Source organism: Pinus tabuliformis, chromosome 7, assembly GCF_031772625.1.
Source record: "Pinus tabuliformis cultivar Carrire ecotype Pingquan chromosome 7, CPIR1, whole genome shotgun sequence".
Classification (NCBI taxonomy): domain Eukaryota; kingdom Viridiplantae; phylum Streptophyta; class Pinopsida; order Pinales; family Pinaceae; genus Pinus; species Pinus tabuliformis.
This window is the reverse complement of record NC_142293.1, coordinates 1,586,978,629-1,587,122,807: the sequence shown is the minus strand read 5'-3', so window position 1 is coordinate 1,587,122,807 and position 144,179 is coordinate 1,586,978,629.

The window sequence follows — 144,179 nt, the reverse complement described above, 5'->3', positions numbered from 1 at the left end:
TTATAGAGATAAACATGTTATACTTTTGGAATTTGAAAAGGAAACACATGCTCTTAACTTGGTTGTATTGAAAAAATTTAAGTGTAAGAAATAAACATGCCCTCTTAAGTTGGTTGTATTGAAAACATAAGTGTTCTTGTATACTAGGTGTGTGCAAACAAGAGAGAGTATATGGTAAGTGGATTAAATAGTTAAAAACAAATGTTAGTTAAGGAGAAATTTACAAAAATCTAACAAATAGGTTAGGGTTAGGATATTACTATTTTGGGACATCTAAAGTTGAAGATACATTTTATGGAGGTGTAGTCTAAGCCCTTGGGTGTAGGGCACATATTATGGGTATCTTGGACTTTTGGTGTGTGTTAGTGGTGTCAACTAGTGGTGGAGTGTCCAACCAATGAGTAGGAAATTTTTTTCATTTACAAGGTTGGCATCAATCAAGTATTCTCCCTCTCTACCCAACTCTAAGATGAGGAGTGTGCATAATGGACTTATTATTGTAACAAATTGCAAATATTTGATTATCTTTAAGTTCAAGGGCTTGAAGTGGCTGCCTCAACCTACAAATATTTAAAGGAACTATGTGTTTTTCAATTAAACCCTTGTGGTCAAGAAGCTGCAAAAGAGGAAGGCCTTATGGCTATTTTTAAGGAGTTTTAGTGACCCTCGTCTTGTGGTAAATATGTAGATATGATGTTAATGGTCCTGATCTTAGTACATTCACGTATATAATGTAAATATTTTCCTATCACCTTGCATTGTGTAAATATGATAAATATTTTGTGGTTACCCTGATGTACATGTTGAAGTTCCACTTGCATGATTATGGGAAACACTTCTTAGTTATCCTTGTGTACATGGGGAAGATCATAATTACTCTATGCGATAAAAACACCTAGTAATATTTTCACACTGAACACTATACAATAAACTTAACCCTAATATCTTAGTGAAGAACAAGTAACTAGCTAGACTCTGGAAGGGTTTTTGGATTGAATGTTAGTGAAACTCATTGTAGTTAGGTGTGCCAATGTGTGGTGAGTGTTAGTGAGTGCTAGGGAAACACAAGGGAGCACTAGGTCAAAATGCATGGAAATGAATGAATAAGAGTGTGTGACAGGGAGTGTCAATGAGTTCCAAGTGTGGTAAGAGGGGAGTGACATGGTATGCTAAGCAACGCTAAGTCATTCTAGCGTGCCAGAGCGACATTCCACCAATATGTGCTAGGTGTCAAGGTGTACCAAATAGTGCTAGGAAGTGTTAGGGAGCATTAGGGAAACACAAGGGAGCACTAGGTGAAAATAATGCATGCAAATGAACGATTAAGAGTTTGTGACAAGAAGTGTCAGTGATTTCAGGGTGTGCTAAGGAGGGAGTGACAAGGTATGCTAGGTAGTGCTAAGGCATTCTAGAGGCCATGCAAACATGACAAGATGTGCTAGGTGCTAAGGTGTGCCAATGCATGCCAAGGAGAGTTATGTCGTGTCAGGGAAAAACAAGGGAGCACTAGTTTCAAATGCATGGAAATTAATGAATAAGAGTGCGTGACAGGGATTGTCAACAAATTCGAGGTGTGCTAAGGAGGGAGTGAAAAAGGTATGCTAGGTATTTCCAAGGAATACTAGAGTGCCAGGGCAACATGCCAAGATGTGCCAAGTCTTAGGGTGTGCCAATGTGTGTCAGGGAGTGCTATGAGAACACAAGAGAGAACTAGTTCAAATTACATGGAAATGAATAGATAAGAGTGTGTGATAGGGAGTGTCAGCAAGTTCCAATTGTGTTAAGGAGGGAATAACAAGGGTATATGCTAGGTAATGCCAAGGCATGCTAGAGTGTCAAGGCATGTTAGGGAATGGTAGGATCTGTTAGGGAGTGGAAAATAATGCCAAGGAATGCAGGGGATGATAACGTGTGCCATGTAGTGCTAATGGATTGTTATACATGCCAGATGTTATGGCATGTGAAGATGTAAACTATGTTTCTTAGTTGTTTTATGGGCACTGTTGGATGTGAGCCTTGACTTGGTAACTTGTTAAGTGGGATGAGTTAATATTGGACATGAGAAGCCTAAGATGATTTATAGTCCATTAGGGGAATAAGGCATAGTCTAGTTGTAGTACATGTAACTTGGTAAAGTTGTTGTAGTTGAGCCAGGACTTGGTTGGGTTCCTAAGTCTAAAATAAAATAAGGGTAGTTATGAGGGAAGGATAATTAAGGAGTGCCATGGCATGCCAAGGACTGAAAAGGTGTGCTGACATATGCCAGATAGTGTCAATGCATGTCAAGGAGTGTTTGGGAGTGTTAGGGAATCATAAGGGAGAACTAGGTCAAAGTGCATCGAAATGAATGAATAAGAGATTATGCCAGGGAGTGTCAGTGAATTCTAGGTGTCACATGGATGAAGTGTGTTAGGAGAATTTCATATTAGGACTTGTAGGAAGAAATCCTATGATTGTGATAAAAGGATGGAAAAAGCAGTCTGAGACAAAGGGAGACTTTGGTCTAGGCATAACACTATTTTTTCAGTGACTTGGTTGGGTTCCCAAGTCACAAAAAAAGTAAGGTTATCTATGAGGGCATGAAAACTAGGGAGTGCCAAGGTGTGCAGGGAATTTCAGGAAGTGCTAACACATTTTATAAAGTTCCAAGTAATGTTAGGCATGTAAAGACATGCCAAGTGTTAAGGCATGCCAATGTGTGCTAGGTTCTAGGATGTGGCGCCAACACATGCTAGGGATTGCCAAGGAAACACAAGGGAGGACTCGTTTCAATTACATGTAAATGAATGATTGTGTGTGTGTGATAGGGAGTGTTAACAAGTTATAGGTGTGCTAAGGAGGGAGTGAAAATGTATGATAAGCAGTGCCAATAGATGATAGAGTGCTAGGAAATCCTACTAAGATGTGACAAGTTCCATGGTGTGCCAATGTGTGCCAAGGAGTGTTAGGGAGTATTAGGGAAACACAAGGGAGAACTTGGTCATAATGCATCGAAATGAAGGAATAAGAGTGTGTGGCATGGAGTGTTAGTGAGTTCCAAGTGTGTTAAGGAGGAGTTACAAGGCATGCTTGGCAATGCTAAGGAATGCTAGAGCTCTAGGGCGACATGCGACCAAGATGTGCCAACACATGTAAGGAAGTGTTAGCTGGGAGTGGAAGGGAAACACAAGGGAGAAATATGTCAAAATGAATGGAAATGAACAAATAAGAGTTTATGATTCGAATTTGTAGTGAGTTCTAGGTGTGCTAAGGACAAATTTACAAGGTATGCTAGGCAATGTTAAGGCATGCTAGAGGCTAGGGCTACATGCCAAGATTTCATAGGTGCTAGGGTGTAACAACACGTGTCAAGGAGTGATAAGGAGAACTAGGGAAACAAAAGGGATAACTAGGTAAAAATGCATGGAAATGAATAAATAAGATTTTGTGACCAAGAGTGTCAGCGATATCTAGGCGTTCTAAGGAGAGAGTGAAAAGGTATAGCCAAGGAATGCTAAATTGTTAAGCAATAGGCCAAGATGTGTCAGGTGCTAGGGTGAGCTAGGGAGTGTTAGGGGGTGTCAAGGAAACATAAGGAAGCACTAGTTCAAAATGCATTGAAATTAACGAATAAGAGTGTGTGAGAGGGAGTTTTAATGAGTTCTAGGTGTGTGTAGGGAGGGAGTGACAAGGTTATATACTAGGCAATGCCAAGGTATGCTAAACTACCAAGGCATGTCAGGAAGTGCCATGATGTGCTAGGGAGTGTCAAAGCATGCCAAGGAATGTAGGGGATGTTAACAAATGCCACATAGTGACAAGGCATTCTAAGACATGTCAGGTGCTATGGCATGTCAAGATGTAAACTGTGTTGCTTAATTTTTTTAGAACAAGGTTGGATGTGATGAGCCTTGCCTTGGTAACTTGTTAAGTGGGATGAGTGAGATTGTACATGAGTACCCTAAGATGATTTGCAAGTAGTTCTTAGGTGAATAAGACATATGTTGAATTTCCATGGCACATGAGAATTCGGGTTTGGCCTTAGAAGTTTTATGGGAACACACTCAAGTGCCACAACACATCTACTATGCAGAACAAAATCTGCCATGAAAGAAAAAGTAATCGACTCAATGCACATAGTTTAGGGTTTGCACATCCTCATATGTTAATGCTTATTATTGTGATATACAATAGACATTTATATGTGTGATGTAAGACTCCTCTGGAGATTTCTATCCAACAAAAACATCTCTATGGTGAAAGGTGTACTATCAGAGGTTGCTCCATCAAAAATAACAACCAAAAGGGAGCTTACTGTGCACACAGATGAAGAATTAAGAATATTGTTATTTGTGAGTGTTGATGTGGAGGTATGGGACAAAATTACAGAGGCAACGAACCTTTTTGTTCAACCAATCAAGATCTAAAAAGGAAAATGTGTGATTATATATACATGTGTGATAGTATTTGGAGAATGTCAACCTAACCCACAATTTTTTTGACATTTTGCTAGAGTTGACCTATAATTGTTCCTAAATTTAATAAAAATTTAAAATAGGACTGACTTTTCAATAAAAAATATAAATTGATAGGAACATGGCCAAATTGTGAAAGTGTAAAAATTGGTATGGTTTAAAGGGACCAATCCATTTGAAAAGTCTTAAATGTGGTAATGAAGGTTAAGCCTCAATCTAGAACCCCTTTGGGCATCCATCTTAAGAATTGGTGTAGGATGCAACACTTCAGAATAATTTATGTAGCAGTGATGTCAACACTTGTATAGTGACATGGGGTTGGAGTTGGCCTGTCAAAGCTCATTGGTCTACTTTGGAACTTCTCTAGGGTAATGCCTCAGATGATTTGGAGCACGAGGGCTTGATTTTATTTAGTTTGCATTGAAGAAGCTTTGGAGGCTAGATACTGCAGAAAAACGCCTTGTTCTGAACAGGGAAACACATGCCATTGAAGAAAGTAACAACAATTACACAGATTTGAAACTCAAATCACATCACTATTTATTACTCTTTGAAACAAGAAATAAATAAAAATTTCAAACACTACTATTCACTTTTCCTTTAGCACTACAAGAAAAAAGGACATTGGTGAGGGGCGAAAAATGTCACCATAAGCTCATTGGTGACGGTCAAAAGAGCCTTCGTCACCAAAAACTGAACGTCACCAAAGGTGGCGTCACCAAAAGTATAGGTGTTATAGTGACATTCAAAGTCCATCACCAATAATGATTTATAATGATGGATAGCAACCATCCCCATTTCATATGAAAAATGGTGACGAACCATAGCCTCCGTCACCAAAAACTGAACGTCACCAAAAGTGGCGTCGCCAAAAGTATAGGTGTTGTAGTGACATTCAAAGTCCATCACCAATAATGATTTATAATGATGAATAGTGACCGTCACCATTTCATATGAGCAATGGTGATGGACCATAGCCTCAGTCACCAAAAACTGAACGTCACCAAAGGTGGCATTGCTAAAAGTATAAGTGTTATGGTGACATTCAAGGTTCGTCATGAATATTGATTATAATCATGGATAGTGATCATCACCTTTTCATATGAACAACAATCATTTATTGTGATGGATCTTTCATGGTCATCATTATTGGTGTATATATATGGTGACGTTCGTTGACCGTTACCAAAAGCCGCATTGCCAAAAGTATAGGTGTTGTGGTGACATTCAATGTCCATCATGAATAATGACTATAATGACGGACAGTGACCACCACCATTTCATATCAACAACAACAATTTATGGTTACATACCTTTGAGGGTCATCACTATTGATGCGTATATATTGGTGTCATTCGTTGAATGTCACCATTTCATATTTTTGGTGAGGGTCGAAAAATGTCACCAAAGCTCATTGGTAATGGTCAAAAGAGCCTCCGTCACCAAAAATTGATCGTTGTCATTCCATATGGATGTCAGGGCACGATGCAATCGAACCACCAAACTCCTACTTGTAAAGCAGGTGCTCTTCCTGTTGGGATTATGATACAAGTGTTGTCCTTGATGGCAATTCACACAAATGACAGATCATAGTGCAGCAAGTCAGTAGCAAATAATTAATGATCAGACTACAAAGAATGAAGAAAGAAAATTATATATGCAGGTTCACTATATACCAAGTCGTGTACACACACAGGTTCACTATATACCAAGTAGTGTATACACGCAGGTTCACTTTATACAAAGGCGTGTATACACGCGGGATTGCTGATCAAAAGTCACGTATGTGTATGCACACACTTTCATGCACGGAAAATCACGTACATGTGGGAAAGCTTATTTTTGGGTCTGTGGTATTTAGACCTATGGTTTTGGACCTTGGTATTGCATCCGAAGTGTTGAACCTAATTATTGGGTCCCTAGTATTGGTTCTAAATGGTTTTGGACCATGGTATTGAGTAAGACCTAAGACTATAAAAGGAAAAGAATATCATTAGGCAAAGGTAATGAAGAAAGTCTTGAATATCTAATGAAGTATGAGATCTAGATCTAGTATGCAGGTTATGGGTTTATGATGCTTTGCTCGATCTGAGCTAAAGAGGAATCTTAGCGATTGATGGAGAACAAGATCTAAGGATATTTCGGGATCAAATGGTTTGGAATGAATCATCTCTATATGATTTGATTATGTTTATTCTAGATCTGTATACTGACGCATGTAATGTTCTGATCTGGGTATAACTTAAGTTTGAAATCACTGCAACTCATGAATGAATATTTACAGATGTATATGCTAGTTTACTTTGATAAAAGTGCGTACATACACAGGTTATATACATCTAAGTAGCATATACCATATACACTATCATATTTTAAGTTACAGGTGGTTCTGGTAGTTGATGCAAAGTCTGAGTTCTGGTGACTGTTTACTGGTGTCAGTATTCTGCATATTCAAATTGGTTGATTATGTTTAGCTTCAGTGTTGTTGGAAGAGATCTGTAATGGCTCAAGATCATAATGACTTATCTTTATGTGATCCGATGGACTAGATCTGGTTGCTAACATGCGTATTATCCTTGTATATGTAATGATCTGGTTATGTCTGAAGTCAGAAAGTGCAACAAAGACATAAGTAAGTAATTAATGACATATACGCTGGTTCGCTTTGGTGAAGTTGCGTATACACACTGGTTCGGCTCTTCCAAGTAGCGTATGCACTCTGATGCATGATTTTTGATGATACTATTAGATCTGAACATTGTTGCAAAGTTCTGTGTTCTGCTCTGTGTTTTGGTGATTGCAATTTGTTGACAGGGTTTCAGTGATTCAATATTGGGTGATTCAGAGATTGATGAGGCTAGTGTTGATTGATTGTGTGCTTCAATGATATTGATGGGTCCAATATGAAAATTGGATGAAACGTGGCCTTCATATTATGATGTTGTGTTCCATGAGTATCCAGTTTGAAAATTTATGAAACGTGGTACTTGGAGGAAGAAAGAGAAGGTTGTAGCCTTCTGTAGGTCAGCACCTACGTACTAGTACATCAGCTAGTACAAGAGCTAAGGGTGTGGTAGCTCCCTTCTAGTAGCAACTGGAATACGAGTGAAGGTTGGATCATTCAGTAGGTCGGCACCTATGTACTAGTAAAAGGATCGACTAGTACAAGAGCTAAGGGGGTTGTAGCTCCCTTCCAGGAGAAGTTGGAGAACGAGAGAAGGTTGTAGCCTTCTGCAGGTAGAAGCCTATGTACTGGTATAAGACTGCACCAGCACATAAATATTGTAAAAATAAGTTTCTTATTAAAAGAAGATAGAGACGACTTGCAGCAGGTGGTTTTCACCCACATTAGGTTTCCACCTTACATCATGGTGTTCATGTGTGCTTCTTGTGTGTGATGATCTATTCTATTTTACTGCACTTGTTTACTATTCATATGGTTAATAAAAGTTCCGATGCACTAACTAAAGATCAACATTTAATGGATTAACTGAATCATAAGTTTACTGGATATACGCTAGCTACATTAGACACAGTTGCGTGTACATGCAGGTTTCCTTCATTGAAATAGTGTATATGAATCTGAGTATGAAAATGAAAAAGTGTTTGATTTGATAATACTGATTCACCCCCCCCCCCCCCCCCCCCCACCTCTCAGTATTATTCCCAACAATTGGTATCAGAGCAGGTCCTTTGGAAGAAGCTTGATCGCTTGAAGGAGATCCATAGAACAATGGGAAAGAAGCTTAAGAAGAAAGCACCTAAGAAAAAGAAAACATCTCATAAGAACTATGACAGTGGGAGAATCGATTGGGGAATATGTGGAAGAAGCACTTCAGATTCATAATCACTTCAGAATAAAGAGGAAAAAGCAAAAGAGGTATCAGGTATGAATTTTTTATCCTCTGGTGATACATTTTTCATCCATTTGAAGATGATGAAAGTGATAGCAAAGCAACTGAATTTGTTCTTATGGGTGAGCAAGAAAGATATCAAATAGAGGTAGAATTTAAAAGGCTTAGAGACAAAGTTAGAGATCAACAAGATCTATTGAACAAAAGGGAATGTGCCTTCAAAGAAGAAGCTACCAAACTGAAAGCTCAACTAGAGGAAGGAAACAAGGTAAGGAAGTTATTCAAGAACAAGAAATATCAATGTCAAAAGTTGCAGGATGAAGTGACATCATTAAGAAATGAAGTCAATGAAAGGAGCACAACAATCAAGAAACTCAGAGAAAGATCTAGTTACTATGAAAGTCTTGAAGCTACGATCCTCTCGCTAAAAGAAGATCTTGAAGAATCAAATAAGCAGAATAAAGAGCTACTCCAAGCTCTTGAAAAACAAGAAAATGAAGTTCTTGAATTAAGACACCAGTTGGAAGAAGGAAGAAAGGATGAAGAAACCATGAAGAAGCAGTATCATGAAAAGGAAGAGCAACTTCAGGTTGAGGTAAATATTCTAAGAGATAACTTAGAAGTAAAGGATAAGCTCTTATGATTTCAAGATAGTAGTAAGATCTTGGATGATATTCTTAGTAGTCTGTTAGGCCCCTATACTACTAGTGTAACCCCTTATTGTTATTAGTATAACCCACTTATTATATTTATGTACCCATGTAGTGCCCATATTGTTACTATTTTGCCCCATAGAAGCCCACTATTGTTATTATTGTGCCCTTACATTATTATTGTTATGTCGGCTCTGATTATGTTATAACCCCTTAGACTCCTATATATAGAAAGGAGGTCTTTTCATTTGTATCATCCAAGAATTGTTCATTTATGTAATGTAAAGGAGGTTTCCCCCTCGAAGAGGCTGAATTCTAAGGCGTTGATCTATCTTTTCTATCTTTTCTTGAGCTGGTTTCATAACATTTGGTATCAGAGCTTTGGATTCTAGGGTTTCGCTGCTCCAAACAGGTCATCGTGGCATTTTCGCTATAACTTTTTTTCTCTGACGTTTTAGAAGTCGAAAAAAAAACCCATGTGAGAAGAAATCGTGCTGAACCTTGGGTCCAAATTTCAGAGCTTTTCGCGTGATATTTGCGGAGATATGATCTGAGGAAGTTGGTCTTTTTGCAGACTCCTGAATTACATTCAAAATAGGTGACCTGGGGAAAATCATCATAACTTTCTTTCTGAGCATCGGATTGAAATTTTGCAAGAAGGTACAGAAAGAGGACGGGCTGTAGTTTTCTTTTATATATTTTTCAGAGTCAAAGCTTGAAACAGTGACACGTGTTACTTCATACAAGTTCGCTCTACTGAACTAGTCTACAATCAGGTCACTGCGGGAGATTGTGCATAACTCTTTCTTGGAGAATCCAATTTGGATCAGACTAGTGGCATTGGAAAGAGCACACAGAAGGCTACTACAAGTTGCAATTTCAAAAGTACAGAGTTACAGTTGTTTCAAGGTCGAGCTCCTAAAATCAAGAAAAAGTAAGATGAGGAAGTTTGATGGCAAGGATTCGGTAAATTGGATACTTCAGATGGAGCAATATTTTGATCTACATGGTGTACAAATGTTACAAAAGGTATGTATTGCATCTTCATATTTAGAACCAGATCAATTTTTATGGTACAAAGGGCCTTGTTCTCGTAAACAACTTGTTACGTGGTTAATTTTCACGGAGGAAATGATAGCACATTATGAGGATATAAAGAGCAACACCTTCTTTAGAGCAACACCACAACAATTGGAAAGAGTAAAAGGGCTTTGTGACATAGTGGAAAGCAAAATTATGGAAACCAGGAAGCGTACCCCTCACAACTATAAATATGGAAGTGTTGTTTCTCCTAGCCTTCCACAACCTACAAGGGTTACACCACAACAATTGGAAGAAAAAAGAGAAAAAGGGCTTTGTTACAATTGTGATAGCAAATGCACTAAAGGTCATAAGTGTGCTGAGAAGAAATTATTTTACATAGAATATGAAGAGGAGGAAAAAAAGGATCAAGAAACATCAAAAGAAGAAGATATACGCTAGGACCCCACCCCAGAGAAAGAAGAAATGAATCAGAGCATATCTTGTAAAGCATTGGCAAGAATTACCACTCCTCAAACTCTCAAGATAGAAGGACATATCAAGAAGAAAAAGGTGCAAGAAGTGAAAGATCACATCGAGAAAGAAGAAATGAATCCAACCATATCTTGTAATTCAATGGACGAAATTACCACTCCTCAAACTATCAAGATAGAAGGACATATCAAGAAGAAAAAGGTTCAAGCAGAGAAAGATCACATCGATCATCAACAACAAGTTCTCCAACTTTTAAAGGATAATGCCACTTCGGTGCAAAATCAAACGAAACAATAGGTAGATCAACATCGTAGTGAAAATTTTTTTGATGTAGGTGATTGGGTATTTTTACTGCTACATCTCAAGCAAGCTATTTATGAGAAGGAAATGTTGGCAATACTACATGCACTTAAAAAATGGCGACCTTATCGAATGGGAAGACTCTTCAAGGATGAGGATGTGGAAGCATTGTTTTGTGCTATTTATATTATCCAACCAGATTGGATAAACGAAGCAAGGAATGAATGGAAGAAGGACGAAGAAGTATGGCCACTTATTCAAAAGTTGCAAAAGATCCCAATTTAAGCAATATTGCCAGAAATTGAAGAGGAAGGAAAAATCATATTGGAACCTGGAGCAGTCGCAGATACAAGAACCCGACAGCTACGAAATCGATCAATTTCAGAGTATCTCAACAAGTGGAAGAACTTACCCGCTGAGTATTCCACATGGGAGGACAAAATTTTTATACAGAAGCATCAAGAACTGCTCAAGCGTTGAGGACAACGCTTTTTGAAGGAGAGGGGCATGTTAGGCCCCTATACTACTAGTGTAACCCCTTATTGTTATTAGTATAACCCACTTATTATATTGATGTACCCATGTAGTGCCCATATTGTTACTATTGTGCCCATAGAATCCCACTATTGTTATTATTGTGCCCTTACATTATTATTGTTATGTCGGCTCTGATTATGTTATAACCCCTTAGACTCCTATATATAGAAAGGAGGTTTTTTCATTTGTATCATCCAAGAATTGTTCATTTATGTAATGTAAAGGAGGTTGCCCCCTCAAAGAGGCTGAATTCTAAGGCGTTGATATATCTTTTCTATCTTTTCTTGAGCTAGTTTCATAACATAGTCAAAGGTCTCCTGCTATCAAAACTGGTCTTGGTTTTCATGAATCTGTTGAAGGTGAATCTAGTTCACAAAATAAGACAAGGAACTCGAATGCACAATCTGAAATACTCAACAAGGAGATGAGAGGTCAATCCCATCAACAACCAAGGAAAGAAATTCTTCAAAGGAAATCTTTTACTCCTCCAATGAATAATGTTGAATGTTATGTATGTCATTATCTTGGACATGTTGCAGCCAGATGCAGAAGTAGAATGGTTCAAGAACATCACATAGAAAGATCACACGTTCCAGGTACTTTAACGGATATTGTTTTTCTTGCAATATGTTTGGTCACAAAGCTATTGATTGCTACAGAAGGAATATGAAACATGTAAGATGTTATGCATGTAAGAAGCTTGGACATATAGCAAAGGAATTTAGGAACAAAGTATGGGCACCATACCAAAAGGAGAAAACATCATCACACTTGAAGATATGGAAGAAGAAGGAAGTACTGTCAGAAAGATGTGGCACAGCACAATGTACAGACATAATAGACTCATAGGAAGCTGAAAGTGTAAAACTTCAGTGTTCTCAATCTCATATGCAAGTTTCATAAAGAGAAGTTGCATATATACGCAAGTTAAATAGTGCATAGTCGCGTATATGACAGTTTGAGAAAAGCAGTGGGATAGGCTCAGGAAAATGATCTGATATGATTTAGTCCATTATTTGCTCTGTTTGATAATGGTTACAATCTGCTGATGATCCGTGGAAATGTCTTGTTACTTGTAATATGTTTAGAAGTGTTTTGATCCTAACTTGATGATGATGATGCCTTGATACTTCTTGGTAATATATACGTGATCAGATCTAACAATGAATAGATGGCACAGGTTCAGGGGGAGCATATGCTTTTAATAATGCATTGTTGGCATTATGGTTAGTAGTCCTTGGTGATGATGCTTATATGGCTAAATGATACAACTTGCTATGATATGGTTATGAGTTTTCCATGATAAAATCTCATATGATTCTTGGGGTTACATAGTTGGTGTTCAGATCAGATTTGTCGTTGATTCTCTGATGATGCATATATGGTGCTTACATGGTGATCTTCATAAGGATAAGGAGAAGCACAAAGCTTGAATACACAATTTCATTACTTGATGATGAGTCACTCATATGCTGTTGTCGACATATAATACAGTTATGATGCAGGATTCCTATAGTTCTTGGTGTTCACATGAATGAGGATTGTTGTTGTTGATGATATCAAGAAGTTTTGACAAAATATCTTGAGCTCAAGATACATAGTGCTATATACAGTATGCTGGATACATGGATGATTACTAAAAGTGCATTGTTGGAGACATGATGATGATGAATTCTTACCTATATGATGATAGGTTGATACTTATATATGTTGATTGATGCAGACGTTCCCAAGTTATGATACTTGGATGATATATAAGATCATGTAGATCTTGATGTTGATCTTGATATACAGTTGTTGCAAGACTCAACATAGGGAATGAAATCTCTGGAGAATTAGGAACCAAGCTAGCTGAAAGTATTCTTAGACTCCTAAGAATATATTCGGATTTCTCAAATTTTCTAGATAAAGCATAAGATGTTGCTAGGTTCTGAAGGTGCACTGCCAAAGAAGGATGATCCCTTCCAAGGGCTTCCTCCTTTATGAGTAAGTTTTGCTCCCACAGTAGTTGGGATTCCTCTTCTCTGTAAATGAGTAGAAGATAATGAGCACATCATAAAGGAACAATAACATAAAATTGACTCATGCAATCTGAAATTCCTCGATAGCTTTCCTTTACCAACAACATCAAAGATCACCCCAAATATGATCAATTTGAAGGGTTGTGGAGAAAAATTGAGAGCAAGTTGTCAATGCCCTTCCTCCTATGGATGAAAAATACCAAGGTGTTGATAGCGCTGCCACTGAGTCTATTTGGTTTGAATAGATTTTGACCAAGTCTAGTTTTCAATGTTGTGAACATCGACATCAGGATAAAATCCGCAAGGGTCTAATTTTTCTTTTTTGGTAAAAATAGGGAAAATATTGGTAAAAATTGACAAACATCGGCAAAATTAAGATACCATAAAAATATCTTTAAAAATCGGCAAACATTTCCTAGGTCAAAAAATCGTGATTTCGAGATAAAATCGGGATGTTATTGAGATGTTTGCAACACTCTTTTTCAGCAAGAGAAACCTACTGTAATATGTGTTATCGGTAAATCTAGTGTCCACTCGGAGCTGCTAGTCCCACTAAGACTAGTAGATATCTTAGAAACATACAAACTAAAACTACTTTCGCTTTCCTTTATGAGAAGTAGATAAGAGGGGAATGAAGGACACCAACCTCAGTATTGCGCTTGGTTCCTTGCTTGGTTCCTCTCCCTTATGACAGATCCTTGCCGCTTTTCCTTCGTCTACCCAGCTTCAAAGAGCACTTGTGGGATCAATGTAGCATAATACTGTTGAAGAACAGAGATCTACAATCATAAACAATATAGGACCAAATATATATTGACCACACAAATGCATATGTCATCAAACATACAAGAATGTGGAGGAAAACTTGAATAGCTTTATTAATATCAAGAATAGCAAAGAGGATTACAACCAATTGTTCTGACCAAGTGTCATCCTCCCATCATGAAAGCCCTTCTTCACCTCATGAAAAGCTTAGATCACCCAACACTATGATATTCCACCAAGAAACCAACAACACTTCCTTACGAGATACAAAATTCCAGCCCCCGGATCTCTAGGATGAGGGATCCATATATAGATGATTGCAGGGGGGTGAGTTAGCTTCTGGGATTTTGATTAGTGTCCTCTCTCTGATAGTTTTTGATTCCACTTGGAGATTGATGATCTCTTACTCAACCCTGGGTGAATTCAGAGAGGCAAGTGTCACAGGAGAAGTTTCTGGAAGATTTCATGACGATCCACCTTGCAAACTGTCTCTGCCATTTTTCTACTCTCACCCATTGCACCCTATAGAAGGGCTTTCCAGTATGCATCGCACCCTTTTCACTGAGCAGGTGAAATGCATCAAATCCTCTACACTGGGCAGTCTGTATGGTCCAGCTTTGACCAGTTCTGAGCAGTTTTCTATGGAGAACTTATGGGAGATGATGTAATCAGCTGACCTTGTTCCTTTAGGGTGTGAAGCAACACTTTTACGGACTTAGGAGCCCTTGGTTTATGGTCATGTATGATTTGGGTTGCAGTGCCCAAAAATGTCTATAACAGTTGCCCCCTAAAGCATGAGGTCGTTAATCTTTTGATGTCGAGTGAAATGCTTTATCATGAGGATCCGAAGTTTTTTCAAGCTGGAAGGCGACCTGTAATAAGATACAATACAATACATTATCTTCATAATATTTTTCATGATCTAGCTCAAGCGGGAATTCCCATGCTAAGCTTTATAAATTCATTTTCATGTACATATGACAGACAACCGTCTGTGTGGTAGACTGGTGATTCTGATAGAGTCATCATCCTTTGATTCAGATGATCATCTATGCAACAATGATGTACATTTGATGTCTTTATTTTCCTGAATATATCGCAGCCTGGATGGATGAAACTAGATCTGGGGTCTTCAAACTCGTCCAATCTTCACTCGGAGTACAAGTCGATCCATGTGAAAGATGTTCTGGAGTCAAACATGGAAAGACATCGCCTGATTACCAGCCAATGATATAAGTTGTTAACAAGCGCGAGAGGAATCACTGATAATGATGATGACCCTCAAGGTACTACAGTACAGTTCGCGTGGTGTGAAAAGGGACTTGGCATCGAACACCACGCAAAATTTTTCGGTCAAAGGCCATTGATGTAAACCTGTTGCCGGAAGTGAGAAACTTGCCATTGAGGCATGCAAGCTTCAAAGTACTCAAAGGGTTGTTCCTAAGTCAACTTCTTGGATAATGAGTTGATGTCGACAAGAAGTGACCCATCGTAGGAGGGCCTTAATGAATCCCACATCTACGACACGGAACGGAGTAAATGATTTCGAAGATGAAAACTATCTGATGATATAGGGTTCACGGTGGCGGTCATGAAAGAATGGAGCGTGAATGTATTGCAGCGGATGAGACACAGGTGAATTCTCTAAGCGACTTCTCTTGAACATACCGGAAACACTGACGTGGATTGGTAGCGTTAACCCAAAATATGGATGGTGCGATGGACCAATGGTGATATGACTAGTGAACGGAATAACCCAACCCGACTCGGACGTGGAGTGAAAGTGTCATGTTCAAGAGCGACTTGCTACCAATGAAGTTTCTTCAAGTTTTCTTCCCAATTTTTCCCCAGTCATTGCTAACCAGTACCTCTTTATTTTTGTCAAGCTTGAGGAGGATAACATATGCTTGTTCTATAATTTGCCCTTCGGGCAAACCCGTCGCTATGTTTTAACGAGCCTAGCAACAGTGAAACTCGTTCTTGTCTATATGGACAAGTTTGTTGCTATTTGGTTTTAATGAGTTTAACGACAAAGATAACTCGATCCTTTTCAATTTTAGAGAGTCTGAAAGGGATGTAAAGGAAACTCCAATGATCCTTTTTCGTCATATAATCCCTTAAGTCCGAAAAAGTATAAAATAATACGAAAGGGATGAATTTTCGGTAATTTTAACGAGCCGAACAAAACAAGCGCTCGATCTTTTTGTGTAATAATCCCTCAGGTCCAAAAAGATTAAAATCTAGAGGAAGGATAACACTCCTGGTAGCTTTAACAAGCTAGAGAGGCCAATTTCTCGGCAATATTTTCATATTTGACGAGTCAGATGAAAAGAGCTTAAAGGAGACTCATTTTTTGAGGAAAGAGTGATAATTTCAGGTAGCAGCCGATTCCAGGTAAGGTTTGGAATTTTCCAATCACAACAGTGTCACAAGGATGGCTAACAGGATCACTCTTCGCAGCGGTTCCTCAAAAGGGGTAAAAAATCAAATGGAGGTGAATGATCGGCTAAAACAGAGTGGAGGTGATGGTAAGAACATGACCAGGGCTCAAAAGCTGATGATAATGCATTCAAAATGGTTATTTACCGGAAATTGGTTCATTTTTTAATGAGCTTAAACTCTGGGGGAAACGTTTGCTCATTGCTAAGGTTTAATTTTTAACGAGCTTGAACTTCGCATAAAAATTGCTCGTGTGGTCGTATAATAAGGATGTCTCATTGATAGATTCAATTTTTAAGGAGCTTGCACCATTCGAAACTTTGCTCTGGATCCTTTCATTATGCAAGCTAGGAACAATAAATCCTACAAGTTTAAAGGGTTGAGGAAATACAAACTAAGAAAATAAATGGTCGTTCTTTACTTTCAAGCAAAAAGGTTTTGCATGACCCCAGGTATAGTGAAATAAAGCTTCCAGGTTACCATTTAGAAGTTCTCGAGTTCGCAAGATAGTTTCCATCCGCACAGCAGACAGAAAAACTTCCTCGGATTAGTCCATCTAGACAAAGGCTCCAATCACCTAACCTTGACGGAATAATTTTATCCCGGTCCAACTCCCTCTTCCTATATGGATGGGTGTCGGACTAGTCTTAACTCCTTTGCAGAAACTTACTCTATACCCAAGGTTTTCCTCCCGAAACAGACCAGGGTGCATGCCCCCTGGGTTTCGATCATGTCCTCTCGAATCACTCGTGCTCTCCAGGTGGATGGACTGGAGATTGACGAGACATCCCTTGCGTGAAAAGACCATTTAGGGATGGCACTTGACTATCAGCTATGTGTGAGCTGAGGAACGAAAGCTGGTCTACGAGCTTGACCACTCGGCCTTCATGCGGAAAACACATTACTCTAAAGAGTGAGGAGACAATGGCTCCCATGCTATAAATATAGTCACGCCCCAGGAGTAGATTATAATCTAGAGGTCCTTGGACTACCATTACATTCATATAAATGGTTTTCCTTCTCAACGTTATGGGCACATTGGGAAGGATCCATAATGGTTGACTGGTTCCTTTTCTGAAGCCTGTCAGATTTCTCATCTTAGGCAGAAGCGATGGCGAACCAAGCACTTCCCAAGCAGTTGACGAAAGGATACTCACATAAGCCCCTTCATCTATGATGGTACCGACCATGATCATTTTGTAAGCTTGTACAATTATTTGGAATGGTACATTAGCCGGTAAATGGGGACTGCCTTGTAGATTCCAATCGAAGGAAACGACTAGGTTGCTTGGAGGTGGGACCGAATAGATGGCCGAATATGACTCTGATGAACTTCCTTCCTACGGTGAAGGAACAGGTAGATTGCCCCCATATTCATTGGAGTCTGTGTTTACGAAAAGAATTTGAATGGTGTTGTTCTCATTCTCTTAGGTGATTGTATCATCTGAAGATGGACCTTCCGAAGACAAGACTGGGTCGATTGCCGCCTCAACCTTTTGACTTTCGTCTAGTATGGATTCAGCGGGTTTATCTTCAATGATAGATGCTTCGACAGACCATAATGGGGTGTCATTCGGATTTTCAACTAGTGATGGACTTGGAAAGAGTTTCTTGTATCCAGGAGGAAGCCGTAGTGGTGAAGCAGGATGGTTATCCAAGACTCTTTTAGCTTCATCAAGGAAGGGACAACGGTGGATGACGTGATTGCCTTCACACAGTTTACAAGGAAATTTACATTTCCTTTTCTGTCCAAATTCTTCGCTTTCACTAGTTGATGGTGTACTTTCAACATGATCTTTAGAGGTTGATGACACTAGATTGTGCAAACGAGGAGACCAGTCCCTTAAGATCTGAGGGATGCAAGGAAAATCTCGATTATAGTGGTCTCCTTTGCAAATGACACATGGAGATTTAGGCTTGGGCGGTGCAGTGTGTGGATTTTCACTAGACGATGCCCGGTTACCCCTTTTCACCTTTGGCTCGTTCTTCTTCTTCTCTTTCTTCTCCTTCCCCTTCTTCTCCTTCTTAGTTACTTGATTTTTGGCTTCACCAGCTTTATCAAGCGAAGAGGAAGGAGGAGAGGGAGAATCATAAGAAGTAGAAGGTTGGGGGGTAACTTTAGTATCATCTAGTTGCTGACTCGATTATTCAGGAATCACGGTGTTCTGAATGACAGAGGTCTAGAAGAGCCATATTGGCAAGCCGATCGTCAATCCTGGAAGTGAAAATGTGGCCATATGAGGTGCACCAACATCTCCCCAAGAGGAGAAAGGACTAGGATTTCCTCCAAGGGGAAATCCTTGGTTGGTGGACTCCATTTTTCTCAACCTAAGACCAACACGGGAATGGTGATATTATTCCAATTAAAATAAATTTTAGATGCTTTGACACAACTTTTTTTTGAATTTTTAAGAGTTGAGAAAAAACAAAAGATGACTCTAGTCGCCTTCGATTTTTAATGAGCCTGAAGTGACAAGTGCTTAGATGGACCTTTTCCTTTAAGGTGTCTGAAAAGGAACAAAAGAGACTACTCTGGAAATCTAGATAGAGGGATTACCAAACCAATCACAAAGATGCAGAATACTTTTTATGTTACGACAGTCAATCTTCCCGAATGCTGTGTTCAGTGCATTGCAATCGATAGGGTGGCAGACACGGCTTCCTATGGATAAAGGATATAGACTATTGTGGTCTCCCAATATATACTCGACAGTACGTGGGAGCACAAGTTCGTACTGGCACTTTTCGTCTCAAAGAGGAGGAATCACCCAACCAACAATGAAAGTGACAATTACCAGGCTTTACGACGCCGGAATACATCTTTAGCCTAGACTTCTAGATGTTGTGCGTTAGGTTCCAAAGTGTTTTTAGGTTATTTGAATTTATTTTACAGTTGATCTTTCTTAAGAAATTTGCCTTTCAGGTTCACCGCGTGACGTAGATGTACAATTCCTAAAATGCAATCTAAGATGATAAAAAATCGTTTAATCTTCTTTTTGCAATGAAAATCCTAGCTACTAAAGAAAAAGAGATGATATTGTTTCAACATAGAGCAGAGAGCACACACTAGATGCACTGTCCTAAATCAAACCAACAAGCAGCCTAAATGCAAATTCACATGCATGTATTTGTTTTCAGCTTTCTTAATGTGTGGATGACAAGAAGAATGCTAAGTACAAATATGAATTATCTTTTCAAAGCGATAGTACTAACAAATTTCTCTTCAAAAACGAAAGGAAGATAATGACGACACTTTGCTTTTTTGAATTGAAAACTTCTTTCGACACTTGAAAAACTACTAATTAAAATCAAATACAAGAGTAACTATATAATCAACCATCAAGAACAATATAATCCTTTTCTTTGACTGAAAACAACACTTGCAACACTTTCAAATCAAAATACGACAGTTTGATTATGCTACTTTTTTGTAAAGAGAATTGTAAATGCCGCACAATACATAAAAACATTCAAAATTCTTTGTACTATGGAGGCAGAATCATGCAAAGGAAGGGAGTTTCCACAGTGGTATACTGATAACGGACAACAAAACTCCTGAATAAAGCTGAAGAGAGTGAACACAGAAACCAAAATCTGAGAGCAGAAGAGGTCTTGTCTGATTAGCGCACCTGCAACACAGGGAAAGTGTGATGCAACGCACCTACTACACACGGGAGGTGCGATGCATCCAGGTTCCCAAGAGGAGAAAGTGCGATGGTCTAGGGACGAGATTTCAACTTCGTTCCAAGTCACAGTTTGCAGCTTAGTTCAGGGATTTAGGCCGAGCTAATGATAGTCAGTAAATAGAAATCACAGGGGCTGATCTAATGAGGTTACTAGAGCCACCATTAGGGCAATTAGATGGTTTGCAAATTGATTGTTCAGTTTATAAATAAAACCCAGAGATAGACTGAAGAAGCATTGATCTACTTTGCACTTACATAGCAAATGCAGTTCGAAGGCTAGCTGGCTTGACTTCAGGCTCCATCTGTACGTTTATAAAACAAACAAATATAGATAAGCAAACAATCTATTCGCTCACCAGTGGAGTCGCCATTTTGTTATTGGGAAATCTAGTGTCCACTCGAAGCTGCTAGTCCCACTAAGACTGGTAGCTATCTTAGAAACAAACAAAATAAAACTACTTTCACTTTCCTTTATGAGAAGTAGATAAGAGGGGAATGAAGGACACCAACCTCAGTCTTGTGCTTGGTTCCTTGCTTGGTTCCTCTCCCTTCTGACAGATCCTTGCCACTTTTCCTTCGTCTACCCAGCTTCAAAGAGCACCTTTGGGATCAAAGCAGCATAATACTATCGAAGAACAGAGATCTACAATCATAAAATATAGGACCAGATATATATTGACCACACAAATGCATATATCATTAAACATACAAGAATGTGGAGGAAAACTTGAATAGCTTTATCAATATCAAGAATAGCAAAGAGGATTACAACCAATTGTTCTGACCCAGCGTCATCCTCCCAGCATGAAAGCCCTTCTTCACCTCATGAAAATCTTAGATCACCCAACACTATGATATTCCACCAAGAAACCAACAACACTTCCTTACAAGATACAAAATTCCAACCCCCGGATCTCTGGGATGAGGGATCCATATATAGATGATTGCAGGGGGGTGAGTTAGCTTCTGGGATTTTGATTAGTGTCCTCTCTCTGATAGTTCTTGACTCCACTTGGAGATTGATGATCTCTTACTCATCCCTGGGCGAATTCAGAGAGGCAAGTGTCACAGGAGAAGTTTCTAGAAGATTCCATGGCGATCCACCTTGCAAACTATCTCTGCCATTTGTCTACTCTCACCCATCGCACCCTACAAAAGGGCTTTCAAGTATGCATCGCACCCTTTTCACTGAGCAGGTGAGATGCACCGCACCCTCTGCATTAGGTAGTCTGTATGGTCCAAATTTGACCAGTTTTGAGCAGTTTTCTGTGGAGAACTTTTGGGAGATGATGTAATCAACTGACCTTGTTCCTTTAGGGTGTGAAGCAACACTTTTAGGGACTTAGGAGCCCTTGGTTTATGGACATGTATGATTGGGGTTGGTGCCCAAAAATGTCTATAACAATATGGGACAATAATCAGATTGCTATCCATGTTATCGGGCAACCAGTAGAGCATCAACTTCCCAAACCTGTAGAATTCCATATGCATTGCATTGAATAATTGATTAATGATAGGATTATTGATTTGCAGTATTGTCACACACTGAGATGTAGGTTGCTGACATCTTCACTAACCCTTGGCAAAGTCTGATTATGCTCAACTTCATACCTTTCTTGGGGTGAAGGAAATTGTCCCTAAGGCGGGGGTAATCTCATTCCCCCTTTGATATTTTTTTGTTCTCAACACTTTGTACATGGTACCTATCATGACCTTGTATCGAGGACCCATTTTGAGATTTAACATATTTTCCCTATGTCCCTAAGTTGCACTTATGATGGGGCATTGGTGTACATACATCATGTAGTTAAGTTTATTTAGTTTACAGTGTTTAATCCTATGCATATTTGACTTAACACTGATTGGTAGATGAACAAGCCAACCACTTATATTTAATGCCATGCCCCTCTCACTGTATTATAAATACAAATGATGTCTTGTAATTAAACACAAGACATATATTCTTTCTGTTAGTTCTGCATTTTTTGTTATTATTCTATTTTGTATGGATTGAAATATTACGTTTGCCATTGTATCGAAATAGTGGAGATGATTTAGATTCATTTTATCATGATGTAGAGAGGTATGCTCCAAGAAATTAATTAATTTTTTCAAGTATATTTCCATTTTCAATCCTTTTGAAACCTTGTGCTAAGACCAAAGACAACCAAAATATAATTGTTTGCAAATATTATAAAATTGGTAGTGCCAAGTTCTAACCTGTACCATTTAAGAGTTCGTTTACTACCATTTTGATTTCCCACCTAAAGCAGTCACTAAACATTGTAGTGAAAGTGAACTTGAGAAGTAGCTTTCTACTAGTATTCGCACATGATTGCTAAGGAATACTAGAAGAGAGCTTCTTCTCAATGATGTTTTCAAAGTACATGTTTTTACTTCTCAATGAGAAAATATTATAAGCCAAAATGGTGTTCAAAAAATAAATCTCTATGAAAATCCCATGCTTATTTAGGGGTGCACACAGATTTGTTGTCTTGTCACAGAGACACTTGGCAAACCAAATCCATTTACGTATTGTAAGGCCCAAATCAGCCTTAAAAACCTTTCCAAACCAACCATGGAATGTTAATTGTGAATCCATACCCTCAGATCTATCCATGTTAACTTTGATGTTCAGTGTCTAATCACTATGCATAATTGACTTATTACAGCTTGGCAGGTGAACTACCCAACCACCTATATTTAACGTTGGGCTCCTCACGGTCTATGTCATAGATACATGTGATCTCCTTGTAATTAAACTTATATAACTCCATGTAGACAAGGAAGAATGACAACATAAGTCTTTCTGTCAGTTCTGCTTCTTCTGTTGTTGTTTTGCCTTGCCTGTATGGAGCTCAAGCTAACAAATCATCCTGGTCAACACTCTTTGTTTTAAATGTGGAGGCCACAGAACTCGGAAAAAATAACGGAAACTCAAAACCAATTTAAGGAACAAGATTATCACTGTCTATAAAATTTGTCATGTTTGGAATACAAAGCAAGACCCTCCATTCATGGAAAACTGGGAAGAGTCCTGCAATTAAGAATTCGGTTGGCAGATATACCAACTAAGGATTTAATGTATTACCTAAGTGAACTTAAACCAAGTATGTACACTTTCACCCACTTAGAAAGTGGTAGAAACATTTCATCGCAGTTTTCTTCAAGAGCACAATCATTCACTGGAGAAGTCAACTCAAAAGAAGCAAAATCATATGAAGATCAATATTCCAAGGGGCATGCTCATAAAATTGAACAGTCCTAATGACTAACTGATGTGTATCTAGAACAAGAAATTTACAACCTTTAACATATTCTGGGTAGCCAACAAATATGCAAACTATACATTGTATGTACATTTCCTTGCATTTTTCTTTGGGGGTTTGGGCCCAACATTGCATGCAAAGACTTTGGGATAGCTAATAGAGGGTGTCCATCCTCTCAAGGCTTGTTCTGGGGACACCCCTTGGACAGCTTTTGTGAGGCATGCAATTTTGAATATATTTGGCACAATTGATGGCTTCAGCCCAAAACTACCAGCAAGGACCTCTGGAATGGACATGCAATTTGTCATCTCCATCAAGCTATGATTCTTCCTTTGTTGTGGATAGTTGGGCATGGTATGTTGTTGGGCCTTTTCCTACCTTCATTAATTACATGAAGTCCACTCTCCATAAATAGTTCAACATGAAAGACTTGAGGCTCCTTCACTACTTTATTAAGATACAGATCACTTGGTCTGCATCTAGGATAAGCATCTCGCAAACTCAAGTATACCTTTGATCTCTTGAGTAGATTCCACATATTGGATTGCAAATCTACACCAACCCTCTTTTCTGCAAGGGTCATGTTTTCAACCAAGTGTTTCCACTCCTTTGGTTGACGCTATGTGGTATCAACAACTCCTTTAGTTTGCATCTAGGATAGGCATATCACAGTTCAATTGTGCTTTTGATCGCTTTAGAAGATTTCAGATATTGGATTGCATATTTACACCCATACCATTTTTGTCAAGGGTCAAGCTATCAACCAAGTGTTTCCACTCCTTTGGTTGATGCTATGTTGTATCGGCAGCTCGTTTGTTATCGGGAAATCTAGTGTCTATGCAGAGCTGCTAGTCCCACTAAGGTTGGTAGCTACCTTTGAAACAAGCAAACTAAAACCAACTTTTTTTTCCTTTATGAGAAGTAGATAAGAGGGGAAAAAGGAGACCAACCTCTGTCTTGCTCTTGGTTCCTTGCTTGATTCCTCTCCCTTCTGATAGATCTTTGCCGCTTGCTTCCTTGTCTACCCAGCTTCAAAGAGCACCTGTAGAATCAAAGTAGCATAACACTATCCAAGAACAAAGATCTACTATCATAAACAATATAGGACCAGATATATATTGACCACACAAATGCATATATCATCAATCATGCAAGAATGTGGAGGAAAACTTGAATAGCTTTATTAATAATCAAGAATAACAAAGAGGATTACAACCAATTGTTTTGACCCAGCGTCATCCTCCCAGCAAGAAAGCCCTTCTTCACCTCACGAAAAGCTTAGATCACCCAACGCTATGATGTTACACCAAGAAACCAGCAGCACTTCCTTACAAGATACAAAATTCCAGCCTCTGGATCTCTGGGATGAGGGATCCATATATAGATGTTTGCAAGGGGGTTGAGTCAGCTTTTGAGATTTGATTAGTGTCCTCTCTCTGATAGTTCTTGATTCCACTTGGAGATGATGATCTCTTACTCATCCCTGGGCGAATGCAGAGAGGTAAGTGTCACAGGAGAAGTTTCTGGAAGATTCCATGATCCTCCACCTCACAGATTGACCCTTCCATTTGTCCACTCTCGCCCATCGCACCCCATAAAAGGGCTTTTCAGTATGCATCGCACCTCCCATGTGCATTTAGGTGGGATGCAGTACACTTTGACCATGGAGTAGGTGAGATGGTCCAGTTTTGACCAGTTCTGAGTAGTTTTTCATGGAGAACTTCTGGGAGATGATGTAATCAGTTGACCTTGTTCTTTTAGGGGTCGAAACAACAATTTTAGGGACTTAAGAGCCCTTGGTTTATGGACATTTATGATTGGGGTTGCAGTGCCCAAAAATGTCTATAATAGTTGCCCCCTAAAGCATGAGGTTGTTAATCTTTTGATATCGGGTGAAATGCTTTATCATGAGGATCCAAAGTTTTTTCGAGCTGGAAGGCGACCTGTAATAAGATACAATACAATACATTATCTTCATAATAATTTCATGATCTAGCTGAGGCGGGCATTCCCATGCTCAGCTTTATAAATTCATTTTCATGTACATAATACAAACAATCGTCTGTGTGCAAACTGATGATTCTGGTGGAGCCATAATCCCTTTGATTGGATGATTATCTATGCAGCAATGATGTACATTTGATGTCTTTATTTTCCTGAATATATATCGCAGCCCAGATGGATGAAACTAGATCCGGGGTCTTCAATCTCGTTCGATCTTCACTCAAAGTACAAGTCGATCCATGTGATAGATGTTCTGGAGTCGAACATGGAAAGACATCGGCTGATTACCAGCCAATGATGTAAGCTGTTAACAGGTGCGAGAGGAATCACCGATAATGATGATGACCCTCAAGGTACTATAGTACAATTCACGTGGTGTGAATAAGGGACTTGGCGTCGAACACCACGCAAAATCTTTTGGTCGAAGGCCATTGATGTAAACCTGTCGCCGGAAGTGAGAAACTTGCCATTGAGGCATGCAAGCTTCAAAGTACTCAAAGGGTTGTTCCTAGATCGACTTCCTGGATAATGAGCTGATGTCGACAAGGAGTGATCTATCATAGGAGGGCCTTAGTGAATCCCACATCAATGACACAGAACAGAGCAAATGATTTTAATGGAGGTGAAAACGATATGATGATATAAGGTTCAGGGTGGCGGTCATGAAAGAACGGAGCGTAAATGTATTGCAGTGGATGAGACACAGGTGAATTCTCTTAGTGACTTCTCTTGAACATATTGGCGACACTGACATGATGGATTGGTAGCGTTAACCCCAAATATGGATGGTGCGATGGACCAATGGTGATATGACCGGTGAACGGAACAACCCAACCCGACTCGGATGCGGAGTGAAAGTGTCATGTTCAAGAGCGACTTGCTACCAACAAAGTTTCTTCAAGTTTTCTTCCCAATTTTTCCCCAGTCATTGTTGACCAGTACCTCTTTATTTTTGTCAAGCTTGAGGAGGATAACATATGCTTGTTCTATAATTTTCCCTTCGGGCAAACCCATCGCTATGTTTTAACGAGCCTAGCGATAGTGAAACTTGTTCTTGTCTGTATGGACAAGTTTGTCGCTATTCGGTTTTAACGAGTTTAACGACAAAGATAACTTGGTCCTTTTCAATTTTAGAGAGTCTGAAAAGGGACATAAAGAAAACTCCAATAATCCTTTTTCGTCATATAATCCCTTGAGTCCAAAAAAGTGTAAAATAATACAAAAGGGATGAATTTTCGTAATTTTAACGAGCCGAACAAAACAAGCGCTCGATATATTTGTGTAATAATCCTTCAGGTCCAAAAAGATTAAAATCTAAAGGAGGGATAGCACTTCCGGTCACTTTAATGAGCTGGAGAGGCCAATCGCTCGGTAATCTTTTCATATTTTATGAGTCAGTTGAAAAGAGCTTAAAGGAGACTCATCTTTCGAGGAACGAGTGATAAATTCGGGTAGCAACTAATCCCAGGTAAGGTTTGGAATTTTCCAATCACAACAGTGTCACAAGGATGGCTAATAGGATCACTCTTCGTAGCTGTTCCTCAAAAAGGGTAAACAATCAAATGGAGGTGAATGATCGGCGAAAATAGAGTGGAGGTGATGATGAGAACACGACGAAGGCTTCAAAGGCTGATGATAATACATTCACGATGGTCATTTACCAGAAATTGGTTCATTTTTTAATGAGCTTAAACTCTGGGGGAACATTTGCTCATTTCTTATGTTTATTTTTTAACGAGCTTGAATTCTGCGTTAAAACTGCTCGATCCAGTCATATAATAAGGATGTCTCATTTAAAATGGCATTTTTCAAAGCTTTGCCCCACATCCTTTCTTTATGCAAGTTAGGAAACGACCAATCCTACGAGTTTAAAGGGTTATAGGACCTACAAATTTAAAAAATAAATGGTCGCTCTTCGCTTGCACGCCAAAAGATTTGCATGCCCTCGAATATAGTGAAAAATTTCCAAGTTACCAAAGATTGTTCTATCGGCATTGCGGACAAAACACTTCCTCGGCGATGTCTACCGAAATAAACAAAGGTGAGTGGCGCAACTGGCTCCACTCACATAACTTTGACGAAGGAATATTATTCCAGTCTAATCTCATAAACTAGTCATATATCCTTCGCGGAAACCTACCCCATACCCAAGGTTTTCCTGTCGAAACAGACCAGGGTGCATGCCCCCTGGGTTTCATTCATGTCCTACGAATCACTCGCGCTCATCAGGTGGATGGACTGGGGATTGATGAGATATTCCTTGCATGAAAAGACCATTCAGGGATGGTATTTGACTATTTGCTATGTGTGAACCGGGGAATGAAAGCTGGTCTACGAGCTTGACCACTCTTCCTTCATGCGGAAAACACATTACTCTAAAGAGTGAGGAGACAATGGCTGCCATGTAATAAATATAGTCGCGTCCAAGGAGTAGATTATAATACAAGGGTCCTTGGACTACCATTATTTTCATGTGAACAGTTTTCCTTCTCAATGTTATCGGCACATTGGGAAGGATCCCTAACGGTCGACTGGTTCCTTTGTCAAAGCCTGTTAGATTTCTCATTTCAGGCAAAAGTGATGGCGAACCAAGCGCTTTCCAAGCAGTTGAGGAAAGTATACTCACAGAAGCCCCTTCATCTATGATGGTACCAGCCATGACCATTCTATATATTTGAGCAATGATTCAAAATGGTACACTAGCCAGTAAACGGGGTCTGCCTAGTAGATTCCAATCGAAGGAAACAACTAGGTTGCTTGGAGGTGGGACCGAATAGACGGTCGAATATGACTCTGACGAACTTCCTTCCTGCGGTAGAGGAACGGGTAGACTGCCCCCATGTTCATAGGAGTCTGTGCTTACGAAGAGAATTTGAACGGTGTCGTTCTTGCTCTCTCCAGTGACTGTATCATCTGAAGATGGACCTTCTGAAGGCAAGACCGGGTCAACTGCCGCCTCGACCTTTTGACTTTCATCTGGTGTGGATTTAGATGGTTTATCTTCAATGATGGACGCTTTGGCCAACCACAATGGCATGTCAGCCGGATTTTCAACTAGTGACGGACTCGGCAAGAGCTTCTTATATCCAGGAGGAAGCTGTAACGGTGAAACCGGACGGTCGTCCAAAACTCTTTTAGCCTCATTTAAGAAGGGACAACGGTGGACGGTGTGATCGCCTTCACAGAGTTACAAGGAAATTTACATTTTCCTTTTTGTCCAGGGTCTTCACTTTCACTAGTTGACGGTGTATTTTCAACATGATCGTCAGAGGTTGATGCCACCGGATTGTGCAAACGAGGAGACTAGTCCCTTAAGATCTGAGGGATGCAAGGACAGTCTTGATGATAGTGGTCTCCTTTGTAAATGACACAAGGTGATTTAGGCCTGGACGGTGCAGTGTGTGGATTTTCGCTAGACGATGCCTGGTTGCCCCTTTTCACCTTTGGCTCCTTCTTCTTCTCTTTCTTCTTCTTCTCCTTCTTCTTCTCAGTTACTTGATTTTTGGCTTTACCAGCTTCATCAAGCGAAGAGGAAGGAGGAGAGGGAGAATTGGATGAAGTAGAAGGTCGGGGGGTAACCCCGGTATCATTTAGTTGCTGACTTGATTGTTCAGGAATCACGATGTTCTGAACGACAGAGGTCGAGAAGAGCCGTACGGGCAAGCCGATTGTCAATCCTGGAAGCGACAATGTGGCCATATGGGGTGCACCAACATCTCCCCAAGAGGAGAAAGGGCTAGGATTTCCTCCAAGGGGAAATCCTTGGTTGGTGGACTCCATTTTTCTCAACCTAAGACCAACGTAGGAAAGGTGATGTTTATTCCGATTAAAATAAATTTTAGACGCTTTGACGCAACTTGTTTTTTAAATTTTTAAGAGTCAAGAAAAAACAAAAGATGACTCTAGTCACCTTCGATTTTTAATGAGCTTGAAGTGACAAGTGCTCAGATGGACGTTTTCCTTTAAGGAGTCTGAAAAGGAACGAAAGAGACTACTCTGGAAATCTAGACAGAGGGATTACCAAACCAATCGCAAAACTGCAGAATACTTTTTATGGTACGACAGTCAATCTTCCCGAATGTTGTGTTCAGTGCATTGTGATCGATAGGGTGGCAGACACGACTTCCTATGGATAAAGGATAAAGCCTATTGTGGTCTCCCAATATATACTTGACAGTACATGGGAGCACAAGTCCGTACTGGCACTTATCATCTCAAAGTGGAGGAATAACCCAACCAGCGATGAAAACAACAGTTACCAGGCTTTACGACGCCGAAATACGTCTCTAGCCTAGACTTCTAAATGTTGTGCGTTAGGTTCCAAAGCTTTTTTATATTCATTAAATTTATTTTATAGTTGATCTTTCTTAAGAAATTTTCCTTTCAGGTTCACCACGTGATGTAGATATACAATTCCTAAAATGCAATCTAAGATGATAAATAATCGTTTAATCTTCTTTTTGCGATGAAAATCCTAGCTACTAAGGAAAGAGAGACGATATTCTTTCAACATAGAGCAGAGAGCACACACTATATGCATTGTCCTAAATCAAACCAACAAACAGTCTAAATGCAAATGCACATGCATGTATTTGTTTTCAGCCTTCTTAATGTGTGAATGATAAAAAGAAAGCTAAGCGAAAATCTGAATTATTTTTCAAAGCGACATTACTAACAAGCTTCTTTTCAAGACAAAATGAAGACAATGACAACACTTTGTGATTTGGAATTGAAAACTTGCTTTTAACACTTGAAAAACTATTAATTCAAATCAAATACAAGAGTAACAGTGTAATCGACTATCAAGAACAATCGGATTCTCTTCTATGACTGAAAACGACACTTGCGACACTTTCAAATCAAGAAACGACAGTTCAATTACGCTACTTCTTTGTAAAAGAGAACTGAAAATGGCTCACAATACATAAAAACATTTACAGTTCTTTGCACAATGGAGGTGGAATAATGGCAAGGAAGGGTGTTTCCAAAAGAGGTATACTGACTACAGACAACAAAACTCCTGAATAGAGCTGAGAAAAGTGAAGAAAAACCAAAGTCTGAATGCAAAATTAGCCCTTTCTAATCAGCACACCTGTTACACAGGGATTCCAGTATGCATCCCACCTACAACACATGGGAAGTGTGATGCATACTGATATCCTTGAAGAGAGGGTGCGATGGTACAGTGCGAGACTTTTGATCCAGTTTTTTATCACAGTTTGCAACACAGTTCAGGGATTTAGGCTGAGCAAGTGGTAATCAGTAAATAAATCACAGGGGTAGATCTAAGGAGGTTACTAGAGCCACCACAAGGGCAATTAGAGAGTTTGTAAATCGATTGTTCAGTTCATAAACAAAACCCGGAGATAGACTGAAGCAGCATTGATCTACTTTGCACTTGCATAGCAAATGCAGTTCGAAGGCTAGCTGGCTTGACTTCAGGCTCCATCTGTAAGTTTATAAAGCAAACAAATATAGACAAACAAACAATCTATTCACTCCCCAGTGGAGTCGCCATTTTGTTATCGGGAAATATAGTGTCTATGCAGAGCTGCTAGTCCCACTAAGGCTGGTAGCTACCTTAGAAACAAACAAACTAAAACCACCTTCATTTTCCTTTATGAGAAGTATATAAGAGGGGAAAATGGAGACCAACCTCTGTCTTGCACTTAGTTCCTTGCTTGATTCCTCTTCCTTCTGATAGATCTTTGCCGCTCGCTTCCTTGTCTACCCAGCTTCAAAGAGAACCTGTAGAATCAAACCAGCATAGAACTATCCAAGAATAGAGATCTACTATCATAAACAATATAGGACTAGATATATATTGACCACACAAATGCATATATCATCAATCATACAAGAATGTGGAGGAAAAATTGAATAGCTTTATTAATAATCAAGAATAACAAAGAGGATTACAACCAATTGTTCTGACCCAGCATCATCCTCTCAGAAAGAAAGCCCTTCTTCACCTCATGAAAAGCTTAGATCACCCAACACTATGATGCTACACCAAGAAACCAGCAGCACTTCCTTACAAGATACAAAATTCCAGCCTCTGGACCTCTGGGATGAGGGATCCATATATAGATGTTTGCAAGGGGGATGAGTCAGCTTTTGAGATTTGATTAGTGTCCTCTCTCTGATAGTTCTTGATTCCACTTGGAGATTGATGATCTCTTACTCATCCCTGGGCGAATGCAGAGAGGCAAGTGTCACAAGAGAAGTTTCTGGAAGATTCCATGATCCTCCACCTCACAGATTGACCCTGCCATTTGTCCACTCTCGCCCATCGCACCCCATAAAAGGGCTTTTCAGTATGCATCACACCTCCCATGTGCATTTAGGTGGGATGCAACTCACTTTGACCATGGAGCAGGTGAGATGGTCCAGTTTTGACCAGTTCTGAGTAGTTTTTCATGGAGAACTTCTGAGAGATGATGTAATCAGTTGACCTTGTTCTTTTAGGGGTCGGAACAACACTTTTAGGGACTTAAGAGCCCTTGGTTTATGGAAATTTATGGTTGGGGTTGCAGTGCCCAAAAATGTCTATAGCATCGTTGGAGGAATTTTGTACTTGACTCACAGTTGTCTAGATATCTCCTATGTAGTTGTTTGGTCTCCTAGTCATGAAGGAACCATGGAAGCTTCATTAGAAATCTGCATTCAATATTATTCTGATGGTAATGGAAATTTAGTGGGCTATACTGACTTTGATTAAGTTGGAAATCTTGATTACTGCAAGACCAACTCTTTCTATGTCATTCATCTTGGCTCTGGTCCTAGTTTTTGGTCTAGAAAAGAGCAAGTTGTCAATGCCCTTCCTCCTATGGATGAAAAATATAGAGATGTTGATAGTGTTGGCACCGAGTCTATTTGGATTGAACATATTTTGACCAAGTATAGTTTTCAGCAAGAGAAACCTACTCTAATATGGGGCAATAATCAGAGTGTTATCCATGTTATCAGGCAGCCAGTAGAGCATCAACTTCCCAAAACTATAGAAGTCCATTTGCATTACATCTAACAGTTTATTAATGGTAGGATTATTGATTTGCAGTATTGTCACACACTGAGATGTAGGTTGCTAACATCTTCGCTAACCCTTGACAAGGTTTCATTATGTTCAACTTCATACCTTGCTTGGGCTTAAGTAAATTGTCCCTAAGGTGGGGTAATCTCACTCCCCATCTCTGATTTCTTTTTTTTTGTTTTGAACACTTTGTACATGGTACCTATCATGACCTTGTAGACAAGACCCATTTTTCAGATTAAACATATTTTCCCTATGTCCCTAAGATGCACTTATGATGGGGCATTGGTGTACATACATCATGTGGTTAACATTGTTTAGATTATAGTGTCTAATCCTGTGCATATTTGACTTGTCACTAATCGGTAGGTGAACAAGCCAACCAACTATATTTAATTCCAGGCCCCTCTCATTGTATTATAAATACAGCTGATCTCTTGTAATTAAACACAAGACATATCTTCTTTCTGTTAGTTTTGCATTTAAAATTTTTATTGTGTTTTGTATGTACTGAAATATTACAATTGCCATTTTATCATAACAGTGGAGATGATTCAGGTTCATTTTATCATCATCTAGAGAGGTATGCTCCAAGAAATTAATTAGTTTTTTCAAGTATCTTTCCATTTTGAAACATTTTGTTAAGACCAGAGACATCCAAAAATAGAATTGCTTGCAAATATTATGAAATTGGTAGTGCCAAGTTCTAATCTGTACCATTTTAGAGTTCGTTTACTACCATTTTGATTTCCCACCTAAAGCAGTCACTAAACATTGCAGTGAAACTGAACTTGAGAAGTAGCTTTCTACAAGTATTTGCACATGATCGCTAAGGCATACTAGAATAGAGCTTCTTCTCAATGATGTTGTCAAAGTACATGTTTGTACTTATCAATGAGAAAATATTATAAGCTAAAATGGTGTTCCAATAATAAATCTCTATGAAAATCCCATGTTTGTTTAGGGGTGCACACAGATTCATTGTCTTGTCATAGAGACACTTGGCGAACCAAATCCATTTACGTATCGTAAGGCCCAAATCAGCCTTAAAAATATTGCCAAACCAGCCATGGAATCATCCTAATTAATTTTAGTTGTTTTTTGTAGACCATATGAATTCTGTTATATAAAACTAAACATTGTTTTGTCCCACAATTCCATCTGGAGAATGATTATCCCCTAGTTTTTCCTACGCTGAAAGGGAAGTTTTATTAATGCATGTAAGCAAATTTTCTAACCAATATATGTATAATTCAAGGAAAGGAATAAACATTGGTATACTGTAAAGGATAAAAAAATATGGTTTTCAAAGTTAGAGTTGAATCTCAATTGGAACCCCTAATACTTAATAAATGACACAACCACATATGACTACTAAAAAATCACATCATTAATAAAACATTAATACAATGACCTAAAGTTAGATAACATGATAAACATTTCATAATTTCCTCACCATGTATGTTCTTTTGCAATCTTCTTGTCTTTATTCTCTCATTGCGAGACCAATCTCTCCCTTACTTTCCCCTCCTCATCCTACTTTTTCTCTTAATACCCTCCCTAGGCAATGATCTTTTCTTTCTAATAAATTCATCTCTTATCTACACCTTCTCCCATTGCCTCATCAATGCACTAGGAGTCAATGAGGGGTTGCTTACTTTCAGGATCAAGGGAGCTCTAGAGCCCAACAAAGAGCATCAAGCTTTGCCCAAAGGTATCTAGCCAATACTCCAAAATATATTAAGAAGAAATTACTAAGGTATAATGTGACATAGCTAGGGGATGTCGTTGTTTGATAGAATTTGAAGTGCTTTGGGAAATAATTGATTGGGTTCCTGATACAAGGCATGCCAGAGTTTCCTATTCTCAATACATATACATTTTTGACATCAATGAGCATTTGAATCTCTTGCTTGGCCATGTCTTGCTAGATTGAAATAAGTCCAAAAAGAAAATCCTAGATGTTCTCCTGGCAGTAGAAAGGAGCCAATAGCAATGGATGCTTCAAACTTTTTCAAATCCAAATAAAAATTGCTAATCATTTTAGTTTTTTAAGTTACTTTTGTCAATTTTTTATTTCTAAGTTAGCTGATAGATCAAGCTTTCTACCCTTGTAGTATAGTTTTTTTTGTTTCTTTGATGAAATTTCAAAGACAATTTGTTTGGATGTTGGAAAATTTATGGTTTTGTCACTAGTTTGGTTTCCCAAGTGGAAAACCAAGGCAAACCATAAACTGCTATGATGTTTTTCTTCAAGGCTTAAACAAATTTTTACTTTACAAAAAATTAAAAATAAAAGGCATGAAAAGTATTGCAAAGGGGTTCTTTTTTAAGGCAAGACCAAAACATGGCAAAAGCAAGCCAACAATTTCCCAAACCATGTGGGCATCCAAACCAGTTGCAAGGCTACCTAAAAAGCTTAGAGGCTTTTGCAAGCAATAAGGCAGCTCAGTAGGCTGATAGGCCTAATGTTGGACATTCAAGAGGTAGAAATAATGGGATATAGCACCTTGAAGGTTGAAGCCTAATTGATAAACATGGATATGTCATTGATCATTACGCTATGTTTTGGCCATCCCCTGCTCCTTATGAGCATACTTAGATCCCAACAAACCAAAACAAATCCTATTGCATGGAAGGGGAGAAAGACTTAAATTTACTCTCTAGAATTCATATGACCATAAAGAGTTACCAAATTTTTTTCCAAGAAGAGTCAAAGCAGAAGCTTTATCCACACCTAAAGATAAGATTATTTTTCAGTAAGTAGAAGAATCCAAAGTTTTTTAAAACCAAAACCATCTTATATGGCATCATCAACTAGACAAAAACCACATAATGCAAAATCATGTGAGTAAGGTCTTCTTATTAAAGCCATACAAAGTTGGATATCAAGAAATCAAAATCCCCAGAAATCCACATGTTGGACACCTAGATTCATGGGCATGCAAGCTTGCATGTCTGACATGTGTCAAACAGTCCAGCCCCAGCTACCCCTACATATACAATAGTCAAGGCACCAAAAAATTTCAAAAATATGTTCAGATGTGTTTGATGTGTAAGAAATGTGTCCCAACAAATCAATAAAGTGTCCCAACATGTGTTTGATGTAGCTTCTTATGTCTGCATGTCTTATTTTTCTGTAATTTTAATATTTTTTATTTCATATATAAAAATAAATTTATATATTTTCACATCCCCTATGTCTTATTTTGGGGGTTCTATTTTTCCTTGTGTCAAAGGATGTAGCTAAGAAACAACAAAGGTAACCATGCTAATCCGAGAGCACTTCATAGTGTTTTTCTTGATTTAACAGCAGGGGATAATGTATTCAGAGGAGGTTGATGGATCATTTAAGTAGGATAAATAATATTCGAAAGCAAGCTTTGACCTGTTGTAAAACTCCACTTTCATAGCCTTTGTTCCAGTAATCCTGCCAAACGTATATTTGGGATCCTAGTGAAGCGTCACTCTTCGAAAGCACAAACAATACCTCAAGAAAACTATTGAAAGTTTTAGAAGTTACAAATGATAAAAGGATAGCCAAATATGCTATAATTGATCTGGAAATGGAGGGGTTACCAGTTTCTCTTAATTTAAAACTCCTTGACCATGCTTAAAAGTAGATAGTACACTAAAGAAACACTCCCTTGAAATGTAGACCTTAATTTGAATGTGGAAAAAATCAAGAAATCTCCCAAAAATGGAGAAACAAGATGCATTAAAGCCATACACCAACTGGAAGATAACAAGGAAGGATGCCAAAAATTTCAAAAGGAAAGTTAAAGGGTGACAACCCACTTTAATTTTACAAACATATGAGGAAAGGAACAAAAGCATTGAGTAACACATGGGCAAATAATTCTTAGATATCAACCTAAGAAACAATAAGTAGAGTAAAAACAAGCTTCTACTTAATCTAAAACTGAACCCAATCCATAAGATGAGGAGAACAAAACATAAGAGCACCCAACAATGTTTGGTATGGACATTCTGTGGTAATTTTGTAAAAGCATCCTTCAGCTTCTAAGTGAGGAAAAGGATAATTAAGAAGAGCCATAAACTACATTGAACGAAGATCAAGAAATCAAGCCTAATATGAAAAAAAATTATATAGCCACATAATCAACATGAAAAAGCATAAATGTTTTGCCTAGATGAAGAATGGTGAAAATACATGGACAAATAGTTAAAAACAATATATTGAAATTGGCTGATCAAGCTCTCCGTCGAGGTTCCATCTAGAAGTTAAGAGAGGGGGTGGCCACAATAATGACCTAGGTTCAAAACATTGTTTGCCCACATTATGTGTATGAATTGGCTGCCTTAACAGCCCCAACTTTACTTTAAAGTGGGGAGAGAATCTGAAGATCGTGGCTTATTTGATGTACACATTGACTGCATTCAAATCAAGTTTTGGGATAGATTTATAGAATTACTGATGTCACAAGGATATCGGTTCTCTTTTTCTTTGAGAGTGTAAGGTCCTTATATGGTAGAGGGCTTTGAGACATAATATGCATACTATTTATTTGCTTGTAGGAATGAGTGCGCTTAATGCCATAGTGGTAGGGATCAGCGCAGAACTAAGGTTCATGAGATTGAATTGTGAAGACTCCCTTGAAGCTCTGAATTGTGACAAGTCCCTTTCTTACTGCCATTTATACTATGCAATGATATGTTTTCTTGAGGTTGAAAGCCATCAAAATTGATATAAGCATGATTTGAGGCTCTGGTTTGTTACATTATGTTGGTTCAACAGCAAAACAAAGTTGCCTTAGATATGAAGAAACCTTCAGGGCCAGTGAATGTTGATTACTGCTGAGTAGAGTGTTCAAACAATGTAAAGAGGTTTCATAATCTTGCAGCAACATCTAGGGCTTCATCATTTGAACATTTGAAAGTGGCATGATACTTATTTCAAGAAGTATAGCATCAAAGGGTCTCATTGACAACATTGAATACAACAGTGTCGTTGCAGTTATTGACCAATTGATTTTGACATATGTCAGAACTTAGTTGAATATAGGGTACTTGAAAAATTGGTACAATGAAGCAGAGCATGCTGATTCTAGGGTTTGTTGCAGCACATTAGTCTGCCAACCTATGATACTATCTGCAGTTGGGCATCGATTAGATTGGTGGCATTTAGAGTTATTCTTATGGAACATTTGATCCTTCATACATATTGGATTCTCTCTAGACTATCTGGATTCTAGAGTATGGTAGATGATGTTAGGAAAAATGCTAAAACGGGCAAGGACTCTAAATCAAGATTACATAAGAAACCCTGACATAATTAGATTTGAAGAAAGCTACTCCAGTAGGTCTTGAAGTAGTTAAAATTTGGTAATAAAGGTCTCAATATCAGCAAACTTGAAAGTCTCTTTTATTTTAAGTTAAGAGAGAACCAACCCCTTTGTGTAACCCCTATAATCATAAGGAACAGTTATTGGATCCTTGGAAAGCCCAGATTTTGTGATGCCTAAATAAAAGGTACCTTCATAAAATGGATTGGTAGCAATCATGAAGTAGCTGATTGTCTAGATGATCTCATAAAAGGATTTCTTCACCCTAGTTAAAGAAGGATCATGATGATAATTTTTCTGATTAGGAATCTTTCTAATACAATTGCAGTATGATAAAATCCCATATTAAAGAAGAGGGGCAAATTGATGAAGGCTTAATACGGAGCTATAGTATCCCTGTATGTATCTAATAGTTTAACTCTGATGATATGTTATATCTCCTACGCTGCATATGACTGTGGCTCATAAGCCTAAGAATACTGATAGGAATGCTAGAAGATTGTAGATAGCTTGATATTTAGAAGAACTCATGACCTCGGGTGTAGCCATTATTAGATAATAATCCTCTCATTGAGAGGGAGTCGATTTTTTAGAAAGGTTAAATTCCTATGCTCTACTTCTGAACAATGTCACATGATTCAGGTTCGAGTTCAGGTTCAGCAATGATTAGGTTCGGTTTGAGTTTGAATTTTATGATGAGGTTTGAATGAGGTTCGCCATTAGGTTAGTACATATATATATATATATATATATATATATATATATATACAAATTGTAGGATAAAATAGCTAGAAATCAACATCATTAAACATCAAAAATGTTATCACGGACATGGAAACTATAAGGATAAATTACAAGCTTAAGTTGTGACATGAGGTTATGAGTTTTGATCTATGCACTTGGTCAATGGCTATGAGGTTCGATGAGGTTCACTGAACCTCAAAAAAATTTTAAGGTTCGCCAAAAGTCGAACCTCAAGGTTAAAGTTCGACAAACCTTGTGACATAGCTTCCGAAGCATAAACAATTTATGGATCTTGCTATCTTGGTATATATCTTGCTACAATTTATGACTACCTATTTTCTGTTGCAATACATTGCGAACATCGACATTGGGATAAAATCGGCAAGGGTCCAGAAAACCAAAAAATTGTAAAAATCGGGAAAATATAAATAAAAATTGGCGAACATCAGCGAAATCAAGATACCATCAAAATACTGGTAAAAAATGACAAACATAGGCTAGGCCAAAAAATCGAGATGTTATCGAGATGTTTGCAACACTGGTCTATTATACTGTGCCAGGAATTTGAACTTCAGTATGAAGAAAAGGCATAAGCCCAAATCTTGGAAGAAAGGTTTGAAGTCTCCCTAATTTATTACCTCAAGAAGATAGGACCGTGATAGGATCCTCTCATTGCTTACCGATGTTTATGTCTAGGGATGAAGCTTTTTTTTAAAGTTGCCTTCGAACTTTGAAGAAAATGAATAAGAGACTAAATATTACATATTGAAGAGTTGTCTGTTGGATCTTCCCAGCAGTATCACAAAGTGGATGGATCTAATGATGAGTACGCTACCAGATAGATGTTTTGCACTCTTAAAAGACAAGTTTAGGTTGTGGTCTCCTTGAGTAAGAGGGAGTAAAATCAGTGAAATATTTTCTTCATCATGATATACAAGAAGCAGAGCATTGCTAAATTTTTCATTCTATATATACATCTATATGCTACTGGATGGAGCTATGAGGCTCCCAGTGACCTAGTCTTGACTTTCAGAAAGTAACTTGACACTATTCCCTATATGAAGGGATCCTTGGTCAAGATTGAATAATTAAGCTCTGGGAACTTCTGGGGGTTTGATGTACTTATTGATCTATAAGCGACCATAGGGTGAGTGGTTCACCTTCCCGTGTTGTTGATGACATATGCATAGGATGAGTCGTTCACCTTCTCTTATGGCATATGAGTAGGATGAGTGGTTCACCTTCTATAGTGGATACCCTAGTCAGAGATGCTTAAAGGAATGTGTTGACATGTCGATGGGACGTGGTTCATCCTTTCCCCACATGTAGGATGTTTATTCCCTATGATCTATGGTTGACATGTCAGTGGGATTCAGTTCATCCTTTCCCCACGTGTAGGATCCTTCCTACTATTGTTGATTTGCATGCATGTAGGACGTGGTTCATCCTTTCCCTACTCTCGGTGTTTTTCACGCCTGTAGGACGTGGTTCATCCTTTCCCTACATATGACTATGACATGTGTTTGTAGGATGTGAATTCTCCTTTCCCTACAAGTGGTTGCTAGCAGGATGTGATATCTTCTTTCCCTGTTGATGTTCTTACATCATCCTACCCCTGTAGTTCAGGACACATGGGAAGTACCTCTCATTTGGCCAATGAGTTGGAAAATGTGGTTAGGAACCATAACACTACCGATGGATGCATTGTGTACTACCATACTCCCTATGACTAGGATGCATGGTGTTCAACAACTTGATCTGGGATCAAGGACCGAATTTTGTCAACAGAGAGTGGTAAGGTCTTGTGACTCACTCTCGATCACTTCTTCTTCATTATTACTTCATGTTTCAGCATAAAAGAGCAGAACAGAATAGTGATGATAGAGATGGTACATGATGAGAGGATGGTATGATGATGACAGATGGATTGGTAGGTGGAATTCTCCCTAGTTGAGAGGGATTGTTAAAATTGGAAACTAGGGCCAAATTCCACTTTGGAAAACTCAGTTGATGGAGATAATCATTCAATTGAATTCCTCTTTTCGAGAGGACAAAAATAGACCTAAAGATCATCGAATTTGGTTAATCAAAAGTGTGATTTTGAATTTTTGTTTCTCCCATATAAAATTATCAAGGTTGGCCTCTCCTATATGTCGGCTCACCTAGTCCAATGGTCACGTCTCTTCAATACCATCGAATCGTATATAAGGAGATGCCTTTCAACCTCATTTGACTCAACGAAAAGGGCTCTAATATATCTGTGAGATAACCACAACTTGAAGGAGCTAGGAGGACATGTATTGGGTATGCTTTTGGTGTGTTTTTCTTTCCATAGGTTTGACCTTGAAGTTGAATGGCAGCCATAGGTTAGGGCAATGAAGATTGGTGAGCTTTCTCCATTAGTGAAGTATGAATCTCCTTGTAATCATTTCAAGAAGGCCATAAGATGTGTGAGTCTTGGATAGAGGAGTTAAAGGGTTGTTCTATGAAGCAAAACATGCCGCATATCCTAATCCCAAGTACAGTACACATGGAATCTTAGTGAGGGTTGTTTACAGCTCAGAACCTTAGCCAAATAAGGTCAGATTTAGGCAATATATCTTCAAGCCCTAACTGCAAATTTTCGACCACAAAACTTGACAACTCTTTGACTAGGCTTCACTGCTCAAATTATGGGACTGTCTTTGCCTCTTCATAATCAACAAAGGAAGTCACTTTAAGTGAATCAAGTCTGAGCTCTTTTGGAACCTGTTGATTTGCTACTTTGAATTCTATTGTCTACTATTTAGGGAAGAGCTTGTCTGCTATTATTTCAAGACAAAATTACAAACTTATTTGGGCAATATATTTGGCATATGCTCAGTGGTTCTAGTCATCATCTTGGAAAGTCATCCTTGACATTGATTGTATTCTCATTATCTCTCTCTATTGAACATTTGATGATTAATAATAATAAGAAGATTGATCAAGGGTTTTCCCCATCTTGGGGTTTTTCCCTGGCTTGAGCCAATTTATTGTGTCCTCTTGTCTTAGCTTGTCTTCGTTATTTATTATACATGTTATCCTCTCAATTACTATCATTATGATAATGTTTCACATGATTGCTAATGGGTCAATAATTGGGCTAATGAGATATTGAAGTTTTTTTCTTTAGCAAAGAACATGTGATCCTAAATTTAACAGTAAGTGACAATGTCAAAATTACAAGCTAGTCTCCAGTATGAGGACAGGTTAGAGGGGTTGTCCAACTATAGTCGATGGAAGGAAAGCATCAAGTTGGTCTTGTAGGTCAATAAGATCTAGGAGTTCATTGAGAAAGCCATCAAGAAGCCAACTAACCCAAAGGAATGGAAGTGTCAAGGAAGAACACTGCACATGAGATGTGAATGGCTCTTCCGAATATGTTCCAGATTAAGAATAAGAACCAAGTACTGGTATTAGAGGATAAGTTGAAGTCCACCAAGATGATACAGGGTGAAGGAGTGACTTCGTACCTAATGCGATTTTCTAAGGTCAAAGATGAGTTTGTTGGCATCGATGTGACTATTTCAAATTCTGATATGGCGAGGATGGCTTTGAAAGGGTTCACAAAGGAATGGAAGCCCTTCATCAAAGGGATTGTTGCTAGAGAGAGGTTTCCAGAGTGGAATAGGTTGTGGGACGACTTCAGTCAGGAGTAGTTGTGAGATGAGGATCTTCATCCGAAGAAGAGTGTTAAGGGATAAATTCCCCTAGGGTCTTGGGTTTATACCCTAGCAGATCAGAGGTTATTTACAAAGAGAAGCACACATTCCATACAACCATGATGCTAGCATAAACAAATTACATGAAGAGGGGTGCACCTGGGGGTCCTTCATTTGAGAAGATCCAGTTAGGGTCCAAACCCTCTTGGAGTTCCTTTTAGTCCTTCAACCTGCAAAACAAACAATTCTAGAAAGTACAATAGTATATTGACCAAGCATCATAAAGAAATCATCTTCATAACATAAGGAAAGGTAGTTAGTTATAAAATTAAAAATGACCATTCACATATGAATTATAACATTGACAACATGAACATGAAGAAGATTTATATCAGGAACAAGACAAGTGTTTCTTTTATTATAAATAACTAAACTACAGAAAGGAATGATTTCACCTAATTTGTCCTTTCGCAGGCTCCAAGTAGAACCGTCGTCCGTATTCGTCCAGTCTCAAGCCTTCAACAAACTCCTTCCATGACTTACTCCATGATCTCTCAAGTAGTAGAAAGACATCATCATAGAAGGAAACAAGGGTTTCTTGTAAATGGGGGAAGTGCTAGAAGCACAAGGATCTTTAGACCTGGTCAGGGAAAATCTTAGCAAAGTGATCTTTCTCTCTATTCTCTCCTCCTTTAGGCATTCCCATTGAAGCCTTTTTATACTTCTCCCAAAGTAGTTTTTTAGTTGGGAATTCGTTGGAAATAGTTGGGCCATGGGCACTAATAGGTAATCAGGAGGTAAAACCCGCAATCTCCACTTTAAATTAAGGAGTTTTAATTTTTTAAGTGTTTTAAGACATATACTCGGGTTGGGTATACACAGACCCGCGTACACACGTGTTTAGCTCAGGGAAATGTCGCGTATAGGGAGTAAAACACTGTTTTTTGAATATTTGGACCAGGTCTGGAAGGAGGGGTTGCCCTAGGCCATGAGCACAGCATCACAAACATCAAGAGTGAGGTTTGGAGCTAAAACAAAGAGGGCTTAAGATGCTGACATGGCATTTGCAGCATGAATGAAGGGTAAGCAGAAGAAGGACTTGAGTAAAGTTGAGCGTTTCAACTGTGGTAAGATGGGATCATTTTTTGTCGAGATGTCAGATGAAGAAAAAGGGAGATGACGAGAAGAAGAAAGGGCAGTAGGTCATTGTTGTTTCCACTTTTGCTGAGATAGATACTCTCACCAAGAGATTGGAGGAGGACAACTTTGCTATGATCTCTCATTTCTCGTAGGGTACTATCGATGAGGATGGATGGTACGTGGACAATGGTACTTTGAAACATATGACAGGTTCAAAAGAGGTTTACGAGACTCTACCTAAATGGGACTCGAAGTTTCACAGGGTGTTGGGCGACAAGAGTCAGAAGGAGATCTAAGGATCGAGAGTTGTGCCATGTAGGATGGATACAAGATGGGTGATGCGAGTCTAGGATGTATTGTTTGTACTAGGACTCACATATTGTTAGGATATTCCAACACATAGGAAATAGTTAAGTATAACTTGGTCTAGTGTAGAGTTAGGTAAAGTGTGTTTCTTTACTATCTACTTTTGTAACTTACAATCCGATGGCCACGATATGTAGTGATTCGACGGTTCATTCTCTCCTCGGTATTATTGATACTTGATCCATGGCTTAACACCCGATTGGTCCATGATCTCTATTTAAAGAGCATGGAGGGTCATTTGTAGGGTAACCATTCATGAGAGAAGCTTATCTAAATTTTCATTCTTTTATTAATAAATTGCCTGGAGTGGCCACATTGGCTCAGGCCATGGACTGTTTCCCTCTGTGAGGGTTTTAACCATGTCAATAATACTGGTGTATTGATCTGTGATATGTTTGTGAGCAATGTCATTTGGTGTTCTTTCTGAGGAACTTACCCTGTAAATTCCTACATGGTATTAGAGCTATTTGAGGGCCACATCCATTGGTGATCCAAATCTGAAGCCGATAGAACTGCATATGACTGTCGTTTCCTAGATCTATTGTTTCTTACTGCTTTCAAGCTGAGAGACTACTCTATTGTGTTAGGAGCATATGTTCCAGTGAGAAACCCATAAAATGTTTCCGGTAGCCCTAGCTACTTCATTTTTAAGATCTGGAGGTATACAATGTTTATATGTAGTTTCTAGTTATTTTCTCTCTGTTTATTTTGGTTTATTTATCTCTTTGTTTTTTATTACTGGATCTACACCTTTCATTTCTACGTATGCTCTTTGCCCCGCAAATCTATGTGATCTAGGAAAATCAAAAATAGAAAGGAAGGATTTTTCTCATGCATATGCTCTTTTCCGCCGCGCCTTAGTGTGATCTCGGAAAATCAGAAACATTGAGGAAAATATTTAGTTTCCGGCTAAAGCTAACTTCAAGCGAGAAGGTTTGTTTTTTTTTGTATGTCCATGTTGCGTTTCATGTTTTTTGTTTTATAGGCAAAAAAAGAGATTTCTCAAGTAATCACGCACCCCAAAGCTTCAATGACTAACAAAAAAAAAAACCCCCTCCTCTTTTCCAAAAATTACTAAACTTTTAATTTAGCTCACTTGGTCCAAAGCTACTTTATCAGAGTAGAGGTTTTTTTTTTGTATGTCCCTGTTAGGTTTTGTTTTTTTTTTTTTGTAAGCAAAAAAAGAGCTTTCTCAAGTAATCACGCACCCTAAACCTTCAGTGACTCAAAAAAATAACCCCTTCCTCTTTTCCAAAAATTACTAACCTTTTAATCTAGCTCACTTAGTCCAAAGCTACTTTATGAGAGTAGAGGTCTTGAGTTCAAGTCCTTATTTTTGTTGAGCTAATTAGATTAAGTTTGGAAAGGGGGGCAGATTTTTTTAAATATAACATTGTCATTCATTTCCGCACATTCCTGCACTTCGTCGGCATCTTCAACAACTTTTCTTCAAAAATCTATAACTTCTTCATCTGGAAGCCGTTTTCAGAGCTTTTTTTTTTAATCAACCTTATTTATTGAGATCTTTCAATTGGAACACTTAATTTCAGCATCTATAGCTTCAGTTTCTGTTAAAATGGAAAGTCCATTCCAATTTATTCTTGACAGCACCAACTACTTCCAATGGTGGTCCTACATTGTGGATTTAATTAGAAGTAAAGGTCTTTACAAAATAGCCCCAGGCCAAGAAACCGAACCAAAAGATGAAGATAAGGTAGCCAAATGGGAAAATAGGCAAGATCAAGCATGTGGGTTGATAGGGATGTCTATTTCTCCAGACCTTAGATTCCATATCACAGAACTTGATACTCCTAATGAAGCAATGAAACAGATCACTAAAGTTTTTGGAATTAAAAATGAACTTAGAGCCCATCAACTCGAAAATGAGTTGCTTACATTGGACCCCAATAATTTTTCTTCCATTGAAGATTTTTGGTCCAAGTTCAAGACCCTTAGAATTCTCTTGGAAGGTGTTAAGGTTAAGAAAGAAGATGGTAACCTTATCTATTCCATTCTTACTAAGTTGGGACTAGCCTACTTTGTGTTTGTTTCCACCTTCCATTCTACAAGCGAAGCCTTCATTTCTCAAGTACAAGACTACAAGTCCCCTTCCTTTGATTCCTTTTGTGATTCTTTAATAAGAGAACAAGAAAAACTCTTACATCTTGGTCTTCTTAATCTTGGAAACTCTTCTAAGAAAACCTTAGCCGCTCAGCAACAACTAAATTCAAAGAATCCTAAGAAGTTGTATCCTAAAAAGAATGGTCCTAAACCAAACAAGTCTCTTAAGCAATTTCAGTCTCAAAATGAAAAATCATTTCAACAAAATGATAAGGAAAATAAAAACAAAGGGAAGAAGACTTATAGACATTGCCACTTTTGTAATCGAGATGGCCACTTAGAATCCAAATGCTTTAAGAAGATGGAAGCCTTGGAAACAACAATGAAGAAACATAACATCCATTTGGAGCACTCTTCAACTTCAACTTCATCTTCAGGAATAGCACTTTCTGCATGTGGTTGTCAAGCATCTCCGTCTGGCTATGCACTAAATGTATCTTCTTCTTCCCATTCTCATGAGTGGCTCATTGATTCTGGAGCTTCTCATCACATGGCCAAAAAAAAAGCCATGTTTTCTTCTTTAAATGATTGTAACACCAAAAATATATATGTTGGTGATGATAGATCTCTTAGTGTTGTAGGGATTGGAACTGTTCATATAGACAATGGTCAATTTAATGATGTATTATGTGTTCCAACCTTATCCTACAACCTTCTATCTGTATATTAGATAACTCATTCAGGTGAAGGTAAAATCATTGAATTTTCACCTCATGATGTTGTAATTAAGGACCTAAGAGATCCTAGATAGATTTTAGCTACTGCATTGCTAATGATTCTACAAGGTTGTATAAGTTTATCAACTTTGGGTCATCAAATATTCCCTCGGTATTTATTTCCCTTTAGAATCTATGTAAAGAAAATATGGTGACAGGTCTTCCAATGGTATCTTGCAGAGATGGTGTTTTTTCCAGATGTGTACTCGGAAAACATCATCGGGATGTTTTTTAAAAATGTGCCTCTTGGCATGCCTCATCCCCTTTGCAGCTTGTGCATAGTGATTTATGTGGTCCACTTCCAGTTGTTTCATTTTTTGGCTACATGTATTTCTTAACTTTCATTGATGATTTCTCGAGATGCACTTGGGTATACTTCTTAAAACTCAAGAGTGAAGTATTTAACATGTTCTTGGCCTTTAAGGCCTTTGTTGAAAAACAATCTAGACATCAAATTCTTAAGCTAAGATCTGATAATGGCGGAGAATATGTCAACAACAAATTCATCAACTTTTGCATTGAGAATGGAATTCAAATGCAACATACTATTCCATATACTCCACAACAAAATGGTGTTGCTAAAAGGAAGAATCGCACCTTAAATGAAATGGCTAATTGTATGCTTCAATCTAAAGGACTTAGTCTTAGTTTGTGGGAAAAAGCAATTAACTGTGCTTATTGCATAGTAAATCACACTCCTACTAAGGTTTTAAAGAACATCACTCCAGAAGAAGCATGGAGCTCAATTAAACTAGATGTAAGTCACTTTCGTGGTTTTGGAAGTAAAGCATGGGCCCATATTCTAGATGAGAAACATAAAGCTTTAGAACCTAAGAGTGAAAAATGTATTTTTGTTGGATATTTTGAAGATGTCAAAGTATATAGACTTATTCCACTTAAGTCCAAAAATGTTATCATTAGAAGAGATGTAAATTTTGCTGAAAAGATATCGGCCTACGAGCCTAGTGTTGCAGATGTGCCACCTCTCTCTATCCGTTCTACTTCTAAAAATATTTCTTGTTCAGATGATGATACCAAGGATGAAAATCCTCCCCCACCTTCTCAGGATCCTCCTTCAGCTCCTCAGCTTCCAAAATTGGTCCGTGCTACTCGGGATGCAACAAGTGCTCTTGCCGGTGATCCTACAGATCAACGTCACACACGTTCTCAGTTCGATAGAGCCTCTTCTTTACTGGCTCAAGCTTTAGTGAATTATGATCCTGACACCTTTGCAAAAGATTTAGGCCATCCAGATTGGGATGCAACTATGAATGAAGAATATCGTTCATTATTGGCAAATGATACATGGGATCTTTATCCTCTTCCAAAGGGACGAAAACTTGTTAGATGCAAATGGGTTTTCAGAACTAAGTATGGCCCAAATGGAAAAGTTGATAAACATAAAGCTCATCTTGTTTCTAAGGTTTTTTCAAAAGTTGAAGGCATTGAATATACTGAAACCTTCTCCCCTGTTGCCAAAATGAACTCTATCAGCCTTGTTCTTTCCCTTGATGCCTCTTTCAAATGGGAAGTCCATCAGATGGATGTTAAATCTGCCTTCATGCATGGAGACTTGCATGAAGAAATCTATATGGAACAACCTACTAGCTTTATACAAACAGACTCCAGCCTTGTATGTCGGTTTAAGAAATCCCTTTATGGTATCAAGCAAGCCCTTCAAGCTTGGTATGCCAAAATGGATAGCTTTCTTTTAGAAACTGGCTTTTCTAGGTGTCATTCTGACAATACTGTCTACACCAAGAAAGTGGGCAAGTCTCTTATCATTCTTGTTCTTTATGTTGATGATCTTATCCTTACTAGTAGTGATCCCATCCTTATAAACCATGTGAAGTACAACCTTAAAAATAAGTTTGAAATGACAGACTTAGGACACTTGCTTTATTTTCTTGGTCTTCAAGTATTGCAATCCAAGGAAGGTATTTCCCTTTCCCAGTCCAAATATGCCTGTGATCTTCTATGCTATTTTTACATGGAGGACTGTAAGCCAGCCCCTTCTCCCTTTCATTCTGGAGCCAAACTTTCAGTGACTTGTACTTCACCTGAAGTTGATGCTACCTTATACCGTCAACCTATAGGAAAAATTTTGTATCTGACCCATACTCGTCCTAACCTTTCCTTTTTTGTTGGCCTTATTGCTTGGTTTATGCAAAACCCACATGAAAGTCATTAGAAATCAGCTAAAAGAATACTTCATTATGTTCAAGGTATAGTTCATTTTGGGATTCATTATAGTGTCAAAGCATCTCCTCTATTTGTTGGTTTCACTGATTCTGATTGGGCTGGTGACCCTAATGATTAGAACTCTACTGCAGGTTATGTGTTCACTCTTGGTTTAGGACCTATTACATGGGATTGCAAGAAACAAAGTTCCATTTCTCTTTCTTTAGCAAAAGTAGAGTATCTTGGTGCCGTAGAAGCTAGTAAGGAAGCCTTGTGGCTTTGTCAGGTCCTATCAGAGATTGGCTTTCAGCAGCAACATCTGACTACACTGGTGTGATAATCAAAGTTCCATTCGACTATGCAAAGATCCAGTCCAACATCAGCGCAACAAACACATTGAACTACACATGCACTTCATCAGAAAGCTCATTCATGACCATGTACTTGAAGTGCAATATTGTTCAACAGATGATCAAGTTGCAGACATCTTTACAAAGGTTCTCACAGAGGTGAAGATTACTAAACTTCGATTTATGGTTGGAGTTCAGGAAGTTGTTACTATTTCTGGGAAAAATAGTATTCCTAAAGAACGTTAGCCCTCTAGGTTTGGCAGCTACCCTAGAAACAACATTTTAAAGCAATTCAATGATTTCTCCTATGTGTAACAGATAAGAGAAAGATAATGGAACCAACTTGGAACTTCTGCTTAATCCCTTTCTTGATCTCTCTCTCCTTTGATAGATCCTGCAACTCTTCCCTGTACTTAACACGCTTGGAGAGTACCTGCAAAAGTATAGCAACAAAGAACCATCAAAGCATTGTGATCTATTACAACATAAACATTATAGAATCAAATATATAATGAACAAATGATAGCATTCACAAATGATAACATTCACAATTGCACAATCATATGGGAGAAAACTTGAAGAGCTTTATTGATAGAAAGGATAATTACAACCTAGTTGTCTGATCCAGCATCATCCTCCCAGTTTCAATCCTTCTTCACCTCATGAAATAGCAAGATCACACCAACAATACAATGCTCTTTCCTCAATTACAAACTATCAACACTTCCTTGCAATTCACAATATTCCAGACTCCGGATCTCTTGGATGAGGGATCCATTTATAGATGTGTGCAAGGGTGTGAGTCATCCATGGGGTTTGATTAGTGTCATTCCACTTGTTATAATTGGTTCCATAAGAGAAGGGATAACTGAAGGTTTTAGATACCTTATTCATCTTTGGGCGAATTCAGAGAGGTAAGTGGCACAGGAGAAGTTTCTAGAAGATTCCATGAGCATCCACTTAGCAAACAGTCTCAGACATTTGTCCATCCTCACCCATCACACCCTATAGAAGGCCTAAATAGTATGAATCACACCGTGGAAGTGCACCACTCAGTATGCATCGCACTTTGCTAGTGAAGCAGTCAGTATGGTTCAATTTAGGCAATTTCTGGATGGTTTCTCAGATGGAACTTTTGGGGAATGATGTATTTAGATGACTATGTTCCTTTAGGGTATGAAACAACTCTTTTAGGGGTTGATGAGCCCTAATACATCTACATATAGTTTTTGGGTTGATGTGCCCAAAAATGTCTATAACAGTTGCCCCCTAAAGCATGAGGTCGTAAATATTCATGTCGGGTGAAATGCTTTATCATGAGGATCCAAAGTTTTGAACTGGAAGGTGACTTGCATAAGTTACAATACAATACATCATCTTAATATAATTTTCATGATCTAGCTAAGGGAGGCATTCCCATGCTCAACTTTATAAATTTCATTCCATGTACATAGATCAGATAGTCGTCTACAGATATAGACTGGTGATTCTTCAGATATAGAGTCATCATCCATGGTTAGGACAACCATCTGTGCAGAGCCTTTGTACATTTGATGTTTTTATATCCCTGAATATATCGCAGCCCAAATGGATGAAAATAGATCTGGGGTCTTCAAACTCTTTCAATCTTCGCTCAATGTACAAGTCAATCCATGTGAAGAGATGTTATGAAGTCGAACATGGAAAGACATCACCTGATTACCAGCTAATGATGTGAACTGTTAACAGATGTGAGGGGGATCACCGATAATGATAATGACCCTCAAGGTACTATAGTACAATTCATGCGGTGTGAATATATGAGCCAATGTCAAACACCATGCAAAATCTTTTAGTCGAAGGCCATTGATGCCAACCTATCGCCGGAAGTGAGAAACTTGCCATTGATGTATGCAAGCTTCAAAGCACTGAAAGGGTTGTTTCTAAGAAAACTTCTTGAATAATGAGCTGATGTCGAAAAGAAGTGACTCGTCGTAGGAGGGCCTTCATGTATCCCACATCTACGACACGAAACGAAGCAAATGATTTTTTGGAGGTGAAAAATGAACTGACAACACAAGGTTCAGGAGTAGCGGTCATGAAAAAATGAAGGTTGGAGGTATTGTGGTGGATGAGACATTAACTGGATTGTGATTTCTCAACTAAATGACTTCTCTTGAACATGTCGGTGACATTGAGATGAATTGGTATCGTTAACCCCGAAAGATGGATGGTATGAAAGACTAATGGTGAGATGACCGATGAATGGAATAACCCAACCCAACTCAATAATGGAGATGAAGTGAAAGTGTCATGTTCAAGAGCAACTTGCTACCATAAATTCTTCAAGTTTTTTCCCTTTTTCCCCAGTCATTGCTGACCAATACCTCTTTATTTTTGTCAAGCTTGAGGAGGATAACATATGCTTGTTCTGTAATTCGCCCTTTGGGCAAACCTGTCGCTATTTAATGTTTTAATGAGTCTGGCAACAGTGAAACTTGATCTCATCTAGAACAGACAAGTTTGTCACTATTGTTTTAACGAGTTTAACGACAAGGATAACTCGGTTCTTTTCATGTTTAGAGAGTTTGAAAAGGGACGAAAAGAAAACTCCATAAGTTATTTTTCGTAAAATAATCCCTCAGGTCCGAAGAAGGATAAAATAATACAAAGGGGATGACTTTTCCAATCACTTTAACGAGCTGAAAAAGACAAGCGCTCGACAATTTTTTCATATTTAACGAGTCTGAAAAGGGTTTAGAAAGGACTCTAGTTTGAGGAATGAGTGGTGTCTAGAGTAGCAACTGGTTCCAGTGATGTTGGAACTTCTCAAAACATTTTGATTTCTTTGAAGAGGCTCACTAATAAGACTACTCATTGCAATTGTTCCTCAAAAAGGGTAAAACAACCAAGTGAGAGCATATGATTGGCCAAAGGGATGGTGACGATGGGATGTACACAACCAAGGCTCAAAAGGCTGAGAGAGTGGCAATCACAAAGGTTAATTATTTAGAATGGGTTCATTTTTAGATAAGATTGAACCATGGGGAACTATGCTTGGATTTGGTTTCATGTTTACACAAGCTTGAAACAAACAAACTATGCTTGGATTTAATTTCATTTTTACACAAGCTTGAAACAAAAAAAATTTGCTTGAATTCAATTTCATTTTTACACAAGCTCGAAAACAACAAAACTATGCTTGAATTTAGTTTCATTTTTACACAAGCTTGAAACAAAAAAACTATGCTTGAATTCAGTTTCATTTTTACACAAGCTCGAAACGACAAAACTATGCTTGAATTCAGTTTTGTTTTTACACAAGCTCGAAATGACAAACCTCTGCTTGAATAAATGTTTGCATGCCCCCAGCATGATGAAAAGGAGAGTCTCTTGTAACTAGATGGAAAATCACTGCGGTGAAGTAGGACAGTTATCCAACACTTTCTAGTTTTGTCCAGAATAGACAAAGGTGAATGGTGTGATAGACCAATCACATAACCTATAGGGAAACTTATCTTTACCATTAGGTGTATTCCCCCCAAGCTTCATTACATTCACCAGACTATTCATGGCTATCAGGTGGATGGAATGAAGGTTCATATGACACCATTGATGTAATTGGACCATTTAGGGATGCTGATTGACTTGAAGCTATGTTTGGACTAGGAAATGAAAGTTGGTCAATGGTGACAATCTTGCCTTCATGCGGGAAACGTATCACTCGGAAGAGTGTTGAAATAATAGCTTCCATGTTATAAACATAGTCACGCCCAAGAATTAAATTGTAATCTAAAGGTCCTAGGACTACCATCATGTTCAGATAAATGGTCTTTCCTCCCAAAGTAATAGGTAACTTAGGAAGGATCCCTAACGGTCAACTGGTTCCTTTGTTAAAGCCTAACAAATTCTATGTTACAGGTATAAGCGATGACGAACCAAGCGCTTTCCAAGTAGTTGATAAAGGATACTCATTGATGCACCTTCATCTATAATAGTGCCAGACACGATCATTTTACAAACATGTACTATGATCTGGAAAGGTACATAGGAAGGAAGGTGGGATCTTGCTAGTTGATTCTAATCAAAGGATGTGATTAGACTACTTGGAGGGGGTACCAAAGAAATGGGAGAATTAACTCCTTGAGTTACGAGAACTGGAGGATTTTCCTTCTGTCTTGAAGGTACAGGTGGATTTCACCTAAGCTCATTAGAATCCGAAGTAACAAAAAGAACTTGAAAGGTATCATTTTCACTCTCTTCAAGAAAGGTACGATTAGGTGAAGGTGAAATTGGGTCAACTGTTACCTCGACCTGTTGACTTTGGTCGGGTATAGACTCATAAGATTCACTTTCAAAGAGAGTGGTTTCGACCAACGGTTGATTTAAGTCAATCGGTTTTTCAACTAGTAAAGGACTTAGGGAGAGTTTCCTGTAACCAGATGGAAGTCACTGCGGTGAAGCGGGATGGTTATCCAACATTGTTTTGGCTTCATCCAAAAAAGGACAAAGGTGAAGGGAATGATTACCTTCACATAACCTACATGGAATCCTGACCTTTCCCTTTCTTCCATGAACTTTACTATCACTAGTTGATGGTGTGTTACCAACATAATCTCTAGAGGTTGATGACATAGGATGGTATGAATGAGAAGACCATTCTTTCAAGATCCGAGGAAAGTAAGGACAATCTCGATGAAAATGGTCTCCCGCACAAATTATGCACGGATATTTAGCTTTGGGAAGTTTAATGGATGTATTTTCATTAGATGATGCATTCAAAGCAATGGTTGCTTGGTTTCCCCCTTGCTAAATTGGCTTCTTCTTCTTCTCCTTCCCTTTCTTCTTCTTCTCAGCCACCTGGTTACTAGTATCACTACTTTCACCAAGTGAAGAGGAAGAAGGGGAGGGAGAAACAAATGAGGAAGAAGGCAAAGGGTCAATTTCAGGTTCAACTAGAGGTGTACTTGATTGCAGAGAAATCACGACATTTTGAACCACAGAGGTTGAGAACAGCCATACTAGCAGGCCAATGGTAAGTCCCGGAAGGGACAATGTAGCCATATAAGGAGCACCAATATTTCCCCAAGAAGGAAAAGGACTAGGATTCCCATCAAAAGGGATTCCTTGATCAGTGGACTCTGGATTCATTGCCATATGTCTCAACCTAAGATCAACTAAGGAACAGGGATGTTATTCTGAATTCAATTAATTTTAATGACACTTGGACACAACTTTGCTTTTTCAATTTTTAAGAGTCGAGAAAAAGCTAAAGACGACTCTAGTCTCCTTCGATTTTTAATGAGCCTAAAAGGGCAGGTGCTCAGATGGACATTTTCTTTTAAAGAGTAAAAAAGGAACAAAAGTGACTACTCTGGAATATCTCGATAGAGGGATTACCAAACCGATCACAAAACTGCAATATACACCTTGGTGACAAATTATAAAGAAATTACCAAGGACTTATGTACGGCAATCAATCTTCCCAAATGCTGTGTTCAGTGCATTGCGATCAATAAGGCGGCAGACTCAGTTTCCTATGGATAAAGGATTTAAGACTATTGTGGTCTCCCAATATATATGTGACGGTACGGGGAGCACAAGTCCATGGTAGCACTTGTCGTGTCAAGGAAGAGGAATCACCCAACCTTCAATGAAAATGATAACCACTAGTTTTAACGACGCTGGAACATGTCACTAGCCTAGACCTCTAGATATGTTGCGTTAAGTTCCAAAGCGTTGTTGTTAGGTTCATTGAAATTCATTTTAAATTTGATCTTGCTTAGAGTTTGCCTTTTAATGGTTCAACACGTGATGATGATCTTAAATTCCTAAGATGCAATTTACAATGATAAACAATCTTTGTTTATTTTGAGCAATGAAAATCTTAGCTACTAGGGAAAGAAAGTAACAGTGCTTTTAAGCAAAGAGCAAAGAGCACACACTAGTGCATTTCCCTAAATCATCTTTTCACACTCAAACCTAAAAAATGCTAAATGAAAATGCACGTATTTGTTTTCATTCTCCTTAATGTGAAAAATTCCAAAAAGGAAAACTAAATGCTACAAAGGTCTGAAATATTTCACTCAAAATGACATTTTCGACAATTTCTTCTTCAAAAGAGAAAGGAAGACTCAACGACACTTTTCAATTTTGAATAAAAATGCTTTCGACACTTCGAATATAAACAAATAAAACCAAATACATGAAGAAAAGTTCAATCGACTATCAAAGGAAGGACGATTTCAACACTTCTCTTTTTGATAAAAACGACAATTACGACACTTTTTGTACCAAAGTGACAAATAGATTTAAACAACTTTTCCACAAAAGATTGTAAATGATGAACAAATAAACAAAAAAAATTCACTAATCCTAATGTAATTGAGGCTGATCTAAGTGATACAAGTAAGCTTCAGTAAAGAGGCACTGTTCATATGTAGTAAAACAACCAAACAAAATTGAAAACAACATCAAAACCTGTTTAGATAATCTTCGGCAAAATCACATAATCAATCGTTTGTCGACGCGTTTCGAACCAACCAGTGTGGTTCATCGTCAGGACAAGATGACTCAAATTCTAGATGGAAAAAGAGGTCAGTCAATCATCGCACCTAGGCTTCACAGAATATGAGATGCATCACACTTACTACACTCGGGAGGTGCTATGCATACTGAGTCACAGTGGGAAACAGTGCGATGGTATAGGGAGTGCAACTGAAATGGGTTTTGGCTCAAATGTGGAGCTATTTTCAATGAGTTAAGGTGGGTTTTGATGAACAATGATGAGCAAAGTATGATGGAATGTATTGAGAGGTTACTGAGCTACCAAAAGGGCATCTATATGTGCTTGCAAGTCATATGTTTAATTCATAAACTAAACTAGAGATTGACTGAAGCAACATTCATCTATTATACAATTGCAGAGCAAGAGAAGTTCGAAGGTTACCTGGCTGACTTCAAACTCTATCTATAGCTCATCGAATTGAACATAAAACAAACAATAACAACAAACAAACATCTATTCTATCCCCAGCGGAGTCGCCAATTTGTTTCTGGGAAAACTAGTATTCCTAAAGAATGCTAGCCCTCTAGGTTTGGTAGCTACCCTAGAAACAATAGTTTAAAGCAATTCAATGGTTTCTCCTATGTGTAACAGATAAGAGAAAGATAATGGAACCAACCTGGAACTTTCGCTTAATCCCTTGCTCGATCTCTCTCTCCTTTGACAGATCTCGCAACTCCTCTACGTACTTAACACGTTTGGAGAGTACCTGCACAAATACAGCAACAAAGAACTGTCAAAGCATCATGATCTATTACAACATAAATATTATAGAGTCAGATATATAATGAACAAATGATAGCATTCACAAATGATAACATTCACAATTGCACAATCATATGGGAGAAAACTTGAAGAGCTTTATTAATAGAAAGGAGAATTACAACCCAGTTGTCTGATCCAGCATCATCCTCCCAGCTTCAATCCTTCTTCACCTCATGAAATAGCAAGATCACACCAACAATACAATGCTCTTTCCTCAATTACAAACTATCAGCACTTCCTTGCAATTCACAATATTCCAGCCTACAAATCTCTTGGATGAGGGATCCATTTATAAATGTGTGCAAGGGTGTGATTAATCCATGGGGTTTGATTATTTTCATTCCACTTGTTACAATTGGTTCCACAAGAGAAGGGATAACTAAAGGTTTTAGATCCCTTATTCATCTTTGGGCAAATTCAGAGAGGCAAGTGGCACAGGAGAAGTTTCTAGAAGATTCCATGAGCATCCACTTAGCAAACTGTCTCAGACATTTGTCCATCCTCACCCATCACACCCTATAGAAGGCCTAAACAGTATGCATTGCACCCTGGTAGTGCACCACTCAATATGCATCGCACTTTGCCAGTGGAGCAGTCAGTATGGTTCAATTTAGGCAATTTCTGGATGGTTTCTTAGATGGAACTTTTGGGGAATGATGTATTTAGATGACTATGTTCCTTTAGGGTATGAAACAACTCTTTTAGGGGTTGATGAGCCCTAATAAATTGTCATATAGGTTTGGGGTTGATGTGCCCAAGTATGTCTATAATAGTTACTAAGGGGGATAGCCTCTAATGGCTCCTTCCTTCTCCTATTATGTGATATTTGTACATCCCTCAATCCTATCCCAAGTTGTTCTTAAGGGGGGATGTTAGGATATTTCTACAGATAGGAAATAGTTAAGTATAACTTGGTCTAGTGTAGAGTTAGGTAAAGTGTGTTTCTTTACTATGTACTTTTGTAACTTACAATCCAACGGTCATGATATGTAGTGATCTGACGGTTCATTCTCTCCTCAGTATTACCGACACTTGATCTATGGCTTAACACCTGATTGGTCCATGATCTCTATTTAAAGAGCATGGAGGGTTATTTGTAGGGTAACCATTCATGAGAGAATCTTATGTAAATTTTCATTCTTTTATTAATAAATTTCCTGAAGTGGCCGCGTTGGCTCAGGTCATGGAATGCTTCCTTCTTTGAGGGTTTTAACCACGTCAACAATACTGGTGTATTGATCTGTGATCTGTTTGTGAGTGGTGTCCTTTGGTGTTCTTTCTGAGGAACTTACCCTGTAAATTCCTACACATATAGAGGCTCTAGCTCCACATGTATTGTGTTTGGAGTTAGAGAGAACGGTCTATACAGCCTGACAGGCAAGCCTATGGGTCATGGGAAGAAGAAGTAGGCAGAGCAGGTGTAGGTGCAGGCTTCAGAGATACATGCACAAGTTCCAAAGAAGAAGGTCCAGGTTCTAGAGGCTCAGAGGGAGTCGAGTTCTAGTGGAAGCTTGTAGATTCAGAGGGAGACTTTGCAACCCAATAAGAGTGTGCGGTCAGTGGGGAGCAAGGGTGCTTCCACATCTACCAAGAAGGAATCATGGAGGGACTGAAAAATGATACAAGAGAAGAAAGAGAAGCAAGATGTTTCCAGTGACAGTGACACTTTTGAGAGAGGCGTAATTCATGCTACAACGATTGCTGCAGTGATGAGCTCCAAGAGTTGGGTGAGTGTTACGAGTAGTGAAGATGATGATGAGTTACTTCCTAGTCTTGGAAGTACCTCCCTCAATAAGAGGGAGTGTTGATTTTTTAGTAGCTTGGGAGTTACTCCAAGCCCTAGGGTTCTGGGTTTGGAAGGGGGAGCACCATAAGAGTCACTTATGGGCTTATATTGCACATAAGTGATAAAAATCAGTGATATTCTCTGTAACTAGATTTTTTGGAAGGCATCCAGAGATTGTATTTAGAAATTACTACTACTTAATAATAAAATCCCTTAGATTTGTTGCAAATGGGTAGGATCCTTGAGGAGTCCACCTCTCAGATCAATACCTTACTACAGGATCCCAAATCAATAGTAGTAGGATGGACTAGTGTGAGTTGGTGCAGATGGGTGTCAGAGTGACAGTTGCAATGGCTAGGAGCGTCAGAGACTGAGAAGCATAGATCAGAGTTGGCAACAATGCAATTGGCACAGAGCAAAATCAGCAACAATGCAGAGGCTTCATAGGGTAAGTGAAAAGACAAGCAGCGGTCAGACTCCAACAATGAGATGCATCATACTGAACATAGTTAGTTTACTATTTGGGATGCTTTTACATTGTTGATGCAGTAGCAGCAGTAGTTGGAGAAGGATGCAGTGTTGGCAATGGGAGGGCCAACAACAACACGGATGCAGAATCTTAGAGGGAGTTGCAATATGGATGCAGTGTTGGTAGTGGCAAGGTCAACAATAGTACAGATGCATCATTTGCACAGTAGTTGGTGGATAGGATGTTTGACATTAGCAATGCAGAAGGAGATGTTACGGAACAAGGGGATGCTCCAGCAGGGTGCATTGCTAGAGCACATTTCCTGCTAAGAGGGAGTGTTGATTTCGGTAGCTTCAAATGTGCTCTAAGTCTCAAAATTTGCAGGGAGGGGCTTGTTTATGGGTGTATTTTCCTCAAACAAGGTTTTCACAGGCTTGTGGAGCCATTATGAAGCATGATGCAGCGATTAGAAGGAGATTTGAGGTCTGTATGAGGGCTAGAATAGCCCAGAATTGCAACATACTAGCACAGACTCTCAAGAAAGGACTACCGCAGGTATAGAGAGCAAGTCCGGGCAGAAAACAAGGGCTGGAAGTGACTGTGGTATTTCCCTTGTTGAAGAAAGGTCTAACTAGGTTTGGTTTCTGTAATGAATTATAATTATGATTTCATGAAAAGAAGAAACAAATGTATTTATCGTATTCCTTGCATCATGGGTTTCATGAACAAGAAGTGTTTTTCATAGGTCAAAGACTTCTTCTTAATGTCTTCAGGTTTTTTTGTCTTGTTATGAAGATAATGAAGAGGTCATGAAGTCATCTTACACATGTCAAAGTTACACTCCAAGACATTGTCACTATCTCTCTTGTAGTCGGCTAAAAGAAGGACAATATTCTCCTTAAGGTAATGTCAGCCTCTCTCCAGGATCTCATGTCAACCTAAATGGCAAGCATAAGTCACTATATATATAGAGTAACCTCACCTCATAATCGTCAAGCAATTCAGACATATCTGATCTAAAAAAATACGAATATTAGAGCGAAGAAGATAAGGGTATTACAGTGAAGAAGGAAGGTGACTACAGGTGCATAAATGTCTTAAGGGTTCTCGGACCAAGTCTGTCATCTAAGCGAAGGATCAAAGTCTCTTCTAAGACAGTGGCAGCTACAGTTAAGGGCTATATCAAGCATTGAATGGTGATAAAATAAGACTGAAGATAGAGAGGCTATCTTGGACCAAAAGAAGAGATCAGTGAAGGCCAAGGATTGTGTCTAGGGTTGCAAAAGAAAAAAAAGGAGACCGAGACTCTCCTAGTGATAGTGTAATAATAGTGCGAAGAAGGATGAAGTGATACAGTGCGAAGGAGGAAGATTGTGAAGAGATTTTATTTTTAGTTAAGGCTCCCATTGAGAGCCTTTAGGGATATTGTCATCTAGTCATAAAAGTCTAAAAGAGTCATTGTCATGTAATGAAGGCATGTTACACATTGTAAAGAGTCATACTTGTCTTTGTAAGTAACCCTCCAAGACCTTGTCACTAGCCCTCACTCAAGTCGGCTTACAATGTAAGGATGATTTGAGAGAGATAATGTCGGCTTACCCTAGAGATCATATCGGCCTAATGGGCATGGAAAAACAAGTATATATAGTAGTGCTCAACCTCAATTGGAGGCAATCAATTTGGTGAAGCAAGTATCTCATATAAGTGCGCAAATCCTACTAGAAGAAGCCTCTACATCAGCGAAGCAAGAAGGAAGGATAGTGAACATCGTTGTGGACTATTTTGGGCTAGTTTACTCACTCACGTGCGAAGCTAGCAGATCTGAAGTTGTCAAGAGGAGGTAAAAGGATTGCAGTCATATTGAGGTGATCCTGTTTAGGTGGAAGAATTCGCTAGAAGAATCCGATTAGAAGTGTAACGAGTCTCTCTCTTAAGGAGACTATTCAAGGAGTGAAAATTATCTAGGGTTTATGTTGTAGGGTTACAAACCTACAATAAGAGGCTAAGAATCTGAAGGAAGCTGAGAAGAGGAAGAGGAAGACCAGCTTTGAAGAGGAGGCTAGTGACTTGGTCCTAGGAGGACTCTAGTGTCAAGGGTATTTTTCATGGTCTTGGTATTAGTCAATTGAAGGCTCCATAAGAAGAATTTTGTTTGGGTTTCCCTCTCAAAGAGTGAGAGGTTTTTCGCCCTGGCTGACTAGCCTATATACTGTGTCTCTTGTCTCTTTATTGTTCATGATTTGGTAATTGTATTGATGAAAATAATGCGATAATAACTCAAGAAAAAAGATTTCAATAATTAAAAAGACTATCACAAGCAATTATCATAAGTAGAGAAATCACCTAACTAGTGATGCCCTAGATTTCTCAACATGATAGAGGCATGGATCAATTTTTCAAAAGAAATTATGTTCCCAAGACAGCATAATCTAATCCCATAATGGTTGATATGTGTCTATCACTCACATTCCTTGATACAGACTTACCAAAACAACATGCTTATCCCATGGAACCAATATTTCATGAGGGACAGAACATGACATCATTATGTACTCCCAAGTGGTAGCAAAGGATAATTTTCAAAGTTAATGGGCAATAATTATTACAGTCCCATGCAATCTTGGATGGACAGATCCTGTAGTAGCTTATGTCAACACTTACATACGTTTGAACTTTGAAGATACAGTTGGTTTGTAGGTACCAAAAATTCTTGTTCATCCCATTAGTGATAGAAAACTCAGCCTATGAATGCTGGAATTTTCATGTTTCATTATTTTGCATGATAACTTAGCATAAGGGAAGAAAACATTGTATTCATGAAGTTTTAAAGTCGTTGCACTGGATCAATGATTTAGGTAGCACCCTCATTTTTCACATGCTACAATAGGGTAGGAAAGGAATAAACTCCTTTGAGCAGCAATGTAGCATGAAGAAGCTCCCTTGATCACTAAATTTGAATTCATGTTGTCATAAATAGATGACTTGCCTTTTGCTTTGTAAAATACAAAATTGTGTGGTGCTTTTACTAGAAGTGGAGGCCATTTTCATATAGACATGACAAAATTCTAAGACTCTCATGCACTCCCAAGAAGAGAACACCTCTGAGTTGGAGCCTGTGTTACCCCTTATTTTGGCATAGGGTTAATACTAGTGAATTATCAAGAATTAACCAATTTGATGCTCGAAGGTTGGATGTAGAAATGTCAGCTATATTGCTCGGAGGTTGGATATAGAAATGTTAGCTATGTTGAAGGATCAACTTGCTAAGTTCTTCTCCATGATGAAGAATATGCTCATAATGGTCTTTGTGAGGAGTCACTAAAATTGTTCAATCAGCTGCAACAGAATGGGATGACAGTGGATAATTTCACCTTTTTCATTGCTTTTGCAACATGCACTAGTTTTAGGATGCAGTTCCATATAATCATCATTAAATTTAGGCTAGACTCAAATATCTTTGTGGAGAATTCTCTTGTTGACCTGTATGTCAAATGTGGCAGCATAGAAGAGGTGTGCTTAGTGTTATACAAGCAACTCATAAGTCTCAAAAAAAAATTATTGATCGAGGCCCTTAGGGAAAGCATGTTGTTTTGGGTGAATATGAAAAAGATTTGACCGAGATGCCACGCAAGAACCTAATTGTGGGGTCATTTATGTCTATGGAGCATCAAAGAGTGATTCATGGAAGGAACATCATCCTAGAATTCTCTATAGTGTGAGTACAAGCAAGTTAAGAGAATTTCAAGAATGGATTCCTAAGAACTCTCATGTAGTGATTCTATCTCAAACGTGATCCTACATTGGGAGAAAAAACCCTAGTGAATTCACTATTAGCATAGTTTTGCATAGCTTTAATTGAATCTTAGTCAAACTCTTGCACTCTTGCTTGATTGCTCCACCTTATAGGTTGAGTCTAACAACTTTTCTTTTATCTTTTGAGATCCCATTGTCATTTGATCTATGATGCCATCTTTCAATCTATACATTCCATTCAACTTGACATCATCAATCACAGAAACAACATCAACTATAGTCAATTTAATCCTTTATCTAATTTTCCCATGCCTGAAAGGTCAAGCCAAGCAATTCACAAAGTTTAGGGCACAAGACATTTTATTGCTTGTTTTCCACTTGTTTCATACTAAAATAAAGTTTACATCTAAAAAGAAAGATGTGCTTACAACATCCTAGATTAATGACACCAAAAGAAAAAGTACACTCTATTGGTAACCATAAAATTTTAATAGGGCAGCAAGGAATTACAATTATGGAAAAAGGCAAGGAAAGAAGGATTGAAAACAAAGAAACAATTAAAATAGTGAGCCAATGAGAATGCTATGAAGCCTAATTGATCAACTTGGGACATCCAAGGTAAGTAAATAATAAAAATAAAATGCAGTTAACTACCTCTTGAGTTGGTTTAGTATCCTCTGGAAGCTTCTCCTCTAGTACAGAGCCTTAATCTTGCTCGTCTAATTCCATGGCCATTTCCTCAGGATCCAATTTATTTGCTTTGGGAATCTTAGGAACATGGGTCCAAGAAAATCCGACACCCTTTTTGGGTCTCTGGCAATTTTAGGAATGACTGGATCATCACAATCCCTCTATGCTAGAGCATCTGGCTGGTGACCACATATGATCTTAAGACATTTGATTCCCTTGTCGTAATCAATGTATTATTGCTCTGTTATCTGCTTCTTCTCTAATCTTCGAATTGGAAAGGCACCTGTCGTCTTCTTTGGTGAAGCCATTATCGCCCATGCCTTTAGCTTCATCTTCCTCCATGGAATCCTGAACGTATAGTCTATTGAATGCCTAGTTGTGCTTGTCTAGAAGTATTTTGAAGTGGCAAAGAGAGATGGAGGGCTTGGGGCTGGGCCATCACCCAGGAATGTGGGAACCTTGTGCAAATTCCCTCTTCCCTCTATAGAATGAAATCACCATGGTTGGAGGAACCAAAAATCCTATCCCTTGAATTCAACCAGATGCATCAGATCATATCTGCGATGGCATGGCTGCGCCTTTCCTTCACCCTTCTTGGACACACACCTTGCAACGTGATGGAAATAAATGAGGGAAATGGACATTTTTTATATTTGAAAGACAAATATCGCAGGAATCTTGAACTTAAATGAAATACATATGAGTTTTTCAAGGGGAATTAAATGAAATGTGTAAGTTTTTGGTTAATAGGGAAGTATTTCTAGTTATAAATAATTATTAATCGTATGAAAATTGTTGGGTTTCTATGTCACTAAACATTATTGGAGGGGATTTTGCTTGTGATATTAAAGGTGAATTATGGTGAAATAAAATAATTTCTTTTGTGGTTAAAAAGTGTAGTTAAGTAGTAACATGATGAATGATCATTTTCAACTAAATGTTTGGTTTAGTAAGGATAAATAATTTATGGATATTTTATAGGGAGTTGTTGGGCCGTGAATACGACCACTTTCTAAACACTTATTTTATCCATTTTTACTCTTCTTTATCATGTCATTTATTATAATTTATTATATAAATCCAATTTATAATGATTTATGCTCTTATGAATGAATATTATTTATTCTCCTTTATTTCTAATAAATTGATGATTATGCATGATTTTATGAATGATAGTTTTAATAAATTGGTTGTAACATTATTCACCATTTTTAGCCTCCAAGATAATTTCCAGATTGAAGATTTGATCAATTAAAGTGCCAACTTAGAAATTCGCTAGAATAAGAAGTGACAGTTTTGCGGTTGAGATTTTGAGCAAATTAAGAAGAATTTGGAAAATCTGAAACATGGGTTTTGTCCAGAACGGACCAAATTAACTTTAACATAGAATGGTGTTCACAAATTTGACTTTTATTGAGAGAAACACATGGTTATTTGAGCACGATTTTCTCAGATTTGCTGTGTGGCTGTTTTCCAAATCTCCGCTGCAAAGCCAAATTCACCTTGCTCTTGTTGAAAGATAGATGGAACTATATTTTCTTGTTGATCAATTGGTTGGAAACAATCTAATTTTGTAATAGAAATCATGTTGTAGTTATCTTTGTTGTAACTTCTCTCTGATCTCTCTCTCTATTTAAATGAAAACAGAGATCAGAGACAGGGATGGAAAAATGATGGAGGATTATAGATTCGGAATTGAAGATGGCTGAGAGAATGTAGAATTGGGAATGATGGATTCAAAATTATGATTTGAGAATTAGAAATTCAGAAGTAAAGATTCATGATTCATGATAGGATAGGAGGAAAAAGGGATTGTTGCATGTTGTAATTCTCAAAGCTTCAGCTGTTGTAATGATTTCATAGTTTGATGATTAATATATGATTTAGGAGTTGTTGTTCATTCTTCTCATCTGAAGTAGCCCAGCAGCATCCGCTGGCGGCTAAGGTCCCAGCCTCTGATGGAGTACGCTGCTGCTGTATTATATCTTCACGATTCATGTGTGGTTTGATTTCTTTCTTTTACTCTGATCAGTAATCTGAAGCGCTTTACTGTTTCACATATCAGCTCTGTTATACTTGATTGAATATTATTGTAACTTACAACGGGAATGCTATATTACCATTCTAACCTTGCATCATATTATTGTTTATTTTGGCAAATCATATAGCATCGTTGTTCCTTACAGATTACAAGTTAACCGCGTTGTATATTCTTGAATTGGTACTACCGTATGATTTATTCTTACATCGTGACTACTGTTTTTTTGGAAGTGTCGTTCTGTTATCATTGCTATTCTGACACAATTATTGTTCCGTTACAATTACTGTTATTTCAAGGCTATGATTCATGCATATTGTATCGAAGCTCAGATTACTGTCCCTTTTAATGATAAGTGTGTTGTGTGCTTGACTTGGGTTGCTGTACATTTAGATTTAATCCACTATTCTATACTTTATCTTTGATAATCTGTTGTTCCATTTCTGTTTGCTATTCAATTCAAAGGTTGTTACTTAATTCTTGAATATTATAATTATTGCTGCATTCATTTACGTAGGATAGAGTTTTGTTGTTCAATCCTATTTATAGAAGTAGATGATGTTCCATTCCTTGTCATTCGAAAATCCTCATTGCTTTGGTGTGCAGCAGAGCTATCAACTGTAGAGAACATTGGTTACTGCTTCCTTGTTCTCAGATTGATTGTCTTGTTCTAGTTTGATTTCAATTGTATCCTTGATTGATGTTTGTTGAGTGAATAGTTGGATTTCAAAGCATTTGAGTTTATGTTGTTATAGTTAGATTTCTTTTCAAGCATCCATTTACTTTTAAGCACTATACTGCAAAACATTACTCTTGAGTAAATAGCCGCCTCAGGCTGAGTACACTCTTGAAATAAAAAGTCGTCCCTGGGTTGACAATTAATGTGAAGATAATTAGGAGTTAAAAAGACACCTTTTTATCACTCGACATTTTGGTGCCGTTACCGTGGAGAGTGTAGCCATTTTTAAAGAGTAGTGTGCATCTGATGAGTGCCTGTTAGGAAAGAATTGGGTATTAAAAACAGAAGGTAAGAACCTGCATAGAAACAGATGTTTGAATTTTTGTATGAATGACTAGAAAAAAATAAAAATTTTGAAAAATAAATCTCATGATCTCATTGAAATGGTGATGTAAGCACCACCCATTTCACTAACCAATTGACAGGAACATTTGAAGAAGGAGCTTTGAAGAAACACATGAAGAATATCTTCTGTTATGGTAAGAAATGGCTCACATTTCTACTTTTGAATTTCTTGCTCAACTAATTCCACATCCTCACCACAATAAACCAATACATCATGCTTACAATGTTGAACTACAAAATTTACCCATCCTTCCCACCCATTCTATCTCAAATGCGCCATTAGAAAAAAGTTACAATGAGATTCAGAATGTTTCAAATTCAAAAATTGTAGAAGTGATGGAAGAAAATGAGGTTTCTTTTAAGTTTGCATCAACAAGCCATTTTAAAAGCTCAGGAACTTCATGATATGATGGATATGGGAAATCAACAAAGTAAAGGATATTTTGAAGATTGGTTTCACTCCATCATTTGTTTGCAGCATCACTCCATACTTCAACAATTTTTGACACCATCTTTTCAAGGGAAGTTAGCTTTTCATACCCTAATATCCATTAATATGCATCTTTCAAATTTGGGTATGTGCATACATGAAGCCCTATTTCGAAGATGGCTCCACTGGAAGTACTCATATACATAGTCATATTCATTTTTCAAATCAAAATAGCTTAGTGTAGAAAATAAATAAATAAGGGCATAAATAAATGCATTTTGTTTTTTTATGTAAAACTAGTTGTTTTTTGTTGCAACACGCTGTGGGAATCGACATCGGTGATAATTTTTTAATTCATTTGTGTATGTAGATGAATTATAATGGAAATAATAGTTATAAAAACACTCATATTCACTTTTATCACCAATTTGAACAAATGCTTGAATATCACATTTTTTTTGCTTGCGGGCTTGATGGAATTTTTGAAAACACAGTCAGGACAGTTATGTTTTGAGGGACCAAAAAGGAATATTTTTAAAACCTGTTTCTATCCCAATTAGCTCTTGTTGTCTACTTTCCAACCCAATTTGAATCACTAAATTTGGATTTGAAACAGAAAAGTTAGAACCAAAACATTGACCGGATGTCTAGCAGGCAGCTCAGGAACAAAGTTGGAACAGTCAGTTTTTGGAGGCCTAAATGAATGAATTTTTAAAACCTGTTTCTATGGTAGATTCTCCTATGAATTTAGTTTACAAGACAATTAGAATCACTCATTTTCGATATCGTATGGGGAAGTTATGACCAAAATACTAACTGCCTATCATAAATCAGCACTCTTGAAACTCTGTTTTCTCGAATGTTCATTAATATTTGACCCATCAATTATTCTTGTCATCAAACCTATTTCTATTGGAGATAAATAAATGAATCTAATTTCATTTCCAATTTGAATCATTCTAATCTAACATCAAACTAAGAATCTATGCTTAAAACATTCACTATTGTTCTAAGTAGGGTAATCAAAGATGACTCTGTTATGCAGATTGTTCTAACTAAAATTGACATATCATATCATTGAATTTTTAAAACATGTTTCTATTGAAGATACAACTTTGAATTAGCTCTCATTTGGCTTTAGAATCACTCAATTTCGACGAAAAACAAAGAAGTTGTGATTAAAACACTGCTGGTTAGTATGGTCGACCACTGCTCTCCCGCAGATGACAAATAACTTTTACTTTGTTATTTTCTCAGTGGATTTATTATACAGAGTAACTACTTGTTATTTTTTACATAATTCTTGGATTAAGAAAGCCTGATCACCTCTCTTTCTCCATGATTTAATGTTTTATTGCAGGTAGACACTCGTTTTTTTGCAGGTCTTGGGAAAATAAAGAAGGTCAATTTATGGACGAGTGATTTTTGAAAGAAATTTTATGAAACAAAGGAATTTCATCCAACTCATTACCCAATGGATTCATAATAGAACAAACAAAGAATTGATTTCAATTTGAATATTCATGTCTTATCACTACTGCCAAAACATTTTTCAAAGAGATCATTTTTTACATAATATCATAGCTGTTGTAACTTAATTTATTTATTTACATACTGTTTTTTGTTGTTTCTTTTCTAATTTCTCTTATATTTTGTGTTTCAGGTGTTGCTTCATTCAAAGTGTAACTCATCCTTAGCATCAATGCCGTGAACAACTAATTTGTTTTTTGCATGCTTTCATTTTATGATTGTCCATTTTGCTGTACCTTTTCGAAATGGAACAACACTTCTGCACTTTCACGTTTTGTTGTTCCTTTTCGAATGGAATAGCACTTCTGCACTTTCACGTTTTGCTGTTCCTTTTCGAAATGAAACAACACTTCTGCACTTTCACGTTTTGCTGTTCCTTTTCGAAATGGAACAACACTTTTGCACTTTCATGTTTTGTTGTTTCTTTTCGAATGGAACAACACTTCTGCACTTTCACGTTTTGATGTTCCTTTTCGAATGGAACAGCACTTCTGCACTTTCACATTTTTGCTGTTCCTTTCCAAAGTAACAACACTTTTACATTTTTGCTGTTCCTTTTCAAAGGAACAACATTTTCACATTTTTTTTGTTCCTCTTAAGGAACAACACTTTTTCACATGCATTTTTTTTGCTGTTCCCTTAGGGAACAACACCTTTTCATGTGTATTTTTTCTTTTTGGCATGCATTTTCTTTGTCGGTCCCTACACAGAACACCACTTTTTTTAGTGTTTTTGTTGTTCCTTCAAAAGAGCAACACTTTAGGAGTATTTTCGAGAGCAACTCTTCCTTTCTCTTGTGGGATTATTCCTAGTGCATCTCAACCACATTTTATTGATTCCCTTTCATGGAATAAAGTACACTACTTTTATGAAGACAAGAATTATGGATTCTATTGAAGTGAGTTAATATCATTCACGTTATGATCTTTAACAGGACAGCTCCTTGATGATAGAATCTTTTCAAAAGGGACACAATTATTTATATATTACTTTACTGCACTATTTTCTGTTGAACATGATATTGATTGATCATCTCAATACCATGCTGGTTCCACCCTTCTTGGTTATAATCTTCTCTGTCTATAATAAATGAGATTATGGGTATATATATATATATATATATATATATATATATATATTGAGATGTTCAACTTCTTCCACCATCCCTACTCTTAAGAAGTCCTGAGCCTCCCTCTTTTTATCATAAAAATGTGTAATAACAGCAAAATTTTGTTCGTAGATGGAGGATAGGGGGTCTCATTACGAGCCAGCCTACCATGTTCATAAGGCTGTAACAAAGTGACATTCCCATTATGGCCACCACACTAGGGTTATGATCCATTGGATAGCCAAATTATCCTTGGAACAGGAGGTCTCATCACGAGCCAACCTGATCACTTTTGCTACATCCCGGTGAACGGCAGTGTGGTTCTCTGGTTACCATGCCAGCACACTGATTTTTTCTGTAGAGCATAACTGGAATTCTCCATTTAAAAATTAAGGATCCTGGCTCATATGGGTTAAAAAGCAACCCTGTCGAGGCTATGGATGCTTACTGGTAGCAAAGGCTCTGCTTATGGTATTGAAGTTATATTTTATCGTTAATTATCACTATAATACCCTTTTCTTATTCTTTCTTTTTATCAGAGAAGTTATTTCCTTAATTTTTTCCCTATTTTGAACCTTTACGCATGAGAAATTATTTTCTCATCAATCACATCATTTTTAAGCTAGAATACCATCAGCAAAGCATCTTTTTGGCATATTGCTGTCATTTTTTCTCTTTTTTCATAACTTATCATCAATCCAAAGCATCCTATATCTTATTCATAACTATCTTTACACACTCTGCTCTCATTATAACCATAAATTTTGTCGTCCTATCATTGATATGTGTACTCTGCTTCATTTACTGCTATATTGTTCATTCCCTTGCCTTGCCATCAGCATAACCCCTCTCATATGCTTTATGGTCACGGAATTCCTTTTCCAATTGGAGGGGAGAAATGTATGCATTATGGGATTGCATGTGATATGATTACTGCACTCTGCCATAACTTGTTGATTTGATAAAATATCTGATTGAAATTTTTGCATGCATCTTAATCTGTTGCTATTCAAAACTAACACTATGGATTCAAGAACATTGTATGCAAAATAGTGATTTGTTTACAGGAAAACAACAAGTATGGGTAGAACTCTATTCGCAGCATGACCACACTATTTCCACTAACAGAAGAGGCTCGCGAACGTGAACAATTGTTCAGACATGATGTGCTTGCCTGGATTCCACCTTTTGCATCACTTTCAGCACCAACTCTGCCTACATCAGCTTCAACATATGCCAGTACATATATGTCCTTCCACATTTTTCTTTTTGGGGGTAAAACTTGAGGTAAAATAGCATAATTTTCTGATTTATTACGAATTTAGGAGAATTTCATAAAATTCCATTTTGAGCATTATTTATCATCCTTCATTTCACATTTTTACCACACATTTTTCAGCGGCATATCATCTTTCAATTTGGGGGAGTGTTGCTTATAACCATGTCATTCATATTCTTTATCATCCATTGCTATTCTTATTCATTCTCAACACCTCCCTTATTCCATGTTGTTTTACACCAAGCATAGAATTCAACAGATGGTAGCAACCACTTCAATTTGTTTTCTAACATCGCATGAGGACATGCTAATTCTTCAAATATGGGGAGGAATTGCTACGCATGATGGATGTTTTCTACTTTCTTTCTCATTTAAGGTATACAATTTCAGTGCAGAAATTGATTTCCAAATATTTTTAAAACTATGAACTCAATTCTTGTGATCTCTAGAAAACACAAACATATTATTAAAATACACATACCCAGATAATTTCAAGATAAATTGGTTCATAAAATTTCGGAAATCATGCACTATCACCTACAACCATTTTGTTTATATCTCATGATCCGTGCATCAAAACGATATGATTTTTGGATCATAGAGGCATTCATATATTACAAATCTACTTGCAACATTTCAACAAAAGCTGGTTTGTAGTTTTTGGGAAAATGGTTAATGAAGGTTGTTGTCACTTATATCATATTTTGCTGCAACTTCATTGTTATGCCTTCATCAAGATTGCTAAAATTGAATATTTATTAATTGAGGAAGAATTCATTTGTTCTATGAGCTGAGATGAACAAATTTTTTATTGCTTGGTTAACACATGGGTTTTGTCTTTGGGTTGCATGAGGACATGCAATATATTCAGTGTGGGGGTATGTTGGGCCGTGAATACGACCACTTTCTAAACACTTATTTTATCCATTTTTACTTTTCTTTATCATGTCATTTATTATAATTTATTATATAAATCCAATTTATAATGATTTATGCTCTTCTGAATGAATATTATTTATTCTCCTTTATTTCTGTCAGGCCAGGCAGTAACTCTCCAAAGGCAGTAAAACTGATTCGTCTATTATTCCATAGGTAGGTTATTGTTATATACAATAGGAGTGATTGTTCAATTCATCTCCCGATGACTGTTCACATTCCTAATTTATTTATTTACAAATTCCCCCAATCATGAAGATTAGGTGTCAACATTCCCCCACTTAATCTGAAGGGATGTTGGTGAGTCCAAGCATCATTCTGAACCGTTCAAGCTTTTCCTTTCCAAGTGCTTTGGTGAAGATGTCTGCAATTTGCTCATTTGTGGAACAATGATGGAGATGGATTATTTTGGCCTCAACATGATGTCGAATCAGATGATATTTAGTATTGATATGCTTTGTTCAATCATGGAACTTTGGGTTCTTGGCCAACTTTATTGCAGAGGTGTTATCAATCATGAGTGGAGTTGATTGTACTTGTTTTACCTGCAAATCTTCAAGAATTTTCCTGAGCCACACAATTTCTTTCGTTGCTTCAGCTGCTGCCACGTATTCTGCTTCTGTTGTGGAATCTGCTGGAACTGATTGTTTGCGTGATCTTCAGGAGACAGCTCCTGATCCAAGACTCATAGCATATCCTGAAGTAGATACCCCAGTTTCTTTGTCTCCATCGAAGTCTAAATCAAAGTATCCAATCAAGCTGAAGTCGTCCACCTGTGTATACTTGATTCCAAGGTCTTGAGTCCCCTTCAAGTACCTTAGAACTATTTTTGCAACAGACCAATGTCCCTCACAAGGCTTTTGCATAAACCCGGAGAGGATTCCAACAGTAAATGAAATGTTTGGTCTGGTAGTAGTGAGGTAGATGAGACTTCCTACAAGCTGTCTATACTTTGTTGCATCCTCAAATTCCTTCCCTTCAATAGATGTGAGCTTTAAGTTTTGTTCCATTGGACTAGAAAGAGGATTGCACTCTGTCATGCCAAATCTATTTAACAAAACTCTAATGTATTTCTTTTGAGAAAGAAATATGGATTTCGGATGTTGGGTTACTTCAATGCCAAGATAGTAATGAACATAGCCCAAATCAGTCATTTCAAAACTTTTCCCCAATTCCTTATTTATGGATGCAATGTAGCTTTCATTGTTCCCTTTCATTAAAAGATCATCTACATATACCACAAGATACACAATTGTTTTTCCAACGTTCTTGAAAAATAAAGTTGCATCATCAAGATCAAAATGATTGAAGTTGAGTTTCAGAAGATGCTCAGTTAGTTTTTCATACTAGGCTCGCGGTGCTTGTTTGAGGCCATACAAGGACTTCACAAGTTTGCATACTTTATGTTCATGTCCTTTCACAGCAAATCCTTCAGGCTGGGACATAAAAACATTCTCTTTTAGATCTCCATTCAAGAATGCAATTTTTACATCCATTTGATGGACTTTCCAACCGTTCTGAGCTGCTAGTGCAAAGAGTGTCTGGATGGTGGCCCATTTTGCTGTGGGGGCAAAATTTTCCTCATAATCGACCCCTTCCTTCTGTGCAAAACCTTTTGCCACAAGCCTAGCTTTGTGCTTTTCAAGTGAGCCATCAGCTTTGTACTTGTTCTTGTAGACCCACTTGCAGCCTATTGGTTTGGTTCCAAATGGAGGATCAACCAGCTTCCAAATGCCATTCTTTATGAGGGCATCATACTCCTTTTGCATCACTTCTTTCCATTCATCATGAGAAGCAGCTTCTTTGAAGGAAGTTGGTTCAAAATATGTAGACAAGTTCAATTCACAATCATAAGTAACATCCATATCAATAGGTGAATTAGAGTCATCTACATCACCTCCATTTTGTCGGTTTGAATTTCTGGTTCCTGTTTTTCCAATTTCATCAGGATGAACACTTTCAAGTGTCTTGGTCAGCCACTTTGGGGGACCTTTCTGAGATGGTCCAGGCTGCTCTGTTGATTGAGTTGGGATTGAATCAAGATTGAGTCTCCCAATTCTATCAATTACATCACTTAAAGCATCATCCATTGTTGGAGTTTCATTCGGGGGAGAGTGTTCTTCAGAAGAAGATTCCACATGTTGATCTAGTATAGGAATCCCCCCTTCAAGATGTGGAATCCGATTATCAAATTCTTGAAATGATTTCGTTTTTGCGAATCTATCCAAGCGATCAAGTTGTTGCTCAACAACATTGTCAGATATGGATGATTCAAGAAAAATTACATCTCTAGATACAACAAACTTTTTATTTACTTCATCATAGAGGTGGTATGCTTTGGAGGTGTTTGAATACCCCAGGAAGATACACTTACGACTTCTAGCACCAAGTTTGTTTCTATGTACCTTTGGTATCAAAGCATAACAGGTGGAACCAAAGATCCTAAGATGTTTTACCGAAGGAACATGTCCATACCACAATTCATAAGGAGTCTTGTTTCTTATAGCATTAGATGGACATCTATTCTTTATATATGCAACACATAGAATAGCATCAGCCCAAAACATTATCTTTACATTTTTGAAGAAAAGCATGGATCGTACCATATTCAAGATTGTTCTATTCATTCTTTCAACTACACCATTCTGTTGGGGATTATAAGGCACAGTTGTTTGATGTTTGATCCCATGTTGGCGAAGATAGTTTTCAAATTCATTTGATGTATATTCTTTTCCATTATCAGTGCGAATAGACCCAATATGAGATTGTGCATCATTTTCAATCCATTTATGAAAATTCTTGAATGTTTGAAAAGCATCAGATTTGTTCTTCAATAAATAAACCCAACACATTCTGGTGTAATCATCAATAAATGTCATGATATATTTATTTCCATTTGCAGAAGGAACAGGCATTGGACCACATAAATCTGAATGAATGAGTTCAAGCTTCCTATGTGCTCTTGAATGTGAATCATGAAAATACTGTTTGCTATGCTTTCCTAGAATGCAAGCATCACATTGCTTATGTTTCCTAGGAATTGTAGGCAAACCAGCAACACCATTTTTCTTCAATAAGCAGAGACTGTCATAGTTTAAATGTCCAAATCTAGCATGCCATAATAAACCTTATGGAAGTGTACCTTCTTCATGATGAGAAATATATGAGAAATGTTGTGCATGAGCAGAGGTTCCTTGCAGTTTAAGAAGCCTTTCTTCTTCTATTCCCCTCATGACAAGTGAGTGGTCAGAAGCTTTTCTTACCTCAAGCTTGCCATCAAACATATGAATGGAGTGACCTTGCTGGCGGATGTGGACCAAGGACAGCAAGTTTCTCTTGAGCTGTGGGAGATATAGAACATGATCTAGAAGAAATTCTGGAAGACCAGACAGTTTAAGCCTGACTGTGCCAAGCCCTGATGGCTTGATTTTTGACTGATCTGCAAAGTATACTGCTCCATCAACATTGTCAGTGAAATCTTCAAAAAAAACTTTTCTATGAGTCATATGACAGGTTGCTCCTGAATCAAGCAACCAATCATTTTTCAAAGAAGCAAGTGAAGCATTAAACAAATCTTCATTTACTCCAATGTTACATTGTGCCTCAATATAGTGAGCGGATTCAGGTGCTTTACCTTTGTCTGTATCATCACTTTTATCTTTCTGTTGGTTTCTTTTCTGCTCAATTTTGTCCCATGGTAGCTTTCATGTAGAGGCATCATGTGATCCATTTCTTTTGCAGCGAATGCAATGCATATCTGCCTTTTCTCCTTGAGAATGTTTGCCCCCCCTGCCTCTGAAGTATCTTCCTCTTCCTCTTCGTCCACCTCTTCCTCTTGTAGAATCTTGAGCAGGATGCTTTTCTTTATGAGCAAGGCACACAGTCTCTTCAGAAGATTCAGGGGTTGTCTTCTTTCCAAAGGCTTTCTCTCTTTCAGCAAACGTTTTCACAAGAGAGTCAAAGGTTATATCTTTAAGATTTCCATTTGCTTATAAAGACTCAAGATAATTGGAGTAGGTAGGATAGAGTGCCTTGAGAAAAGAAATAAGAGGGATATCCAGCTCAACCTTAGTGGATTTGATATCATGCATTATAGACTTTACTTCAGATGCAAGAGCAAGAGGATCATTATTTTTCAGTTCAAGAGTGAAGAGTTTAATCATGCGCTGAACAACTTCAAGTGCAGAATGTGAGTTTAATCATTTATAGATTCTGTGATTAATGCATAGGCTTTGCTATTCTTGTTTTCCCAAATGACGAGCTCTTTGTCTGATGTAGGCTGCACTGGGTCATTGTTTCATTCTCCAACACACACTCCTTTCCACAACTCATTGAAGATGAGGGTGTGTTTTATCATCTGGGACCATTCAGGATAGTTCTCCTTGTCAGTGAGAATTATTCCTACCATAGAGATGATTGAATGCATTCTGTAAAAAAATACTTCTGCTGATATACAGTGAAATTGTACTCAAAAAATTTCTTGGGAAATAACTTTGGTTGCTTAAAAATAATCAATCATTCACCGCAAGCTCTACAATGTTGGAGCAGCAATGACATCAACCGCGAGCTCTACAAAGTTGGAGCAGCAACGATATTACAATTTCAAAGTTCACTAAAAAGACTAAAAAAAAATCACCATAAATCCCTTTGATTCTCTAGACTTTGAAGCCAGTAATAAAAATATGGCAGCGTTAAAGTGTTGGACAATTTTTAAAACATGGGACAATGTTAAAGTCGTTTTAAAAAATGCGCTAGATCACCATTGCCAATCAATATATACCATTTAATATACGGTATTCAACGCAAATGGGAATGCAAAAAAAAAAAAAAAAATCTGCACTCAACCGTATAACATATACCAAGTCATACCAAAAACATACACTGAACACTTTATGAAACTGCGACCACTAGCGTCTCTTTTGAAGTGTTCCCTTTTCCTGCGACCCTCTTCTGGCAGAGGCAAGAAAACACCACGTACTTGTCAAGTGGTGACAGTAAATGCAGGTTTCAACGAAGCAGTAACAACCAGCAACACCATTTAAATGCGCTGTCCATTCAAAAAATATACCAATCGATATATGGGACAGAGACCACTGTGATCAGGCCAACATATGCTCACAACCATGCTTCTGGTACGCATGGAAACAGTGTATTCAAAAAACGGAAACAGTGTATTCAAAGAGGAGCACGACAAACAGTATGAGCACGACAAACAGTATGACTTAAAAAAAAACGATTTTCGGTAAAACCATTTTATCAGTGCAGCATCTTGGCGTTCTGCGCTTGCGCTTTCAATAGAGGCTTGAAGTGGTCTATCAATATATTATTGGCATGATCATTTCTTTTCATTATTACTATTCCACTTTCAGAAAAATTGACACTATAGCGCCTTGTTAAAATTTGTGTAGATCCCTAGTAATAATGAGACAGACAGACAACGCTTTAAACATATGAGACAGTGTTTTAAAAAATACATACAGACAACGCTTTAATCATATGAGACAACGTTTTTTTTTTTAATTATGGAACAGTGGTAACATTCATAGAAGCGCAGAGAGCGAAATGAGCTTGGACAGGCCTGCCGCCCCCAAAACAGCTAGAACATGGCGGAATGAGCTCGGACGGTTATGCATAGAGGCAACAATGCATATCTGGGCAGGCAATGGAATATGGAGCAAAGCACAGGTTATGTCAGGACAGAGGGGAATATGGCAATGGCAAATTATTTCAGAACAGAGGCAGAGCAGCGCTGGAAGGACATAGGAGTTACAGGAGCATAATAGCTAAAACAAGGAGCTGGCTCTGATACCATGTCTGGTCAGGCATTAACTCTCCAAAGGCAGTAAAACGGATTCGTCTATTATTCCATAGGTAGGTTATTGTTATATACAATAGGAGTGATTGTTCAGTTCATCTCCCGATGGCTGTTCACATTCCGAATTTATTTATTTACAAATTCCCCCAATCATGAAGATTAGGTGTAAACAATTTCTAATAAATTGATGATTATGCATGATTTTATCAATGATAGTTTTAATAAATTGGTTGTAACATTATTCACCATTTTTAGCCTCCAAGATAATTTCCATATTGAAGATTTGATCATTAAAAGTGCCAACTCAGAAATTCGCTGGAATAAGAAGTGACAGTTTTGCGGTTGAGATTTTGAGCAAATGAAGAAGAATCTGGAAAATCCGGAACATGGGTTTTGTCCAAAATGGATCAAATTAACTTTATAGAAGAACGGTTTGCCGAAATTCGACTTGTATTGAGACAAATGTAGGGTTCTTTGAGCACAATTTTCTCAGATTTGTTGTGTGGCCGTTTTCCAAATCTCAGCTGCAAAGCCAAATTCGCCTTGCTCTTGTTGAAAGATAGATGGAACTATATTTTCTTGTTGATCAATTGGTTGGAAACAATCCAATTTTGTAATAGAAATCATTTTGTAATTATCTTTGTTGTAAATTCTCTCTGATCTCTCTCTATTTAAACGAAAAAAGAGATCAGAGATGGGGATGGAAAAATGATAGAGGATTAGAGATTTAGAATTGAAGATGGCTGAGAGAATGTAGAATTGGGAATGATGGATTCAGAATTATGATTTGAGAATTAGAAATTCAGAATTAAGGATTCATGATTCATGATAGGATAGGAGGAAAAAGGGATTGTTGCATGTTGTAATTCTCAAAGCTTCAGCTGTTGTAATGATTTCACAGTTTGATGATTAATATATGATTTAGGAGTTATTGTTCATTCTTCTCATATGAAGTAGCCTAGCAACATCCGCTGGCGGCTAAGGGCCCAGCCTCTGGTGGAGTACGTTGCTGCTATATTATATCTTCACGATTCATGTGTGATTTGATTTCTTTCTTTTACTCTGATTAGTAATCTGAAGCGCTTTACTGTTTCACATATCGCCTCTGTTATACTTGATTGAATATTATTGTAACTTACAACGGGAATGCTATATTACCATTTTAACCTTGCATCATATTATTGTTTATTTTGGAAAATCATATAGCATCATTGTTCCTTACAGATTACAAGTTAACCGCGCTGTATATTCTTGAATTGGTACTACCGTATGATTTATTCTTACATCGTGACTGCTGTTTATTCGGAAGTGTCATTCTATTATCATTGTTGTTCTGAAACAATTGTTGTTCCGTTACAATTGCTGCTATTTCATGGCCGTGATTCATGCATATTGTATCGAAGTTCAGATTATTGTCCCTTTTAATGATAAGTGTGTTGCGTGCTTGACTTGGGTTGATGTACATTTAGATTTAATCCATTGTTCTATACTTTATCTTTGATAATCTGCTGTTCCATTTCTGTTTGCTATTCAATTCAAAGGTTGCTACTTAATTTTTGAAGATTATAATTATTGCTGCATTCATTTACGTAGGATAGAGTTTTGTTGTTCAATCCTATTTATAGAAGTAGATGATGCTCCATTCCTTGTCATTCGAAAATCCTCATTGCTTTGGTGTGTAGCAGGGCTGTCAACTGTAGAGAACACGGGTTACTGCTTGTTCTCAGATTGATTGTCTTGTTATAGTTTGATTTCAATTGTATCAATCTCTAGAGGAATGAGTTATTGCTACTGTATCCTCGATTGATGTTTGCTGAGTGAATAGTTGGATTTCAGAGAATTTGAGTTTATGTTGTTGTAGTTAGATTTCTTTTCAAGCATCCATTTAATTTTAAGCACTATACTGAAAAACATTACTCTTGAGTAAATAGCCGCCTCAAACTGAGTACACTCTTGAAATAAAAAGTCGTCCCTGGGTTGACAATTAATGTGAAGATAATTAGGAGTTAAAAATCACCTTTTTATCGCTCGACAGGAGTTAACATGGAAAAGGTGATAGTTTGGCTCCCGCACGCTTTAGAAAATTAATATCTCTTTGTCCATAAACATTAGGGGTTGAAAAATAACATAGGCTTTAGAGTTAAGTTTGTTCCAACCTAGTTATATCTTCAACCAAAAATTGTTGTTGGCCTTATGGATATGATTGGCATTTGGTGGCTTGTAGGGTAGTCTTGTTATGAAATAAATGGATGTACCAAGTTAGGTAGGAGGAACCATTTCGGTGGAACTTGGCCATAAAGGTGACATCTATCTTTGCATAGTTTTTTAAGAGCAAATACACCTAGTTGATTATGATTGTAAGGACATCACTGATTTAGAATCTAGGCTAGTGTGCAGACACTGACCAAAGTGTGATTAGTCAAACCCACAAAAGTATTATAGGTTCTTCTACAGAAGTAGGTGTTTTTGTGCTCTCATTGATGTTCCCCCAAGCTTTCCAACCATCTTTGTGCTCAAGGTGTTACCAGACTTCATCGGGTTTATGTGTTCCCTTCGGGGTTTTTCACAGCTGGCAGATGGAAAAGCACCCATGATTTGGGCTTGCGGGGTTCTTTTGTTGTGGAGTGGGATAGTTTCACCAAATCCTTCATTATCAGTGGTATTACACTATCTAAGGAGGATGATTCTGTTGAATGGGCCCGCAACTCCTTGTACGAGCATGTCACAACTCACCATGCCTATTGTGCTATATCAGAAAGCTACCCTTTGCAAAGGGTTAGTTGGTGGCATTCAAAATTATGGTATTGGCCTATTTCCCCTAAAGTAAAATGTTTTATGTGGCTTTCCTTAGATAACCATATACAAACTTGGGATTTCCTATTGCGGAAAAGTTTTCATGGCCCAAATGTACGTGTTCTTTGCACAAAATATTTAGAAATTGTCAATGTTTTATTTTTTAATTGTGCCTTTTCCAAGTCCCTTTGAAATCGTGTTTTAGAAGAGTCAAATATTCATAGTAAAAAATACTTGTTTAATTTTATTTTAGAAAATGTTGTGGAGAAGTACCCAAAACACAAATATTTTGGGTATGATGATGGGTGAGGTCAAATCTCAAAAAGTTCTTGTGATTGAGACCCATGTTCAACTCTGGTACAGTTATAGTTGAGGCCCATGTTCGAATCCCAAACCTATACAAACATGTTTGATAGCATGTTTACTATAATTAACTAAAAAGAAACAGTTGGACCACCTTAGGAAGAACAATTTTTTTTTTTTTTACAAACATGTAAGTTGATATATTACAATTTAATGAATATGTTTTCCTATTATCATATATGGTTTTACAATTTATGAAAAAAATCACCAAGACTTCACAATGTTTTATAACTTAGTAAAAGATTCACGAAGACTTTACAAAGTTTTATTATTCAGTGCTAAGGCATACTAGAGTGCCAAGGAAGCATACAGCCAAGATGTGCGAGGTGCCACGGTATGCCAACGTGTGCTAAGAAGTGTTAGGGGGTGTAGGGAAAACACAAGGGACCACTAGGTCAAATTAATGCATGGAGATTAATGAATAAGAGTTTGTGACAGAAAGTGTTAGTGAGTTCCAAGTGTGCTAAGGAGGGAGTGGCAAGGTATGCTAGGTAGTGATAATGCATGCTAGAGGCTAGGGAAACATGTTAAGATGTGCTAAGCATTAGCGTGTGCCAATACATTCTAGGGAGTGCCAGGGAAACACAAGGGAGCACTAGTTTCAAATGTTTGGAATTGAATGAATAGGAGTGTGTTATAGGGAGTATCAACGAGTTCTATGTGTGCTAATGAGGGAGTGACAAGGTATGCTAGGTAGTGCCAAGGAATTCTAGAGTGTCAGGGAGACATTCCTAGATGTGCTAGGTGCCAGGGTGTGTCATTGTGTTCCAGGGAGTGTTAGGGAGTGCCATGGAAACACAAGGGAGAACTAGTTCAAAATGCATGGAAATGAATGAATAAGAGTGTGTGATAGGGAGTGTCAATGAGTTTGAGGTGTGTTAAGGAGTTAGTGAGAAGGTTATATTCTAGATAGTGCCAAGGCATGCTAAAGTGCCAGCGCATTTCAGGGAGTGGTAGTGTGTGTGAGGGAGTGCCAAAGCATGCCAAGGAATGCAGGGGGTGCCAACACATGCCACATAGTGCCAAGGGATTGTTATATGTACCAAGTGTTATGACATGACGACATGTAAACTATGTTGCTTAGTTGTTTTATGACCACCGTTGGATGTGAGCCTTGACTCGACAACTTGTAACTTGTTAACTGGGATAAGTTGAAATTGGACATGAGTAGCCTGAGATGAGTTATAATAAGTTCTTAGGTGAACACAACACAATATAGCTGTAGTAACCATAAGTTGGTCAAGTTGTTGTAGTCGAGGCAACAATTGGTTTGGTTCCTAAGTCCCAACAAAAAGTAAGGTTAGTTGTGAAGGCATGATGGCTAAGGAGTGTTAGGGCATGCAAAGGAATGAAAAGGCATGCTAACACATGTTGAATAATGTTAATGCATATTGAGGAGTGTTAGGGAGTGCCAAAACATCAAAAGGGAGTACTATGTCAAAATGCATGGAAATGAACAAATAAGAGTGTGTGTTAAGGAGTGTCAACGAATTCTAGGTGTCTCAAGGGTAAAGTGTGTTAGGACAAGGTCAAAATAGGACTTGTAGGAGGCAAGCCTATGGTTACGATAAGGGGTTGGAAAAACTAATTTCAACCAAGGCATGCTAGAGTGCCAAGGCATGTCAAGGAGTGCCAGGGTGTGTTAGGGAGTGCCAAAGCATGCCAAGGAATGCAAGGGATGCTAACACGTGCCACATAGTGCCAATGGATTGTTAGATGTGTCAAGTGTTATGGCATATCAAGATGTAAACTATGTTGCTTAGTTGTTTTATCACCACAGTTGGACGTGATCCTTGACTTGGTAAATTGTTAAGTGGGATGAGTTGAGATTGGACATGAGTAGCCTAAGATGAGCTATAGGCAGTTCTTAAGTGAATAAGGCATAGTCTAGTTGTAGTAACTATAACTTGGTCAAGTTTTTGTAGTTAAGGCAGGACTTGGTTGGGTTCCCACGTCTAAAAAGAAGTAATGTTAGTTGTGAGGGTATGATAGTTAAGGAGCATCAGAGCATGCCAAGGAATGAAAAGGCATGCTAACACATGTTGGAGAGTGTTAATGCATGTTGAGGAGTGTTACGGAGTGCTAGGGGAACACAAAGTATAAGGAGGTCAAAATGCTTAGAAATGAAATAATAAGAGTGTGTGCCAACGACTGTCAGTGAATTCTAGGCATCCCAAGGATGAAGTGTTTTAGGAGAAGGTCATAATAGAACTTGCAAGAGGCAAGCTTATGGTTGTTATAAGGCATGGGCAAAGTAATTTTATAGAAATGAATACTTTGGGTTGGGTTGATCTAGATTTAAGCAGGAACGCAACAAATCACAGAGATAACCATAAACACAGAGATGCAGCAGAAATAATACTTCATTTCATTAATGTAAAATACTGAAATTTGCTTACAAACAGCAATCAAAATAAATCAGCTAGGGCGATGGTAGCTTATCTTTGAGAAGAGATGTGGTGGCTACATGCCTCTGAACTATGTTACAATGAGGCTCAAAGGCCTATTTATCGTTGAGAAACAATGGAAAACCCTAAACATCCAAAAACCTAACCCTAGAAGAAGAAACACCACACTGTGGGCCCCGTTTGGGTAAATTGGTACATCAACTTCCCGGGGTCATAACTTTTGCATATGATCTCCATTTGACGCGCACAATATCTCGTTAGAAAGGTCTATCCGAGAAATATTACTTTAGGAGGAGAAACATCGGTCCATGGACCCATGTTTCTTCCAGTTTTCCCAAAAAAACTTCATTTAGGTCATCAAAACGGCTCCGGAAATTCAGGACCCGAAAAACTACTAAAAATAGTAAACTGTGCTACAATTAAGGAAACTGAAAAGCTGAAAGAAACAATGGTGGGGGTCAAAGTGGACTTGGTAGGTGGCCACCAATATCCACCTGGATCATTCCTCCCCCGTTAGGAAGCAATGGTCCCCATTGCATTGAGTTCCTCCATGAGATGAGGAAACTTCTGCTAAACTTGGTCCCTAGTGAGCCGCTTGCCCTGGTGAAGGAGTTGGCATACTTTGACAACTCGATACAATTGGATATGTTGTTGGTGAGTGTGCTTGATCTGTGTTTCAATGATCTGATTAATTGTAGCTTGTTCCATGCAATCTAGATTTAACTCTGTGGGTGTGAGTTGTGCTGCAATGTCGAATGTGTCTAGTAATGGTGGAAAGTATGGCCGAAGGCAGTCCACATTGAACACTGGGTGCAGGCCAAGGAATGGGGTAATGGTGAGCTGAAATGCATTGTCTCTCATAGCCTTGGTAATGGTGTAAGGACCATATCGGAGTGGCCTAAGTTTCCGATAGGCTCCGGTAAGGCATTCTTTTTGCAAATGCAACCAGACTTTGTCACCCACTTGAAACTTGTGTGGCACTTGATGTTGATCATGTCGCTGCTTGTACTTGGAATTTGATTTCTCCAGAATGTCATGGACCTACTAGTGAATATGTTGGATGTTCTCAATGAAGTTATTTTCCTTATCTATTTCAGACTGGACATGAGCCAAATCTACATGAGTAGTTGCAAATGGAATGGCCACATCAATGGGACATAGTGGCTGGAATCCCAAGCCCACCTGAAAAGGGTTGTGGCCAGTCGAGCTATGAAGAGCCTAGTTGTAGCTATGCTAAACATAGGGGAGGCTCTCGTCCCATGTGTGTGGATGCTTTGAGTTGTACATGCACAGAATGTGCATGATCATCCTGTTGACAACCTTTGTCTGGCCATCAGTTTGAGGATGGAAGCCTATGGACTTAGTGAGTTTGGTGTCCATCATCGACCAGAGACTGGACCAAAATGTAATGAGGAACCTACTATCCCGATTTGAGATGATATACTGTGGGATCCCAAAGTGTACTCACACTCGTCCAAAGAAGAGTTTAGCAGTGGCTTTTGCTGTGATATTCTTCTTACAGGACACCATAATGGCCATCTTCGAGAACCTATCGATGATGACAAAACAAAAAATCATTTCCATGCTTAGTGGAAGGAAGGCCTGACATGTAATCCATGGAGATGGATTCCCAAGGTCGACTAGGGGTAGGTAGCAGGGTATACAAGCCTTTCTTCTTGAAGGTCGGTTTGGGAATGGCGCAGGCAATGCATGATCTAATTTACTTCTTGACATCCTGTCGAAGATTCGAAAAATAGAAATACTTCTGCAATACTGCCACCATTTTCTTGACCCCAAAATGCCCAGCAGCTCGACTATAGTGTGCTTCCCAAATAATCTTGGCGCGCTCGCTTGGAAGAACACAAAGGTGACCCAGGTGGCATAACAAGACATCCTAGAGGTGAAAATCTGGAACATGCTGACCCTCCAAGAGTGTCTGGTATGTGTGGCCAAATTCTGGGTTGCTTTTGTAGAGAAGTGGCCAATCAGAAGTCTCATGCCCACAAGAGTTGAGCATGGTAGTTAACACCATGATCAATGGTCGACTGAGGAAATCTACAACATTATTGGTGCTGCCCTTCTTATACTTGATATTCAAATGGAACTGTTGCAGGTATGCATACCACTTTTGATGGCAATCATTCTGTAATTTCCATTGGGTCTGTATGAATTGCAAGGGTTGTGGTCTGTGTGGATGACCATTTCCTTCCCCAAAATGTAATGCTTCCATTGTCAGTAGGCCTGCATAATGGAATACATCTCTTTGTCATAAGTGGGATACTTTCGGACTGTGTCTGAAAGTGTCTCACTATGATATGCCACTGGATGCCCGTGTTGAGTAAGGACTACCCTAATAGCATAGTCAGAGGCATCTGTCTTGACCTCAAATGGTTTTTGAAAGTCTAGTAATGAGAGCACTGGTGTTGTGTAGAGGCGATCTTTCAACTCTATGAATGCCTTCTGTTGAGATTCAAACCAAAAGAATTTTGCTTTCAGCCCTCCCTTGGTGACTTGACTCAAGGGCCAAGTGATATGAGAAAATCCCAGCACGAACCTGCAGTAGAAGTTGGCAAGACCTAGAAAGCTACGAAGCTCTGTCATAGTGGTTGGAGATGGCAAATACTGAATGACTTGGATCTTGGCTAGATCCACATGCACCCCCTGTTCATCAATAATGTACCCCAGATACTGAACCTGGGTCATGCCAAAAGTGCATTTCTCCAAATTGGCACATAACTTGTGTTGCTGTAGTGTTTGGAGAACCTATCGGATGTGGTGGAGGTGCTCTTCCCAGCTCTAGCTGAAGATCGGGATGTCATCCAATTACACCACCACAAATGAGTTGGTGAATGGCCACAAGATGTCATCCATTAGTCTCATGAAGGTTGCAAGAGAATTTGTCAATCCGAAAGGCATAACCAACCATTCGAAAAGGCCCTCCTTGGCTTTGAAGGCAGTCATCCACACATCGGAGCGTTCAATTGGTACATGGTGATATCTTGACTTCAAATTGATCTTTTTGAAATAATTTTCCCCTTCAGTTGGTCCAGTAGGTCATCAATCCATGGGATCGGGTACCTATTACAGACAGTGATCTTGTTCAGCGTCCGATAGTCAATATAGAGTCTCCAAGTCCCATCCTTCTTCTCTACCAACACGATCGGGCTCCCAGAGGGCGATGAACTCGAACGGATGTGACCTTTCTGCAACAACTCCTGAATCTACCTCTTGATTTCATCATTCTCCAGAATGGAGCGCTGATAGATTGGTCCATTGGGTAGCGGCGCACCTTGGGTCAGATTGATGGAGTGCTTGACCTGACAGTGTAGAGTAATCCTTGCGGGGGAGGTGAAGATTTCCTCGTACTCCTCCACGACCTTGTCCATCTGTAGTTGTCATGAGGAGGGTCCCTGTCTGGAGGTCATGGCCACCGTCTTCTTCTTTCCTTGAGGGAATATCATTAGGAAAACAAATTTCCCAGTTTTGGAAATGAGCTTACTACATTGTTTTGTAGTAACCAAAGAGATGGCGATAGGCGGTGCTACCTCCGGTATCCTGTACAACTTATTTCCCAAAGTAACAATAACAACACGGGGCCTTGATTCATACACAGCATGTCGCTTCCACAAGTATGGTTGTCCTAATAATACATCACAAACTTCAAGGGGAGCAATGTCACACAATACCTCATCCATGAAGGGCTTGATGTTGTATGGAAGGCAACACTGCTGGCTCACGCGAAGATCCCGTCCTTGGTGAAGCCACTCGATGGTGTACGGTTATGGATGTGCTATGGTTAGTAAGCCTAGCTGCTTCATGACCTCTTCCAAAATGAGGTTCTTTCGGCTCCCTTTGTCAACAATGAACTATAGTAGGGAGCCCTTTACCCACATTTGGGAGTGAAAGAGATGCTCCTCCTACTCTGGATCTTCAGGTTCCTCCTTCTGTATCTTAGTGGTGGCAACGGTGGTGTTGGGCTCCACATTGATAATATTCTTCCCTTTGTCATTCCCCTTGTCGGGTTCTGACTCAGAGTCAGAACATGCATCTGATTCTGAAACCTTTAGCTCGGCCACCAGTGACTGCTTGGCCCGACACTCACTTGTGTTGTGGGTGGAGCTCTTATGGAACTCACACCACTTTCCCATGTCCTTTTTTGGCTTCACGGCACTTTTCTTTGCTTGTAGCTTTGGCAGGTTGTCTTGGTTCGCCCCACCTTGGCTTTGTCCTTTATTCTGCGGTTTGGGGGGCACCTTTCCCTTGCTTTGAATTCGCAGATCCAAAGTCTCGCTTATTCTGTTAAAACTTTTGCTCAACCTTAACAACATATTAGTATGCCATGCTAGGTGAGGGGATGTTCAGGAATTCTTAATTCTTCATGGATGTACTTGTGTAGGCAGCCACAATATTTGAGTACCAAACGCTGCTCTAAATCCTTGATACCCAACTTTGTACGAAGGGTACGAAAAATATTGGTAAACTCCGGCACGTCTTGGTCCCTCCCCTACTGTAGCGTGGTCCACTTTATGTATTGATCCTCATAGCTTCTGACAAGGTAGTACTACTTCTTGATGGCATCCCGGAATGAATCCCAAGTGGGTGCATTGAAAATGGTGAGCATATACTTTCATCCTTCTGCTCACAGTAGGTTTCCCACCAGTCCTTGATGTGGGGGGCTGCTTTGAGAAGAGCGAAAATAATCTTTTCCCGACTGGAAAAATCATGAATAGAAAAATAACCCTCTAGTAGATTTAACCATTTGTTGACAGCATCTACATTTATCTGACCCTCGAATATGGGGATTTCAAAATTAACTTGTACCTTAAATGGTGTTGCATTTCCAGAGTAGTTGTTGGAAGCCAATGCATCATCCCTGCATAGCCGTTGAAGGATCTGGGCAAAGCTGTCCATCATCGCGTTCCTTTTTCGCTCGAGGACTTCTTTGAGCAAGATTTTGATAGGATATCCTACCCCCTCATCTTTCTTTTCATCCACCATGGGAGGCTATCGGGATTTTCGAGGCTGGTCTTACAAAGGTTCAACCAGTTCAAGCCCTAACTTCTTATATCCCGACCTCGTTGGGGACATGCAAAGAAAAACAGAGGAAAAGCAGACCACTCTGATACCACTGATCTAGATTTAAACAAGAACGCAATAAATCATAGAGATAACCATAAACACAAAGATGCAGTGGAAATAATGCTTCATTTCATTAATGTAAAATATTTAAATATGCTTACAAACAGTAACGGAAATAAACTAGCTAGGGCGATGGTAGCTTATCTCTGAGAAGAGATGTGACGGCTACATGCCTCTGAACTGTGTTACAATGAGGCTAGAAGGCCTATTTATTGTTTAGAAACAATGGAAAACCCTAAACATCCAAAAACCTAACCCTAGAAGATGAAACACCACGCTGTGGGCCCCATTTTGGTAAATTGGTACCTCAACTTCCCGGGGTCGTAACTTTGGCATCTGATCTCTGTATGACATGCACGATATCTTGTTCGAAAAGGTCTATCTGAGAACTATTACTTTGGGAAGAGAAACATTGGTCCGTGGATCCATGTTGCTCTCATTTTTCCCAAAAAACGTTGTTTAGGGCCTCAAAACGGCTTCGGAAGTTGAAGACCCGAAAAATTGCTAAAAATAGTAAACTGTGCTACAATTAAGGAAACTGAAAAGCTGAAAGAAACAATGGTGGGGGTCCAAGTGGACATGGAAAGTGACCACCAATATCCACCTGGATCATGGGCACAACATTATTTTTTAATGACTTGGTTGAGTTCCCAAGTCGAAAAAAATGCTATCTACGAGGGCATGACAACTAGGGAGTGCCAAGGTGTTCCAGGGAATGCTTGGAAGTACTAACACATGCTAGACAATTCCAAGGCATGTTAGGCATGCCAAGACATGCCAAGGGATAAGGTATGCCAAGATGTGCCAAGTGTCAGGGTGTGGCGCCAATGCATTTTAGGTGATGTTAGAGGCAAGTGCTAGGGAAACACAAGGGAGCACTAGTTTCAAATGCATGGAAATGAATGAATAAGAGTGTGACGGGGAGTGTCAACCAGTTCTAGGTGTGTTAGCTATCAAGGAGTGATAGGATGTGCTAGGGACTACCAAAGCATGCCAAGGAATGTAGGGAATGCTAACATGTGCCACATAGTGCCAAGTGATTTTTAGATGTTCCAGGTGTTATCGAATGTCAAGATGTAAACTATGTTGTTTAGTTGTTTTACGACCTTGGTTGGATGTGAGGCTTGTCTTCGTAACTTGTTAAGTTGTATGATTTGAGATTTGACATGAGTATCCTAATATGAGTTATAGGAAGTTCTTAGGTGAACAAGGAATAGTCTAGTTGTAGTAATTGTAACTTGGTCAAGTTTTTGTAGACGATGCAGGATTTGGTTGGGTTCCCAGGTTGCAAAAAAACTAAGGCTAGTTGTGATGGCATGATAACTAAGTAGTGTCAGGGCATGCCAAGGAATGAAAAGGTGTGCTAAAAAATGCTATACAATGTTAATGCATGTCGAGGAGTGTTGGGGAGTGTCAGGGCACCACAAGGGAGAATTAGGTCAAAATTCATGGAAATGAACAAATAAGATTGTGTGTTAGGGACTGTTAGTAAATTCCAAGTGTCCCAAGGACAAAGTGTGTTGGGAGAATTTTAAAATAGGACTTGTAGGAGGAAAGTCTACAATTGTGATAAGGGGATAGACAAAATCAATTTCAGACAAAGGGAGACTTTGGGTGTGGTGCCAACACATGCTAGGGAGTGTTAGGGCCAATTTCCAGGGAAACACAAGGGAGCAGTAGTTTCAAATGCATGGAAATGAATGAATAAGAGTGTAACAAAGAGTGTTAGCTAGCGATTACAAGGTCTGTTATGTGTCAGGGAGTGTTAAGGAGTGCCAAAGCATGCCAAGAAATGTAGGGGATGCTAACACTTGCTACATAGTGCCAAGGGATTATTAGGAGTGCCAGATGTTATGGCATCTCAAGATGTAAAATTTGTTGCTTAGTTGTTTAATTTTACAACCACGGTTGGATGTGAGCCTTGTCTTCATAACTTGTTAAGTTAGATAAGTTGAAATTATACATGAGTAGCCTAAGATGAGTTATAGGAAGTTCGTTGGTGAACAAAGCATAGTCTAGTTATAGTAATTGTAACTTGGTAATGTCATTGTTATAGTTGAGGTAAGATTTTGTTGGGTTCCCATGTTGCAAAAAATGTAAGGGTAGTTGTGAAGGCATGATAGATAAGGAGTGCCAAGGCATGCTAACGGATGAAAAGGCATGCTAACACATGCCAGACAGATTTATGGTCTGATGGTTTGATTTAATTTTATGGTGTTATTTTTATTGTCTGCTTTACATAGCACTATTTTTCCTAGTCTGGAACATTACAGTCAGCGAGTTCTAGGTGTGCTAAGGAGGGAGTGACAAGGTATGTTATGCATTGCTTCCAAGGCATGATAGAGTGCTAGGGAAGCATACCAAGATGTGCCAAGCGCCAAGGTGTGTGTTTAGTCAATTTAATGTTCTTAAATTGTAAGCATAAATTATCAACCAGGGCAGGTAAACTGATGAAATACAAGTGCATTGTATGTGCTAGAAGTTGTTTATGTCATTAAGGTGATAATGTTATTGTTATCTAAATTAATGTCAAACTCTAGAATCGGTATTGAGATGATGTTACTATCTATACTAGGATGTTATTTTTAAGATTTTTTAATTGATTACTCTAAATTATATCTCTAGAGTTAGTTCTAATTGATTTGAGATTTTTAGAATGGTTGAATAATGATCTTAACTCTTTTCAATGAATATATGAAGTTAATCTACTTTTCAACTTATTAATTGTTTTTGGATTTTTATGCTGCAGCTAAACAAAGCTAATTATGAAAGCATGAAATGATATAAAGGAGATCCTATTTTATCAACGTAAAAGGTGAAATGTGGTTGAGTTCAGATGTTGAGAAAGACTGTCACTCTTATCTACTGTAACTTAATTCAATGCAAAAGTAAAGCAGGAACAAGATTACTAAGCTATGAAATAACTAAACTATGAATGAAACGAAATGATTAAGTTATACGGTATAAAGCAAACAAGATAATTGAGTTATGTTAGATGTAAAGCATACAATATTATTGAGTTATGCTAGGTGTAAAGCAAACTATATTATTGATGCAGAGATCAATCAAGTGAACCTAGTCGCGAACTCCACTGAATTGCATCCTAAATATATAAAAATAGATCATCCATAAATTAAATCTATGAAATAAAAGAAAATCTAATTGCAATGAATCAAATACCCAATCTGCATGTAGGGGCCCTCCACGAGGCAGTTAGTAGCTTTAATCAACAACACATAAAATGTATGAACCAAGATCTTTGCATTAATCGGAAAAGAGTTTCTATAGGATGCTTCAAATTACATACGGTGGAGCACCCTTAACACAGAGCTGCCATTGTTCTTATAGAGTTTTTAATTAACAACATGAGAAATTAAATCCTACAGGTCTTCGCTACAATCCTTATGAAAACCAAATCATATTTCTTATTCGTTGATTTGCTATTGAAAGAGAAAATCGATAATATCTCTTGAAACTCGAGCTCTATTCTAGCACGTGATATTTGTGGTTGACTATCATGGCTGACCATGTTGTAGTGTGAATATCTTGATGGATTAGCTCAAGTAAATAGGAAGAAATCCATGAGAGGATCATTCCCTATCTACTCATATACTCATTTGCTGAGCTGATGCACTCCAACCCTGTCAACACTGGAAGTAGTTGCAGATCTATTGATTAGCTTCAAAATCAGGTCAATTCTGTAGCTACATGTAAACTTTAATAAAACAATAAGGCATATTGACAAAATATGAAAAAGAGGACATATGAAGGCTTTTCTTAACAAAACCTTATATTTATTGCATTTATTTGGATAATAGCAATAGGAAAAAGGAAGCAACATGGACAAAAATGGTGTCAAGATAAAGCAGTTCTTGGACTATGCAGTGTGCTAATGCGTGCTAAGGAGTGTTAGGGAGTGCCAGAGAAACATAAGGGAGCACTAGGTCAAAATGCATGGAAATGAATGAATAAGAGTGTGTGACAGGGAGTGTCAGCGAGTTCCAAGTGTGCTAAGGAGAGAGTGACATGGTATGCTAGGTTGCACTAAGTCATGCTAGATTGCTAGGGCGACATGCAACCAAGATGTGCCATGTGCCAGGGTGTGTCAACATGTGCTAGGATGTGCTAGGGAGTGTTAGGGAAACACAAGGGAGCACTAGGTCAAATTAGTACATGAAAATGAACAAATAAGTGTTTGCGACATGAAGTGTCAATGAGATACATGTGTGCTAAGGGAGTAACAAGGTATGGTAGGTAGTGCTAAGACATGCTAGAGGCCAGGGCAACATGCCAAGATGTGCCAGGTGCTAGGGTGTTCCAATGCATGCCACAGAGTGTTATGGAGTGCCAAGGAAACAAAAGGGATCACTAGTTTCAAATACATGGAAATGAATGAATAAGAGTGTGTGACAGGGAGTGTTAGTGAGTTCTAGGTGTGGTAAGGAGGGAGCGATAAGATATATTAGGTAGTTTCAAGGAATTCTAGAGTGCCAAGGCAACATACCAAGATGTTCCATGTGCCAGGGTGTGTCAATGCATGCCAACGAATGTTAGGGAGTGCTACAAAAACACAAGGGAGAACTGTTAGAAAATTATATATTATGGAGCAATGGAACACATAAAATATTGCAGAGATATAAACACAGAAAATGCATAAAACAAGAGAGACACAGATATACATGGTTCACCCGGTTTGGGCTACGTCCACCTTGAACAGCCAGTCTTTCCTTTCTATTATCCAGAAAAATGAAGAGACACAACCTACAGCAAATCCGCTGTAATATCCTCTGTTTTCTCTCACAGTCTCACATCACTGCTTCTCACTCGGAGAATACACATATATTACATAGACTCAATACAATGCCCTCATACAAAGAGAGGGGTTGCCTTCTAGGGCAAAAAAACCCTAAACTAAACATAAGTTCTACCATCAAATCATCTGCTTAATGAGTGGCCTGGATTGACTAGAAATTACTATACTTTTACAAGGCAATTTTACATCTGTTTTTAGCTTCGGGGGCAACCCCCCCACCGGATGGGGGGCTCCCCAAAGGTCACAGCCGCCCCCCCCCCTGGACCCCCCTATAGCGAATATTTTACGGGTGGTCCAATGTGGCGATACCTTTGAATACATAAGATAATCAGGGTCCACACCCAACAAGAACTAGTTCAAAATGCATGGAAATGAAGAGATAAGAGTGTGTGATAGGGAGTGTCAACGAGTTCCAAGTGTTCTAGGGAGGGAGTGACAAGGTTATATGCTAGGTAGTGCCAAGGCATGATAGAGTGCTAGGGCATGTCAAAGAGTGCTAGGGTGTGCTAGGGAGTGCAAAGCATGACAAGAAATGTAGGAGATGCTAACACATGCCACATAGGGCTAAGGGATTGTTGGAGATACTATGTGCTATGGCATGTGAAGATGTAAATTGTGTTTCTTAGTTGTTTTATGGCCATGGTTGGACGTGAGCCTTGAATAGGTAACTTGTTAAGTGGGATGAGTTGAGATTGGACATGAGTACCCTAATATGTGTTATAGGTAGCTCTTAGGTGAAAAAGGCATAGTCTATTTGTAGTAACTATAACTTGGTTAAGTTTTTGTAGTCGGGGCAGGACTCAGTTGGGTTCCGGCCAAGTATAGAAAAGGGTAAGGGTAGATGTGAGGGCATGATAGCTAAGGAGTGCCAGGGCATGTGAAGGAATTACAAGGTGTGCTAACACATGGCAGAGAGTGTCAATGGATGGTGAGGAGTGTTAGGGAGAGTCAGGGGAACACAAGGGAGAACTATGTCAAAATGTTTGGAAATGAACAAATAAGAGTGTGTGACAAGGAGTGTAAGTCAATTCCAGGTGTCCTGAGGATGAAGTGGTTTAGGAGAAGTTCAGAATAGGACTTGCAAGAGGCAAGCCTATGGTTGTGATAAGGCATGGACAAAGCAATTTTAGAGAAAGGGAGACTTTGGGTTGGGCACAACATTTTTTTGCTAATGAATTGGTTGGGTTCCCAAGTCGCAAAAAGAGTAAGGTTATCTGTGAGGGTGTTAGTGTCAGTCAATTTAGTCTGTCACCAGTCATCAAATATGCTCTTACAAGGTGTTGTTAGGGTGTTAAGTCAATTTTTTTTCATTTCAGTGAGCCTTCAAATAACAATTTGGTCACTGGCTAGTGTGTCTAGGGCTATTTCCACTCTCTCAAGAATTTCATATGCCAGTCACTTTCATCGCTCAATTGAGTCTACGATCATGAAAACATCATTAATATCACTTCAGTCACATCATCATGGACTTCATTCAGCTCAGTGTCACCATTACATCATTAGGGTTAAGGTCACAAAATCAGTCATTTCATGTATAAATCTGGTAAATGAGGAGTAGCAATAGGTAAATTTGTTCAATAACACTTGATTTTAAATGTATTTTATGTTCTTAGATGTAATAATGTTCCTAAGGTTATAAAGTTACAAGAATATGTCCTAAGGCTACAAAACTAAAAAATAAAGTGAATTGGTGAGGTGGGCCATCCTACCTCATTAATCACTTAGACACAAAAAGAAAATTATAAAAGAACATGGAGGAGCTCATTCACACTCATTTTCACTTGTCTACAATCCTAGCATTAAGCTCCTCCCTCTCCTTTGAAAAAAATAATGATCCCATAGCCCTCACTGGCAAAAATTGACTCTCGTTGTGCACAAAGAGCCTTCGCTGCGCACCTGGATAGCACGCTACGCATAGGAAGGCTTCACTACACATAGGGCAGAGTTGTCCAAAATTGTTGTTTGACCACAAAAATTTATTTTTCAAAGCTCCTCTTCAGTCATTTCATCCTCCAAGATCTATAACAAGTAAGTTTAATCATTTTCATGCCCTCATTTGCCTCATATGTTAAGAAATTGATCAAATACTTCTTCTTATAGGGTTTACATGATTTTCATGGTTTTGATCCTAAAATGATGAGTTTCTTCCCTAAACCCTAGATTAATTGTCCCTACACCTCTGTTTGCAACTAATACACCATTTCCATCCATCACAAATCCTTATCCCCTAATTTTCTATCACTTTCCTCTAAACCCTAATCTACCCTATCTCTTTCTAGTATAGGCCTGTGTTTTGGCCTTTTCCACCCCCTCCCCTCACTCATTTCCCAAAATTCCTTTTTCCCCTACTCACACACACCATACCCTACCCTCCTAAATTTCTTTACAAATTTAGGAAACTCCTAAGTCCATCATACCACCTCATTCCCTCACTGCAGCAAATTTCACTGTTTTTGCTTGTCTTTCACCTAGGGTTTGAAGTATGGAGCCTGACTCATCACCATCAGAGAAGAGGAAGTACAACAAGGGGGGAAAGATACTGAGGCTTAAGCCCTATAATTGCAACGAAATCACCTCCTCCCCATTTGTCATGAAATGCCTTGAAGATGTCAATTGTTTAGGGTTTTGTCAAAGAGTGCAGGAAGTGGTTGGTTACCATGAGTGTCTCAGAGGTATATTTTCCCTCACCTTGAAGGAAGACAAGATCACCATTGGAGGGATTGATTTCATATTTTCAGTGGATGACATCTCTCAAGCTACAGGCATGCCAAACCATGGTTAAAACCGGTTCAAAGGCATGAACCTAGACCTAGAAGAGTACAAACCCTACCTGAAATCACAATACAAAGGAGATCACTCACATGTTTTCCCATTAGATACTTGTTGGAGAGATATGCACCATTGATGAAGGCTGTCATGAAGTTCTTGACATGTGAGGAAAAATTTTCTAGGCTATATCAATACCACATAAGGCTACTCATGCACTTTACAGCTTCCAAGTCTCTAAATTTGTCCAGCTACTTGTATAGGAGACTAACCAAAATATCTGAAGGGGCACAATTGAAAGGAAAAGTAAATTATCCTAGCCTATTTCACCATAGCCTGATAAAGGTTATATTACTTCATCAATTGAAAGAGAAGAACATGGCATGGGACACCTTCATTGAGGCAACCTTGAAAACACATATAACCACTTCACCAAGCCAGCACCAAACCATGATGTCAGTACAACCCATGGAGGTGGGGTCATCAAGCAAAAATGATGAGGTTTCCAAGGCACCTAGGCCTAAGGTGACCTAGACACATCAGAGAGGAAAAAACCTTGTGTTTTCTCCTCAAATTTACAAAGGGGCCAAGGCTACTACATTAGCAGAATAGGGATTACCATCACATCATGAGGCTTCTTTGCATGATGAGGAGCCCATTGAGAATGAATTTAACCTAGTTGACTTGGAGGCACATGATGAGCATCAAAACCTGAAACAAGTCATCAAAGAGAAGGATTCTTAGATCATGGAGCTCAAGGACAATTTTGAAAGGGCCAAATTCATCATTTCATTCCTTGAGCAAGAAAACAATCAACTTAAGGCAAAACAACTAGTCATGGAGAAAGAGCAATTCAAAGCCAAGAAACAAGAGATGAAAGGAAAGGTAGTGGTGGACCATGAGGACATTGAGAAGCATGAAGGACATATGGCAAGGAAGAGACCAAGGACAATGGGTCTTAGGAAGGAACTTCAGAGCAGAAGAGAACAAAAGCCACCAATGGAAGAATTGACCTTTGAAGAGAGGATTTCCATGGAAATAAAAGAGGACAGGGAGTTTTGGCTTGACAAGGTCAATTTCCAACTTGAGAAACTCCTTGAAAAGGTCAAGAGGGATAACAAGTTGCAAAATAGAATGGCCATCCATTATTACACAAGGAATCAGGTTGCCAAGGTCAAAATCAAGCAGTTGAAGGAAAAACTGAAGGAAACCCTAATCGGCCAAGAGGAGAATGGTAAGTTAGATTTCCTTGATGATGCATCCATGATTTCATAACATACCTCATCAGGCATATTTGAAAAATTTTGGGAGGATTTGGATAAAATTTTGTGTTTTGGTGCAAACTTACAATTTTTGGGCAATTTTTTGTCTAGGAGCACAACAAACTCACGTTGTGCTTCTTCCTCAGGGCTCCAAATTATGGAAGATAATAATTTTTGGAAATATTATGAACCCCTCTAAAAACCCATTTTCCCATGTTCCTAGTCTGGGGCTCAGTTTTTGAGAAATTTGCAAAAAAATAAGCCAAAAATCACCTTTATGCCTCTCTTTTTCCATTTCATTGCGCACCTGGAGACAACTTGGGAGAATGGCCATATCTCAGCCAAAAATGGGTCATTTTGAGTGAAAAAATACTCTAAAGACATATAAACTCCCCCATATTTCCAAAAAATACTTCAGCTAGGGATTTGGACTTCAGAAATGCACTCAAAAATGGCCTCCAACCACTTGCCACACACCTGGAAATTTCTGAGATTTTTGTAAATTTTTCACTTTGTAATTTTTTGTAATTCCTAGTTTGACTTTGGTAAAAGTCAAAACGGTGAAGTAGATAAATGTGAGGGGTAAAATTAAATGTAAATAATGGGTGGTTAGTCTTTTTAAGCTGTTTTGATGTAAATTTGACTTCATTTATGAGAGAGGTTGGAGTCAAAGTTAATTGTAGAAGTTGTTTTCAACTTCCCTAGACATTAGGGTTTGGTTAAAACACCTAATGGAATAGTTCCTAGAGTCATGGATTCGACCCCTAAGAGTGGGGAGATGTTGTTTTTGTCTTTATGTATTAGTTTCTCAATGATAGAACAGGTTGGATTTCAGAGCTAATGTTTGTCAATGCAATATTATTCCAAGGTGTTCCAGGGCATGCTAGGGACTACAGGGCATGCCAACACATGATAGGGGAGTGCTATGCTATGATAGGGCATGCCAACATGTGCTTGGGTATCCTACTCATGGAAATATGTTCTTGGTAGATTTTCTAGGCACAAAGATGTTCCAAGACATGCGAGGTGACAAGGAATGTTAATGTACTGTTCCAAACCATGTTAAGGTGTGCCATGAGTGTTGAGGAGTGCTAGGTCTCTCTCATTAATATAATTGATAGAGCTTGATTATGTATCAAATAATATAGTTCCTACACACACTAGTGGAACTTTATTTAAAGGAAATTTGCTAGATAATAAACCTAATAGAGATGAATCATGTGTTGACTCATAGGAAAACTATATTCTTATGACTTGAGGGAAATGATACAAACTAATTACTTGTTATCAAGTTGACTGACTATTATAACCACTATGACCTTGGACACATAACGAAAAAGGCTCCACAACGATGGTCTTAAATCGTTATCTTTTGAAAAACAATATAGTAACAGGTACATAGCGTCATCAAAAACTCATTGCAATGATCAATGACGACGAACATATTTTGACAGTCACCAAAAGTAACCAAAAATAGCATTGATGAGGGTTAATAAAAGATCGTCACTAGAAGTGTCACCAAAGAGAGAATTAGTGATGGGAATTTAACAACCCTCACCAAAAGTGTCACCAAAGAGATAATTAGTGACGGGCCTTTAACGACCCTCACCAAAAGTTTCATTGAAAATGGCTTTGGTGACAAACCTTAAAGGACCATCACTATATACATTCACAACAATGATTTTTTAAAGACCGTCACCATATGCGACATTGGTGACGGACCTTAAAGGTCTGTCACATGCATGAAGCGTCATCAAAAACTCATTGGAATGATCAACAATGATGAACATTTATTTACCATCACCAAAAGTAACCAAAAAGATCATTAGTGATGGTCAATAAAAGATCATCACTAGAAGTGTCACCAAAGAGAGAATTAGTGATGGGCCTTTAATGACCCTCACCAAAAGTGTCACCAAATAGAGAATTAGTGACGGACCTTTAACGACCCTCACCAAAAGTGTCATTGAAAATGGATTTGGTGACAAACCTTAAAGGACCATCACTATATACACTTACAACAAAGCTTTTTTAAAGACTGTCACCATATGTGACATTGGTGACAGACCTTAAAGGTCCGTCACAAGAATGACCCTCACCAATGACCTTTTTTCTTGTAGTGTAGTCTAGAAGATACAATGAATATGGAAACATATACAACAATGTCTCAAATTTCTTAACTCCTAATCCTAATGCACCTTCCTTGCATGGATAGACAAGACAATTAAAGTCTTCCGCTATTGAATATGATATGAGATATGCAAACATGATTCCTTAGCTAAGGCTGAGAATTAATAACTAGGGAAGTGCTCCTTTTAACTGTGCATGCAAAACTAAATAAAGCAAAGAGTTTCACTACTCCAGGTGCCAGAAACGAATCCACTCCCTAAGGTAAGTTCTTTTCCCAGAACAAGATATTAAGGACAAAAAAACTTTGTTGCTTCCTTCAAGAGAGGTGTATGCCAAACAGAACTAAGCTATCATGCACTATCCTCCAAATTCATTCACCTTTAACATAAATCTTGTGCCCAAAAAAGGACAAGAGACTAATATCCAACAGAATTCACTAACTAGCCAGAGACCCTTGTGCTCAAACAAAGAGATAATAAGGGAATGTCAACTAGGGTGGAATATTTCACCACCGAAATTGACAAGAGATAGAAGGGGTCAAAAACTATCAGACCTAATGCTCAAGAACAAATGAATTAATCCACACTTGGTGATCCAAAATGAATTCAATCCTTCTTTATTTATAAATTTTCTAGAGGGGTTTCACATTCTTAAGTGATTGAGTAAACCTTACTCCAAACCCCAAATTTGGGTTTTTTAAGCCCAATTTCCCCAAAAATTGCCCAACAATGGGTATTTTGGGGTTTTCCCCCTTTATGGAGGACTATAGTCTATGGGGATGGATAGGATATTACGTCCCATTCATCCTCAATTTGTAGAGGACGTTACATGGCACCTAATAAAAGAAACAGTGCTTTAGTTTAGGAGGTAATAACTAAATTCTTATTTCTTTCCACATAGGACATACATCTTGCAAAAATGATCATGGGGTAAAAATACTACAAAAGGCCTGAATCTTACTAGCATTGTCATAGTCCAAGAATAAAAACCCTTTAAGGTGAAACAAGGTCAGTACTACATACTACAAGAAAAAATGAAAAATTCAAAAACAATATACTTATTCAATGAAAGAATGATGAATCATATTAGCGCACTTTAAATTTAATAGCTCTTGAGTTGCAGTGTCAATCAAAATTTCTGAGGTTGGATTATAATTAAGTACTCAATGTTGGTTTGGGTCCAATTTGGGGAAAAGGAGGAGCTCTTGGTGACAATGGGATGATCAGGCTTTTCAGAAGGGAGCTCTGCTATACTTTTCAACATACAAGCCATTAATTCTAGTGGAGAAGATATAGAGAAGCCTTTAGTAAGGACCTTTCCAAGATCAATTTTGAGGAAAATCCATTTTCAAAGCTTAAACATAGTTCTATATTCAAACAAGAGTAGTCATTTTTCAAAACAATTATTAATTCCCAAGAAATTGGAGCCAAGATGACATGTTGACCATTTATTCTTCTACTGGACAAGGAAGCATTTATGAAAAGTCCTTGGCCCTTTGATCCAGTATTTGATCTAAATCTCTTGATTAGAAATGTAATAAGAGATTTTGTTTATATTAAGGAAAATGGAAAAGTAGAAGGCCAGTTAATAATTATCTCTAAAAAACTCTCAATAGAATCCTAACATATTTGAAATGGAAAAGGATAACTCCATGGTTATTTTTTGCTTTAGAAACTCTGCTAATTTACATGATTGAAGAATGTATTCGTGCCTTTAAAGAATCTCACAAATGCTTTTAATATTGGTTGAAGCAAACAAAATATGCAAAGTTACACTCACATAGAGGTATGGAAAAAAAGTATGTGGAGGTGAAAAAACCAAGTCAAAAGGTACGTGTAGCTTTTCTTATACAGAGGTAGGTGTTAACTCCCCACTCTACACCAAAGGCTTTGCGACGCAAGTGACGCAAAGGTTTACATGCAAAACTTTGGATTAAAAGGAGTGGAGCTTGATGCTACATGTCCACTATTACCCCACTTTCTGTATGAGTTACATGAGATAAAAATAATGAGATATGAGAGATACAGAGTAGATAATATTGTTATTCAAATTTAATAAAAAATATTACTATGCCTTCCTTGACATAAAAGAAACATCTTCCATAAAATATTTTCTCCATGAACCTGATTTGAAATGAATCTCTTTCGTTGATGCGCCTATCCAAAAATAGAAACGATATCGATGGGCCAATTTCAGTTTAGAAAATTCACAATTAGTTTCAATTGTAATATCTCCTATTTTCAGTTTAGATTTCAATTACAAGCAGTGAAACAGGACTCGTCGATCAATCACGATTAATCACAAGTCAGAATCTACTCACTCTCCATACGATACGATCTAAATATTTGCAAGTCAAACTCACGTTGACCAAGTTTAACTCATGGTAAATGCAAGTTTGACTTGAGACTTTCCGATTAAAGCAGATTCCTGCGATTGATTCCAATTTATTCGATTTTCAACCTTGACTTGACGAGCACGAGTTTTTCAAGTTTAGGTATGCCGCATTGCTAAAAACTAAACGTCAGTCATTCAAAAATTTATTTCTCATTTCTCAGGCCCAAAAATCATACGTCAAGACCTTCAGTAATCAATCACTACTCACTACTACATAGTCCAGACTTAATATTAGGGAACCGCCAAGGTGAACCTAAGTCCAGACTCCATATTGGGCAGTCGCCAATGTGTGCTCTATCCATACTCCATATCGACCCTCGGGAAGTCGCGTTTCACCTTTAGCATGTGTTACCTTTAGGCTTAGCCGCTTCACTATTAAAAAATTGAGGTACATTGGCACTTGGCTTAAATAATAGGTATATTACTATATTGAAGTTTCAATGTCATTTTCAATGGCAAGTTTCAAGTTTCACTGTTTAGCAATCGAATGTTTAGCATATCCCTTTGGTTATGACTTTTCAACCCTATAAATGGGGCTTAAATAGATTTTAAAAATGCACTAAGAAATGGTTCCATACCAACCATCAACCAAGTCATGAAGCATTCCTTCCTTGGTCAATGTCTTGCAGACTTCAAAGGCTTTAACCACGCATTCAAAACTTTGGGTATTTTTTTCTTCTAGAATCTGTTATTGATGTATTGGTTCAATTGTCTTATGCTAAACGAACTTGAAAATTCAAGATTGAAATGCAATATATGTTGATAATATTTCCTTTAGATAGCATTTCCTCATATATACCTAATTGTGTTTCAAGGTCATAATGATATATTAGGTCGAAATGTGCTTGTGTTGCTGGACAGACTCCTATTTGATCCTTAACAAAACCTCATATCCTTTAAAACCAACCCTGTTTTTTGCAAAGTTATATATGGAATTTTTAATTTTAATTTTTTATTGTATTTTACAGGAGCCAAATTAAATAAAAGGCACAACTCCAAATCTAAACAAAAGCCCCAATTTAAACACAAGTCCAAAATAGCAACAATGCTGAGGGAGAAGGACTTTGCTTCGGCTTATTCTGACAAGATTCTTGGAGACCCTAAGCTCCTTTGTAAATTTTGAAAAGAAAAATGTAGTGGAGGCATTTATAGATTCAAGTACCACCTTGCACAAATACCTTGCCATGATATAGGTCTCTGTAAAAACGTTGATGAAAATTTCAAACACCAAGCAACCTTGGCCATTGATATGTTGAGTCAACATAATGAAAAGAAAGAAAAGAAGAAAAAAAAGAAATAGGAACTCCTGGAGCTAACAATTTTTCTTCCACTACCCCATTGTCATCTCCCTCTATTGAATCCTCATTGCAGTTCCCAAGTTTCCCACACATGCCTCCAAGTCCAAGTCCAACTCAAGGCCAAACGAATCCTCCTGCATTCAACATTGGAGGTGGAAACATAAACACCTTTTTTTCTCCCCGCACAAAACCTGGTTCCCAACCTACCTTGGATACCACTGGTTGGAAAAAAAATATCCATAGTTAGGCAAGGAAGGCCATTGCTAAATTTTGGTACTATTCTGACATACTTTTCCACTGTTCCATAAGTCCTTATTGGCAAGCTATGATTGATGCAGTTGTTGTTGCAGGTCCAGGGTTCAAAGCTCCTTCATTAGAGAGCACTGGGACAAATTTGCTATTAGAAAGTGTTGAATCTGACATGCTTGTGCTATCTGAGTTTCATTCATCATGGGTAGAAACAGGGTGCATGATCATGAGTGGTGGATGGATAGATCAGAGGAATAGAATTTTAATAAATCTCCTTGTATCTTGTCCAGTAGGTACAATGTTTCTCAAATCAGCGGATGCCTTAGAAAAGGTTAAGACTGCACAACTTATTTGTGAAATGATGGAGTAAGTCATTCAAGAAGTGGGAGAAGAACATGCTGTAAAATCGTCACCGACAATGCAGCTAATTATATGGTTGCTGGTAGACTTTTTGAGATTAGGCACCCCACAATTTTTTGGACCTATTGTGTTGCCCATTATATAGATTTAATGCTTGAGGAAATTGGTAAGTTTCATTGGATACATGAGGTTGTGGATAAGGAAAAATCCATAACCAAATACCTATACAACCACATTATTGTCCTAAACACCATGAGAAAATACACTGAAGGTAAAGAAATTGCTTGACCTGCAGTGACTAGATTTGCAACAAATTTCATATCTTTGTGTTATAGCTCCAAATCTCACTCTTATGGTTTGTGATGCTACACTCATGGCCTAGGGCAACCCCTCCTTCCAGACCTGGTCCTAAAATTTAAAAAACAGTGTTTTATCCCTTATACACGACATTGCCCTGAGTTAAACGCGTGTACACGCGGGTCTGTGTATACCCAACCCGCGTGTATGTATTAAAACACTTAAAAAAATAAATAATTCCTTATTTTCGGGCGGAGATCGCGGGTTTTACCTGCTGATCACCTGTTAGTGCCCGTGGCCCAACTGTTCCCAACCAACTCCTAACTAAAAAACTACTTTGGAGATGGTATAAAAAGACATCAAAGGGAAGGCCTAAGAAAGAGAAAAAAGAGAGCAAGATTATTATGCTGAGATTTTCCCCTTAGACCAGGTCTGAAGTCCTTGGTGCTTTCTGCACTTCCCCCATTTTGCATAGGAAACCCTTGTTTCCATGTGTATTGGTGATCATTCATCCTTTATATCACCATTGAGTAAGACTTGGAAGGAGCTCTTGTTGGAGGCTTGAGGCTGGAACGAATCCGGGAGGAAGCTTTGCTTGGAGCCTGCTGCAGGTGTTTCAGGTGAAATCTTTCCGTTATATATACTTTACTTGCCTTTATATAAAGAAACACGTCTTGGTTCCCGAAACAATCTTTCTTTGTGCTTATGAGATTCTTGCTTTGAATTCTTATGCAAGTAGTTACTTAAAGATTTTTATAACTAACTTTATAGCATGAAGATGGTTTATGTATAAGTATTTGTCCATGTACTGCTGTGTTCTTAGATTTGTTTGTTTTACAGGTCAAAGGAGAAGAAGGGAACTCCAAGAAGGGTTTGGACCCTAAAGGCCTTCTCGAACGTAGGACCTTAGGTACGTACCCTCAACATTAGAATTTGCTTACAGTAAAGATAATGGCTGTGTGTGTGTTTCTTTGAATAAGGAATTTTTGGTCTGGTAGAGTCTTAACCCAAAGGACCCTAGGGGTACTTTCCCCTCAACCAGAATTGGTGACTCCGCTGGGGAACAACACTCTTGTTGTTCCTAGTTTGGGTAGTCTTCAAGCCAATCAAGGCTCAGCCTCTCTGTTTGCTGGCTCTGACTATCTGATCTGTTCTTGAACTCTAAGCTTTTCCAGTTTTTTCAGTCTATATTTTTTATTTTTCTTGAAAATCTTCAGATACGTTGTTTTGCTGGATTACAGAAGCGTATATACGCAAGTTGTACTAAGTGAACCCGCGTATACGCAGGTTTCCTCAGTTACAGTCGTGTTACACGCATTCTGCACATCACTGCAGGCGCGTATATTATATAATTTTTAAGATTTATAAATTTTCTTTTTGCTGAATGTTTGTCTGGTGGTTTGGGCCAGTTTGAAGCAGTCATTTTCCAGTAACAATCCTCTGTTTAACAGGGGGCATCTTGTTCTGAACTCTCTCTAGTTATAAGGAGTATTAGTCTTGTTTTCGTTGATTGCAAGCGTCATTGTTTTTTGACACACAAGATTTCTGGTTAAGAATCTTGACTGCTTTGTTTTGGCAGAGTAGGAAGATTGGATTCAATCTTTGTGTTCATTTTGTTTTGGTGACCCTTTTGTTTGCTTAACGAAACCATTTTTGTGACCATTTGCTCCTTCGTTTCGGGAAAGTTGTTTGTTACCATTTTCTTGAAACTTGTCTTTTGATCTTTTGGACTTTCATTGCTGCTTTTGATTGTCAAGAGCGTTTTCAAACGCATTTATTTTTGTTGGGTTTTCATCATTTGAAAGGTGTCAATTCACAAAAGTGTTTGGTTGCTTATTCATCAATCATTGGTATCAGTATTTTTGAGAGCATTCCTTGAAAAAGACTTTTTGGCTTGATTGAAAGAAAATCTTTTGAAAGTTTTGAGTTTTGCTTTCTTAAACTTGCTTTGCATTTGATTTCCTTTTTTGCGAAGTGAAAGTGCTTTGTGTTTATCTTAGAACTTGTTTTTATTGTTTGGACGAAATGATTGGTAACACATCATCTTCTATCTAAGCATTTTAGTGGCAAGACAAATTTGATAAGGCAGCAACTTTCCTTCTTTGTTTTTAGAGTAGTCTTTAAATATTGCATCCACATATAGTTCTTGCATTAGGATAGATTTGCATATCTTTTTAGGCATATATAGTTTTGTTAGTTTTTGTGAGTGTGGAGTCTGAAAAGAAAAGGAAAATTTGTTTATATTAGAAGTACCTCTGAACCTCATAGAAATTGCTCTTCATCGAAAACAAAAAGTGCATGTGCATGTAGCTAAGTTTTATTAATTTCTTTTGCGTCCATAAAAACACCACAAGTTTCATCTCCATTACCTTGTGACTTAAAGAACAACCTAATAAAATCAAGCGCTAATTAAAATCCATTAGAACTTTTTGTTTTAGTCAGTTACACCAACAAGTTTAGGATTTTAGGGCCTTGGATTAGGCGAGTGGAGAGTTAACTCTCCAAGGCCACATAAAACGTCAAACATAAGAGTCTGAATAACGAGAGAAAATTTGATAGCGTTAGGAAGACCAGGAAAGCTCCGGATCTGGGAGTTAAGCACGAGGGTCTGTGAAGACAGGGAAGAGAGATACCTCCTCTCCTACTTGTCCGAACTTACCTCACGACTATTCCGCCTGGCTTCTGCGACGAGTTGGTACCCATAGTTGCCTCTCCTAGGGATCTACACAGGTGGCTGCGGAGGGGAATCCCGTGGCACCTGAGGTTGACGTTGTATCACTCTCGACAGTACTACTGGAGGGCACCCTTGCGAAGCTTGGGGGCTTGCATCGGCGCAGGCTGTTGTTAGGAGGTCAGCGTAACTTCCTCTGATACCTTCACTGATAGGACTGGGCCCTCATCATCCCAGACTATCTTCGGAAGGCCCCTTGATTCACTTTCTCATATTTTGGTGTCCGGTCCTAATCACCCGGAGCGGAAATACGTGGAAGTTGTTTGACTGGCTATATCTTTAGGGACTTTATAGTGTGTGCTCTGTGCTCCTAGTTGGCCTAGCTTTCAATTTTTTGAGTCTTTAGTTAGATCATAACAAAAAATTCAAAGTGGCTGACTGATCTCCAAGACGGTCTCGAAGACTTCGTGGTCTCTCGCCACCAAATTTAGAGCCTTCTCCTAGAAGGCACAGAGGCAATACTACCGGTGGGTTCCGTCCCACGCCGGTTGACGCATCGAGGATTGATCCTCCTCTCGGAGACATTAGCGGCCAAGCAAGGCCTGGCACTTCTGAGCAAGAGAGGGACACTCCAGTCCTTTCTCGAGTTCGCTTTCAAGCGGAGGATAACATAGAGGTAGAAGAATTTTCAGAGTCATTAGTGGCTCCAAATTCTCCACTACCATCTAGTCATCCAGACGTATTGCAATACGTTGGGACTCCGTCACATAGACCATCAAGTCCAGGTTACGCTACGCGCTTACCATTCATGACCACTACTGGAAGCATGGCTTCTACGAGTGCTACGACTATGCAAACCCCTACATCGGTGCAAGGGGGAGGAACCATTTCCATCCCCTCCACTTACTTGTTCGGATCTTTTGCTAGCACATCTTTAGTTGGGTCTACCTCCATTCCATCCATGAGTGGAAATGCCCAAACCAATGCTTTTGGTACTGGACTCTTCCCTTTTGGCACCCAATCACAGGGTATTCCATCGGTTCCGTTTAGTGCCGCTACGTCCATGATGGGCGGATCGGCTTCATTCCAGGGTTTTCCTTTCGGAAGTGGTCATATACCACATTCCAACCCGACAGTAGGATCCATGCCTTTTTCTTCTATAGGACAAAGCAGCAATCCTTTCCAAGGTTGGAATAACCCTGGGGTTAGTAGCGCAGGAACTGGGAATTCGTTTAACGGCCAACAAGGGAATAGGCCGTACTCCACGGTTAGCATGTTTCAAAGTATTCCTCCCCTTGTTTCGGCTTGGAACCCATATCAGGGGTTATCAACTCCTTACCATTCTTTAGGAGGAAACTTTGCGGGTTATGGAGGTTATATGGCAGGAGTTGGTCAAACTCCGAATTTTGCTGGACCACAAGGTTTGCCTTTTGGTTCAGCCAGTTCTACTGGTCACTTCGGGCAGCCTGGTGCCTCCCAAATTCCAAGACAATCTTTTCAGAGCTTTGGGAGTTCTGCCCAGTCTGGGTGGAATCCCCTAGGTCCTCCTAGGCTTCCGTTTCTGGCAACGTTAAACTTGCCAGATCTCACTAAGTTAACAAATGACCCAATCAGGTATAATTCGGCCTGGCCTCCGGTCCCAACCAAACTCCCTTCGGACATTCCAAAATTCGAAGGGAAGAGTGGTGAGGACCCAGGCGACCACGTAACCACATTCCATCTATGGTGCTCATCCAACTCCCTCATCGATGATTCGATTAGGTTGAGACTCTTTCAGCGCACCTTGACTGGTAATGCAGCCAAGTGGTATATAGAGTTTCCAGGGGGCAGCTTCACATCCTTCGCCGACTTAGCCAATATTTTCTTAAATCACTTCCAGTTGCCTGTCCGCTATGATGCCGGAACTGAACTTTTGGCCACCTTTCGTCAGGATAAGGCAACCCACATTTCTGATCATATTCAGGAATGGAGACGGAGAAAGAGGCTCATTAAAGCCAAAATTCCTCCGGATTACCGTCTCGAGTGGTTTTTGAAGTCTTTACAACCCGAGATCTCCAAGGATGTCTCCATGTCTGTGGTCTATTCTGAGGAGCAAGCCATTTTTAGGGCCCAGCAATTAGAATTGATCTACTCTCAGTCTAGGATCCTACAAAAGTACTTGCCAGATGCTCCTGGATCTAAGGTTGATTTAGCTAAGCCGAAGCCAGGTCCGCACGCGGATGGTATCGTTGGGTCAGTAGACACAACTACAGTGAACTTGTTGAATCAATTGCAGCAGTTGTCTTTGCAAACTACTTCTAACAACCAAGTCACATTGTCTAATCCTCCCGCTTCCCGAACTTCTTCAATTAATGCCGTCCAATCCGATAACCCCAAAGGAAATCAAAGTTCCAATGGGAAAAAGAAAGGATGTGGTAAGAAGAAGAACTCGGATGGGAAGCCCGATGCAAATAAATCCGGTAATAACGCTGGTGGTGGTAAAGGTGAGTCGAGAAAGAAAGTTAAGTTTCCTTGCAAGTTATGCAGTGGAGACCATCTAACTCATCTCTGCCCTAGGATTGAAGATGCTCAGCGCTTGTTAGGACAGCAAGGGACTTCTAGTTCGCAAGCTGTGTTAACTAACCCGTTTCCCCAAGGGCAGCAACTTCTTGCTGGCACGAGTTCGAACCCTGGGACCTCCTCTGGGGGCAACCAGGAAGGGGAAAAAGCATCAGATGTTTTTATGATGGGTTCAAATGTCCATGTGACTACTCGGTCACGTGATTATGGTGAAGCCGAAACATCTAAGGATAAAACTGTTCCCGGAGGTACTGACCTTCATATTGAGCGACCCCCTGTTGAGACTATAACTCGAATACCGAAAGGTTCCGCCAAATGCGCGATGATAAACCCTAATGCTAGGGCCGCCCAGAATTACTCCATTGTGGAGGATCTGTGCTATGTCCGCTTTAGAGGTTCTCCAGTCGTGTCCGGCTCAGAGAAGTGCTTTACTCTTCGCAACTGGAGCAGTTGATCTGGCTAACTCTTTAGTGCTCACTTTTGACATGTTAAATGTCAAAAAGCGACTCCCTCATCATATGGCTTTTCAGATAAAGTCGACATACCGGAAAATCAATATTTTTCGCACCGTTATAGATGAAGGAGCTTCCACATGTGTCATGTCGATGTCATGTTGGAAGGCTATTGGTTCACCTTCGGCTGTTCCTTCACCAACCGTCTTGACTGCATTTGATGGTCATTCTCACAAACCGCATGGGATTATCCCGGCCTTTCCTATATGTGTTGGAGGGAAGGTCGTTAATATCGAAGTTGAAGTCGTAGATGCTAACCTAGACTATAATCTCCTATTAGGAAGGAACTGGGTATACGAAATGGAAGCCGTCGTATTGACTCTATTTCGTGTCATTTTCTTTCGTCATGAGGGGAAAATCGTTAAGGTTGATCAATTGGACTATTCCCCAATCGATCCTCAGGCAAGCTCCGACTCTACTGTTCCTTTGGTGGATAACCCTCGCCCGCCGACTGAGAATTTAGGAGTAGGGATGTATTCCTCATTGATGGGTACGTTTGATCTTCCCTCTCCTTTTGCAAAAATCAATGCTATTTCATCATCCAAGGAGTCTCCTCAAGAAGAGTTCTTCCGAACTCATTATTTTTCCGACCCTTGGACCTTGCCTTCACCTACGACCACATTAGTTGAAGGAAAAGTAAATGGAATGGCGTTTCCTATATCCGCAGCTGAGCTTAGATATCAGTCTATCGTAGACTCTGCAGATAACCACTCCACTCCTTTTTCTGAAGAAGAGTTGGATGGTCATGTGGCCCCAGCCTGGAGCCTAGATTCTATCTCTACCTTGGATTGCTTGGATTCAATTTTACCTTCTGAAGAAGCGATCCTTGAAGTAATGATGGGTATAGATCAACCTTGGGAAGACTTACACCATCGTTCGTACTTTCTTCCTCCTTTGCAGGAAGTGGAATCTAGGTTTTCCGAGCTTTGTACTAGTGATGTTGATATGGTGTCGAACCCTTTGGCTCCAGCACACATTTGTGCCGAAGGTAATATGTCGGTAATTTCAAAAACGATACCCATCAACATCTCTAGGGACCCTAACATCATTGAGAATATCTTCATCGGAATCGAGTGTTCCCCTGAAGAAATTCAAATCTACACCAACCTCTTTAAGGAATATCGTGACGTATTTGCTTGGTCTTATGAAGAAATGCCTGGCATTAATCCTTCTATAGTTCAACATGAGATCAAGACATATGAAAACGCGAAACCTGTTCGTCAAAGACTTCGTCCGGTTAACCCTATGAAAGCAGCAGCTATCAAAGCTAAAGTCCAGAAGCTGCTAAAGGCGGGTTTTATATACCCTGTTCCTCTTACCGATTGGGTTTCTAATCCAGTCCCCGTAGATAAAAAGCAAGGAACAATCCGAGTATGCATCGATTTTAGGGATTTAAATAAGGCTTGTCCAAAAGACAATTACCCCACGCCATTTATTGATCAAATTATCGACGAGTGTGCGGGTAACGAGATTTTTTCCTTCATGGATGGTTTTTCAGGTTATAATCAAATCTCTATCCGTCCTGAGGATCAGCATAAGACAGCCTTCATATGTCCCTGGGGTACCTTTGCATATCGAAAGATGCCTTTTGGTCTTAAAAATGCTGGAGCCACTTTTCAGCGGGCCATGTCATACGCTTTCCACGACATCAAACATGTCATCGAAGCATACTTAGATGATCTCGCTGCTCGTTCTCGAAAGAGAACAGATCACCCTAGTCATCTTCGATTAGTCTTTGAGCGATGTCGTTTTTATAAAATCCGGTTGAATCCCAACAAGTGCGTTTTCACGGTAACGTCCAGTCGGTTGTTAGGGTTTATTGTGTCCAATGAAGGGATTCGGGTTGATCCCTTCAAGGTTGAGGCAATAATTCAGTTGCCTCCCCTGTCTTCACTTCGGCAACTTCAAAGTCTTCAAGGGAAGGCTAACTTCTTAAGACGATTTATAGCAAATTATGCCGAGATCACTAAAGGGTTCATGCGTCTATTACGGAAAGGAGTTCCATTTATATGGGATGACTTTGCGCAGTGGTCGTTTGATGCTTTGAAAAAAGCATTAGTCTCTGCCCCGCTTTTGAGTCCACCGGATTATGGTAGAGACTTCCTTTTATATCTCGCTGCAGCAGAATCAACCATTGGTATGGTTCTAGTTCAGGAGGACGACGCTCTCGCCGAGCACGTCATTTATTATTTGAGCCGAGGCTTAATAGGCCCTGAACTTCGCTATTCTCCGGTTGAGAGGTTGGCCTTGGCAGCTGTCCATGCTGTCCAACAGCTCTGTCATTATATTTTGTTACGTAAAACTTTTGTCTTAGCGGCAGTCAATCCATTTCAATTTGTCCTCAGTAGGCGAGTGATTGGGGGCAAATATAATAGATGGATAGTCATTTTGCAAGAATTCAATCTCGAGTTCTTGTCTGCCAAGTCTAAGAAATCCATGGTTTTTGCGGAACTTATCTCAGAGCTACCTTGTGGAGATGATATTGTTTATGAGGAAAGTTTACCCGACGAACATATATTCCTCATCTCTGCACGAGACCCTTGGTATGGAGATATCATTGTTTATCTCCAGACTTCGAAGTGCCCCTCTACTTTCTCCAAGGATGAACGTCGCAAATTACGTCACCTGGCAAAAAACTATGTTATTGTTGGTGACACGTTATATCGTCGAGGGGTTGACTCAATCCTCCGGCGTTGTTTAACCTTAGAGGAAGCAGAGTCCGTGCTCAATGATTGCCATAGCGGAGCTTGTGGTGGTCATCTATCAGGGCTTGCTACAGCCCAACGCATCTTACGTGCCGGCTATTTTTGGCCTTCACTTTTTAGGGACTGTGTGGAAGCAGTCAAACGCTGCCACCCATGTCAAATTTTTACTCGGAAGATGCGTGCGCATCCAGCTCCTCTTTTTCCCGTTGTCACTGTCGGTCCATTTACTAAGTGGGGCATTGACTTTACGACTTGTAATCCGCCTTCAGTGGCGAATCACAAGTACATTATCGTGGCTGTAGACTACTTCACGAAGTGGGCTGAGGCCATGCCTACTTATAAGAACGATAGTGACACGGCAGCTTTGTTTCTTTTCAATCAGATCATCTCAAGATTTGGTATCCCAAAGGAGATTGTCACTGACCATGGCAGTCATTTCCAGAATCAACTGATGTCCGAATTGGCTCGTAAATTAGGCTTCTGTCAGGAGCATTCGTCCCCTTATTATCCTCAGGCCAATGGACAGGTCGAGGTAGTTAACAAAACTCTTAAGACGATACTCCAACGGACGATCGATAAAAATCGGTCCAATTGGCACATTATGTTATATCCGGCTCTATGGGCATACCGAACGTCCGTCAAAATGGCTACTGGTTTTACACCTTTTTAGTTGGTTTATGGGATGGAATCCATCTTCCCGGTCGAATGTGAAATTCCATCTCTTAAGTTGGCTGTTGAACTCCTTCCAGAGACTTCGAGTCTCGAAGAGCGCCTAGTTCACTTGGAGCATCTCGATGAGCAGCGTCGAGACGCCGCCACGATGAATGAGGCTCATAAGAAAAGGGTTAAAACGCAGTATGATAAGTCTGTCCGTCCTCGAGTCTTTTCTGAAGGTGACCTTATCTTGGTCTACGACCAAGATAAAGACACCTTGGGGGCAGGAAAATTTAGGCCTATGTGGTACGGTCCTTTCATTGTTAAACGAGTTTTAGAAAAAGGGTTGTATGAGTTAATCGACTTTGAAGGGAACAAGCTGGCGGAGCCCCGAAATGGGCTCTACCTAAAGAAGTACTTTGCTTAGTTCAGGCTGGGCAATGACTTCTTTATACTTTATGTATATTTATACATATATCGTCGAGCGTTTTCTGATATCAGTGCTTTTTGGTCTGCTGTGGCAGGTGCTGATGGATGATTTGGTCTATTTTGGGTTCGCCGATGGTGCTAGTCGACACACTCGGAATCTTGCTTCCGCAGCTTGGGTACTTTATTATCCAACTGGTCAATTGATGGTATCGAGAGGTGTGTGTATCGGTCCTGCTTCAAACAATATGGCCGAGTATACAGCTGTTATCAATTTATTATCCGAGGCAATCTCTTATGGGATCAACTCGTTGGTAGTATATCTTGATTCTCAATTGATAGTGTCTCAATTAAATAACATTTATCGGGTTAGGGATCCATTATTATATCGCCAATATTTAAGGGTGAGGTTGTTGCAAAGATCATTTATTTACATTAATTATTTGCACATTCCAAGATCTCAAAATTGGTTAGCTGATTCTATCGCTAATCAAGCATTAGACTGGCATATCAATCATTCATCATCATAAAATCATGCATCAAAAAGTCAAACTATATATATATATATATATATATATATATATATATATATATATATATATATATATATATATATATATATATATATATATCATAAAGCGCCGCGAGTGTACATATGTGTGTCCAAAAATATACAAAATTGGGACTCAAATGCCCATAATCATGTCAGGCATATCTAACGCCTCGGCTCAGGATGAGCGTCTAAGTATGTCACTTTAGCATTGGCCACGCGCTGAAAGACGCGAACCCAGTCACGTGGCATGCCAACCACATGACGCTGCATATCCGGAGGAAGGTCCTCTATGGCGGCCATCGGTACTCGGCAGCTCAGTCTCGCCAAGTGTCGCTGGACATTGTTTAGGGTCCGTTCCGTATTGGCAGCTGCCTCTTCGGCTCCTCGGCCACGCCGTCCATGCCGCGGGAATCCATCTGGTCATACAGGCCCAATGTCTGGAACATGATCATCATATTAGTCATTTGAATCTCATCAAAAAAAAATATTTTTCAAAATTCATCATTATATTTGAAAAATCCAAAAAATCATAAAATCAGGAAAAAATTCTCACCAATCTCGCCCCATGCTGCATCCGGTGGTAACACTAGATCAGGATCTCCTCAGAAATCCAGCCCAGCATAAGGGTAGTCATCCACGGCGATGATTTGCTGCTCCCACCAGGTAAAGAAGTCATCGTCAAATGCATTCCTTGGGACTTCCCCACCCCCCAGATGTTTCATCAGGTCAGCCCACCGGCCCATGCGTGGATCACGTGGGGTACTGATGGAAACTGCTACCTTGGGGCGGAGTGCGGGAACCTTCTCGAAGAAGAAAGTGCACAAGATGGTTCCGAACCCAAAGTTCTTGGTATGTCCCCTCCTGATAGAAGTGAGTTGTTCCTTCATGTTGGCCAGAAGAGGAGTACACCAGTCAAACACAGTAGTGAGACAGTCCACTGCCACGCTCATGGTTACTCGTGAATGGTGAACAAGATTATCCTGAGTGACAAACTCGCCACATGTGGGATAGATATCTGGCTCCCGACCTTCTGATGACCCGGGCAGTAAATCTGTACATAGTCATCTACACTGAGGCTATTCCGTGTCCTGCCCCGGGAATGTACTACCTCTCCCCTTCGGGAAAGGCCCGTGATAAAATATATGTCTTCCACTTCTATCCTGAGTGGCATCTGATCAATTATGAATGCTTCCTCATCGACATCCCAATAATCAATGAGCCTCTCGAGCAGACGCGTGTTCGCTTTCATATTTGGCAATTTGAAGAATTTAAGCAACCCGCATCCCCGTAGGGCATCTAATGCTTCATCATTGCCCATGACTTCATTATCCACGGCTGAGTGCTCTCTTTCACGCCATGTGATAGTCATCCTGGAAGAAAAAATCATTTTCATCCGTTAGTTTTGTTTATAAAAATAGTTCGCTGCGCACACGCGGGTTACTATATACACAGTCGCGTGTAGGGCCGTCGTATACGCGAGTTCAATATTGCCAACCCGCGTGTACGCCGCGAAGGAATTTTTTGCAAAAATCCAACGGTGAAACATCAACTAAAATTCCTAAAAACTATCACAATTAATTGCAAGACAAGTTTAAGGCTTACTTGGAAGTTTTCAGCAAGTTTGAACGGTTGAATTGGTCACAGGGAAGTTTGCTCCTTTTGCTCCACAATTTTTGCTCTCCAAGTCAAATGGTGAAAATGGTGAGTTCAAAATGCCTTTTATAAGTTTTGAAAATGCAAAATTTTTTCAAAATTTTATTTTGTTTGGCCTCATGTGACTTTTAACTTGGGAGCTTGGAATGCCGAGTTTGGTTTGTTTTTCAGGACATTTTGGACATTTTTCGACAGTTCGAGATGGTTCCATGACCGCTGACCCGTCATGGCAGGTATCGTGTTTTCACTGGCATATAGGTTAGGGACACCATTTTTTCCGTTGCATTATGCATACTAGCCTCCATATGACCGATACATCTACCGTAGGGTCCACCCCATCGTGTTATGGTTCGTAAGCCATTTTCACTCGCCGATTCTTTAAATCATGACACGATGGTAGAGCCATCCCTTTACATGGGCATCGTAGTTAGCATCTCATTGACATTTGTTGCCCATGCTGATTCGTTTTGAGTAGGCTCGGGAGTCCTCTGTAGTCCCGCCATGACTTATGCGTTGAAGACTCATTCCTCTTTGCTTCTTCGCTTCGTTCTGGCCTTATACCCTAGAGGCTCCTATGTGTGTCGAGTTGTACTTCTGCATTGCATGTTGACCATTTGCACCTTTTGGCCTAGAGCCGGCTTCACTTGGACTTATGTTTAAGCCAACTTTTGACCCTGACGTCTGCAAAATCAACCTTGCATACCTTTGACTTCTGCAGCTTGACATACCCAGATCCGTGGAAGGAACACACCTCTGAGTGTCACTGACCAGTTTTCACCTCCCTGCATTGAGCATAGGAACGTTCCTTTCCCAGGAACTAGATCATCTGTTTCACTGACACTCGTTCTTTCCACTGTACCATAGCATTCTTTTATTATTTTTCCGGCTTAACAGAAAAAGACAAAAAAAAAATGAATATTTCAAAAAAAAGAGCGGGAACAGGGACATTATTTCCATTTATTGTTGGCAGCTAGAGTCAGTCGTGTCGCCCTTGAACAAAGCACTCAAAACAAAGTCTCCTTCGCATGGGTGGGATTTAGTTTGGCTTAGGTATGCCATAACCTTGTTATTGAGTCAGTTCTCCCCCGATTGGTTATCTCTTCCAATCATATGGAGGGTTCGTTCGTGCCTCCTGCATGGCGAACTTATACAGAGTCATCATATGCTGCCACATAGTCACATTGAGTCGTGCTTTTGTTCAAGGGAAGTTAGCCTGAGTCGACCTCTCTGCGGTGTCTCTTGACTCATTTTTCAGTCGGCCATCCCTGGTTGTCAGTATCATGTCTATCATCACATCAGCTATATTGGTCCTTTACTTGTGCCGGTTTGAGAAGGTCCCCATTGAGTTCTTGCTGGCGGGTCTTGTCCTTATCGACGACGACACCTTGCTCTGAGGACAGGCCTAGAGCCGCACCCTGGCCCTATTCTCATTATTGATAGGTCACCTTGTGCTCAACATCGATCAGTATCATGGGTCTTTGACTGAGTGGTTTCCCTTGTGTTCGACATCAGCATACATTATCACACATTGGGATTCGTGCAGTACCTTGGTTTCCATTTGACCCTATTGGTGGATACCTCGCCTCTGTGTCAGCTTTCATTATTGGTTGGTTCAGAGGGTTTCTGTCGTGCGCTAGCCACATCTTGTGTACGCCGGAAACGTACTTCGGTTGGGTTACTACATTTTTTCGTCCGATTCCTTCCACATTATTGGCCTACGGGTTACACTTGCGCTAGATTGATGGAGGATGCCTTAATGCCTTCCTTCTAGTGGATCTTTCCCTATCGACTCCGACTCATTGCTCTGGGGCAAAGATCTAGAGTCCATTTGGCAGTACCTTGGGGTTTGCAATCATTAGTGGCAGATCCTTCGCTATCGACAGTGGGAAACCATCGTTGTCTCCTGATCGATAGATTCTTACAGGTGTTCGACTTCAGCTCATCTATTCACACTTGTTAGATTGTACTAGGTACCTTGACGCTCATTATCATTATCGATGAGTAGTCTCGCGTTTGTTAACGGTATACATCAATGACCGGTAATCAAACGATTTCTCACATGGTCGACTTCAGATCATTTATTCCCATGGTGCAGAAATGTACCACGGCGGTCGGTGAAGATCTCAGGTTGTATCAGCATTCATTGGTTCACTTGAAAGTTGCTCCTGTTGCTGCTAGCTGATACCACTCCACCTTATATGTTGCAGTCAGTCATGGCGACATTCTATATGCTGGCACCTGAGTTTGCAGTGTAGTACCATCCTATTCCATCATGTTCAATTGGTACCTTTTGGGATCATTCTTTGATATCAGTGATCCGTTGCATCTTTCAGCATCATTGACAGTCTTATATGTGATATTTAGGCATGTACTTGCTCATTATGATCAGATGATCCATTATGTATTTTCCAGTCATTTATACTTGTATACTTAGTGGATCTGCTTGTACTTGATATGCGGACATGCTTTACTTTTTCTGAGCATGGGTATGCCCGCCTCAGACAGTGTTTCTTTCTGATCTCCTTTTGGTGACTTGGCAGGCTGAATTCTGGTGAAGTCCTCCTCGGTTTCTCGACAGATTTCCTTTCCATGTACTTACATAATATATTTCGGCCATCATGTTCCCCTTCTGACCTCATATATCAGGGGGCATCTGTTATAGCTCCAAATCTCATTCTTATGGTTTGTGATGCTACACTCATGGCCTAGGGCAACCCCTCCTTCCAGACCTGGTCCTAAAATTTTAAAAACAGTGTTTTATCCCTTATACGCGACATTGCCCTAAGTTAAACGCGTGTACACGTGGGTCTGTGTATACCCAACCCGTGTGTATGTATTAAAACACTTAAAAAAAATAAATAATTCCTTATTTTCGGGCGGAGATCGCGGGTTTTACCTGCTGATCACCTGTTAGTGCCCGTGGCCCAACTGTTCCCAACCAACTCCTAACTAAAAAATTACTTTGGAGATGGTATAAAAAGACATCAAAGGGAAGGCCTAAGAGAGAGAAAAAAGAGACCAAGATTATTATGCTGAGATTTTCCCCTTAGACCAGGTCTGAAGTCCTTGGTGCTTTCTGCACTTCCCCCATTTTGCATAGGAAACCCTTGTTTCCATGTGTATTGGTGATCATTCATCCTTTATATCACCATTGAGTAAGACTTGGAAGGAGCTCTTGTTGGAGGCTTGAGGCTGGAACGAATCCGGGAGGAAGCTTTGCTTGGAGCCTGCTGCAGGTGTTTTAGGTGAAATCTTTTCGTTATATGTACTTTACTTGCCTTTATATAAAGAAACACGTCTTGGTTCCCGAAACAATCTTTCTTTGTGCTTATGAGATTCTTGCTTTGAATTCTTATGCAAGTAGTTACTTAAAGATTTTTATAACTAACTTTATAGCATGAAGATGGTTTATGTATAAGTATTTGTCCATGTACTGCTGTGTTCTTTGATTTGTTTGTTTTACAGGTCAAAGGAGAAGAAGGGAAATCCAAGAAGGGTTTGGACCCTAAAGGCCTTCTCGAACATAGGACCTTAGGTACGTACCCTCAACATTAGAATTTTCTTACAGTAAAGATAATGGCTGTGTGTGTGTTTCTTTGAATAAGCAATTTTCGGTCTGGTAGAGTCTTAACCCAAAGGACCCTAGGGGTACTTTCCTCTCAACCACTTTGAAATTTGTGGTTGAGAAAAATGTCAATCTAAAGAGGATGTCCTTGGGACCTAAGTGGATGGCATCTAAACATTCCAAGACCCTTGAAGGCATTGAAGTTGTTGCACTTGTGTTTAATGACAGTTTATGGAAAGATGCCGAAGAGATTATTGTTGTGATGAAGTCCCTATTATAGCTCGAAATCTCACTCTTATGGTTTTTGATGCTGCACTCATGGCCTAGGGCAACCCCTCCTTCCAGACCTGGTCCAAAAATAAAAAAAAACAATGTTTTATCCCTTATACGCGACATTGCCCTGAGTTAAACGCGTGTATACGCGGGTAGGTGTATACCCAACCCGCGTATATGTATTAAAACACTTAAAAAAAATATAAAACTCCTTAATTTCGGGTGGAGATTGCGGGTTTTACCTGCTGATCACCTGTTAGTGTCCGTGGCCCAACTGTTCCCAAACAACTCCCAATTAAAAAAACTACTTTGGGAGAAGTATAAAAAGTCTTCAATGGGAAGGCCTAAAGGAGGAGAGAAGAGAGAGAAAGGTTATTGTGCTGATATTTCCCTGACTAGGTCTGAAGATCCTTGCGCCTCCTGCACTTCCCCCATTTTTACAGGAAACCCTTGTTTCCTTGTGTGATGATGTCCATTTGCTACTTGTGATATCATGGAGTAAGTCATGGAAGGAGTTTGTTAAAGGCTTGAGACTGGACGAATCCGGAGGACGGTTTCACTTGGAGCCTGTGAAAGGACAACTCAGGTGAAATTGTTCTTTTCTGTACTTTATTTGTCTATAATAAAAAAACACATGTCTTTGTTCCTGATATAAATCTTCTTCATGTTTGTGATATTCATGTTAGATTTCATATGTGAATGGTTGTTTAAATTTCATAACTAACTACCTTTTTGTATAATATGAAGATGGTTTCTTTATAAGGTTTAGTCCATATACTGCTGTACTTTCTTGAATTGGTTGTTTTGCAGGTCAAAGGAGCAAAAGGAACTCCAAGAAGGGTTTGGACCCTAGAAGGACCTTCTCAAACGTAGGACCTTAGGTACGCCCTTTATCATAGAATTTGCTTATACTAGCATAATGGCTGTGTGGAATGTGTGTTTCTCTGTATAGACAACTTTCAGTCTGCTAGGGTATCAGCCCAAGACCCTAGGGGAGATTTTCCCTTAATAGAATTGGCGACTCTGCTGGGGACAACATCATTGTTGTTCCTAGTTTGGGTGTGTTCAAGCCAATTAGGGCTCAGCTGCCTGTTTGCTTGCTGTTGCTGTGTGGTCTGTTCTTGAATTGTAAGTTTGGTCAATTTCTTCAGTCTGTTTTTCATTTTTTCTTGAAATCTTTTATATACGCTGTTTTTCTTGCTTACAGAGGCGTATATACGCAAGTTTCCTTAAGTTAACCCGCGTATACACAGGTTTCATTAGGCGCAGTTTCATATACACGCAATCTATACATCAATATAGTCGCGTATATATTGCAATTTTCGAGATTTTTTAAATCTTTTTGTCTCTGAAGGTCTGTCTGTTGGTTTGATTCAGTCTTAAACAGTCACTTTCCAGTGTCAGTTGTTAGTTTTACAGCAAGCATATGATTCCAAATTCTCTTTGATTGTAAGAAGTGTTGGTCTTGTTTTTGTTTTTGCAAGCGTCATCGTTTTTTGCTTAAGCACGCAAGATTTCTTGCTGGGAATCTTGGCCGCTCTAATTCATCAGGGCAGGAATATTGATCTCAATCTTTGTGTTAAATCTTGTTTTTGGTGACTTTTTGTTTGCTTGACAAAACCGCTTTTTGTGACCATCCACTTTTTGTTTCATGAAAGTTGTTTATTGACACTTTCTTGAAATTTGTCTTTTTGTTCTTTTGGTCTTTGTTGCCAAAGCTTTCATTGCTACTTTTGATTGTTAAGAGCATCTTTAAACACATTCTTTTTGTTGAGTTTTCATCCATTGTGTGTTGTCAACTTGCAAAAGTTTTTGTTGCCTATTCTTCAATCATAATATTTCAGTCTTGTTGAGAGCATTTTTGAAAAGACTCTTTTGTTGTTGCTTTTGAAGAAAACTTTTTGAAAAACTTGGTTTTGCTTTCTTGAACTTTTTTTTGATTTAGTTTCCTTTTAGTGAATGAAAGTGCTTTTTGTTTGTCTTGAAACTTGTTTTTAGTGTTTAGATGAAATGAATGGTAGTAACTCATATTCCATCTAAACATTTTAAGTGGAAAAATAAAAATTGATAAGCAAGCAACTTTCATTTCTTGATTTAAGAGTAGTTTTGAGTCTTGCATCAGCATGTACTTGTTGCATTAGGATAGATTTGCACATCTTTTTAAGCATCCATAGTTTTGTTAACTTTTGTGAGTGTGAAGCTTGAATTAACGAAAAGAAAAGAAAAAATTGTTTTATTTGAAGTTCCTCTGAACCCTGTAGAAATTTCTTTTCATAAAAAAACGAAAACAAGTGCATTTGCATGTAGTTTGGTTTTTATTAATTTCTTTTGCATCAAAACACCACTAGTTTCACTTCCGCTTATCCTGTGACTTAAAGAACAACCTATTTTAAAATCAAGCGCTAATTAAAATTCACTAAAAAATTTTATTATCAAGTTAGATACACCAACAAGTTTTAGGATTTTAGGGCCTTGGATTAGGTGAGTGGAGAGTTAACTCTCCAAGGCCATTTAAATTGTCAAACATAGGAGTCTGAATAGTGAGTGAAAATCCAATAGCGTTAGGAAGACCAGGAAAGCTCTGGATCTGGGAGTTAAGCACAAGGGTCTGTGAAGATAGGGAATAGAGATACCCCCTCCCCTACTTGTCCGAACTTACCTCACGACTGTTCCACCTAGCTTCTGTGACGAGTTGGTATCCATAGATGATACTCCTAGGGATCTACATAGGTGGCTGCAGAGGGGAATCCTGTGGCACCTGAGGTCGACGTTGCATCACTCTCAACGGTACTACTAGAGGGCACCCTTGCGAAGCTTGGGGGCTTGCACCGGCGTAGGCTGTTGTTAGGAGGTCAGCATAACTTCCTCTGTTACCTTCGCTGATAGGAATGAGCCGTCATTATCCCAGACTATCTTCAGAAGGCCCCTTACTCCACTTTCTTGTATTTTGGTGTCCGGTCCTCATCACCCGGAGCAGAAATACTTGGAAGTTGTTTGATGGGCTGACTTCTTTTAGGGACTTTTTAGTGAGTGCTCTTTCCTCCTTGTATATAGTTGGCTTTAGGTATTTTTGTCTAGTCACGTTTGGACTATGTGTTCTGAGTGACTGGCTTACCACCCTACCGATCTTGAAAGGCTTTTGGTCATTCTTTCAGAAGTTGTGGAGTTGCCTCCTCAAGGGCAAAGGTTTTGATTGCTTATCCATATTCCTTAAAAAGTTATTTCTACATTCCTGTAAGGGAAGGCTCTACGAATCAGTTTGATATGGCTAATATTCCTGTGGAAGCCAACCAAGGTAACCTTCCAAAAGGAGATCCTTGTTCTTTTCCTTTCTTTGGAAACGTTGGTACTCCCTTGATGGCCACTTTGAATATTCCTGGGTTGAATGTTGGACTACCCGTTTGGCTGTGGTCCACTCCGAATATTCCAAATTCTCTTGAAGCTTCTCAGTTGAATGCTTTATTTCAAGGGCATCACATGGGTGCTAATTGTTCATCTTCTTTCAAAGAGAAATCTGGGATTCCTTCTTCTCCTCCTTCTTGTAACAAGAAATCTAAAAAGAGGAGAAAGAGGAAGTCAAAGAAGAAGAATAATTCTATCCCTTCATCCTCAACCTCTGCCAATCATGTTGGAGATGAGTCTTCAGCTGCTGCAAGTCATGTTGGGGGCACAAGTCTAGTCACTGCAAGTCACACTAGCACTTCATCCTCAACCTTTGCCAGTCATGTTGGAGATGAGCCTTCAACCACTGCAAGTCATGCTGGGGGCACAAGTCTAGTCACTGCAAGTCACACTAGCACTTCATCCTCAACCTCTGCCAGTCATGTTGGAGATGAGTCTTCAGCTGCTGCAATTCATGCTGGGGGCATGAGTCTAGTCACTGCGAGTCATACTAGCAAAGAGTCACCGACCTCTGCAAGTCATTCTCAGGACTCTCTGCAAACCACTGCTAGTCATGTTGGCGGAATGGAGGTTGATAAGAAACCTGGACGTAGAAGTTTTAAACCTAAGTTCCCTTGTAAGATATGCAAGGGAGACCATCTTACTCATTTATGCCCTGGTATTCCAGAGGTTCAAAGGATATGGTCTGAGTCTGAAAGTTCTTCTACTCCTAAATCTGATATGGTTTCTCATCAATCCCATCAACCATTGGTTGATAATGTGGTAGAGCCAGTGCAATCGCTGGCCGATTACACTCCTCTTTTGGGGGGTGAAGTGCCAAACAAAAGAGTTTGTTTGATCTCTAGTAGAGATTCTTCTGGTATAGGGGGCATTCCAGTTTCTTCGAATGTTCCCCCTCCAAGTTCTAAGAGTGTTTCCTTTGATTGGGATAGTCTCGTTGAGCCTCGCCTTCCTTCCGCTGCACCTTTCCAAATAAAGGTCAGAGTTAATTCCACAAATGTCTATCAATGTATGGTGGATGAAGGATCCTATGCAAGTATTATATCCTATTTGACTTGGAAAGCTTTGGGTTCCCCAAAGTTGTTGACAACTCAAAGTCAGTTGTTAGCCTATGATAGAAGACCGGATGAATCTATGGGTGTTCTTCCTCAATTTCCTATCACTTTAGGTGGGAAGACTATCTTAATTTATATGACGGTGGTTAATAGACCTTTAGAATTTAATATGCTACTTGGGCGTGATTATGTCTATGCTATGAATGCTGTGGTGTCTTCAATGTTTCGAGTAATGTGCTTTCCTCATAATGGGAATATTGTCACTATTGATCAGATTGCATCTGATAATTACCACCCTAATTCGACTTTACTGCAGAATACCCCTTGGTTTGTTCCAAGTGTTCAAATAGACTCTACCCCGCCACGGGTCAATTATGTGGCATTAAATCTTCAATGTTCAATCGCTTCTAAGAAGGATCCTTTGACCTATTATTCTCCTTCTTGGGACTTGGTCCTGGCAGTTGACCGAGAGATTCTTCCTATAGGGACATGGGACCCCTTAATTCCCTCTTTTGATCCTTGGAGTTCTCATGATTTCTTAGAACTTGTTTTGCCTTCACAGGAAGAACTCTTTGAAGCCATGAGTCTTGACTACCAAAGGAGTCCTTGGTCTGATCCCTGCAAGGGGTTTGTCCAGAAGAGCTATTATACGTAAGCCGCAAGGTTGCGTGGTTCCTTGTTACATATTGCATATATAAGGCATGAATTTTCAAGTTTTGTATTCTATAACACAAGATTTTATATGAAGTTTATATGTGGGATGTACTAACTTCTTGTCTAGTGTTCCTATTTATGTTTACAGAACTTGGAAAATTTCTCCTTTGGAAGTTTATGGTTGGTTCGTTCTGACAGGTATTGGTTCTCAAAACTGGCATATAGGTTAGGTTTTTCTGCCTGCATTGTGCACTTATCATTTTCCTTTCGCATTTGGCCTTAGGATCAACCCCACCAAGTTATGGTGCGGAACCTTCTCATTGCTTAGAAGTATCATGACTTGTGTGGTAGAGCCTACCTTATCATGGGTTCCTTAGTTAGTACCTTGTTGTCGCTTAGCACTCATGTTGATTTTTCGTCCCTAGGCTCGGGAGTCCTCTTTAGTCTCGCCATGACTTATGCGATGAAGCCTCATTCCTCTTTGCTTCTTCGTTTCATTCTGGCCTTATACCCTAGAGGCTCCTTTGTGTTGATTTGTACCACTACATTGCATTTTGACCATTTGCACCTTTTTGCCTTTGGCCGGCTTCACTTAGACTCATGTTTAAGCCAACTTTTGACCATGCTGATTGAAAAATCAAACTTGCATACCTTTAAATTCTGCAACTTGACGCACCTTGACCCGTGGAAGGAACACACCTTCGAGTGTCACTGACCAGTTTTCACCTCCCTGGATTGAGCATAGGAACGTTCCCATCCCAGGAACTAGATCATCTGTTTCACCGACACTCGTTCTTTCCACTGTGCTATAGCATTCTTTTATTCTTTTTCCAGCTTAACAGAAAAAGACAAAAAAATTAAATATTCCAAAAAGAGCGGGAACGGGACAGTATTTCCATTTATTGTTGGCAGCTAGAGTTAGTCGTGTCGCCCTTGAACAAAGCACTCAAAGAAAAGTCTCCTCCATTTGGGCAGGATTTAGTTTGACTTAGGTACGCCTTAACCTTGTTATTGAGTCAGTTATCCCCCGATTGGTTATCTCTTCCAATCATATGGAGGGTTCGTTCGTACCTCCTGCATGACGAACTTATACAGAGTCATCATATGCTGCCACATAGTCACATTGAGTCATGCTTTTGTTCAAGGGAAGTTAGCCTGAGTCGGCCTCTCTGCAGTGTCTCTTCACTCATTTTTCAGTCGGCCATCCCTGGTTGTCAGTATCATGTCTATCATCACATCAGTTATATTGGTCCTTTACTCATGCTGGTTTGAGAAGGTCTCCATTGACTTCTTGCTGGCAGGTCTTGTCCTTATCGACGACGACATCTTGCTTTGAGGATAGGCCTAGAGCCACACCCTGGCCCTATTTTCATTATTGATAGGTCACCTTGTGCTCAACATCGATCAGTATCATGGGTCTTTGAATGAGTGGTTTCCCTTGTGTTCGATATCAACTTATATTATCACACATTGGGATTCATGTAGTACCTTGGTTTCCATTTGACCCTATTGGTGGATACCTCACCTCTGTGTCAGCTTCCATTATTGGTTGGTTCAGAGGGTTTCTGTTGTGCGCTAGCCACATCTTGTGTACACCAGAAACATACTTCGGTTGGGTTACTACATCTCTTTCGTCTGATTCCTTCCACATTATTGGCCTACGGGTTACACTCATGCTAGATTGATGAAGGATGCCTTAATGCCTTCCTTCTAGCGGATCTTTCCCTATCGACTCCGACTCATTGCTCTGGGGCAAAGATCTAGAGTCCATTTGGCAGTACCTTGGGGTTTGCAGTCATTAGTGGTAGATCCTTCGTTATTGACAGTGGGAAACCATCATTGTCTCCTGATCGATAGATTCTTACAGGTGTTCGACTCTAGCTCATCTATTCAAACTTGTTGGATTGTACTGGGTACCTTGACACTCATTATCATTATTGGTGAGTAGTCTCATGTTTGTTAACGGTATACATCAATGACTAGTAATCAAACGATTTCTCACATGGCCGACTTCAGATCATTTATTCCCATGGTGTAGAAATGTACCATGGCGGTCGGTGAAGACCTTAGGTTGTATTGACATTCATTGGTTCACTTGACAGTTGCTCCTGTTGTTGTTAGTTGATACCATTCCACCTTATATGTTGTAGTCAGTCATGGCAACATTCTATATGCGGGCACCTGAGTTTGTAGTGTAGTACCATCCTATTCCATCATGTTTAGTTGGTAATTTTTGTGATCAGTTCTTGATATCAGTGATCCGGTTCATCCTTCAGTATCATAGACATTCTTATATGTGATATTCAGACATGTACTTGTTCGATCATGATCAGATGATCCATTATGTATTTTCCAATCATTTATACTTGTATACTTAGTGTATCCACTTGTACTTGATATGCGGACATGCTTTACTTTTTCTGAGCATGGGTATGCCCGCCTCAGACAGTGTTTCTTTCTGATCTCCTTTTGTGGCTTGGCAGGCTGAACCCTGGTGAAGTCCTTCTCAGTTTTTGACAAATTTCCTTTCCATGGACTTGCTTAATACATTTTGGCCATCATGTCCCCTTTTGACCTCATATATTAGGGGGCATCTATCATAGCTCCAAATCTCACTCTTATGGTTTGTGATGTTGCACTCATGGCCTAGGGCAACCCCTCCTTCCAGACCTGGTCCAAAAATTTAAAAAAACAGTGTTTTATCACTTATACGCGACATTGCCTTGAGTTAAACGCGTGTATACGTGGGTAGGTGTATACCCAACCCGCATATATGTATTAAAACACTTAAAAAAATATAAAACTCCTTAATTTCGGGTAGAGATCGTGGGTTTTACCTGCTGATCACCTATTAGTGCCCGTGGCCCAACTGTTCCCAACCAACTCCCAACTAAAAAAAATACTTTGGGAGAAGTATAAAAAGGCTTCAATGGGAAGGCCTAAAGGAGGAGAGAAGAGAGAGAAAGGTTATTGTGCTGAGATTTCCCTGACCAGGTTTGAAGATCCTTGTGCCTCCTGCACTTCCCCCATTTTTATAAGAAACCCTTGTTTCCTTGTGTGATGATGTACATTTGCTACTTGTGATATCATGGAGTAAGTCATGGAAGGAGTTTGTTAAAGGCTTGAGACTGGACGAATCCGGAGGACGGTTCCACTTGGAACCTGCGAAAGGATGACTCAGGTGAAATTGTTCTTTTCTGTACTTTATTTGTCTATAATAAAAGAAACACATGTCTTTGTTCATGATATAAATCTTCTTCATGTTTGTGATATTCATGTTAGAATTCATATGTGAATGGTTGTTTAAATTTTATAACTAACTACCTTTCTATATAATATGAAGATGGTTTCTTTATAAGGTTTAGTCCATATACTACTGTACTTTCTTGAATTGGTTGTTTTGCAGGTCAAAGGAGCAAAAGGAACTCCAAGAAGGGTATAGACAACTTTCAGTCTGATAGGGTATCAGCCCAAGACCCTAGGGGAACTTTTCCCTTAACAGTCCGTTGTTAGAGTTCTCAAGTACTTCAAGTCTTTTAATTTTTTTATGTTTTAAATTTCATTTCAAGCTTCTTTTTATTTTCAATGTTTTATATTAATTTAAATTTGAAAGCTTGAACTTTCAGGATGGTTGATGGTGACAAAACCACTATGGGTTACATTTATGAGGCAATGGATCTCGCAAAGGAGGCCATCAAAAGAAGATATGGGGATGAGAAGGCAAGGTATATGCCTCTCTGGGACATTATTGATGCACATTGGGATAGGAAATTGCATTACCCATTACATGATGCTAGGTACTTCTTAAAACCATAGTATTTTTATGATAAGAGAAAATTTAATGAGGATAGGGAGGTTCACAGAGGACTTATGACATGCATGGAAAGGTGCTTCCCTGATCCAGAATTTCAAAGTCGTGTCTTTTCCCAACTATAGGATTATAGAGCACCACCTAAATTATTTTCCTATACTAGTGTTATATGAGAAAGGCCTAAGGTGTTGCCAGGTACCCTTTGAGGCTTGAAGGCTTCATTAGTTCATTAAATTTGTTTAAACTTTATTTTGTATGTTAAATGTTTTATTAAATTTTGTTGTCTTTTTAAGTTTTTACTATTTAGTATTTAGTATGTCTACTCATGAACCCTTGCCACTTGCTAGGTCTTTGGTGGCAAAACTTTGTAGTGATACGCCACATTTGAAGAGATTTGTCGTTCGAATCTTAAACCAAGCATGCAGTGCTTCAGGTTGTGAGTGAAACTAGAGCATGTTTGAGAAAATACATTCTAAGAAGCGCAACTGGTTGACACAAAAGCACTTAAATGACCTTGTATTTTTCCATTACAATATACAACTTTGCAACAAGAAAATACTAGGTGAGAGCTTGAATTTGAAGGTTTCATAATCTGATTTGGAATTTAAATTTTAAACTTTAAAGTTCAAAGTCAAACTGAAATTCACATTTCAATGTCTCATGATAATGGGAGGTTTGGATCATTCACCAATAGACCTTGAAGAGATATATTTGCAAACTACAAATGCAGCAGATTGGGTCCAATTAGACGAGGCTCCTGTTTTAAGCCTACATGACTTGAAGAAATTTGAGATTCAAGCAAGCGGAGGAGTGGGAGGAATCGCTTCTAGTTCTCACTCTTAAGAGTCTTAGACCCTTAGTTACTGATAATTTCTAATTAGTATGCAGTTGTTTGTAAACTTTTAGAAGCAGTTGCTTCTAGTTTTATGTAGTCACTAGTTAGGAGTCATGACTCAATACTTTGGATCATGTTTGGACTCATAACATATATGAGATGGATTTCAGAGATCTGTGGCTTGAATCTTTTGAATCATTGAGTATATGAGATGCTTATTCATTCATGATATTTTGGACATCTATTGATATTATGAATTGTTTGGACATGGATTTACTAAATATCAATTAAAAATGTTTTTTTTTTTAAATTCAATATATGTGTATATTTTTATTTATTGAATTCATTGATTTTTCCTGATTTTTTTTTCCGATTTTTCCCCAATATGATTAAAACTATTAGCTCTTTTGCCTTGCCGATTTATTTTTTATTACGAGTCTGGTAACATTGGTTACAAGTTTCATTCTTCACTTATGAGTGCTGAGGTGTGCTAGAGAGTGCCAATGCATGCTGAGGAGTGTTAGGGAGTACTAGGACAACACAAGGGAGCACTAGGTCAAAATGCATGGAAGTGAATGAATATGAGGGTGTGTTGGGGAGTGTTAATCAGTGCTAGTTGTCATGCCAAGGAGGGAGTGACAAGGTATGCTAAGAATGGGTAAGGCATGCCAGGGAATATCAAGTAATGTCAAGAAGTGCTAGAGCATGATAGGTAGTTCCAGGGTGTGCTAACATCTGCCAAATACTGCCAAGGCATTCTAGGTGCTAAGACATACTAGGATGTTCAGGGTGCCAGAGTATGCCAAAGTGCGTCAAGTATTTTCAAGGAAACAAAAGGAATAACCAAGCTAAAATGAAAAGAAATGAATACATAAGAGGGTTAATAATTTGGGACTTTATCTTTTTCGAAAGGGGCATGCTAGGCACACTAATAATATGTTCCAATACATGCCAAGTGCCAATGTGTGCCAAGTGCTAATTTTGTCAATGCAATATTATGCCAAGGAGTTCCAGGGCATGCTAGGGACTACAGGGAATGCCAATACATGACAGGGGAGTGTTATGCTATGCTATTGCATGCCATCATGTTCTTTGGCATCCTACTCATGGCAAGATGTTCTAGGTACAAAGATGTTCCAGGTACAAAGATGTTCCAAGACATGCGAGGTGCTAAGGAATATTATTGTATTGTTACAAAGCATGTTAAAGTGTGCCATGAGTGCTGAAGAGTGCTAGGTCTCTCTCATTTATAGAATTTACAGAGCTTGATTATGTATTAAATAATATAGTTCCTAGACACACTGGTGGAACTTTATTTAAAGGAAATTTGCTAGATAATAAACCTAATAGAGATGAATCATGTGTTGACTCATAGGAAGACTATATTATTATGACTTGAGGGAAATGATACGCACTAATTACTTCTTAACAAATTGACTGGCTATTATAAACACTATGATCTTGGACACATAATGAAAAAGACTCCACAACAATGGTGTTAAATCATTATATTTTGACAAAAAATATAGTAACAAATACATAAAGTCATCAAAAACTCATTGGAATGATTAATGATGGGCCTTTAACGACCTTGACCAAAAGTGTCACCAAAGAGAGAATTAGTGATGGGAAATTAGCGACGCTCACCAAAAGTGTCATTGAAAATGGCTTTGGTGACAAACCTTAAAGGACCATCACTATATACACTTACAACAACAATTTTTTAAAGACCTTCACCATATGCGACATTGGTCATGGACCTTAAAGGTCTATCACAGGCATGAAGTGTCATAAAAAACTCATTGGAATGATAAATGATGACGAACATTTATTGACCATCACCAAAAGTAATCAAAAATATCGTTGGTGACGATCAATAAAAGATCATCACTAGAAGCGTCACCAAAGAGAGAATCAGTGATGGGCCTTGAACGACCCTCACTAAAACTGTCACCAAACAGAGAATTAGTGATGATCCTTTAACAACCCTCACCAAAAGTGTCATTGAAAATGACTTTGGTGAAAAACCGTAAAGGACCATCACTATATACACTTACAACAATGTTGTTTTAAAGAGCGTCACCATATGCGACATTGGTGATGGACCTTAAAGGCCCGTCACAAGCATGAACCTCACCAATGACCTTTTTTCTTGTAGTGCGATATAGATGACTAGGTTGCTCAGAGGATGAACTACAATTTTAGTAGGGGGTGATGATGAGGCTCATCAATAGGTAAACTATATGGGTCACAATTCCATTCTCCAGCTTATTAAAATGTCTTTTCTCACATTTATCCACATATTTTTTAATATTATATGCTTAATGTGAGGAGTAAATATGTGTTACTATGTCATGTGTCCTAATGTATGTTAAATATAGGAATTGGAGCAAGTTTGAGTTGATTTAGGTTTAGGAATTCGAAGTAGACAAGTAAGAGAGATTCTAGGAGGTGGGCTCCCTCCTTAAATCCTCCAATCAGTCAAAGATATCCTACCCTATCTCATTAGCTTGGGTTCACTAGCAACCAAGCATGCCGAGTTCATTGACACTTGATCCAGTGAAAGTAAAGGAAGTGTTAGACCCACCTATACTCGAGTTAGGGAGCCAAGTATCACTATTTTCTAGGGAGATGTTCGTAGCTCAATTTTTTTATAAATAAGCGAGCTAGGGGACTTATTAGGATTTGAAGTTTTCATAGCCAAAGAGGCCATTTTAGTTGCAACACATTTTGACTGTCATGTTATGATGTATTTGACACTTTTTATGATAATGAAAAATTCTGTTTTGATCCAGCACTGAGTTGACTCAGGGGGTTGAAGCTCTTGGGTTAGGGCCCAACCCTAGCAACAAAAATTCCCCTCTTGTATCTATATTCTTAGGCTAAAATGTTGATTCATTGTTGTAGTTTATTCATGTCTCTTTTAGCTTAAAATATTGGTTAGGTTGTTGGTTTATCCATGCTTATATTAGCTTAAAGGATAAATTAGTTGTTGTAGTGCAACAGAGTAAAATACATCAAAATTCTTGTGACAATGACCCCTATCTCATGTCCCTCATGGGATCATGATTAGAGGACCCCACTCTCATAGCCCAAAATCAGAGTTTGGCATTTTTTGTCCATTGCATAGATTAAGTTTCAATATTAGTTGTTTATGATTTATTGGAAAAATTCACAGTTGTTATTCTTCTTTTTAAGAGTGTTGTAGCTTAGAAGTAGTTCCTATCATAGATCTAGTTCTTAGCAATGTTTAGATCATATTTTCAAAATTCAATTCATCTTTTCCATATTCACGTGTTATAAGTTGTAAATGAAAAGAGAAACATGTGTAATTGCAGGGTTGTTGATCTGCAGGAAGGGACTCCTCCAACCAACTCCATCTAGGTCTTCTTCACCTTATCTGGATGCATCCTAACCCATATTCTAAACCTCCATCTTTCAGTCACCATGAGCAAGCTATTTTAATCGAATTTGACCTTCTTGGAATGTTGGGCTTGGCCAATGTTGATGATCACCTTCCCCACACTTTCACCACTTTCATACACCCTTCCAATGCTTTATCTCACCATTCTTTCCCTCCAAAACCTCTCAGCTAACTTCTTATAGTAGTTTAGAGTATCTTGTAGCAGTTCAGGACATCCTATAGCAACATCATGTAGCAAACTTGTAGCAGTCTCCTTTGACCCTGTTTTGACCTGCAATGATAACCTATCCTAGTTTAGGAGTAATTTAACCCCTCAGCTTGTATTTCATGACTAGAAGTGTCACCTAGACCAATCCTTTCACTCCTTTCTTTATTGCAAAATCGGATAGCATTAACCCTTTTATTTCTAAATCTAACAATTAGAACCTTATCTATTCTGCAAGTGTGAATGAGATTGTTAATGCATGCATGTTTGAATTATGAAAGAGTAGAGTGGTATTCTATTTTCAAGCAACCCTGATAGTTAGGCGATCAAGTGCAAGATTAGCATAGTTTCCTTTCTACAAGTGATTTGTGTCATTTCATAGCTAGATGGTTTGTGCCATTTCATAGCATTTACAAGTTCGCAGTTTTCATTTCCTGAATTGACAAGCATTCACTTTCTTTGTACTACAACTAGCCTTCACATTCTACTTTCAGTAGTCAGACTCCTTTTAGTTCAATATAGGAATGGTCTAGAACCCTAATGGTCAAGTGACATAGTTGAGAGTGATATGAGTAAAATGATGCATCTGCTGTGTATATAGCACTGTCATCTCCATGTTTATATGAAACATTGGGTTGATAAAGTAAATTTGGTAGCTCTGGGAGTTGAAACATCATTGCTTCAATACTAGGGCTCATCACACTTCTTTCAAATTCCTCTTAATAACCCACATTTCTTATTCCATCTTTGACAACATATCTGGTCCAATTAGTACCTTGTTCACTAGATCACTCCAATTGATAGGAGTATTACAACTCTGCCCATAAACTGCCTCATATGGACTTAACTTCAAGGATTCTTGATACTCACTATTATATGAAAACTAAACTAGTGGAAGATACTCTTCCCACTTCTAGTGTTGATGCATGAGGTACATCCTCAACATGTCCTCAAGAATCCCATTGACTCTCTTTGTCTTTCAATCTTTCTATGGATGATAAGTTATACTAAAAGATGAATTTGTCCCCAAGCCTGTAAACAACTCCTTCCAAAACCTGGAAGTGAACTTATCATCTCTATCTGATATGATATTCTTTGGAACACCATGCAACCTCACTATCTCCCTGATGAAAATATGAGCTACCTCACTGGCTAAATTAGTAGACTTAACTACAATGAAATGAGCTACCTTACATAACCTGTCAACCACAACCATAATGGAATAATTTTGCTTTGATGTCCTTGGAAAACCTATAATAAATTCCATGGAAATGACCTCCCATTTCCACTCTAGAATCAGAATTGGCTACAATAAACCACATGGATGCTTACACTTCGCTTTTACCTGCTGACAATCCAAACATATCGTAACAAACTTACCCACCTATTTCTTCAAGTTCGCCCAATGATAGAATTTCTTAACTACTGTCAATGTCTTCTAATATCTTGGGTGACTTGAATATGGCTTAACATGAAAGTCCCTCAAGATAAGATTCTAGAGCTCATTTTCATTTGGTAAATAAATATAGTTATTGAATCTAACCAAGCCATCTATTGTGAGGTGATACTCCTCATCCCTATCACCTTCACCCTATTATTGTAACATGTGCCTCACCTTCTGATACATATCATCATATTGTCCTACTTGCAAGATCCACTCCTACAATTTTTTCTCATAAGAAGTCTCTATTGCAATGTAATTCACTTGCACTCTTCTACTGAGAGTTGTTCTCCTTGCCCTGATGTACCTGATCTCAAAGTAAAAATCAATGATAGTAGTTAACCATATAGCTTTCCTAGTATTTAGATTAGGTTGGTCAAACAAGTACCTCAAACCACTATCACCACTCATGAGAATAAATCTCCTGCCAAGAAGATAATGTCTCCACATTTTCAATACATTAATGATAGTTGTCGACTCAATATCATGAATCACATAGCTTTTCTCGTGATCATTCAACTTCCTTGACTCATAACATACTACTTGTCCTTCCTGCATTACGACTCCACCAAATCCTCTCTGCAAATAATATGTACAAACCACAAATTCTTTATCTGGATCTATAATCTTCAAGACCAGAGAATTTGTAAGAAACTACTTCAACTACTCAAAAACAGTTGCACACTCCTCAGTCCATTCAAAATTCTTTCCTTTTCTTTGCAAAGATGTAATAGGATAGGAAATATGTGAGAAGTTCCTGATGAACCTATTGTAATAACCTGCTAGTCCCATGAATGATCTAACCTCATCCACATTCCTAGGAGCTGCCCACTCTATAATAGCTCTGATCTTTTCTGGGTCCACTATATACCTTTTGTTATCGCTATGACAATGACGCTCCAATTTTTTTTCCTATGCCAATTTTGGAGCCTACACTAATTTTCGTTTTAAGATCCTTTGTGTCGTCATATTATTTGATTTGCTATTTGTGTGTTTTCTCTTAGTTTCACATCCTCCTAAGTTAATATTTCCTAAGCATTCTCACTTAACCATTATAAATGATTTAGTAATTTACTCCATGGTTGGGTGAACTCATGACTTATCTTGACTTAGAAACTCACCTTCTCGCCATGCACACAATAAAAAAACAGAAGCAAAAAAAACACTCAAAAAAGCAAAAGTGCACTCCAAGTTGCTGAAGACATGCACTTGAGTTAAGATCACTCCTTTGGGATGAATTATGACCTCCTTGAGTAAAATCCTTCATGATGAGAAAGTACACCCTACCTCAGTGCACTCCATGTTGAAGACATGCTCTCTTCCCGGGTGCATGCATGAGCAGATTGTTGCATGTGGGTGCACTCCTAGAAAATAGGAGCCCACTAAACTTATTTTAACTAACCCTTTCATGCAAAAACAAGTGGTGTTCATGCATGAATCATTTTTTCATCTAAACCTATTTAAATAAACCCAGTTAATCATTCTTTTGCATAATCATTCTCATCTGAGTTGGGTGCACAATTGTGGATCAAGAAAATTTTCATCAACCAGTGCTACAAGTTTTTCATGTCAAATATTTTCATTCCCTTTCATGCTTTCACTATTGTTCTTCATTTTCTTGTTGAAGTTTCATGGTTTTTCAGTTCGATTACTAGCATTGATGTTTAATGTTCATGTTGCAAGTGTTAATCTGTTGTCGTAGGAAAAATATATTCACATTCCTCAACCTTTCAAATTCTACTGTGAATGTGACAACATCTATATAACCTAGTAGATATTTCTTCTCATCATCTTGTCATCAAATCTTGTTTTTAAAATCATTTTTGAACTTCCAATAGGAAGAGTGCACTTATAGAACCCTAAGGCCAGTTAGCCTTGAAAATTGTGTCCAGAATGACCAAGTTTTTCTCTTGAGTGCACTTCTTCACCACGAATAAGTGCACCCTCCCTTGAGAGCATGAGCACACCATGAAGACTTAAATCATCTTCCTTCATCCCTTCAGATTGCACCATCGCACCCTCTTTGCATTTGAGTACATGAGCGCATTGTCAAGCCTTGAAGGTTGGTCAACCCTTCCCTCGTCCCTTCGAAGTGCGCCAATGCGCCCTCCCTACCTTTAAGCACATGAGTGCATTGTGAAGGCCCAATATCTCACCCATTTAACCCTTCGAAGTGCACCAGTACACCCTTGATGTTTCCTTTCATTTTCTTGAGTGCATGAGCACACTAGAAAGTCGTGAATGACCCCTTACACTCATTTGTGATTTGGAAGTGTGGCCTCCTAGTTATCACACCTATTTTCTCATGCATGCAAGTGGTTTTGTGTTGTCATTCATAGATTTTCATGAAAAGTTACTTGTGATGGCTATTTGTATATGATTTACAAGTATTTTTGCATAGTAGGTTGCTTTAAGCTAATCTTTTCCTTATGAGTGTGTTTCCACAAACAAGTGTTCATTCTACAAGTATTGTCACTGTGTCTACATCCATTGGATCCATGTAACCTCGTAAAGTAGACACATAGTGCTTAACTGATAAAACTACTGAGCTCACATGGGGAAATATCAAGGACACATTAATTCAAGACAAGTTTGTCGAGAACTTAGAAGATGTGCATGCGCACATTAATATTAAGAAGTCTAAGATGCAGAGGATCACACACATATTCCTGGTCATGCCATGTGTGGAGGTGATTGAAGGGATCATTACACATATGGATGACTCTGACATTGTGCTTCGCAATCAGAGTGGGGGTCAGCTTGCCACCTATTATGGTGAAGACATGAAAACATATTATAATATGTTCATGTCTACAATATATGCAAATGATAATGTTTGCACGAGGTGGTCCAAACTCGACAAAAGTGACGTTATAAAACCATGGTGTTGAGATCCTACCAAGTTTTTCCGTCGCCCATCTGTATTCTATCAGAAAAATATTCTTAGATATGTATATCAGTATTTGATATCCATGTGTTGTCGTTGCATGGGTGCAAGAATGCTGAGGTGTTTGAGGAGAATTGGATATATATTCTCAACATGGTGGTAACTCGCAGAAGAATTTTCATTTGGGCAGATATATTTTCATTCGAGTTGTAGCATCATGTGGGGCAAGAAAAATCTTCTTTAAGGGCAAACCAAGCATTCTACATGTTTGTAATTCTCCTAGATGGAATATGTGCACAATATGCATTCTTGAGAACGAATTGGAACTGGACACCTATGGAGAAGTTCCCAATTTACTTCCATTGTAGAGTGTTATCATAATCAAGATTCAAAGATGTATATGACAAATTGTCATAGCACTTTTGTGCAGTTGTCTCTCAGATGATATTCAAGATCGATCCTCCTTGCATGACCAATCAGGTGAAGGAGTCACTTTGAGATATCACAGACAGGTATGTGGCTCTTGATGGTACATACATCAGATGTTTTGGTTGTCATATATCCCCTCATCTCATTTCATAATATGTGACAAGTAAGTTGGTCATGCAAGAAGTAGAAAATTAGCTTGAAAAGGGATTGTTAGGAATTCTTCATAGGAGGAAGAAAGCCCCTTGTCCCACATTCTTGTTGAGGATAATATTATATGAGTTGAAGAGCAACAAAGTGACAACAACATAAATATAAGAGTTGGACTGCCTACGCATCACCACTAAGGACATCCATGGATATGATACCAAGAAAGTGATCATGAAGCATTGTGAAAGGATTGGTCACAATATGGGGTACTCATCAATGTCCATAGTAGAAGATGAGAAGATAAAGAATTGGTACAACACAAACATGAAGGCACATCTAAGGATGGAAACTAGTTCACCCAAATATCCATGAGCTCAAGAATTACAGGTGCAGGAGGTAGAAGAGGTAACCTCTAAAGTGAGGAAAATAACTCCTAAGAATAGGATCAGGTATGACTCGATAGATGAAAGAAACAAGAAATGTAAAGTATATCCTTTAAACACATGATCTCTTCAAGTAGAGAAGGAGAGGAGAGCAGCAAAAGAAGAAGAGGAGAAGAGGAAGCGGGATGAGTTTCTCTAGAAAAAATAAGAAGAAGAAGAGGAGAGGATAAGAATAGAGGAAGAACATTAGAGGCAGTCCCAGGAGGAGGAAGCAGTGCAAAGACTCGAAGAAGAAAAAATAAATCAGGAGACTGAAGAAGAAGAGTTGGAGGAAGGGGATACCATCCAACCCAAGGATGATGAACTAGGCACTCCAAAGGAACATCCCCTTATAGGTGGTCATGTTCCATTTGGGGAAATGGAAATCACACCTCCACTAGCTGATAGAGTCATGGATGTATGCAGTTTAACATTTGATCAACTTAAGAAGAGGATCGTACAATAGAGGCATAGATACTTCCCCAAGGATCCTCAAAATCCAGTCTCACTTTCTACAGAAAAGGTGATAAACTCCAACACCAAAAGGAATCCCAGAGTTATTATGGTAGAAAATGTTGCATTCACTACAGTGACAGGAGAAAATTCCAAGTCCTCATTGAATGATAATGCTAGGATGAGAAGAGAACTTGCTACGGTGTAGCAATAGGAGGAACATCTTGTGGTGAAGAATCAATGGTTGTCATCACAAGGATTCAACACTGTTGAATGGATGTCAGCCATGCAGGAAGAATTGGGGCCAATGGAGGACACCATGGCGTGATTCTATAACAAGATGATTCTTCTACAACAAGTGGTGGCTCCTCTCATTGACATTCAAAAGAAAGCAAAAGAAGTGGTGAAACTCCTGAATGTGACAAATAAAGAAGTTGACTAGCTTTAGGAGTGGGCTACCAAGTATCTATATGCTCTGCGACATTTGGAAAAGAAATACAAGATTGTTGCAGAGATAGATAGAGTTCTTTTGAGACTCCACCATCAAAACTACATGCGCCTTGGTGAATAGTCAATTTGTACTATTACTGCATATAATTGACTACATAATGGTTTTGATTCTCTAACACGAAAGCATGGGATGCTTTCAATACGTAAAATTTTGATATGAATTTAAAAAGGAAAGCAACAAATTATAGATATAACCATCAGCACAAATATGAAACAAAATAACACTTCATTTCATTAATATCAAATACTAAAATATGCTTACAAACATAATGGAAATAAGACTAGCTCGGGTGACGATAGCTTATCTGTAAGAAGAGATGTGGCAGCTACATGCCTCTAAACTATGTTAAAATGAGGCTTAAAGGCCTATTTATTATCGAAAAACATGATAAAACCCTAAACAACCAAAACCCTAACCCCAGGAGATGTAATGCCAAGAGTTTGTGGGCCCCGTTGGGGTTAGTTGGGCAACCAACTTCCCAGGGTCATAACTTGGTCATATTATCTCTTTTGGCACATATGATACTTTGTTGGAAAGGTCTCTTTGAGTACTACACGTTTTGCTATAGGCTCTTGCCAACAGTTATGAGCCTACAACATACCTAAAAAAAATCCGTTTAAGGGGTCAAAACTACTTCAGAAGTTCGGGACCCAAAAACCTACTAAAAATAGTAAATGTTGAAATAAAAAAGGAAACAAATGAAATTGAATGGAGGTCTAGGTGGAATAGGTGGGTGGCCAACAATATCCACCTGGATCAACTTGAACAAACAAAGGCAAGGAGATCATCTTCTTGGAGATCAAGAAATACATTAAGCAAATCAAACAGGCAATGGAACAAGAAGGATTGGAGGTAATTAAAGACATTATTATGAAATATGCCATTGCACCAGTTGAAGCTCATATGAAACTTTCATGGTTGTGTAATAATTTACAATCAAACTCCAAGAACATATGTGGAACATATTGAATAAGGCACTAGAGGTAAAGATGCACTACATTGGAGGCTTGCCAATCAGGTCAAAGCCATCTCCATAGAGTTCAAAGCTTGGCACACTTACATTATACATGAACTCCATGAGGAATCAAATGACTTATCAATTTGAGGAGTCATTGTCCCATTATCAATTTTGTCTTATATAGTCGTTGTCTCATTTGTCTCATGTAATAAATGATATGTAATGAAGTCCAAGGGATACATGTGGAATGTGAATAGCCACATATTGGATTGTAATGAGTCGTGTATAGAATATGAATAGTCATAGTAGTCAAAGATTCATGAAGAAGGTCAAAGTTCATTGTTACTTATTATAAATAACTCCTCATAACTCAAGAAAAGGGCTTTTGGAGCGATGGGATTCATGGAGTCTTGCCTTGGCTTCTCTTGTAGTGCATAGGATATAGATCATTCTTTGGAGAAGCAAGTTGTGGATTCATGTTCCAATACTGGATATAGTGTTTCATTCATGTAAAAGTGTACTTGGGATCTTTTACTCTTAATCATAAATGTAATGTCCCTTAATAATAAGTAATAAATAATAAATAATAAATAATAAAAAATAATAATAAATTAATTACATGCTTTAAATAAAATATAAATAAAAGAAATAAAACAAGAAAAATAGTAATATTAATAAATTAATAAATTAATTACATGCTTTAAATAAATATAAATAAAACAAGAAAAATAGTAAAAATCAGTAAAACTATCAAAAAGTAAAAACAAAAGAATAAAACAAGAAAGCAGTAAGTTGCATGTTGACACATGGAGAGTGTGCATGGTTCCCCTTCTAATGTTTGATCTATTTAATAGATGGTGAGGAATATGAGAGGCATTCCATCATTCCAAGATTATATCATTCACTCTCTTGGGAGAATAGTGTTTTAAGACAGAGGAGTCGCTGGCAGTAGTACGTTGATTGAGGCTTGGGACTGGCCAGTTGTATCAAGTCCTTGCTCAATTGAGCCTACGGTTGGGTGGAGAGTCGTCCCCAAAACCTTGTTGCAGTAAGCAAACTTCAACCACAGGTAAGTACTATTCATAGTTTAAACTTGATGTTAATTAGTTGATTAATTACATATTTATTTTGGGTTGTTACAATAAGCTCTATGAGACGACACTTCTTCATACATGTATCATAGATATAGTAGGACTATTCTTGTTATGTTTATGATATATGTTTGTTTAGTTACATACTAAGTTAATGAACTACTTCATTTCTTAGCTATATTTATTACTAGATAAGTGTTGTTATGTTATCACAATTGTTGTTTATTATGTGGACTAATTTGCAGTTATTCAACAAGTCTTTTTCTTCCTTCTCAGGCCCACCTTTAGGATAGTACTATTACTTTTCTAAATGGAGGCTCGTTTTCCTTTTTACTAGTTGTGGATGTTCCCTTGTGCACCTTACATCGGGTGTCTCAGAAAGCCTACATCCTTGCTACCCAAAGTGGTATTGTGATCTCTTGTGCGTGTGTGTGTGCAACCAAGGCACATATTTGAAACTTTTCCAATGGTTTCCATAGTGTATGACTGAATGGTACTTCTACACCAAATGGTATGAGGTATAATTGGGACTTTACATTGGGGAGATCCCCTTACAATGTTTGCAGAATTCAACATCGTCAACACCTTCCTTAGAAACAAAATGTCCCAAGTAATGAACTTCAGTCTGAAAGAAACTAAACTTAATAAGTTTGGCATAAAACTGATGCTCTCTCAACAATCTCAACACAGTGCCAATTGTTTTACATACTCTTCCTCATTTTTAGAATATATCAATATTTCATCAATCAATACTATCACAAACTTGTCTAGATGAGGACACAACACACTATTCATCAAACACATGAAGTAGTTGGAGCATTAGTAAGACCAAACGAAACCACTACAAAATCATAATGCCTATACACGGTACATAATGTTCTCTTATAGATGTCCTCTTCTTTGATGTGTACCTGATGATATCTTGATCTCAAATCAATATTTGAAAACACTACTGCTCCCTTCAACTAATCAAACATGTCATCAATCCATGGTAAAGGGTACCTATTTTTTATCATCACCTTATTCAATTGCCTGTAGTTAGTGAAAAATCTAAGAGTACCATCCTTCTTCTTCAAAAACAATACTAGTGCACCCCAAGGTGACACAATTGGCCTTATGTATCCCTTATCGATCATTTCCTTAAGTTGCAACTTCAATTTCACTAATTCTGGAGTGCTCATCCTGTAAGGTGCCTTAGATGTTGGTGTTGCTCCCAATACCAAATCAATAAGAATGCCCACTTCCCTATGAGGCAGTAACTCTGAAATCTCTGCTAAAAATACATCCTAAAATTGTTGTAGAACTAGATACCTCTTCAATACTTTAGCATCCTCAACATCCTTCCCTTTGGCACTAGAAATATTAATTGAAAACAATACACACTCTTTCTCGCTACTGTGCTTTGTCAGCATAGTTGTAAACATTCTCACTTATGTAGGATTATTCTTACGCTATAATATTATCTTCTCTCCATCATCATCCAAGCACTCAATAACCTTCTTCTAGCAATCTACCTTAGTCCCGTGAAGGTACAACCAATACATACCCAAAAGCATATTGTACGAACCCAAAGGAAGCACATTTAGATTTGTTGATGTAGGCATACCATTCAACTCAAATGCACAAGCTCTCACCCAATGATGAACTCTTTTCTTGGTACTTGTAGCCAGTGTCACCAACGAAGACTCTGCATTAACTTCTTTACTCAAGCCACACTTATCCACCAGGTTATGATTAACATAAATATAACTAGATTTAGGTTTAATCAAAATGGAAACAGATCAATCATAGAGCTTACCTTCTATCTCAATAATGGATTCCTAGTGATGCACTCCCATGTTATCAAATGTTGCATAAATCCAAGGAATGCTCTGATCAACATCCCCAACTGTTTGCACCTCCTGAGCACTATATATCTGAGGTATGCCACCCAGGTACAACAAACAATCCTTCTTGCAATGATCTTTGCCACAAATTTAACACTACAATGGTTTCCTCCCACTACCTTTTTTCTACTGCTCTCTGGGCTGAGATCCATGTCCCTTCTCTGTTGTACTAAACTTCTTGTGAGGGGCCACATTTTCTTTCTAACCGGCATCCCGAGGTATTTCCCACTTTAGAGGAAATTTTCCTTTACTCTTTTCACTACCTTTCCAATCATGCATAGGCTTAGTCTTTGACTACTCATAACAGTGCTTCAAATTCCTGATAACTTCCTTCCATGACCAAGGCTTATCATACTCAATTTGATCCTTGAATGCTAATGAATTTCCACTAATTAATATTTGGAATTTCTTCTTCTCATCCTTATGGTAAGGCACGTACCTCAACAACTCCATAAACTTAGTCATATACTCTTCATCTGTCATATATCCCATCTTCAACTTGTAGAACTCCTTAGCCTTACTATCATAGTATCTCTCTAACAAGTACTTATTTCTCAAATGTCTCTTGAATTCATGCTAACTCAAATCCTCCGTCCTAATGCCTCTGACACACTTCACATCCTCCCACCAAATGTTTTTTTCCCTGACTGAAAATAGTTATCATGGCTTTCATATTCTCTAAATAGTCATGAAACTTGAAGAACTTCTTCATCCCAAGCAGACATGCTTCTACTTATTCCGATTTATTCAAATCTTTATCGAATGTATGAGTTTTGGATTTCTTAAACTCATCTAGCAAGTATTCCTTCTCACTCCTCATGTAAGGATGATATTGATAATGACCATGATGTCTATCTAAACCAGAAATAGAATAGAACCCATAACAACTATCTATCATGTCAGGTGAATCAATCCATCTACCACCTTTGCCCATATCATCCTTATCCAACCTATGCCCTGATCAAGATCTTCTACCATATGCCCCATTAGTCATGTCCTCTTGTTCATACCCAATTTATGGATGTCCCTATCTTTGCAAATCTGACAAACTTCGAAGGTTCACTGTGTTGACCTCTGCCTTCTTTACTTGAGCCCTAGCAATCCTTTTCTGTGACTGAATTATTCTCTCATTATCCATATTGTAACATTTGATCTCTACCTTTAAACTTATAAAGGTATCTTCTATGTCAGGAGAGTACTTATCTCTTTGTTGCTCATCTAATCTATAAGAAGAGTCACGAGAACTGTAGTCCAGCATTTTTTTTTCATCTCTTATCTTTTATCTCCTGCAAACATACCATGTCACATAACCAAATATAAACATGATCAAACATACCTTAGTGAAGTTAATGGGAGGTTAT